Genomic DNA, 109,602 nt, shown 5'->3' with positions numbered 1-109,602 from the left:
GTATCTTAAATCCATATATTGTATTGATATGACCTGTAACTATATATGTGCTGATATCCAGATTGGATACTCTCCGAACAGCAAGTGAAATACATTTCATGTTCGGAGCATATCGAACTCCCAATATGGGACCACTTTATTCTTGCTAGAATATGGAGTTAATCTTTTCCCAGATACTGTATACGACCACATGCCATATTCGGAAAATAACTCCAGGCAGTGTCTAAAATATCTCATCAGAAATGGACAGTTGTCATTTCTGGAGATGAGTCATAACTCATATCCAATGTATTGATACAACCTCTAACCATATTTCAAGTCCAAACGCCAGGTGTATTTTAGCTCAGGATACTGTATTGATACGACCTGTGACCTTGTTTCAAGTCCAAACACTGGGTGTATTTTAGCTCAGGATACTGTATTGATATGACCTGTGACCATATTTCAAGTGCCAATACCGGGTGTACATTGGCTCAGGATACTGTATTGATATGACCTGTGACCATATTTCAAATCCAAACACTTGGTGTATTTTAGCTCAGGATTCTGTATTGATACAACCTGTAACCATATATGAAGTCCAAACACAGGGTGTATTTTAGCTCAGGATACTTTATTGATACGGCCTGTAACCATATATGAAGTCCAAACACGGGGTGTATTTTAGCTCAGGATTCTGTACTGATACGACCTATAACCATATATTAAGTCCAAACACGGGGTGTATTTTAGCTCAGGATTCTGTACTGATACGACCTGTGACCATATATGAAGTCCAAACACGGGGTGTATTTTAGCTCAGGATTCTGTATTGATACGACCTATAGCCATATATTAAGTCCAAACACTGGGTGTATTTTAGCTCAGGATTCTGTATTGATACGACCTGTAACCATATATTAGGTCCAAACAACAGGTCTATTTTAGCTCAGGATACTGTATTGATACGGCCTGTAACCATATTTTAGGCCCAAACACCAGGTGTATTTTAGCTCAGGATACTGTATTGATATGACCTGTAACCATATGTCAAGTCCAAACACCAGGTGTATTTTTATGTCAGGATACATTCATGATTGATATGACCTATAACCTGTATACCATCCATGGACCATATCAGGATGATTCACCATACCAGGACACAGTTCATTGTCCCCATGAGCCTATACTAGGTCCGCTCCTTTCTCTCTACACCAAATGATAGTCAAAAAATTAAATATGAAGGTACACATTTCAACACATGAAAATCACTTAATGCAATTAAGCAAATATTTATTTTTTAGAGCAAATGTTATTTTAAATGTTCTTTTAAAACGGGGGCTAAAACCTAAGAACAGTATTTTGAGAACAATATTTACACACACACACACACACACACACACACACACACACACACACACACACACACACACACACACACACACACACAGGGATTGTTGAATATAAAATTAATAGAACACATCCAAAACACACTCCAGGTAGGTAAGAACAATATTTGAAACAGGTCACTGTTGGACAGAATAAACAAATCAGAACCAAAAGCATGAACAGAACACCACCGTTAATTGGCGTTGTGCAAACTATAATCCCAGGTTTCTAGAAGATGGCATAAATGTTTCCCGTTCTTCCATAGCTTGTTCTGGTTATTCTGGTTCAAATCTGCTGCTGAGCCAATGAAACAAAGCTATGGGAATCTGAACAGGAAAAAGTGATGCCCCTTCTAAAAACCCAGGAGTACAGTTGTACTCAGAGCCTATAACAAGCCTTACTAAGTCCCAGTGGTGTCCTCCTCACTCTGCTGCAGGTAGATCTGCTTGCCCTCTGCAGGAGGGCATAAATTGTCCACAATAGGTGCGAACATGGGTGGACCTGGGCTGCACACCCTTCTTCCTATTGTCATCCAGGACCTTCCGACAGTCCGCCATTATTTTGGACAGCCGTGATGAGCGCCACTTTGGTGATTTGATTTTGAAAACAGTTTTGTCCTCGTCACTGACGAAATTGGCGTCTGCAGCTGCACCGCTGAGGTATAGCTGGTCCTCTTTGGACAGTATCTTCTGTCCAACACCGACCTGTTTCTTGAAGAGCTGTGTAACAGATGGGAAGAGGAGGTTAGACTCAACATGTTCTATTCACCCATTCTGGTCAAAAGGAAAACCTTTGATATGGGGCCCCCAGTTTTGCCTTGTCTGCTTATAATAAGCAATTTTAGGCTTGTTGTCTCCACCAGGCCGAAGGCATTGGGAGACAATGTTTTCACTCCTGGCTGTCCGTCTTCACTATAACAGGCTGATTTGGGGTTTTGCTTATAACTCCACTGAATAAATATTGTACAAACATACTCCCTAAACCGTTGCCCTGCATTGTAAAAAGTAAAAATAAATAAAAATAAAATGTGCTTATTTGCCTCATTTGTTATAATCAAGTTAATATCAAACAGCTAACCATATTTTGAGACCACTCTGAGCTCTGCTGTAGGCCAGCATAGATAGGAGGAGACATGACCAGGTTAACTGCACACATAGATGGTTAACAAACCTTATAGATCTGCCATTTTCAAATAGCCGGTGTACTGTAGAGTGGTCAAACTTAGCCTAGTTCTTTTGTGCTTGTTTGACTTATACCCAGTCCCTTGTTTCTCTTGTCAAACCTGGCAATAAAAAAGCGATTACCTGCATTACACTTGCTGCCCACTAAGGAGGAAGTTGAATGAAACTGATAAGGGCAATAATCAATGCTGGCGACTAGAGAAGGGCCAGGAACACGTTAATGTCTACCCTTTTCAAACTCCAAACCAACTAGGATCTTAAAGAATAGGGATTATTCTGGTCCAGCTGAAACACTTATTCAAGGTCACAAAATGAATCTGACCCTGTTCTTGGCAACACAATGTAACAATGCAATAGGCCTTAAAGCTCTGGAAAACTAGAGATCACTTTCATCCAATATGAACTGTATGACAATACTCTACATGTTACAGATGGGAAGAAAAACTAATGTTATTAGTTACTTCTTCAATTGGTTTACAGATGCATCCACTTCAGCTCAACAGCTTGTCGCAGGCATCATCCAACTCACTGCTACCAGCAGCCCTTGCTGCCAGCTTCCATCCAAAATGACTGTATGGGGGCTATATTATGTCTAGAAAAAATTATAATAATCATACTTGAACTGGGGGATGCCCACCCTGACAAGCACTTGGACTTGCAAGAGTTGATTCATTACATTTAGTTGACTGTTCCACTGATAAATATTGTTAAAATCTACAAGCTTACAATGAAAGCCGTAAAAAAAAAGTCTGTATACACTTATGCTGTATATTGGTATGTTTACTGTTGGGTGAGAAAACAATGTTGCATTAGTTACTCATCAGTGGACCCCCACTTGGGAATCATCACAACACTTGAGTAAACAGTTTGATATTTACTGACTCGAAGGCAATTTCATGATACCATCATGATAATAATGAATACCTACTCATCCCGCGAGGGAAATTCAGATATCGCAGCCCAACCCAGCTGCTTTTTTTCTCCAGCTTAACCCAGCCGAACCCGGTGCTGCCCACAAGGAGCGCGGGGGAGAGGGGAGCAGTGATAGCTGGAGCGGGGGATCGTACCTGCGACCTCTGGGGCCTCCGGAGTCCTAGGTGTGGATACTAAGTGTGCCACCTATCTGGACTGGACAACAATGCTATTGCCCAGACCTGTAGAATAAGCTTAAGATCATAAACCTGCCTTTGTGTTTTTGTGAGTAGTGAAACCATTTCTCAGCAATGACCACCTCACTGTTATATCCCTTACATAAGGTAATTGATAATTCACATGATCAAACAAATGCAACCGTAATACAACAGGGCAATAACTCACCCGATCTCTCCTGCTGGTAATCGTCTTTCTCCTCTTCACGTCCTCTATGGGCCCATCCAGCTCCATCTTCTTGCTGGCCTTTAGGTTTTCATAAGCTCTATTGCAAGCCTCTAGTGAATTAAACAACAAATACAACTAAATGAACTCTAAATATATAATAAAGGCATCTCAAAAGGATAGTGAGACCAAATGTACAAATCTGCAATCCAGAGTTGCACCACTAACTATTGACTGCCCGTACATCCAAACAAACAGTCCCATCTGACAGTACCAAATTATTTTAAACTCACCTTTTGTTTTCTGTTTTCTGTTTAGATGTATGGGCTGCCAAAGGTTGTTGCAGCTCTAGATTCAACATGTTTAAAAATAATCTAGAGTTGCAAGTTGCAGTGAAGGGAGACCCCTGTTATTTAATTTAGAAAACATTATAGAAATCACTAATGTTTGAATAGAAAACTAACCTTTTCAAACAAATCACTTGCACCAATATTACATTTTTCAATATTAGTCAGTGCGCAATCTGTTAACTTCAACTGTGTCAAATCAAATTTACAATTTAGGCATTTAGCAGAAGCTTTTAATTCAGAGCGACTTACAGTGAGCAAGGTTAACACATACATAGAATGCAGAGAGACAGTGTAGTACCTCAGTAATCTAGGATCACAGGTATGCCAGGAAATCCTATTGTTATTGTTAAAATTACAACCAATGTAAGGGCATATGTCCCCAAATTAATGCAATACCACACTTACTTCTGATAAGGCAGGTGGGATTTTGGATGAGGAAGTTCTTGTGTCCACTCCATCAATATTCTCCATGATGGCATCCTATTTTGAATGTAGGTTTTCTGCCAGGTCACCAACCCTGTGTGGGAGAAAATAATATATAGTTATGAATTTAGCATTACTGTCTTACTTGTTGGTGAAGTCACTCAAGTAGCCTAATACTAAAGTACATTTTCTGTTGAAATGATTTTGACTGGGCAGAAGCATAGCCTAATTGCCTTGATGCAGATTCAAACTAGTGTCAGCTGGTGGCTGGACAAACACACCTGCCCTCTGCAGTGGTCTAATTTGAATGTATCTTTCTCAACAACCCTTGAATATGATGGAATATTATTAAGGATTACTGGGATTATGGTAAGATCACATTTCATGACACACACACACACACACACACACACACACACACACACACACACACACACACACACACACACACACACACACACAATGCAGTGTGAACTCCTGTAACTCACTAGCTCCCACTCCCACTTTGAGAACTATGGCACTAAATCAGTGTTTTTCAAACCTTTTTGATATCAATTATTTATGTATTTGAGCCATATGGTTCACCATTTAGTGAGATTTAGCCTCTCAGTCTCATACCCAATACTTTAGTGCAGATCATGTGTAACAATAATTTAGCTTGTCCATTTGGTTTGATTTTACAATAATTAAAATATCTATAGGGGTCCATTTGGTTATCAACATTATTTAGCTGGGGACCACCTGGAACCACCTCATAGACCACTAGTGCAGTGGTTCTCAACCTAACATGTTACTAAACAAACACTCTATAGCAATGATTACTGTCACAATAAAGCAATTTAACTGCTGAATATATAATGGACCTTGTATAATGGAAACATTTTAACAGGAATGAGGGTTCCTGTCACATATTAAAAGGGGTCTGCAGCCAAATAGTCTACATTTTGGATTTTGGGGTCCTTGACATGAAAAGGGCTGAAAACACTGGAGTATGAATTGTAAATAGTGAAGTTGTAAAAAATACTGGAAGCAAAAGCAATCACTTGAAATAGCTTTACATACCTGTGTCATCTCCCTGCTCCAAAACTCCTTCTCTGTGTGCCAAAAGTCTCCATAATGTAGATTTAATCCCACAAATAGATTGGCAGCAACCTATCTTCCTGTTCAACAATCAACAGTGATTTTATTTCGTTTAGCTTTATCCTAAATCACTTTTAGACAAGCAGCTCTCAATGCTTGCTGTTGGTGACAAATGTACAGTAACTGCTGTGCTGTGTGCTGCTGGCTGTTTGGATTCAAAGTGGGGGTGTGCTCTCAGCAGAGCCAATGGTAGCTGGCCACGTCACAGTCACATGACACACAGCCAATCAGGCATTTGCAATTGCATTGTGGGAAGTGTAGTTGATTTTCAAACTGCTTTCCATAAAAACACATATATTGTGTTCCTCTCTGTAACTACAAAGATGGCTCCCTTCATCTTTCATATGTTTCCTCCAAACTATAATATATATCAGATTTAATTACAGATGATAATTTGCTTATATAACCGTGTATGTCATGTCTGTTGTATGATGATGTTTTTATTGTATTATAGGCTTACTCATTTCAAGCAGGATAGTTTTATATTAAGCTTCTGAAGCATTGAGGAATACAGTATGGTAGTGGATCTCAAACATTTCAAAGAAGAAACATTTCCATTAGAGAAGATTTTGATGAGTCTAGCAGTGATTCTCAACTATTTTAATTGCAAGAACCCCAGTTTGACATGCATTAGTCTAAGTACGGACCCCATTCTATGGCATTTCTATCTGAGACCCCAATTTATTGTAAAATCAATGTTAATGGGTCCATTTTGGTTCCATTTGTACACTCTATGAGTTACCCATAAGGGTCCATTTCATTCCTAACTATCATTTAGCGGGGGACCCCCTGGAACTCCCTCAAGGACCCCACTTCGAGAACTAATGCAGTTAATATCAGGTTGCCATTCCATATATCTTTACTGTTTGTTTTTTTAACCCATTAAGACCTAAGGTCGATACCTTCTAAAGCCTGACCTAAGTTTTCAGAAAAACAACACAAAAATGTGTTCCCCCGCCTGAGGGATAAAACAGGGGTTCCCGTCCATACTGGGTTGTGTATGTTGGGCTGATTTGTACACTTTGTAACAAGTTCTATGTCACATCTATAATGTTTCACATTGATAAACCTCATAGTTAATAGTATGTAGTATTAAACTGTGGATACCCCAGGCAGGGTTCATCGCCATGCTGGCTTGCGGTGGACATTTTTGTCTGAATGATATTTTTGCCATCTACCATGGACAAAGACAAGTCTCACCACATGTGTCAATGTACAGACATTGATGATCCCTGTGCCAGGAGATATTATGGGATATGTTGTTATTGTGTGAGTTTTTTATCTTTAAATGGGTATACCCCATTTGATGGTGTCCCATAGATGTTCAACAATGACCTATGACAGCTGAGGTCAAGACCTTTCCATTAACAGTTGTATGTAAGCCCTTCTGTGGCTGAATGATATGCCTTTAATCATGGACTCTAGGGTTCAAGATTCAGAGGTCATTATCAAAGCAGTGCTGCTGTGTACTGTTAGATAAGCATCATGTGCCTATATGTCTGTCTGTCTGTCTGTCTGTCTGTCTGTCTGTCTGTCTGTCTGTCTGTCTGTCTGTCTGTCTGTCTTTCTCTCTTTATCGCCCGAGTTTAGGCCACAATGCATTTTGTTATACCCCCACTGAAGAAATATAGGCCTACTTGTCCTCTAAGTTCCTGTCATTTCAGATTAGATACACTAGCTATTATTTAGGATTCAAAACATTGAAATTGAAATGGTCTTGGACTTTAAGGACAACCCACATTTGTTTATAATCGGCACTGTTGCGGTCTATCTTTAGTTTTTTGTTGAGCCAATGTAATGGTACACTGGATCAATGAAGTGGATAGTGTCCTCAGGGGTTGCTTATTAAGGAACTTTGACATTCTTGCTAGATACCTTGTTCACTATGTCCATGCCTATAAACTCCCCAGTTATACTGGTCTTGTTCACATCCAAGATTAACTGAATGCTCATGCTTACCTGTAACTACCATTACATTCAAGAGAGACGCTGATAGTCCAATGAATGCTATGATCCTAATTAATTTAATTTCATAAACATTCAGATGTCCCTAACTGTAATGACACCTTACTGTCCCTTCAACTGCATACTTTATGTGGTCTTTAACCAGAGAGGTTCTGTTTTTATCCCCAGCAAAGCATAATCCTTTGCAATGCATACAGAAATAAGGACATTTACAAGCTGACTCCATTTGTTTATTAAAGGTATAAAAACAGACTCATTATGCTTAGCTTCCCTGGTAAGGTCTTTGGAATCTATAGGCCCAATCCCATTTTGACCTGTGAGACAGTCTGTATCCACTTAAAGCTCTTGAGCTCGACCCATTTCTTTTGTAACTTGCATCAGTTAGATATTTTACATAATATGAACCCAAGATAGACTGTATGTAATTGTGACACACAAAGATATGCCATAGATGTAATCTGTATTATACAATACTGGTACATATGAGCACTCAAAGGATTTGCAGACTTTGGGTTATGCACTCACTGTGTGCACATAGCCTATATGCTTAGTTAAACTTCAGGAGTGGAGGCTGCTCATTTGATCATGGCTGTGTGTAATTCAGTCATTTACCTGATGTTGAGTAAGTCAGTCGTTACCACAACCATGAATAGTGCATGATTTTGTGGCCAGGGCAACCAGTTTCACCTGGGTTTCACCCCAATAAATATCACATAAATTCACAGTTCAGAATGAAAGAGAGGAGCAGAGATGAAGTCAGGTTGGGAAATATATAATAGTTTATCAATTGCTTGTACTAGACAAAGTTTAAAATCTATTTAGCATGAAAACCTGCAGATCATGTCTGTCTGTCCGTCTGTGCGTGTGCCATTCATGCCTAATATCAATCTCCATATATTGCCAAGATCCCTGTTGTCATAAATATTGTGTCAGTCTCACGATAACCAGTGTGGTCGATCCCTGAGTCATCAATATTAATTTAAACCCATATCTGGGAATGCCAATATGGACATGCACTTGTGACCGGGTAAATCACGCTCTTTAGAACGACCATCATTTCGACTGGAAGGTTAACGACTCACTCCACGGAGGTTAGGGTTAGGGTGAGGGTTTGAGTCGGGTGTCGAAAAGATGACATGTAGTAAAAGCGATACGCTCCCCCTGTGACCTAACATACCACCAGATAAACCCAAGCCAGCCATCTACTATGATGGCCTGGTGTGTTTCATTTTTATTAAATTAGCAGTCATCTGTGTCTCACCTGTCTTGATTAGGGTTGATTAGGGAGCATCACATAATTAAGGATTGCCTACAGGAAAGGTCAACCCACTACACTTACATTGTTTCGGGCTGCTAGGTTCTATGTGCAAACAACAATGTGCAAATAACAAGGTTTAACATTGCGCCTGTGAATAAACATTGTGCTATGGACATGATATCCAAAGCTATGCTCATAAATGCAGTCTTGTGTGGACACAGCTCCACAAGCCCTTTACAAGACCTTTAGTAGCTGTCGCTACTGCTTTCTTGTCTGTTTCTTGTCTGTGTGACAGGGTGCGAGTGTGTGTACTGCATCCTGTAGCTATAATTCCATCCACTGCCTGGGACTGTATCTGTGACAACAGAGCTGATCCCATAACCTGGGGGACATAACCTTGATAACAGAACCTGTGGCCGCGTTTGCTAATAACTTCCAAACTTCACAAGAACGCTAATGAACACTTTCAATTTGGATAAAGTGAAAAATGACATTTGTCACTGTCTTCCAAGGTTCCAAGGTAATAGAAAACTAAGAATAAGAAATGGTTCGTATTCCATAGAAAAGTTGGGGATTTCACCCAGTAAAAATGACCAGTTTCTGTCACTTTTCATGAAATATCAGTTTAGACAGTTCACCCTCAACAGGCCCAATATATGGCAAAAGGTGATCATATATTACATACAGTATAGGCCCTATTGTCATCTTCTCAAAATAGGTTATCAACATTCCAGACAGTACACTGCATTAAGCCATGTTCATACTTCATCCATATTTGATTAGATATGGGTTATGCCAAGAAGATCGAACCATCGAAAATGGGACACATTCAGATATGCCATAGATTTGATCTGTATTCTAGAAAAGGATAGTGCTCATCAGAATGTCCAGATAGGACATACAGTCATATTTTGAAACACACATGACAAAAATAAGATATAAAGTGATATTTAGAACACAAATGACAAAGATAAGATGTAACTGGTTTCCTTATATAATGTCCTCATGATATCGGGTTCATATTTGACCAAATATGACATATCAATGACACTGGTCTGGTCTGTTTTGCCCAGTATAAATCACCCAATTCTGTCAATTTCCATGACCTATTAATATCATTATATGCCACAGATATAGCCATTATTCTTATCAAAATAGGCTGCCAAAATATTTACATATACTGCATTATGACAAGGAGATGTATACTGCATCCATATTTGATAAGATATGGTTGATGTCAACAAAACCTTAAATATGCCTAAGAAATGGTCAGTATTCTCTTGCAGATCCACTGTAAAGATATGACTTGAGGTCATATATAAACTCAATATCTGACACATAAAGTATTCTAGAAAGAATATTGTGATCAGATATTTACAGATATGACCTAAGGTCATTTACAGAACATATACATGACAAAAATTAAATGTTGCTTGTATCCTAGTACAACATATTGTCTTCATGATGTATATTGGGTACATATTTGACCAGATCTAGCATTTCTATGGAACTCAGGATATGCATAAAATGTACTGTTTCATGACCTATCAATATCAGTTAAATATCTCGTTCAAAACAGGCAGAATGGTAAAATCTGTAGTACGTATATTTGATGTGAAAATCGTTGATGATATATGCTACAGATATTCCCATTATTTAGTATATTAGTATACTTCATCCATATTTGATAAGATATGGTTGATGTCAACAAAACCTTAAATATGCCTCAGAAATGATCAGTATTCTCTAGCAGATCCACTGTAAAGATATGACTTGAGGTCATATATGAACTCACTAGTTGACACATCAAGTATTCTAGAAAGAATATTATGATCAGATTTTTCCAGATGTGACCTGAGGTAATTTATGGAACATATACTTGACAAAATTAAAATTACGCCTGTATCCTAGTACAACATTTGTCTCCAAGCTATATATTTGGTTCACATTTGAACAGATCTAGCATTTCCATGAAAGTCAGGATATACATCAGAAATGTTCTGTTTCATGACCTATCTATACCAGTTAAATATCTCACCCAAAACATGCCAAATGGCAAAATCTGTAGTGCGTATATTTGATATGAAAATCGTTTGATGACATGTGCTACAGATATTGCCATCATTCTAATCAAAATAGGGTGTCAGTATATTCATATATACTTCATTACGTATATACATACTTTGTATATGGCAAGGAGATGTATACTTTGTCCATATTTGATAAGATATGGTTGATGTCAACAAAACCATAAACATGCCTCAGAAAAGGCCAGTATTCTCTAGCAGATCCACTGTAAAGATATGACTTGAGGTCATATATGAACTCACTATTTGACACATCAAGTATTCTTGAAAAAATATTATGATCAGATATTTCCAGATATGACCCGAGGTAATTTATGGAACATATACTTCACAAAATTAAAATTACGCCTGTATCCTAGTACAACATTTGTCTTTATCTAGCATTTCCATGAAACTCAGGATATTCATCAGAAATGCTCTGTTTCATGACCTATCAATATCAGTTAAATATCTCACCCAAAACAGGGCGAATAGCTAAATCAGTAAAAGTTATATTTCATATTAAAATCATTGATAATATATGCTCAAGATACTGCCATTCAACTCAAAATAGGGTGTCATTATATTCTTATATACTGCATTAGGTAATAGTCATAAATTGTATATGACAAGGAGATGTATACTTCATCCATATTTGATAAGATATGAGTGATGTCAACAAATCCCTAAAATATGCCTCAGAAATGGTCAGTATTCTCTCGCAGATCTAATGTTAAGATATGACTTGAGGTCATATATGAACTCACTATTTGACACATCAAGTATTCTAGAAAGAATATTATGATCAGATATTTCCAGATATGACCTGAGGTTATTTACAGAACATATACATGTCAAAAATAAAATGTTGTTTGTATCCTAGTACAACATATTGTCTTCATGATGTATATTGGGTTCATATTTGACCAGATCTAGCATTTCCATGGAACCTAGGATATGCATCAGAAATGTTCTGTTTCATGACCCATCAATATCAGTTAAATATCTCACCCAAAACATGCCAAATGGCAAAATCTGTAGTGAGTATATTTGATATGAAAATCGTTGATTATATATGCTACAGATATTGCCATCATTCTAATCTAAATAGGGTGTCAGTATATTCATATATACTGCATTACATATATTCATACTTTGTATATGGCAAGGAGATGTATACTTCATCCATATTTGATAAGATATGGTTGATGTCAACAAAACCTTAAACATGCATCAGAAATGGTCAGTATTCTCTAGCAGATCCTCTGTATAGATATGACTTTAGGTCATATATGAACTCACTATTTGACACATCAAGTATTCTAGAAAAAATATTATGATCAGATATTTCCAGATATGACCTGAGGTAATTTATGGAACATATACTTGACAAAATTAAAATTACGCCTGTATCCTAGTACAACATTTGTCTCCATGATATATATTGGGTTCATATTTGACCAGATATGGCATTTTTATGGAACTCATATATGCATCAGAAATGCTCTGTTTCATGACCTATCAATATCAGTTAAATATCTCACACAAAACATGCCAAATGGCAAAATCTGTAGTAAGTATATTTGATATGAACATCGTTGATGATATATGCTACAGATGTTGCCATTATTCTTGTCAAAATATGCTGTCAGTATATTCATATTTTACTTCATTACATATATGCATACTTTGTATATGACAAGGAGATGTATACTTTGTCCATATTTGATAAGATATGGTTGATGTCAACAAAACCTTAAATATGCCTCAGAAATGGTCAGTATTCTCTAGCAGATCCACTGTAAAGATATGACTTTAGGTCATATATGAACTCAATATTTGACACATCAAGTATTCTAGAAAGAATATTGTGATCAGATATTTACAGATATGACCTAAGGTCATTTACAGAACATATATATGACAAAAATAAAATATTTGCTTGTATCCTAGTACACCATATTGTCTTCATGATGTATATTTGGTTCATATTTGACCAGATATAGTGCATATCAAAAAAAGTCAGGATATGTGACGGAAATGCCCGTATTCCAGAAAGAATAAAAATTCGATATTTTGGGATTCTTGCTCTTTTCGCCCAGTGCTAAAACCCAACATTCTAAAGCTATTGTAGGATGGTCAGAGGTCATATGGTTAAAACACTGAACCACCAGTAGGGGTCACTAGTGATGCTCATTATCTAGTTCAATCATTACTTGCGCCAGCAGAGCGCGCGAGTAGCCTACTGCGTTCGGTTGCGTATGTAGGCAGGTATGTACGTATGTATGTACTGTATGTGTGGCGGGAGCAGGGAGGTAGGTATTAGCCTTCCCTAACACAGGCTGATTTCGGTCTAGAGGGGGCGGATTCACCGGCTGAAAACAGCCGGTGGATCCTATTGGTTCACGATCTGTGCCATGGCCCGCCTCCCACTTCCTATGCCAGAAATTGCAGCAGGTTACACCAGGCTTTTATTTTTCTTCCCATTGCCAAAATAAAAGCCTGGGTTTCCGAGGCTAGGTACGTACGTATGTATATGTATGTATGTTATGTATGTACCGGTATGTATGTATGTATGTATGTATGTATGTATGTATGTATGTATGTATGGAGGTAGGTAGGTAGGTAGGTCGGTAGGTCGGTAGGTAGGTCGGTAGGTCGGTAGGTAGGTCGGTAGGTCGGTAGGTCGGTAGGTAGGTAGGTAGGTAGGTAGGTAGGTAGGTAGGTATCACCACCGGCATCACGAGGAATCCATATCCAGCCCAAGAAAGTAGTAGAAACGGGGAAAAAATAAAATGTACTTCTTAATGTATCATGCCTGTTGCTAAGGTATGGCAACATGACTGGTGTCTTGCACACGCGCGAAGGCGCGCGTGCAAGATACCAAGTCATGTTGCCATACCTTAGCTTTTTCTGAACTGACGCCACTGCGTATGACATATGGAGTGGAGAGTCAAGTCTCGAAACGCGACAGAGAGCACGGCGGACACGCTGGACACAGGTCTGCGTTGTTTCCAGAGGAATTCCACAGGCCTTTTTGATCGTGAGTCAAACTTTCCACAGTTCAACCGATTCCAGTCGGCGACAAAACATCAGCATGTGTTTGTTTTAGGGACCGTTCCCTCTCAGCTGAGAAGACAATAATGCTTCACACCAGGCCTATTGTTGTCTTTGAAGTATTTCTACTCTCTCCTATTGTTGTCTTTGAAGTATTTCCACTCTCCTATTGTCCGTGTTGGGGAAGTTAAAGTTACATGTAACTGAGTCACGTAACTGAGTTACATTTTGCTGTAACTTGCTGGTAACTGAGTTACAATTCATATTTCTGTAACTCGTCAAGTAACTGAGATACTTTTTGGGTCATGTTTGGCTCAAGTTACAAGTTACAAGAAGTTACAAGCGAAGTTATCATTTTACATTTAAGTGTTGTTATGATTGACGATCGAATGTCCTCAACTGATCATAATTTTCTTATTTTTTGACTTTATTTTAGGAACACAGATGTTTACTAAAGAAAATGTCAAACTTTTTAAAATAACACAAAACTCAGTTGAGAGACATATTTCTACTGGCATTTGACTATTTTGTAGGATATTATATTTTGTTTCATGTACACCAAATGTACATTCTCAATTTAACGCTGAAAAAAAAAAGTAACTCAAGTTATTCAAGTTACTTTTTCTATGTAACTTGAAACTTCATAAGTTACATTTCTCCAGGGGTATAACTTTAACTTGATCGAGTTACTGCCATGGTGAGTTACTTGTAACTGTACAAGTTACGCTTTCAAAGTAACTTCCCCAACACTCCCTATTGTTGTCTTTGAAGTAGTTCTACTCTCCCATTGTTGTCTCTCCTCTCTTTTTCCCATGTTGAGTGCCTCTCCTCTCTCAGCTGTCTTCCATGTTCTCAGGGACCGGCGTACTGTAAACAAGGCAGCACAATATCCTGCATCGCTGGCTGCTGCGTTTGTTTTGCGTTAATGGGATTTGGATGGAGATTAGCTGCATGTACACAGTGTATGTGTGTGTGTGTGTGTGTGTGTGTGTGTGTGTGTGTGTGTGTGTGTGTGCGCGCGTGCGTGCGTGCGTGCGTGTGTGTGTGTGTGTGCGCATGTACACGTGTGTGTGTGTGTGTGTGTGTGTGTGTGGGGGGGGGGGGGGGGGGGCTGCATATAGATGAGTTTTAGATCCTAAGGCTGTTTTAAAGGAAGTGTTCTTGTTTAGCACTGTCTGGGACAGTGTGTGTTTGTTTGGTTCAGTGTGTCCTGTTGTGCGTTCCTACATCATGTGCGTGTTAGTGTGTGCAATGTTGTGTGTCCCTGCATAGTGTGTCAGTGGTGGAAAGAGTACTCCATTTCTTTACTTGAGTAAAAGTATCAATACTGCAATGTAGAAGTGCTCCGTCACAAGTAAAAGTCTATAATTCAAAATGTACTTGAGTAAAAGTACGAAAGTGTTGGCGTCAAAATGTACTTAAAGTACCAAAAGTAAAAGTACAATATGTTTGAAAATAGCCGATCTACAAGCTCACAACGCGTCGCGATGCGAGGTATAAAATAGGGCTACAGTGGTTTATGTATGTTCTATAACATCATAATTTATATCTACAAAGTAGCTAGTAACTAAAGTTTTCAAATAAATGTAGTGGAGTAAAAGTACAATATTTGGATCTGAGATGTAGTGGAAAGTATTGGAAATCGGAAATACTCAAGTAAAGTGCAAATACCTAAAATGTGTACTTAAAGGGGAAGACCACCCATTTTCAATATTGAACTATGTCATTAATATACCTTAGAGGAGTTGTGTGGAAATAAAAAAAAGGTTCCCTCTCTTCTGTGTTGCCTAGAACTGGAGGATTGATTTGGGGGTTTGTATTGCAAATTACAACTTGATGACATCACACATTGTACTTTACAATACAAACCCCAAAATCAATCCTTCAGTTCTTGGCAACACAGAAGAGGGGGAACTTTTTTATTATTTCCACACAACTCCTCTAAGGTATATTAATGACATAGTTCAATATTCAAAATGGGTGGTCTTCCCCTTTAAGTACAGTACTTAAGTAAATGTACTTAGTTACACCACTGCATGGTGTGTGTTAGGTGTGTAGTGTTGTGTGTCGCTACATGGTGTGTGTGTGTGTGTGTGTGTGTGTGTGTGTGTGTGTGTGTGTGTGTGTGTGTGTGTGTGTGTGTGTGTGTGTGTGTGTGTGTGTGTTAGTGTAATGTTGTGTGTCGCTACATGATGTCCTGATGGAACACATTATAGATGTCAATACAACCTTTCATCATCTTTACACCATCTGGTACACACACGCACACACGCGCGCCCACACACACACACACACACACACACACACACACACACACACACACACACACACACACACACACACACACACACGCGCGCGTACGCACGTGTGGTGGGTCGCACAGTGTGATGAGTCGCAGCCCCAGCCTGAAGCCTCAAAAGTCTAGTATCCGCTCTCGTTCCATAGGGATGTCCCTTTGGAGTGATGGTTAAGATATTGGACATTCACGCGGGAGACCCGGGTCCGAAACCGGGTGGGGAGGTTCGGTTCACCTCCGTTACACACGCATACACGCGCCCACACACACACGCCCGCCCACACACACACACTCACACACACTCCTCTACACAAACTATCTCTCTTACTGTACATACTACATGCAGCAGTTTTAAAGGACAACTTTAGTTTTTTTTACAGCAAGGGTTCATATTTTAGATTGTAATTAAATATTATAAAAGATGATTGTTAAAATGATTTAATTGACTTCTTTCTATTGTTTTAGAGATTCTTATGTCAGTGTTTGGGGGCATGCGTACAAGTGGCTAAATATGTCATTTTACCCAGAATAAGCCCATTCCCAAGATACAACGCAACCTTCCATGGTTGGATGTGACTTATGGGGGCTAGAAGTGTTACTGTAAATAGCAATAAAGAAACTGCTGGCTTATTGTGTCTAAAAAGACATATTTAGCCACTTGTACGCATGCCCCCATGCGTACGCATGCCACATATTTTAGCACGGTAAACGCGATAAAACAATAGAACGAAGCAAACGAAAACATTTTCTTTTCTCTACTTACAATCTAAAATATGAACCGTTGTTGTAAAAAAAACAAAGTTGTCCTTTAACACAACTGTTCTCAGAGTTACAGACCCGTAAGGGTCCATTTGGTTCCATTTGTACACTCTCAGAGTTACAGACCCGTAAGGGTCCATTCCATGTGTACACTCTCAAAGATACAGACCTGTAAGGGTCCATTTGGTTCCATGTGTACACTCTCAGAGTTACAGACCCGTAAGGGTTCATTTGGTTCCATTTGTACACTCTCAGAGTAACAGACCTGTAAGGGTCCATTTGGTTCCAAACTTTCAATCATTTGGCTGGGGACCCCCTGGAAGCCCCTCAAGGACCAATGGGGGTCCCGGACCACTCTAAGAACCAATGTTGTTTTTGACAGCACATTTTGATTTAGTTTTAGTCATAATTGAAAAGTTTTAGTTTTAGTCTAATTTTAGTTGACTATATCATACTGATTTTACAATTGGTTGCGTGCTGAAAAAAGCGCGACGCGTTGTGAGCGTGTAGATCGGCTATTTTGAGCACGCAACAACTGAGAGCATCCAAACATAAAATGACTCTCTTCTCCACTAGTCCCTCCCTAACGTTTTAGTTTTTATTTTGTTGACGAAATGGTCAATATATTTAGTCTTAATAGTTTTAGTCTTTACAGCTTAATTTTTATTTAGTTTTTGTCAGTGAAAAAAACGCAGTCGACAAACATTTTTCGTTATAGTTTTAGTCAACAACATCAACACTGCTAAGAACCACTGTCTGGTGGTTAAAACCCACAAGGATTCATTGTATCAGTTTATTGATACTCTCTCTCTCTCTCTCTCTCTCTCTCTCTCTCTCTCTCTCTCTCTCTCAGAGGTCAGGTCTAACATGTGTTCTCATTTAGACTCCTGTGGAAAAGAAAAGAAAAGAAAAGAAAAGAAAAGAAAAGAAAAGAAAAGAAAAGAAAAGGTTAAATAGGAAAGTTGGAGCTGAGTCTTTTATATTATCACAAACACACACACACACACACACACACACACACACACACACACACACACACACACACACACACACACACACACACACACACACACACACACACACACACAGATCAGGGTCATTGGTACCAGCCAGGCTGAGCTACAGAAATAAGACCTATTTTCAGCTCATGATGCAATGTGTGTGTGTGTGTGTGTGTGTGTCTGTGTGTGTGTGTGTGTGTGTGTGTGTGTGTGTTTGTGTTGTGTGTGTGTGTGTGTGTGTGTGTGTGTGTGTGTGTGTGTGTGTGCGTGCGTGCGTGCGTGCGTGCGTGCGTGCGTGCGTGCGTGCACGACAAATATTACAAATATTGACCCAATGAAAAGTATAAAGCAGTTCTGACTCCACCTGAGCTGTATTTGGATTCATATAAAGTACGAGGACACATTCAGTGTGTGACGGCCCTACGGCCTATGGCAGTATGTGTTTAAACGTATATTTGTCTCCACCAGCCGAAGGCATGGGGGAGAGTATGTTTTTCCCCTCCATCCGTCCGTGCGTGCGTGCGTCCGTGCGTCCTCGCAGTTTGTTACCACCTAATCTCAGTCGCCGTTGGGCCGGTCGCTGCCAAAATTAGCACACACACTTCCTGGATGCCAATTCAGAACCCCTGACCCACATTTTTCAAATGGGCCTGTTCTAGCGCCACCATGAGGGCCGATGTTCGCAAAACATATTTCTGTACACTACTCTTACAGATTTTGTCAAAAAATCCTAAATCGGTAGGCAGTATCTCGATCACAAACGCAAAGTGTAATTGTCATGAAATCGCGCACACACACATTCCCACTAGGCCGAGGAAGAAATGCCATTTTTTTTTAAATCAGCCTCATGGTGGCGCTATAACAGGTCGATTTGTGGTTTTACCTATAACTCCACCGATCAGTGTCAAACTTTGTACACACACTCCCTAAAGGCCAAGGAAAAACCTTTTCACTGCATTTTTCACATCAGCCTTTTATAGCGCCACCTTTGGGCCGACTTATGTAAAACACATTTTTGGATTTTATTCCTTCAGATTTTCTCCAAAAATAACACAAATCAGAACACAATATCTCTATAGTCATGTGATCAAGTCTGATCCGTCTGATATTTCATATTCCATCCTGATTGGCTAATATTAGCTTCCAAAGTTTGCAGGATTGCTCAGTTTTTGAACAAAATGCCTCAAATTATCAACGCAGCTTGCGATTACCGTGAAATTTGCCACACATATTCCCATTATGTCAAGTAACAAATGCTACCCTTTTCACATTGGCCTGTTATAGCGCCACCAGCAGGTAGACTTTAGCAAAACATTTTTTTTTAACACAATGCCTCAAATCATGCATGCAGTGTCCGATTGCCATGAAAGGCCTAAGGTGAAGAACATATGCCACCCTTTTTACACTGGCCTATTATACAGTAGCACCACCAGGACGCCTGGCCTGGTGGAGACCTGTGCTCGGAAGAGCACTGCTTCTAGTTCTACCACTTTTTGTGGTCACCTGTTCAATACTGGATTCTTATTGGCTTCAACATGGGGTCCGGGACCCTAGGGGGTCCTCAGAGTTACTACAGGGGGTCCTCCAAATCTTTGTGTGATAGAAACTTTTTTTTCTCCTCTTCTCATTTTATATTAACCACTTGAACCCCAACGTCCATATTCTGAGAACTTCAGCCGAAAATAGCAGATCTACAAGCTATTTCCGGACAGAGGTTTGGTGTAGAGGGGGAAAAAAGAGCAGACTAAGTAAAGAGTGAAAGGTGAAGTTTATTAGGTAATGACGGTTCAAGTGGTTAAATATCTGAAAACGCAAATTGACATGAATCCAAAATACACTGATGATTGTGCTGTCAAGCAATGAAACTATATGGAATCTGGGGGTCCCTGCTTCATCTCTCTCTCAGCTAAGGGGTCCTTGGCCTGAAAACGTTGAAGACCCCTGGTTTAAAACATAAAAGAATGCTGAAAAGTTTACATTTTGGACATACTGGTAGCTGGTTTCTGATGCTGATAGATCACCACCAAAATTACTTTTTTTTATGGATTGCTTGATTACTAAATTACTCACCCCATGGACACTGAGAGTCATGGATATTTTTTAGTTTCTGTTTTATCCCTCAGCCAATAATCCACTCTTTGTCAAATCCCGCCCCATGCATTTGCTCTGTTACTAGGTGGGACAAAAAAGCCAGGGCAGATTGTTTTTATAATGGAAGTGAATGGGGGGAATTATTTTTTTCAAAGCATCATTATTGCTATTTAAAGTACCAAAAGAAAAACATCTATGCAATATTAATAAAAAAAGGAACAAAAACTTACAGTAGTTGCATTGCAAAACAGGGTTTTTCCCCCGAAAATACATGTTTTAATTAGTTTAATCCCTGTGGGACAGAAAATCCAGGGCAGACTATTCTTATAATGGAAGTGAATGGGGAAAAAAGATTTTTCATAGCCTCATTATTGCTATTTAAAGTACCATGGTGAAAGAACGAAATGACTGTCCCACCGCATAACTCCACCCCCGGTAGCAAAAGTGAATGATTTTTTTTTTCTGGTTGGCCAGTCAGGGAGTCTCAGGAACCAATCAGAAGAATGACAAATGGTGAATTTGAGGAGACTCAATGCAGGCTCTTTGTCTCCATAGGGAACCGTTGCTGGTCATCACATTATTGGCTTAGGAATGCGACAAAAACAAATAAATATCCATGACTTGAAGTCTCCATGATGTGAGTAGTAATCTAGTAGTAATCTAGTAATCTGGTAATCCATAGAAAAGAAGTCCTTTTGTCAACTGTCCCTTTAAGAGCCAACAACAACAACAGACTCCAGTCAAAAAAGTTAAGAAAGAAAAAACAACTTTATTTATGTATTGGTTAAAAACAGCTTTTCACAGATGAGATTAATGAGTTTTACTTTCTCTTGTTTTGCTATCATGCACGTACAGGCATTGTACAACAGATCTGTAGAACCTCAATGGAATGAACAGTGGGTTTACAGATCTGTTTGTTCCATGAACCACTTTTTTACATTACAACCCCCCCAAACAATTCAAGAATTTTCATCAATTTTCAAAAGTAAAAAAACAAAACAAAAGAATAATGAAAAAAATAAAATGAAATAGCAAATCTATATAGCTCATTGTGAGCTTGTAGATCGGCTATTTTCTGGAGACTTTCGGAACAGGGCTTCAGTGATTGATAGCCTTTGAAGGAGCAGTAAAAACAGAATCAATAATTAGTAATCTATTAATTTATTATTATTATTATTATTATTATTCATATCCCTATATGGTCAAGGTATCAGTGCAAAGGCCTTTGTAGCTGAATAAACCCACAGAACATTTTGTTTAGTACCGAAATATAAAAGGACGAGAAATTGATCAAAATAAAAAAATACAAATTAAACAAACATGAGATTGATTGTATTGAGTGTATGACAGTTGTGGCGCTACGCTGGCATAAACCTTTTTAATAATAATTGACTAAATATTAGTCCAGATTCTATTCAAAGCAGTCTTCTAGAAACTCACACAGTACTACATACCTACAGTGGTCTCCGGTTGAGATTGTCCCCGATGCCAAACTGGTTTCCATAGAATCATATTTAGGTACCTAAATTAGTAACACCCCCAGATTCCTTAGCCGCACCCACAGAAATATTTTCTTTATTTCAAAGTGACACTACACCTTTCAGCCATTCAGCCACGGGCCAGAGGCGAAACTCCATCCTTTGAAAAAACTAGGACAAAGCCATCAGGAGACCACCGTACTCTACATATTAACATTAACATTAATACCTACTCTACACATTAACATTAATATCTACTCTACATAATAACTTTAACATTAATATCTACTTGTCAAGCAGCAAGGATTACACTGAGTCCATGAAACAATGATCAACACAACAAACAAAGAGATGAGAAATAACAGAAAATAGAAACCACTTATACTGCCTTATTCTACCAGCACAACGGAATGAAAGTACATGCACGCACACGCATGCACACACAAACACACACACACACACACGCGCACACACACACACACACACACACACACACACACACACACACACACACGCACATACACACACGTGTTGAAAAACAACCAACAAAGTGGAACCAAAAATAAAACATTAAACTGACGTCACATAAATTCAAAGTTTATCAGGAAACAACAACAGTAAAAAAAATAAAAGTTAAGAAAATAAAAGTCCATACTGTTGCTGTTTGTCATGACTGTCAATAAATATGCATTTTATTGTTGTAGTGACTTTGCATTGGTTCTATGGATGTGTAGCTCTGGTGTTAATAGTAGTCTATGAGGGTCTAGGATACAAGTATACATACTATACTGTAGTGTATATACATACATACTAATACTGTATATACATTAATATACTTACTATAAGGCCTACTGTATATACTTACTATATGAGCTCTGGTTTTAAAGGGGAATACCACTCACTTTCAACATTGAACTACTGTATGGCATTAATATAATTAATACTAAGAAAAAGGTCTGGTAAGGTGTTATGTTCTGATAGTACTAGTTACTATAGAGTGTTATGTTCTGATAGTACTAGTTACTATAGAGTGTTATGTTCTGATAGTACTAGTTACTATAGAGTGTTATGTTCTCATAGTACAACTATAGAGTATTTGGTCCATATTTGGACTTCAGCCTTATCCCGTGAGGAGAAAAAAACAGTTTCAAAAACTGTTGGGTGACAGGTTTTCCTCCAATTAGGATAGAGTGGTGGCCTTCCTCCAATCATGGTCGAGTGGGGGCAGCCTTACTCGCACCAAGGCCCGCCCCCACTTGATCATGATTGGAGGAAGGCCCCCGCCTGTCACCTAGCCTACATGAAAACTGAAACTGAAACGTACTATACCTTTAATGATAGTAACAGGAGTGGTATTCCCCTTTAATAGTAGTCTAAGGGTAGGCAGTCTAGTGTGTATGTATCAATAATATGAACATGTAATACATGAATATATACATGCAGTATAGTATGTATGCATTAATATACATACGGTATAGTTTATTAATAGTAGTCTAATTTAACTCTTAAAGCTGATATAAGCAGTTATCTGCTGACATAAACAGATGTATATTTTATTGTATTTTATTCAGATGGCTAACGACAAGTCTCTGAGACACTGCAGTCTGCCTCCAGAACTCTAACCAATCAGGGTGCCTCTCGTTCGGTTTGGTTAGACCTGTCTGTCAATCATTTTAGCGGGGAACTAAAACAGGGAAAAAGGTTTCTATCACACAAAGATTTGGAGGACCCCCTGTAGTAACTCTGAGGACCCCCTAGGTGTCCCAGACCCCCTGTTGAAGACCTTTGGGTTAGATAAGAGACTGCAGCCTCTAGAAGTGTCACAGAGACTTTGGGGAGCATTGTTAGTCCGGATATAATAATGAAATACAATTCAAACATGAAAACATCATGTCAGCAGTAAACTGTTGATATCAGCATTACGTTTTGGCTGTCCTGTCATGACAACTCATAAATAATAATCATTGACGTGAATAATATTCAGCATTCTCTTGAAAAAACCCTGTTTCACATGTTAATTAGTGGAGGACTTCAAATACATTAATTAAGTCATTTTCATTAACTAATTGCACTCTAACAGCGGTACAGCAACCAATCGCCATTTGTTCAACAAAATATGCAATAATACGTAATAATAATAAAATTATAATAACTAGAAAGATGCAATTGGAAATTGTAAGTGTGGTTGCTGTGACTATATTCTGCATCAAGTTAACTGTCATGTGAAGCTCAACCAATACTCCAGCTAACACCACTCCTCAAATGTTCTTCCTTCATTGCATCTGATTCACAAAAAAGTTTATCTAGTGGTGAAAATAAAGTTTCGCCAGAACTACAGTGTGTTGCCCTGTCGGGGAACCACACTAATAATAAAAATAATGATATTGATTATGATGATATTAATAATGATAATACATATACATATACACACATACTGTACATAGTGATGATAATTATTATATAGACTTTATTGTAGAGTTCTCAACAGGCCTGAAATGTAAAACCCGGCCCTAACTGGGACAGCCTCACTAATTAGCATATATTTAGGCCCTACCCAGCCCGAAAACGTCTGTTCGGGTATGATCGGGTTTGGGAAGAATTGAGTAAAAAACTAAAAGTAATAAAATAATAAAACACTATATTTTCTTTTTTTCATTGAGCCCGAGGCCCTCCTAATTAGCATACATTTTAGGCCCTACCCGGCCCTAATTATCGGGTAGGGTATGGTCGGGTTTGGGCAGAATTTGAGAACTCTACTTTCTAGGTACTTTGAGTACCTTTAGAAAAGTGCTATATGAAAATATAGCACTATATGTAATCTCATATACCGCGCGTTCTTTTCTATGAAAAATTAAAAATTAAAAATAAAATGAAAATGAAAACCTGTGAAAAGGTTTTGAGTGTGGTTTTAAACATGTTGAGAGGAGGGGGGGGGGGGGTGTGTGAGCTGGGAGTGAGTTCCACAGCAGGGACATGTAGAGAATGTTAGAGAGGCAGGGGCTGACATTTCTAAAAGCGCCTTTTGGTGAAAATATTGAAAATAGCAGCCCTCCAAGCTCTGAGCTTGGATGTCTGCTATTTTCCATGCTTGATTTCTACACATTTCTTGATTTCAACATAAGATGCTGCATTCAAGTTCAGGAAAGTTTGGACAAGGGAATACTGAATACTGCTTTCAGGTATGGCATGGAAAGAGAGGGCATTTGCATTTCTTTAACCATAGTAAAAACTGCATTCCTGGTCTGGAGAGGGCGCTTTTTACAGATGGACACAAGGGCAGGGGCTCAAGCCCCCTTTGATATCTATATGTGCACGTGCCTGTTCCATAGTGAGGGGGCGGGGCCACTGAGAAGGCCACAGCGTGGTGTTAAATGACCTGAGGATTTCACCAAGGTGAAAGAAGACCTGGTTGACATGCGACTGGAGAGGGTGGGGTCCAGGATGACACCAAGGTTGTGAACCTGGGTGGAGGAGGGGCTGACAGTGGTGGAGCTGTCAATATTAAGGGAGAAGTCATGGGTGGAGTTGGTGGAGTCTGGGTCAATGATGAAGAGTTCATGGGTTATTGGGTGAAGTTTTAGACAGGTTGTTTGACGTGGGTCAAGTGTGGGCCGTGGGGTGAGGGTGCAGTAGGTGGAGTGGGTGAAGGCAGTGATGGTGGAGGAGGGGAAGTAGAGTTGAGGAAGCAGTGGCTCAGGGGTAGAGTGGCCGGTAGAGCGGACGGATGGAGAACTGCAAGGTTCCCAGTTCGATCCCGGGCCTTCCCCAGAGTTAGTGTGGAAGAGTCCCAGTGTCCGAGTTTGAGATGGGCTGGTAGTTATTGGTGCAGTGAGGGTCAATAACAGGACTTTTCATTCTTCATATGAAAAATAATTATATTTTTATGCCCATATATGGGCATAGAAGGGACAAGTACTGACAGATTCAGATGTCTCCATATATGGGCATAAAAGGGACAAGGACTTATAGATACAGATATCTCCATATATGGGCATAAAAGGGACAAGGACTGATAGATACAGAAGGAACATTTATAGACTGACTTGTCAATTGGTGTCTGTTTGTACGCCCAGGTTCACATTGGCCAATTTCTCTGGACACTTAAATTAATTCATAAATTATGGGTGGGAACAAAAAGTTTGTAATATTGTAATTTTGTATTTTTTTAATCTCAGTTTTTTATTTTATTTCAGTTTTGAACATTTAAAAAACATGTTTTATTCTCTCTGAGCAGAGATTTACTCGGAGAACACAAATTGCCCATATAAGGGGATTTTCAGATGTATCTTTTTTTTTTTGGGGGGGGGGGGGGATCAGCTGATCTGATGCCTCTCCATCCACTCTGTGGAAGGCAGGTCAGGCAAGCTTTGTGGCCTATCTGCATGTTCTTGATTGGCAGAGACCAAGACTGGATGGAGGCTGGTGGTAGAATGTTCAGAGGAGCTGGACGGATGGCAGGAGATGAAGAGAAACACTGTCCACTGTGTTTATGGATTACAGGGCATTTTCATTCGGTGACGTTGACTATACGTAAGTGCGCCTTCCCTGACGATGAACCAGAGCTCTAGTTGTTGCTGCTCCTCCCTCGTCTCCATCGATGTTCAGGTTGACATCGTTGTTCTGGAGGTTCTCCAACATTTGAGAGTTGTAGCTGTCGCTGTCCGCGTATTCCACCACCACTCGGCCGCGGTTGCGTTTCTTGCAGCACTTCTGCTTGCACAGGAGGTACACCACCTCAAGCAAGTTGAGGAGCAAAGAGAGACAGATAACCGTCAGCATATAGTAGATGAAGATTCTTTTCTCTGTACGAAGGTTCGTGTAGCACAATGTTGCTCCATGGCAGGGATGGTTAGGGATGTTCTCTGCATTGCATATGTACTCGAGCGGCACTTTGAACTGATACAGGTAGTATTGTCCCCAGACGGATGCCGCTTCAATAAGGATTTTGCCTAACAGCTGTAGCAGGTATGTGCACAGCAGTTTTCCTTTGATCTTCACATGTCCGCTCTCATCGGTGAACCTGGGCCGTCTGGTGGGGTTGGCCAGCTGTGGGTTGGCCAGCTGCTCACGCAGTTTGTTCTCCTGGCTGGTGATGAACGTCACATGAGCCAAGTAGATCAGGGTGGGGGTTGACACAAATATGATCTCCATCGTCCAGTAGCGCATAGGTGAGATGGGGAAGAAGTAGTCGTAGCAAAAGTCTTTGCAACCCGCCAGTAACACGACACAGTGGAAACCCCCCGTTTTCCACACGTCTTTAACGGCAGTAAACAGCACCACCAGGCGTAAATGAAAGAGGACAGCCATCCATATCTTCCCGATGTGGTTGCTGTGAGCCAGGGCATTGTCCATCAAACTGGACAGGAATCCCCATTCTGGCATGATCCTTGAGATCTACTGGTTCTGCAAAACACACAAGAACAGGAATAGTGGGAGAAATATGTGAAAAGGTTGTTCACTTCTCAAACTTCTGGCAGAAAGTGTGACATTTTGCAATTCAAAAATTGTGGGACGATCAATTATACTTCTCATTAACTTGATTATGTAATCGTTCCTACTCTGTTCTTCTTGGAAGCATTATCCTGAACAGAAACATGTGTGTTCTGGATTCTGTCTTTTGTTCAAGTTACCACCTTGATGACAAAATGCCTATTCTATGCAAGTCTCTGCATAGGTGTCGGCAATGATTACAATTCCCTTTTTTCTATTTGGAAACAAGCTTGAGCCGTCTCAGCCCGTCCTTTTTCACATACAGTAGAGAGAGAGATAGATAGATAGATAGATAGATAGATACCTTTATTATCCCAAGGGGGAAATTCAGTAGTTACCTAGGATTCAAGGTTTGCCCTTTTTTTAATGTTAGATGCAAACACATGTTTTTAAGGGTTTAGATTTTATATAAGTGAGATTATTGCAATGGCCTATGCACCTGCCTAACACACAAAGCCATTTCTCCAACACCAATTTCTCACATGCAAATGGTACAAATTAACGCAGCTGCCAGACTCCTGATGAACACAAATAAAAGGGGCCCATATCACCCCTGTCTTAGCAACCCTTCACTGGCTTCCCGTAGTTTTTAGAATTGATTTTAAGATTCTTTTAATAGCTTTTAAGGCACAAAAGGGTCTTGCCCCACAATATGTTACTGACTTGGTGCCTCCCTATAATCCCTCACATAGCCTCCTATCCTCTGTGGAGGCCCTCCTGGAGGTCCTAAAAACACAACTGGTGACAAAAGGCACCCAACCCTGAATCTCAAACTAACTGTTACATAACTAACAGACATTACAGACTAACTGTTATATATATATATATATATATATATATATATATATATATATATATATATATATAAAATGTTCAAAACAACAACAAGCTGTGGGCTACTGGCAGGTGCAAATGTTTTCTTTCTTGTACAGCATTATGCAGCTGTGAATTTGACTAATACACTTTAGACAAGTGTTGTGCTATATACATACATACATACATACATACATACATACATACATACATACATAGTGGCCAAGCTTCTCCAGACACTTAATGAAATTAACTCATAAATGGCTCCGCTGGGTGTGATTATTCTTTTCTAAGTTTGCAATATTGTAATTTTGTATTTTTGTAATTATGTAATCTCACGATTATGCTCTCTGAGCACTGGTCTACTCGGAGACCACAAGTTCCCTTTTGTGGCCATATATGGGGATTTTCAGATTTATCTTTTTGGGGAAGGGGGGAGATCAGCTGATCTGATGACTTTCCATCCACTTTGTGGATTGGAGGTCAGTCAAGCTTTGTGGCCTCAGCTGGCCTGACAAGCTGCATGGCAGAGACCAAGGTTACAATTTACAATTTAGGCATTTAGCAGACACTTTTAATCCAAAGCGATTTACAATAGCAGGTAATACATCAATATAATAAGCAAGATAATAGGTCAGTACATCAACAACAATATAACAAATGCATAGGAATATCAATCTAGAAAAACAATAACATAGGTAGACCACGCACCTATAATCAGTAACAAACTTCTAAAACCTAAAATTGCTATGTATCTTCATGTGTGGTCACAGTGTGGGCAGTGTTACAGTAGTACTATGGGTTTAGGTGGATTCTGAAGAGGTGAGTCTTTATTACACTGCTCTGTCCATTGCAATCTTGCAGAGGTCTCCATTTATGGGCACATCAGTATGCACATATATGGGCATAAAAGGACACAGACTGACAGATATGACAGAACACAAGCCAAATGTCTAAAGAAAAAATGAAAGAGATGTCAGAACAAGTATAGAACTGAGTGGGTAAAAGAATAAGGGTGGCTAAAAAGTGTGACAGAAGATTATGTAAAAGCCAGGTGAACCTTTTCAGTCAGCCATGGTAGAATGATGGAGCCTAAACAACATAAACAGAAGGAGCCAGAAGGTGCCAAGTGACCCCAGACTGGCTAACATGGTTTGTGAAATCATGTCAATTAAAGCATTTTGTCCAAAATGTAGGGTTGAAGTGTTTAAATAATAATCAAAATCTGCAAAGTAACTAGTAGTTACTTCTTCACATAAATGTAGTGGAGTAAAAGTACAACATTTGGATACGAGATATGTAGTGGAGTAGAAGTCAAAGTTTTGGAAATTGGAAATACTCAAGTAAAGTACAAATACCTCAACATTGTACTTTCAGTGCTTATAAGTAAATGACTTGTTTCCACCACTGAATATAACTCAGTCTACATGTATTTCCTAGTGATATTACAGAGCATTCTCTAGAGTTTAGACTAGCAGCAGCAGCAACAGCAGCAGCAGCAGCAGCAGCAGCAGCACTAAGTGACAGTGTAAGTTATGTTCTGTGTGTGAGACTAGAGCAATCACTGATTGGTTGAACCGTGGCTGGGGGTGTGGTTATGTGCAGGGGTTTTTCAACACAGCTCATTCTCCTCAGTCTGTCCTCTGTGGTCTGAACACTTCTCTGTTCTCTGTCATCATCTGACTTCATGCTTTCGTACTTGGCTTACTGATAACAAACTGTCTCTACACCTTGGTAAAACAGAATCCATTCTGTTTGGGACCAGACATTCTCTGAGTGAGATAAATGTAAACGATTTCAAGGTCAAAGTTGATGACAGTAATCGCTAGCAAGGAAGAGATTACTTATTTGGGCTGTATTCTTGACAAATACCTGTATGGGGATAGCATGGCAACAATGGTGATCAAAAAAGTAAATCAAAGAACAAGATTCCAGGGCAGATTCTCCACTTTCGTCAACAAAAGTGCCCTCAGGACTCATGCTGGGGCCCTCATTCAGTCCGACTTTGACTACGCTTGCACCTCATGGTACTCCAACACCAAAAAGCCACTAAAAACTCCAAACCTCCCAAAACAAACTGATTCGGCTACTTCTCCACCCTGGCCCCATGACCCATGTTTCTCCCACACATTTTGCTAGCTTAAGATGGCTCAGCGTTGAAGACAGGGTAAAACAACTAAAAATGGGATTGACTTTCAAAATAGTCAATGCAGATCTGCCCTCAATCCCCTCATCACCCGCATATCTGACCAAACATCTCCAAAAAGTTAGCGACACCCACAGCCACAGCACCAGAGGGAGCGCACACAATGATCTGATATGACAAACCCATAAGACTAATATGGGTAAATTCTCCTTCTACAAAGCACTTGTACTGTACTACATTTCTAGTGTATTGACTATACTTTTACTGTTCTCCATTTTTGTTTAATAAAATAATCAATCAATCAATCAATTCACTGCTGCTTTAAACCAGGTGAAATAAAAAAAAATCCTCAGTTTAAACTAACTTTTAGAAGGCTATATAATGTACGTATCCATACAGTAGTTAGAGGGTTGGTTTATGCATTTCAGTGTGATATAGTACGGTATTTTTAGTAGTGAGATGCTTCATTGCTGAGTGTGTGTGCATTTTGCGAGCCGTGCCCAAACACTCCCTCTCTCCCCCTCACTACTTGGCAGATATGTCTTGGTAGATTCTCTCTAGATCAGGGGTCTTCAACGTTTTCAGGCCAAGGACCCCTTAGTTGAGAGAAAGAGATGAAGCAGGGACCCCCACTACCTTTTCAAAGATTCCATATAGTTTCATCGTTTGACAGCACAATTCGTGAGTGTATTTTGGATTCATGTCAATTTGTGTTTGAAGATATTTAACCACTTGAAACGTCATTACCTACTAAACTTTTGCTCTTTTCCCCCTCTACACCAAACCTCTTTGCCGAAAATAGCCAATCTACAAGCTCTCAACGCCTTGCAGCGCGAGGCGTTGTGAGCTTTTAGATCTGCTATTTTTTGCTACAGTTCTCAAAATATAGATACTAGGGTTCAAGTTGTTAATATAAAAAGGATTGGAAGATTTGGAGGACCCCCTGTAGTAACTCTGAGGGCCCCGGACCCCCTGTTGAAGACTTTATGAGATTTTTATGAGATACTTTAATGGTTTCCTGTGGAAATAAGCATAGTCTTTTCTAGGATCGCCTTTTAGCAGACCTTGTACCAGTGAACTGTACCATCACAAAACTGAACCTTTTCCTATGCAAACTTCTAATAAAGTCTTCAATCAATCAATCAAACCCCTGCTCTAGATGATCAGAAATGATGATCACCTTGTTCAATACAGGTTATAAGCTTTATTCTACTCTTATAAATCAGTGATTCTCAACCTTTTCAGGCCGTGACCCCCCAAAAGAATCATATTTGAACTGGTGACCCCCCAAACGAATCATATTTGAACTGGGGACCCCCCAAAATAATCATATTTGAACTGGGGACACCCCAGAATACACACAAATGTAGGAGTTGAGGCATTCAATTTAGTTCGACTCAGTTCCACAGATACATACTGTATTGTGAAAATAGCAGATCTGCAAGCTCACAACCTTGACAATTTGGCATTAAAAAGGTCTTAAAAGTCCTTAAATTGTCACGTCACTGTCGTCTGGGACCCCCCGCCTGTCCCCCCCCCCCCGTCCTCCCCTCAAATCATGTGGAGACCCTCCTGGGGGTCCCGACCCACAGGTTGAGAACCACTGTTCTAAATAAATAAGAAATAAGAGACTTACTGCTTTCAGATGTATGGAGAACCCAGATGACTGGAAGACGTAGTGATTTCAGATGTATGGAGAACTGGGATGTCTGGAAGCGCAGACAGAGGGCTCTTCTGATGACCACCTGGAGAGAATAAAGGTTCATTGTAAACTTGTATCGATCATATTTCTGTTATTTCATCTGTAGTAATAGCTAGATTAGAGCAGGGTAAAAAAAAAGGCCTTTGATTGGATCACTAGAAGAAGGGTCAATTACTACAGGGGGTCCTCCAAATCTTTGAGTGAGATCTACAAGCTCACAACGCCTCGCAGCGCTATTTTTGGCAAAGAGCTTTGGTGTATTGGGGAAAAAGAGCAAACTAAGTTAAAGAGTGAAAGGTCAAGTTTATTAAGTATTGACGGTTCAAGTGGTTAAATACCTGAAAACACAAATTGACATGAATCCAAAATACACTGATGATTGTGCTGTCAAACAAGGAAACTATATGGAATCTACGAACAGGTTGTGGGGGTCCCTGCTTCATCTCTCTCTCAACTAAGGGGTCCATGAAAAACGTTGAAGACCCCTCCCTGCACTAGAGTTAGAATGTAAGTTACTTCGCTCCGGTATTAATGGTACATTTTATAATGCCATCAGGGGTCTTCAACGTTTTCAGGCCAAGGACCCCTTAGTTGAGAGAGAGATGAATCAGGGACCCCCACAACCTTTTCAGAGATTCCATATAGTTGCATGGTTTGACAGCACAATCCTCAATGTATTTTGGAATCATGTCAATATATATAAGCCAGCATTAAAATATCTACAAGCTCACAACGCCTCACAGCGCGAGGCGTTGTAGATCTTCTATTTTTGGCAAAGAGCTTTGGTGTAGAGGGGAAAAAGAGACGACTAAAGTGAAAGGTCACGTGGTTATCTGAAAACACAAATTGACATGAATCCAACATAAACTATGTGCTGTCAAATGGTGAAACTATATGGAATCTATGAAAAGGTTGTGGGGGTTGCTGCTTCATCTCTCTCTCTCTACTAAGGGGTCCTTGGCCTGAAATCGTTGAAGACCCCTGCACTAGAATGTAAGTTACTTTGAATACTTTGAATATGGACATTAGTTCAGGACAGGTGGTTAATATAAAAAAAGGAGAAAAAGGTTTCTATCACACAAAGATTTGGAGGACCCCCTGTAGTAACTCTGAGGACCCCCTAGGGGTCCTGGACCCCCTTTTGAGTAGAGGGAGATGTACAGGCGGGCTGAAATATTCTCTCTCTCTCTCTCTCACTCACACGCACACACACACACACACACACACACACACACACACACACACACACACACACACACACACACACACACACACACACACACACACACACACACACGCATGCACACCCAGACTCACTCAGGCAAAATGGGAGAACAGTTTAAGATAAGCATACTGTACGAGTGGGCAGAGGAGAAAAATAGATAAGAACACACCCACACACACACACACACACACACACACACACACACACACACACACACACACACACACACACACACACACACACACACACACACACACACACACACACACACACACACACACACACACAGCCATCATTTCCACCTGGCTGTGGAGTTGAGAAATGGGCAAAGTGGGCAAACCGATAAGCATCACTGGTCAAAGTTATTCTTTTACCTTTTTTATTTTAAAGCAAATGTCCGCCTACCCAGGTCTAAAGCTTTGTATCATGCACTATGTATACAACCATAATGAATCATTGAGCTAAAGATCAGCCTGAAGCATTAAGCTAGCCAGATTTTGTCAAAATGCTGACCGTGGGGAAAGATGAACCAAATGTTGATAAAAGACAATACTACTAATATATAATAACATGAAATAATGGTAGGTGTTTAGATTTCACTGCCATCTCACTGTTTCTGGCTTCCAGGTCAACTTCTCACCCCGTTCTCCCCAAATAAGGCCTTTCCATACTTTCACACTCACACAAATATACAACTATGTTAAGAACTTTAAAAAAGGCAATACAAAACAATTTGAATCATTCTGGAATTCAGTAAATATATAGCAGAAGGAAAATACAATACAAATATACAATACAATGGATGGTTATATCCATAAGCTAGGCCTGCCACACCTGTTGGCCTATAGTAGTCAATGTACATTCATTAAACAACTTAAAATATCATCTGCCTTCCACAGAACAACACATCCCATGAAAACTCACATTATAACACTATTTCATAATCATATCTCTACTTACAGATTGACTGCTATAGGCTTGGCTGTATCAGGAGACGCTGATCTCGTTGTTGCTGTGTGATCTCTCCTCTCCCGAAGTTTTGCAAATGACACAACAGGTACCTCACGTCGCTATCATACCCTGCGTCTGCGTCATATTTGTCATTTCCGCAGTTTGGGATGAATGCATCCTCTGTTGAGCTTTGAGCTGGAGATAGCTGTTTTTTTGCCACAATGTATTATTGTGTGTGTGCGTGTGTGTGTGTGTGTGTGTGTGTGTGTGTGTGTGTGTGTGTGTGTGTGTGTGTGTGTGTGTGTGTGTGTGTGTGTGTGTGTGTGTGTGTGTGTGTGTGAGTGAGTGAGAGAGGCAGCCAGTATTAAGAGCCGACACATAAGTGCAAAAGTACCGGTACGTATTTTTGCAACGTTATGTCTCCAATGCTGTTGCTTACTGGCACTCCTGCAACTCCACATCTTGCTCATCAATGAGCATGTACAGTGCACCACCATAACCCAAACTGCACATGGTTGCACATACAGTCCTCAAACAGAAAACCGTGGCATGGATGGATAGGCGACATAGGATAGGCACCTGTTTGTTGGATTGGTCTAAATGTCAGTAATCCTTTTTTTTGGTCCTTTTTTTGGAAGGATCAAGACATGAATGGCTTGTTTGGCTCTCCACCCTGCCCCCAATACTATTTTTTTGCTTTTTCTGCCTTTATTGATAGGTGTACAGTAGGCTGACAGGAAACAGGGAGAGAGATGTGGGGATGACACGCAGCAAAGGTCGTCAGGATCGGGACTCGAACCTGCGACGCTGCAAGGCTGGTCTGTTACGCTGTAAAAAAATAACATTGGTATTAGGCCATGCAGGGAAGTGCATAGAATCTTAGAGAGGCTTTGTGAGCTGGGAGATCGGCTATTTTACGGTGCTTGACGACACCACACCGAACCAAGCATAAAGAAGTGAATCCTGGAGATGTGGCGTACAGAGAGGGCAACTCTTTCAACATAAGATGCTGCATCCATGTTCAGGAGAGTTTGGGCAAAGAAATGACCTTGAATGCTGCCTTCAGGTATGGCATGGAAAGAGGGAATTTGCATTTCTTTCACCATAATAGTAAAAACTGCATTCATGGTCTGGAGAGGACACTTTTTACAGACAGATAAAACCCCAAGTCCCCTTTGATGTCTTTGTGTGCCTCGGGTGGAAACCTTGTATGTCCAAAACCGTTTCTTTTTGTATTTGTCATTTAAAAAATTACTTATTAAACTAGTGAAAACAGCCGATCTACAAGCACACAACGCCTCGCGTGCTTGTAGATCTGCTGTTTTCACTACTTTTGTGCGACGGCCTTGTATGATGATGCATGCCTGAATTGCCTACTGGAGGCCTGTAGGCCTAGTGTTGCACATGTTTGTATGTTTGTGAGAAGAAACACCTCAGACAAAATGTAATGTTGCGGTCTGGACTGAAGCACATCGTGTGTGCACGTGCAAGGCATGTGTGTGTGTGAGTGCGAGCGAGCGGCAGGCGCGTTCCTGTGTGTTCATGCAGCCTATAGTATAGAGGGTATGCGCGTGACATCATCATCATACCCAGAAGTTACGCAGGAACGCCTACTGAGAGGCAAAAAAACTACTTTCTGGCCTTGACAGCCCATACATCCAAACAGAAAAGTCCTATCTGACTGCATTAAACAACATTTAACCATGTTAAACTCACTTTGCCTCTCGATCTGCCACACGATTTGACATTCACTTTAAAGTGATCCCTGACTAATACGACAAATATGTCTTAATACATTATAATTGTCCTCTATAACTACAATGTAAAATTAAAAACACCTTAAATATTTTATTTCTTCTAGAAATAGCTAATCTTTCACTCAGTAGGGGAAATGCCTGTCGCAAGTTGATGATGTCATAAATGTCATGTGTCATTTTTATGGCATGCATGTGCAAAAAAACAAAACACAAACACATTTGAAATATTGATTTGATGCTCATATTAACCATAGGAAGTATTAAGTTTGTTTTTATTTTCACATGCATGCCATAAATTCCATAGGGATAGATCACACTTGACATTTATGACATCATCAACTTGCGACGGGCATTTCCCCTATTGAGTGAAAGATTCGCTATTTCTAGAAGAAATACAATAATTGAGGTTTTTTTAATTTTACATTGTAGTTATAGAGGACAATTATAATGTATTAAGGCATATTTGTCGTATTAGTCAGGGATCACTTTAAGCATTCGCATACCCTCTATACAGCCAATTGGACTGGAATCTGATTTTTGGGTACAATGTGTAGGAGTAGGCTAGTAGCAAAACGTGTCCACGGGGGGCTGGGGAACATTCGCCTACGCCCAGGGGGGAGAGGGAAGAACATAGAAGGGGAGAGGGGGAAGGAGGAGAAAACAAGAATGGAAAAGAAGAAAATTGCAACAGACCAGTCTGCTTATGCATCTCTCCAGTTTAAACCACCTTGCATAGAGGCAACATTTACCATTATGAAGGCTAATGTAAACATATTATATATTGCCATTCCATTTAGATCAAGGGTTTTCAACAGGGGGTCCGGCACCCCTAGGGGGTCTTCCAAATCTTAGAAACCTTTTTCTCATTTTTTTATATGAACCACTTGAACCCTGGTGTCCATATTCTGAGAACTTTAGCCAAAAATAGCCGATGGTGTAGAGGGGAAAAAGAGCAGACTAAGTACAGAGTGAAAGGTCAAGTTTATTAAGTATTGACGGTCCAAGTGGTTAAATATCTGAAAACACAACTTGGCATGAATCCAACATACACTGATGATTGTGCTGTCAAACAATGGAACTATGAATCTATGAAAAGGTTGTGGGGGTCCCTGCTTCATCTCTCTCTCAACTAAGGGGTCCTTGGCCTGAAAACGTTGAAGACTCCTGCTTTAGATGTTCAAATGTCAGAGGTCAAACTGATGGTAAACGCAGGAAGAAGCAAGAGGAGATCGTACCAGAGTCAAATGGTCGTAAATAACCTCCACTCCACCCCCTCCTCCCCCACTCTGGCTGGTGGTGAGAGTTCCCGGCAGAGATAAGCGGTTGTGTTCAGCGCTACAGTGTCGTCTGCTCTCCAGCAATCCAAAGGCCACCGGTTCGATTCCCGACCAGAACGTCTCTCTAAAACTCACCTATGAATCTTTCAGATTTCATTTAATTAGAGAAATGCCATACAGCCATTCAACCAAGTAGTAATATTTACTATTGTTAAAAACTTGAACTGTTGTGATATTTTAACTGCATGGTGGACAGAGCTATTAGTTTGAAGAGTTATTATGGACTGTGACATATCGTCACTGTCGGGCAGAAACCTTGTATCTCCAAGTTTCAAATGTGTAAATCTTTTCCCACAGCAAAGCCCTGCATCATCATACAAGGCCGTCGCACAAAAGTAGTGAAAACGTTGTGTGCTTGTAGATCGGCTGTTTTCACTAGTTTAAGTAATTTTTTAAATGACAAATACAAACGGTTTTGGACATACAAGGTTTCCACCCGACAACAACGATATATTATACTGTCTCTCTCTCTCTGTGTGTGTGTGTGTGTGTGTGTGTGTGTGTGTGTGTGTGTGTGTGTGAGAGAGAGAGAGAGGTAGCAGTGGTGTGTGTGTGTGTGTGTGTGTGTGTGAGAGAGAGAGAGGTAGCAGTGGCTCAGGAGGTAGAGCGGCCGGTTGGAATTCCCCCAGGCCGTGTTCTCACAGTAGAAGCACCTCAGCTGTGCTTCCCCTTGGGGGAAGAGGGGGATGGGGGGGCGTCGTCCAATTAATTCCCTATGGAAGTTTTAGTGATGGGAAGAAGCGGGGATTGAACCCGGGGCTCCCGCTCGCCAGACCAATGCACAAACCGTCGTGCCAACAGGGCTGAGACCGATTGGCAGGGCTGTTGTGGCCTTGTGGGCTGGTTCATGATGGCTGTACTGACTATGGGGGTTAGTTGTGGTCTTGTGGGTCCCCACACCGGCGGCGTCAGACGCGCGTTCACACCTCGCCTGCCGCACCTGTTCTATTTCCCAGCATTGCCGTACGGTGTGTGTGTTCCCCTTTAGTGTGGGTGAGCATGGAGGCTATGGCTGCTAGGAAAGGAAACATGGATAGATGTAACAGGGTGGAAAGGTCACAGGACATGTTGGTAAGTGTCCCCAGTTCAAATATGATTATTATTATTTTAAAAGTACATTGTCTTGCTGTCAACATAATCAGCTGTTGTGTCAAAGCAAATTGATGCAGGGAGAACATTTTATATCATACATGTTGATGAGGGGACTGCCCCATAGGTCGAACTCCCGTTGGGTCGTACAGCGTTGGCAGGTTAGATAATCCCCCGCGTCACGGTTACTGAGGTTAGGTTTAGGGTTAGGGTTAGAGTTAGGCATAGTTTTACTGAGGTTAGGATTAGGGTTTGGTGGTCGATCCAAAGGGTGTTCGACCTAATGACATGTTACCGTTGATGAACTACCAACATATACATCCATGTGATAGATGCTAGCTGAAGATTACCCTGAATTGATAAGAGATGTCCTTTTTCCCAAAAATGTGGCTGTGGAGTAAAGTGAGACAATTGCTCCGGGGTAAAGCGAGACACTATCTTACATTACCCCAACATGATAGACAGGCAGAAAAACCTGAAAAATTGATTCTTATATATTTTCCACTGCAGAATCCATTTCTGCAATATACTTTTTTGTATTGTGCTTAATTAATGAGCTAATTAGCATATTTGACTAAATATGTATATTGTATATCGGGTTTTCTCAGTTCAAATATGATTATATTGGGGGGATCAGGGCCTGAACAGGTTGAGAAGCACGTGGTTGGTGAAATGTTGTAAATGCATCCACAGCTCATGTAAATGGACTTTGATCACCTTCATATCTGACCATATCTGAACGTTTATAATTCCAGCCGATCAATGATTTATCTTCATCAGGGTGTGAGCGATATGCTTCACATTCCTTACGAGGGTGGTACATACAGTAGATAGATAGATAAAAACAAGGGGTTAACAGGGTGATACATACAGTAGATAGATAGGGTGGTATGGCTATCTATGTACGAAAATAATACATGTTTGGTGTTTTAGTTAATTAGTACCCGGATAGCTCAGTCAGCGTATGAGTAGCACGGCTTGGCAAGTCGTGCGTCAAGTACTGGGAGCTGATGGTAGGTGTGGCGCTCCACCTCAGCAGTCCATCTCCCAGGGGTCTAGCGCTTTGTAACGGGGACAGACTCCCACGTGTTACCGGCTGATACCGACAATAAGCCACTCCCGACCTACTTGGTGTTTTGGAAATGTGTGTGACTTCATAAATAGTGTGTAATTCTGTGAAAAGCATGGTAAGTATATCAGATCTACAAGCCCCCGTTTGGAGCTTGTAGATCTGCTACTTTTGATAACCAGTAGGGTACCGTTCCCAAGCACTGGGTCGGGACCCTTTGTGGGTTGCCTTGACACGCTCCGAATACGTGAGCAGTCCGTGTTTTTTTCGAGAACTTTTCTCATTAAATTTTTATAGTCTTTTATTCTATTTAATAAATTTCATTTCCCCCAAAAATGTATAGAAATCAATGAAAAATGTTATCGAAAAAACACGGCCTGCTCACGTATTCGGAGCATGTCAGGAGTCACCGCGGAAAAAAGGACAGGTGTTTTAATTGAATCTATCATGGATAAAATGGAGTTTGAAGTTATAATGGGTTTGTATATAGGAAGGTCCTGGAAGGTGGAAAATGGGGGGAAATGAAAATCAAATATCTAAATACTGAATGAAGAAACTCAAAAACTGTCCTGGGTGTTCATAAAAGCCTGATTCGACGATAAAATGACAAAAAGTATTTTTGAAAGTGAAATATCCCTTTAAGGTTTTGTCCCAACTCTATTTCCACTAGTCTGTTCTCTTTCTGGCTGCTTCATTATAGCATCTAGTCCTGAACGCAAATCTGTGACACTTTAACCATTATTTAATGCTTTAGCTATTAAAAAAACAGCTGATATACAAGCTCGGTGTCGCGCCGTGAGCTTGTAGATCTGCTATTATTGAAAAATCGTGGACATTACTTTTGAGCGAGTCTTTGAATGATTTTGACACGATTCTATGAATGTCTTCTAAATCGTTCTTCTGAATCAGTGGTTCTCAAACGTTTTCAAGTCAGGACCCCCAAAACACACGTATTTAGCCACGGACTCCCATCTCCAAATATGATGTTCCAGGGACCCCCCAGAAGCAAATTTTGAGTTACAAAAGTTCGAAATCACGATTTAACTTGTTGTGAGCTTGTATATCTGCTATTTTTCAATAGTTAAAGCATTAAATAATTTTAGGCCTAAATGGGCTCATACCATTGATGTGAGTACGTAATGCTAGTATATAGCATGGCTTCTAAAAGTGGATCACTTCAGTTCAACCACTTATACTCAGTAAAACGAGTACCAGGGCAGGAGGGTCGTTGCCCCTCAGTTTGGCCTCGTGCCCCTCAAACCAACGGCATGACCTGAGGCCACAGTGACCTTAATGCTGACTGTACCACTTTCGGCTCTGTCTCTTCCTCAATATATGTCAATATGCAGGCAGTAGACACCGGTGTCTCATTCTTGTCAATATGTGTCTTTTGTTGTTTTTGTTTGTTAACTCCCCCAAGTCCCCATCTTTAAACCAATCCAGTGACTTTGATTGGTGCAGGGCTGAGCATGGATCAGATTCTAAATGCCTTCATTTATCTATTTCACTGCAGAATAGGTTATTATCCCTAACCCTTAAATTCAACTATTTCCGAGTTCCGACTTTTTGACGTGCAGCTTTACGAACTCTAATTTGGGGTAATGCTTTTCAGAAGATGCGAGTGACTTCATTCTGTAGTTGAACCGGACCTTTCCAACGAAAAGTTTGCTGGTCGGAGACAGTATGGACAGGCCTTTAAGTTAAAGGATAAGAGCTGGTACTTAAGACAATCAAAATACAGCCCACTGGTGTCTCTACATATTATATTGACAAAAAAGAGACAGAGGAGAAAGTGGTATAGTCAGCTTGGGCATTAAGGCCACTGTGGCCTCAGGTCATGACATTACTTTAGGGGCACGAGGACAAACCTGCCGTGGTGAACACTATAACAATGGTCTGAAATAAAAGCTTGAGTCCAATAGTGCAGTGGTTCTCAACCTTTTCAGGCCGCGACCCCCATAATAATCATATTTTAACTGGGGACCCCTTCACCCTGACAAGCACTAAGAGTTGAGGCATTACATTTTGTATAACACCGTTGGTTCTATTGTGAAAATAGCAGATCTACATGGTCACAACGCCTCGCAATGCAATTTTTGCCTCTAATATTTGACAATATGGCTAATGTTAAAGCCAAGGTATTAAAACGTCCTTAAATTGTTACTTGAAATGTGCAGATATCCTCTATACACTAACTTTATGTTGGTTTGTTTACTGTTGAATGAGAAAACAATGTTGCACATTAAGTTAATCATCTGGGGGTCCCGACCCGCAGTTGAGAACCACTGCACAAGGGCTGTGGCTTTGCTGGATCCTGAGGGGTTGATAGGACTATGATGATGAATCACATAAATCATCTTCACTTCACCCTGTCTGCAATGTTAATATGTTCCCATAATACAGGGACACACACTCTAGTCCGGGGGTCTTTAATGTTTTCAGGCAAGGACCCCTTAGTTGAGAGAGAGATGAAGCAGGGACCCCCACAACCTGTTCATAGATTCCATATAGTTTTGTCGTTTGACAGCACAATCATCAGTGTATTTTGGATTCATGCTTTCAGATATTTACTTGAACCGTCAATACTTGATACACTTGACCTTTCACTCTGTACTTAGTCCGCTCTTTTTTCCCCTCTCCACCAAACCTCCTTGCCGAAAATAGCCGACCTACAAGCTAACAACGCCTCGCTATTTTGGCTAAAGTTCTCGGAATATGGACACTAGGGTTCAAGTGGTTAATATAAAAAAGGAGAAAAAAAGTTTCTATCACACAAAGATTTGGAGGACCCCCTGTAGTAACTCTGAGGACCCCCCCCTTGGCGTCCCAGACCCCCTGTTGAAGACCCCTGCTCTAGTCTATAGCAATGTCTATGGCAATGATAACGTCACAATATCGAGCTGTACACAACTGTTTTAAATAAAATAATTATTGCCTATAATTGACACTGTAATGCTGACAATAGAGGGTATGTGCATGCATAAAGTGAATGGCAAATCGAGTTGCAAATTGAGTTTAACGTTGCTTAATGCATTTAACCCTTATGGACCTAAGTCCAATTAGAAAATTACTCACTGTTGTTACTGGAAAACGTATTACTCAGCCTCACAATCCCAAAACTATTTGATAGCTTACACCTTCATAGAAAATCTGGAAAACTTAAATATTTTTCCAAAGATTACTGTACCACATACTGTACATGTGTTCCCGGCCTGAGGGGGTAATACACATTAATTTGTCCATGCAACCAGACAGGACTTTTTGTTTGGATGTATGGGCTGTCAAGGCCAGAAAGTCGTTTTTTTGCAACTCAGTAGGTGTTCCCGCATAACTTCCAGAACGCATGACTTCTGGTATGATGATGATGTCACACGCATACCCTCTATATATAAATAGTTCAAAGATAAATATAAAATAAATATAGAAACACTCAAACTCGAGGCAGTGACAGTTTTATTTGGTCACAAAGTGTCCCTCAGAGCAGAGGACTGAATTTTAAATAATAAAACACTATCATCTCTCAGTGCAAACATTTATTCATTCATTTTACGTTAAATATGTTTCATATTGGAAATAAATAGAACATTCACATAATGACCGTACTAATGGTTTGATTGAAATAAATCCGTAATTGAAAAATGGTCACACAAAAAAAATATTACCATTTTATAAATGAAACAGTAAAAAAGCCAAATAAAATTAACACAAGATTACATTGTCTGTCTGTCTGTCTGTCTGTCTGTCTGTCTGTCTGTCTGTCTGTCTGTCTGTCTGTCTGTCTGTCTGTCTGACTGACTGACTAGACACACACATTATGTACATTGCTTCTATGTCCTTATTTTAAGCACGTCATTGTATGTAGGTGAACACATTCAAAAACCAAACCTTTAAAAAAAAATCCAATACTTTTCAAAGAAAAAAAATAATCTAAACTTTAAGGAAGAAAATAATAATAAAATGTAAAAACAGATTATTTAGAAGGGGTTCCTCTAGTATAAAATACAGTTAATTTTTAATCTGGCGTCCATTTTTTCTTCTTCTTTTTTCTGGGATTAAAAGAGCACTTTTTCACACAGTGTACTTCAGCGTACGCCTGTGTTTCTCAAACCGCTACGCCCAAATATGGAGTGTGTCTGGGCTGTCAGCCACTGACAGCCAGCTCCATATATGGGCACAAAAGGGACCATGCCCATATATGGGCATATAGAGGGTAAGCGCATGCTTAAAGTGAATGGCAAATGGAGTGGCAAAGTGAGTGGCAAAGTGAGTTTAATGATTAATGCAATCAGATAGGACTTTTCTGTTTGGATGTATGGGCTGTCAAGCACAGAAAGTACAGTAGTTATTTTGCCACTCAGTAGGCGTTCCCGCATAACTTCCAGCTATGATGATGATGTCACGCACATACCCTCTATACTGATGACGTTAGGGATCTCCATGTATGGGCACAAAATGGACAAGGACTGACAGATGCAGAAATCTCCATATATGGCCATAGCCTATAAGTTGGATCTGCGGCGCAGACCTCTGGTGAATCAAAGATCTGTGTGAATTTATGAGATCATTTTCATCAAGTGTCCCGCTAGCCAATCACAGTGTGTGTAGGCCATAACTAGGCCAGATGTAGGCCAGATGTAGGTCATATCTAGGCCAGATGTAGGCCAGATGTAGGCCATACCTAGGCCATATGTAGACCATACCTAGGGCAGATGTAGACCATACCTAGGGCAGATGTAGGCCATACCTAGAACAGATTTAGGCCATACCTAGGCCAGATGTAGGCCATATCTAGGCCAGATGTAGGCCATATCTAGAACAGATTTAGGCCATACCTAGGCCAGATGTAGGCCAATATCTAGGCCAGATGTAGGCCAATATCTAGGCCAGATGTAGGCCATATCTAGGCCAGATGAAGGCCATATCTAGAACAGATGTATTACAATATCTAGGCCAGATGTAGGCCATACAGTTTACTTTAGTGCCCGGACATTTTTTTCCCACCAGTTTGGGAACCATACAAAGCCAGGTGTTGGAGCTTAGCTCCTCTCAAAAATCTAATAATAATTTATAAATATGAAAATAGCAGAACTGCTATTTTCACTACGTTGGGTCCCGGGCAAACGTCTCATTTCTCCTTTGGCTCTTGAGTTAAAACGTTTGGGCAGTATTCAGCGTACCGTGGGCGGTAATACTGTGACTGTGGTTCTCAACCTGTGGGTTGGGACCCCCAGGGGGGTCCCCAAGATGTTTAGCTAAATGTGCAACTTTGTTTTCTCACCCAACAGTAAACAGACCAACATACAGCATCAAGTGTAGGATAGCTGCACATTTCTAAAGTGACAATTTAAGGACGTTGTGAGCCGTTGTGAGCATGTAGGTATGCTATTTTCACAATGTCTGCCTCTAATATTAGACAATTTGGCCAATGTTTAATTTGACATTTTAGAGGTACTAAAAAGAAGTCTTTAAATTGTCACTTTAGAAATGGGCAGATACAGTTGAGTGGGAAAAAAATGTTGCACATTAATTAAGTTAATCATCTGGGGACCCCCCAAAGACACAGGTTGAGAACCACTGCTCTAGCGGTGTGTGATTGCATGCGTTGGCCACTAGTGGCCGCTGAGCAGCCTCTTGTCCTCCTTTGCTCCGTCCAGACTGCCGGCGATGCTCTGACCGCTCTCGAACTCCAGGTTGACTTTGTTCTGCCTCAGGGTGTCCTCCACGCTGGGCCACACGGGGGCGCTGTTGGGCAGGCTGGCGGGGTGCTCTGCCGACGTCACCCTGTGGCTCCGCCCACGACGGCACCGCACCCTGCAGGCGGCAGGAAAACAAAACAAAACGGGTTATGGTAATTATGTTCCGTGTTAAACAAGGTTATTACTTGCGCCAGCAGAGTGCGCAAGTACTGTGTTCGGTTGTGTATGTATGTCGGTGTCCTTCTTTGTTTAAAGCTATACTATGGAAGTTGCTCAACTACTGGTCAGTAACGGTATTGCTTTTTTCGGCCGTTTTTCGCCCGGGGTCGCCGCGGACCACCGGAGCGTCCCTCTGCGACCAGGCATTGGGGAGTAACAGGCAAGACTCCAACACCAGCGTAAACACTGTTGCTGAGGCAAGCTATTTCCTGAAGAGACGGCAAGACGCGCTGTGATTGGCCGGTAGTGTATGATCCGCGCTGTGATTGGCCAACTTATATACAACGTATACGGATGCAGATGACGTAATTTTGCCGCGAAATCCGGTCCCCGGCCAGGATCATAGAAAACATATTTACAGAAGGCTTTAGGGGCTGAAATTAACGGAGTGGGTGTTCCAAAACTTTAGCTTTTTAATAGTTAGGACAATTTTAAGATTAGTTCTATTGGAAAAGTTACAGAGTATAAGCATAAACATGTTAACTAGTACAACTGTTATTACCAGTAAGACTCCCTAATCGGGAGATAATCTGTAGGAGCAGTGTCCAAAAATGTGTTTTGCAAGAATCAGCCTCGTGGTGGCGCAAGAAGAGGGCCATATGAGAAATGAGGGGTGGAGGTTGTGGTTTGGCAGCCTGGGAGTGTGTGTGCAAAGTTTGTGCAGTAGGGCAAATGTGTGACTTGGCGTGACGTGAATTGTATTGTATTCACATCAAAACGGGACTCACTGAAGTGTTAATGGTCACACTCAGGAACTCACAACATCCCTATTTCACTGTCTCCCCAAAAATAACTACTGAATCTGGACGCAGGGCATTCCACTACAAAGCTCCATCTGACTGGAACAATCTCCCTCTTTCAATCAGATCTGTTACATCTTTTGGCCGCTTCGGGACTTCCTTGTACTCACATCTTGAAACAACCTGTTCATGCTTCTAAATATTGATTGTATTTGTACTTTATTTCTTTTCTTTTTTTTTTGTGACTTAAGCCAAAGTATTGCATTCTCCATTTTTTTTTTTTTTTTGTTGCTTAAATGACTTGTGGTAGGGTGTGTGTGTGTGTGTGTGTGTGTGTGTGTGTGTGTGTGTGTGTGTGTGTGTGTGTGTGTGTGTGTGTGTGTGTGTGTGTGTGTTTGCCTGGCTCCAGCCCATAGACCCGCTCACTCTCTGCAGAGTCTGAAATCAGGCTGTGTGTGTGTGTGTGTGTGTGTGTGTGTGTGTGTGTGTGTGTGTGTGTGTGTGTGTGTGTGTGTGTGTGTGTGTGTGTGTGTGTGTGTGTGTGAAACAGCAGGTGAGTTCATGTATCCTAGACCAGGGGTTTTCAACGTGGGTGACGGGGCACCCTGGGGTGCCGTGATGCCAGTCCAGGGGTGCCGCGAGATAATTTGGTAGCACTTTACAATAATGACCAGTTATAAATCATTTATAAACATTTATAAGCAGTTTATAGATGAGTAATAAACATGAACAAACTGTTTATTGACATTTGTAAATGTTTAACTAAACATTTATAACTGTTTTAAACATCATTTACATGTTATTAGTAAGGTATTAGTAAGTAGTAAACTAATCATGAATAAACCATTTATATACATTTGTAAATGCTTACTAAATCATTTATAACCAATCACATAATGTGTAGGTAGGAATCCATTTACAAATGTCTGTTAAGGTGACCTCCATGTGTTGTTCATGTTTAATATACGCTTTGTAGATGTTATCAAGAGCCCTAATGTAAAGTGAAGACTATTCATTGCGACCGTGAGGTCGCAAGTTACTATACAAACCTCCACGGGATGTCCGCCCGTCCGTCACGTCACGTCACGCCACGCCACGCCACACTTTTGGCCCTACTCTTATCTCTGGCACCGTTGCCCTATCCATGCCAAACTTTGCACACACTCCTTGGCTGCCAAACCACAACCTCCGCCCCTGATTTCTCACATGCCCCTCTTCTAGCGCCACCATGAGGTTGCTTATCTCCCAATTAGGGAGTCTTACTGGTTATTTACATCTGTCGTCTGTTAATGTGGCCACCTTGTTTGTTCATGGTTATGCTTTGTAAAACATTCCTTAAATATCTATAAATCATTAGTAGATGTTATCAAGAGCCCTAATGTAAAGTGAAGACTATTCATTATTTACAACTGTCTGTTAATGTGGCCTCCATGTTTGTTCATGTTTAGCAGTTTGGCAAGTTTGGCATGGATAGGGGAAACGGTGCCGGAGATAAGAGTAGGGCCAAAAGTGTGACGTGACGTGATGTGATGTGACGTGACGGACAGACTGACAGAGGGACTGACAGACGGCCAGGGGAGGTTTTCATAGTAACTTGCAACCTGATGGTCGCAATGAATAGTCTTCACTTTACATTAGGGCTCTTGATAACATCTACAAAGCGTATATTAAACATGAACAACACATGGAGGTCACCTTAACAGACATTTGTAAATGCATTCCTACCTACACATTATGTGAATTTTAGCATTGGTTATAAATGATTTAGTAAGCATTTACAAATGTATATAAATGGTTTATTCATGATTAGTTTACTACGTACTAATACCTTACTAATATCATGTAAATGATGTTTAAAACAGTTATAAATGTTTAGTTAAACATTTACAAATGTCAATAAACAAGTTGTTCATGTTTATTACTCATCTATAAACTGCTTATAAATGTTTATAAATGATTTGTAACAGGTCATTATTGTAAAGTGCTACCGATAAGTTGATAAGATTTGGAATTCAGCAGTATCACTACATCAATATCACTTCACTATGCTTAGTAAAACTGACCTGATTTGCACTGTAGTGATGAGTTCTTTTTCCTTCTACGACAACTCTCTTCACCAAAAATAGGTTGTGAGCTTGTAGCTTCTGAGCTTGTAGATCGGCTATTTTTGGTGAGCCTTTCCCCTGAATATGCATGCTGGGGTTCAAGTGGTTAAAAGGTTCTGTGGCTTTGCACACATGACTGTTCTTTCCGTTAGCTGCATGATTAAAACGCATTGGATTTGGTGTGCAAGGCTGTGCGGAATCCACACTGCGGATCCGAAGAGGAGTCATAAAAGGAGTGAATGAGTTTTTACCGCATGCGACAAGACGCACAAATCGAACTTGGTTTGATCGGGGAAAAAACGCACAGCCGCAAACATGGTGAGCCCCCTGCCGCATGGCAACTTCGGAGCCGGTCTGCATGAGGTCATAGAGAATCATTGTTTTCTTTTAAAAATGGAATTGTCCTTTTTTTTCCTTGCGAGAAAAACGTGTCTGTGTGCAAAGGGCTTTACTCAGGGGTGCCGTGGATGGAAAAAGTTATTTACAGGGGTGCCCTGAGTCAAAACGTTTGAAAACCCCTGTCCTAGAGTGTGCTGTAAACACACAGTGTCCACAGAAGAGGCTCTAGGCTCCTGGTTCCTCTGAGACACTTCATTATGACTACTGGACCATGGATCATTAGAGATTAGCAGGCCCTGTTGTACATTACACAGACATGCATTTCTGTCCAATAAACCAAACTGAACTGAACCTTTTGCTTCTGCTATTTGACAATTTGGCCAATGTTTGAACAGTTTTTAATTTGTTGATTAGTTTTGATGCAATTTTAATTTTCTTTCTTTCTTTTTTGTTAGATATAAAAAAGAGGCCCTCCTGATTTTATTTTTTTTGTCATCTGGGATTGCCCTTTCATTTTGTATTTATCGTTTTAAAAATGAACTAAACTAGTGAAAATAGCAGATCTACAAGCACACAACGCCTTGTAGATTGTCTGTTTTCACTACTTTTGTGCGACAGCCTCGTATGATGAAGCAGGGCTTTTACTTGGTGATAAAAAAACGTACAAACGTGAAAAATGGAGATTTTCGAGGTTTCTGCCCTTGAGCAGAGCCGGTAGAAGATCTCCACCACGTTGAGCAGCAGGGAAACGCAGGCCACGACCAGCATGAAGATGATGAAAATGTGGTCTTCTATCCTACACATCATCATATCCTTCATTGCAACCGTTGGGTCGCAGTTACTTATACGTCACACTTTTCCCCTACTCATATCTCCGCCACCGTTGCCCCTATCCATGCCAAACTTTGCACACACACTCCTTGGCTGCCAAACCACAACCCCCACTAATTTCTCACATGGCCCTCCTCTAGCGCCACCATGAGGCCGATTCTTGCAAGACACATTTTCGGACACTGCTCCCACAGATTTTGCCCTAAAATCACGCAAACCGGTACATATATCTACTGTCATGTCATCAAAATGCATCTGTCCCATCTAGCGCCACCATCAGGGTGATTTTTTTCAAACACATTTTTGGACACTGCCACTACAGATTTTGCCCGAAAATCACGCAAAGCGGTACACAGTTTGTCTAGAGTCGTGTCATCAACAAGGATCTATACAATTTAGCGCCACCATCAGGCCTATTTTTACTTGCGACCTGACGGTCGCTTATCTCCCGATTAGCCCTATTCACGGCCCGCCCACTCAGCAAATTTCTCAGCAAATTCCTGGTGCTGACGTCAGTTTAGAAGGGGAAATTAATACAGAAATAGCTGGACTTAAAGCCAACAAATCATTATTTCGAGCGGGAAAGTAAATTATAATGCTTTGTGCCATTTACTATCTTGTGTTCTTGATCATGCTAGCCGTATTTTATACTTTACTATTCGGAAACTGCATTAAATTTGCGATTTCTGTGTTAACTCTATGGGCTTTTAGCAGGATTTTACCCTTCAAAACATGACTTCAGCACCAGGGGGATGCTGAGTGGGCGGGCCGTGAATAGGGCTAATTAGGGAGTCTTACTGGTATTATTATCATTACCTGGAGCAGAGCAGGTAGAAGATCTCCACCACGTTGAGCACCAGGGAGACGCAGGCCACGACCAGCATGAAGATGATGAAGATGGTCTTCTCGGTGGGCCGGGACATGTAGCACTCCACGGTGAAGGGGCAGGGCTTGCGGGAGCAGGGGAACATGGGCACCATGACGAAGCCGTACAGGTAGTACTGGCCCACGATGAAGGCCGCCTCGATGATGATCTTCACCAGCAGCTGCATCAGGTAGCTCCACAGCAGGCTGCCTTTGATCTTCACCTGCAGAGGTCAGCGACAAGAGAGCGGTTGCACTTTATGATTGTTGTGATGATCAGAGTCACAGTATGTCTGTTTGTAGTGCTGCAGCTGTGGGGCACCCAGGTCAGGAATTTCATGAAGGCCGTCGTTGCCCCTCAGTTTGGCCTTGTGCCCCTCAAACCAATTGGCATGACCTGAGGCTACAGTGGCCTTAATGCCCCAGATGATCTGATTAGCCTGATTTCAGACTCTGCGCTGGATCTTGAGTCTGACATTGTCCCATTGACAAGAGATTTCAAAGGGGAGGGGATTTAAAATTTGAAATTCCCAATCACAAGAGATCTGGTGGGAGGGGTTGTGTTTGACTTGTGTACACAAAACATTCCCCCCTCCCCCTCCCCTGTATGACTGGCATCAAACAAGTCATTGTCTTTGATGTTTCATTGATTAGAGAGAAGCACTAACGAGCTATTGACACTTGTGTGGCTCAATCAATTACTGCAGTTCAGAAACCCTTTGAAGTTCAAAGGGAGCAATTAAGAGCTCTGGTGAGCCACCCCTCCCTCCACTGTTTCTGTTGATTTTCAAAAGTTAGACCCACCCCCTCCTCCGTCTTGCATTGATTTCATTGGTTGGTTTGCCATAGAAAGAGGCGCATCATATGCCAATTCCAGACCAAGAGAAGCAGTCCACTCAGAGAGTGGGCGGGTCTATTGGCTGGAGCCAGGCAAGATGACCCTAACCCAATTTCTCCTCTGTCTCTTTCTGGTCAATATGAAGACACCAGTGTCTCTTTCTTGTCATGTAGATAACTTGTCTTTTGTTGAGATTCTGAATTCTTAACTCCCCCATCTTTGAAAGGACAACTTTTTTTTTTTTTTAAACAAGGGTTCATATTTTAGATTGTAACTAGAAAAATATTGTTCCTTCGAAACAATTGTGGGCTCGCTTCAAGCCAGAAAACAATGGCTATAAAAGTACAAAATGTCAAGATCGCAGGCAGTGCTCTCTTTGACGTTACTGACGTCAAAGATTGGTCCATTTTGTTCCAAAAATGTGTTGTGCAAAAGTTGACCCGCTGGTGGCGCTATAACAGGCCAATGTAAGAAGGGTGGTATCTGTTCCTTGACCTATTGGGAATGTGCTTGCAAGATTTCACCTAAATTGCAGGCTGTGTTCATGATTTGAGGTGTTTTTGGCTTTGGCAACTTTATCGCTGCTTGCAGCTATATTCATTATTATTATTATTTTTTGTGTGTGTGCACTTCATAAGCATATTAGATAAAGGTCCTTAGATTGTGTGTAGAATGTTTCATGCAAATTGCAAAAATAAATCCTAACGGGTTTAAGCGTTTCACAAACTGCTCAAAATGATATAGCGCCCCCCTTTGGCCAATTGGGGTAAGATTGGTTTTAGTGATATTTGGACTAACACTCTACATCTTTGCCAAATGCCATGAACATGTTACTTTGCATGTATGATTTAGAGGCAGAAGAATAATTTGCATAAAACTGCAATATTAATTGAATTTATTTAAAAAAGCATGTTTCAATTTGAAAGAAATCCGATCTGACAGATCTTTAGATATCGGTCCAAAGTTCACGTAAAAAAAGTTTTGTGCACGTGGAGCGAAAATTCCAGAATAAAAGCGGGTTTACGCGTTTTACAAACTGCTCAAAATGGCGGAAAATCAAAGGGCGGAGCTTACTTAACAACGACACAGATGTCTTCCGCTCGAGTCAAAGCACGCGTGTAACAAGTTGCATGTCTTCAAACGAAACGAGTCATGACTTATGCCCGTTTGAAGTTTGAATTTTCAAACGCTTCGTATAGCGCCCCCCTTTGGCCGATTGGAATAAAATTGGTTTCAGTGATACTTTGACTAACCCTCCACATCTTTGCCAAATGCCATGAACGTGTAACTTTGCATGTATGATTTAGAGGCCGAAGAATAATTTGCATAAAACCGCAATATTGATTAAATTATTAAAGAAATATATTTCACTTTAAAAGAAATCCGACCAGACAGTTTGACCGTATTGGTCCAAAGTTCATGTGAAAAAAGTTTCGTGCGCGTAACGAAAAAAACCCAGGAGGAGATAGATTTTTACTGTTTTTCATATAATTCCGAATTGTGGGAGACCTAAAGGTCAGAGGTCAAAAGTTAGAGGGTAAAAGTTGTTCGGCATGAGGAGACGCATAAGTGTATACAGGTTTCATGGCTGTATGTATAACACAGCATGAGCTATACCTGTTCAAAGATCGCACTTTCGAAGGCTTCCTACAGCGCCACCATTTGGCCGATTGCTATAAAAAATAATAGCACACTTCGCCACTGTAAACTGAACACATTGATGTTTTTATTTTCATTTTCTCACTAAGTATGTAGGAGTAGAAAGGAACCGAAGTTTTGAGGAGAACTTGATATGACTGCCTGCCTGATAGATAAACTAGAAAATATTGTTCCTTCGAAACAATTGTGGGCTCGCTTCAAGCCAGAAAACAATCGCTATAAAAGTACAAAATGTCAAGATCGCAGGCAGTGCTCTCTTTGACGTTACCGACGTCAAAGATCGGTCCATATTGTTCCAAAAATGTGTTGTGGAAAAGTTGACCCGCTGGTGGCGCTATAACAGGCCAATGTAAGAAGGGTGGTATCTGTTCCTTGACCTATTGGGAATGTACTTGCAAGATTTCACGCACATTGCAGGCTGTGTTCATGATTTGAGGTGTTTTTGGCTTTGGCCACTTTATCGCTGCTTGCAGCTATATTCATTATTATTTTTATTTTTTTTGTGTGTATGCACTTCATAGGCATATTAGATAAAGGTCCTTAGATTGTGTGTAGAATGTTTCATGCAAATTGCAAAAAAAATCCTAACGGGTTTAAGCGTTTCACAAACTGCTCAAAATGATATAGCGCCCCCCTTTGGCCAATTGGGGTAAGATTGGTTTTAGTGATATTTGGACTAACACTCTACATCTTTGCCAAATGCCATGAACATGTTACTTTGCATGTATGATTTAGAGGCAGAAGAATAATTTGCATAAAACTGCAATATTCATTGAATTTATTTAAAAAAGCATGTTTCAATTTTAAAGAAATCCGATCCGACAGATCTTTAGATATCGGTCCAAAGTTCACGTAAAAAAAGTTTTGTGCACGTGGAGCGAAAATTCCAGAATAAAAGCGGGTTTACGCGTTTTACAAACTGCTCAAAATGGCGGAAAATCGAAGGGCGGAGCTTACTTAACAACGACACAGATGTCTTCCGCTCGAGTCAAAGCACGCGTGTAACAAGTTGCATGTCTTCAAACGAAACGAGTCATGACTTATGCCCGTTTGAAGTTTGAATTTTCAAACGCTTCGTATAGCGCCCCCCTTTGGCCGATTGGAATAAAATTGGTTTCAGTGATACTTTGACTAACCCTCCACATCTTTGCCAAATGCCATGAACGTGTAACTTTGCATGTATGATTTAGAGGCCGAAGAATAATTTGCAGAAAACCGCAATATTGATTGAATTATTAAAAATTTATATTTCACTTTAAAATAAATCTGACCAGACAGTTTGACCGTATTGGTCCAAAGTTCATGTGAAAAAGGTTTCGTGCGCGTAACGAAAAAAACCCAGGAGGAGATAGATTTTTACTGTTTTTCATATTATTCAGAATTGTGGGAGACCTAAAGGTCAGAGGTCAAAAGTTAGAGGGTAAAAGTTGTTCGGCATGAGGAGACGCATAAGTGTATACAGGTCTCATGGCTGTATGTATAACACAGCATGAGCTATACCTGTTCAAAGATCGCACTTTCGAAGGCTTCCTACAGCGCCACCATTTGGCCGATTGCTGTAAAAAGTAATAGCACACTTCGCCACAGTAAACTGAACACATTGATGTTTTTATTTTCATTTTCTCACTACGTATGTAGGAGTTATAGGAAACCGAAGTTTGAAGGAGAACTTGCTCTAGTATAGTATAGTATAGTATAGTATAGAAATAATGACAACTAGAAAATATTGTTCCTTCGAAACAATTGTGGGCTCGCTTCAAGCCAGAAAACAATGGCTATAAAAGTACAAAATGTCAAGATCGCAGGCAGTGCTCTCTTTGACGTTACTGACGTCAAAGATTGGTCCATATTGTTCCAAAAATGTGTTGTACAAAAGTTGACCCGCTGGTGGCGCTATAACAGGCCAATGCGAGAAGGGTGGTATTTGTTCCTTGACCTATTGGGAATGTGCTTGCAAGATTTCATGCACATTGCAGGCTGTGTTCATGATTTGAGGTGTTTTTGGCTTTGGCCACTTTATCGCTGCTTCCAGCTATATTTATTATTATTTTTTTGTTGTGTGTGCGCACTTCATAGGCATATTAGATAAAGGTCCTTAGATTGTGTGTAGAATGTATCATGCAAATTGCAAAAAAAATCCTAACGGGTTTAAGCGTTTCACAAACTGCTCAAAATGATATAGCGCCCCCATTTGGCCAATTGGGGTAAGATTGGTTTTAGTGATATTTGGACTAACACTCTACATCTTTGCCAAATGCCATGAACATGTTACTTTGCATGTATGATTTAGAGGCAGAAGAATAATTTGCATAAAACTGCAATATTCATTGAATTATTTAAAAAAGCATGTTTAAATTTTAAAGAAATCCGATCTGACAGATTTTTAGATATTGGTCCAAAGTTCACGTAAAAAAAGTTTTGTGCATGTGACGCGAAAATTCCAGAATAAAAGCGGGTTTACGCGTTTTACAAACTGCTCAAAATGGTGGAAAATCGAAGGGCGGAGCTTACTTAACAACGACACAGATGTCTTCCGCTTGATTCAAAGCATGCGTGTAACAAGTTGCATGTCTTCAAACGAAACGAGTCATGACTTATGCCCGTTTGAAGTTTGAATTTTCAAACGCTTCGTATAGCGCCCCCCTTTGGCCGATTGGAATAAAATTGGTTTCAGTGATACTTTGACTAACCCTCCACATCTTTGCCAAATGCCATGAACGTGTAACTTTGCATGTATGATTTAGAGGCCGAAGAATAATTTACATAAAACCGCAATATTGATTGAATTATTAAAAAATTATATTTCACTTTAAAAGAAATCCGCGAAGACAGTTTGACCGTATAGGTCCAAAGTTCATGTGAAAAAAGTTTTGTGCGCGTAACGAAAGAAACCCAGGAGGAGATAGATTTTTACTGTTTTTCATATTATTCCGAATTGTGGGAGACCTAAAGGTCAGAGGTCAAAAGTTAGAGGGTAAAAGTTGTTCGGCATGAGGAGACGCATAAGTGTATACAGGTTTCATGGCTGGACCTCAAACACAGCATGAGCTATACCTGTTCAAAGATCGCACTTTCGAAGGCTTCCTACAGCGCCACCATTTGGCCGATTGCTATAGAAAATAATAGCACACTTCGCCACTGTAAACTGAACACATTGATGTTTTTATTTTCATTTTCTCACTAAGTATGTAGGAGTAGAACGGAACCGAAGTTTTTGGTCTACTTGATCTAGTATAGAAATAAATAAATAATGACAATAACTAAAGTGTGCTCGCCTTTAGGCGAGCCCACAATAACTAAAGTGTGCTCGCCTATAGGCGAGCCCACAATAACTAAAGTGTGCTCGCCTATAGGCGAGCCCACAATAATGACAATATCTAAAGTGTGCTCGCCTTATAGGCGAGCCCACAATTAAAGAATATAAAAGATAAGAGTTAAAATGTTTTTATTTACTCCTTCCTATCGTTTTAGAGATTTTAATTATTTTGATTTCAGTGGCTGGTGGCATGCGTACAAGTGGCTAAATATGTATTTTTACACATTTTTGCCCATTCCCAAGATGCACCGCAATCTTTCATGGGCAGATATGACTTCTGGGGTTACTGTAAATAGCAATAAAGAAATTGCAGGCTTATTGTGTCTAAAAAGACATATATTTAGACACTTGTACACATGCCCCCATGCGTACACATGCCCCCACGTTATAGCACGCTAAACATGCTAAAACGATAGAACGAAGTAAATGAAAACATTTTAACACTCACTTTTTCTTTTTTCTAATTACAATCTAAAATATGAACCCTTGTTGTAAAAAAAACAAAGTTGTCCTTTAAAGCAATCCAGTAACTTTGTTTACTGCATAACCAGTTATGGTTATGGTTAGGCTTAGGGTTATCCCTTAAATTCAATTCATTCTTTCAATGGACTGAAATCTTGTCTTATTTGATTTGTCTTCCTCCTGGACAGTGTCTGGGCCACTGTGGCATGAATGTCCAGGATTTGCCACTTTGTAGTTGGAACAGTGGTGCACAGTAACTTTTAACTTCCCATACTATGCATGTTTTCAGATAGTATTTTTATCTGTTCTTTTTTTTATTGAATAGTTGCTTGGTCTAGCTATGTTCTTCTTAGATTGATATTGCTGTGCATTTGATGTATTGATGACGTTGATGTATTGCTGTATTTTCTTACTTGTTGAAAGTCGCTCTGGATTAAGAGTGTCGGCGAAATGCTTAAATTGTAAAGGCTATATCACACCCTTTGCCACTGCCATGGGGGATAATGAAAGCATGCATGCATGCATGCATACCAGTGTTATTTTTTACAGCCATTAGTCTTAGACTTACTGTAGATTTAGTCTTAGTCTTTTGAATTGACAGACATTTCGGTCCCACTGGACTTCATCAAAAGCGTCTACAGTGTTGACACTTTTACTCGACTAAAACCAAAACGTGAGTACTTTTTTTCTCCATCACCGACTGACCTTGCCCTTCTCGTCGGTGTACTTGGGCCGCTTTATGGTACTCCCGCCTCCGGGGGGCGCCGGGCTGGCCAGCTGCTCCCTCAGCTTGTTCTCCTTGTGCGTGACGTGCATGACGTGTCCCAGGTACAGCAGGGTGGGCGTGGACACGAAGATGATCTGCAGCACCCAGAAGCGGATGTGGGAGATGGGGAAGGTGTGGTCGTAGCACACGTTCTCACAACCGGGCTGCTGCGTGTTGCAGATGAAATTGCCCTGCTCGTCACCTGAGGACCAATGACAACGCTTCACAATTAGACATCGTATTCATGGTTGCATTTGTAGTCCTAAACGGCCATGTTGAGGACCAACACGGGTGTTTCAATTGTCTGATTGGTATAGAACTAATGTTCTCACTAATGTTCTCACTTTGCCACTCGATTTGCCAGTCACCTTATGCATACGCATAACCTCGCCTACCAGGCTTTCTGGGGGAAAGCCTGGTGTTCGTTCACAACAGGCCGTTTGGTTTCCGCCTAAAGCGCGGAAACCACTAGAAGAAGCGGCGTCACTTTGATTTGGTTCCCCCCCGTTTGTTTCCCCAATCCCTATTAAAATGCTCGAGTAGACTAGTGTAGTCTTGCCAGTCGCTAACAGTTGGACTAAAAGATGCAAATCCCAAACGATTTTTTCAAAAGCAAAACTACTCCGCATCAAGGAGTTTATTAGCTAGACCCTAAAAGTATGTCCTTGAGTGCAGGGGAATATTTTGGGTTATAACTGAATCCGGTTTGATCTTTCCGGCAAATTGTAGTCCTTTGAGTACTACAACATGACGTGTTGTGGTTTCTGCTCCAGACCGGTTACAAGCCCGAAAAGTGAAGTGATCCCAGACCAGCATACGCATACCCTCTATTGCAGGGGTCAGCAACCTTTTTGAAATGAAGTGCCATGTTTTTGTTTTCTAGATAGTCGGTGTGCCATGTCAACATTCACTTTAACAACACCACATCAACATGCTGACATATTTTGCTTGTCAGGACATTGTTATAATGATCATTAGACTCGGGGCAATAACCCACCTATCTCCCCGACTCTCTCCCCAGTCAGAGTTCAGAATTTTAATGAATGTAGAATTATGTGCAGGATGTCATTTGCTGCAAACTGGGTGACTTAATGTAATTGACCACGTTTAAAACAACATTGGATTTTAAAATATAAATCCTCTCTCTCACACTTCTGCCAGTGTTCCAGTGATCACCCTCCCCTGTGCCAATGATGGCACCCGTGCCTAAGGTTGCCTACACTTGCATTTTGTTATCAGGCACGTGCACACATAGACATCAAAGGGGACTTGAGCCCAGGCCCTTTTATACAGTATGTGTGTAAAAAGTGCCCTCTCCCCTCTCCAAATTTGAATTTGAATTTTATTCTTTGAATATAATGTATTTTTTTAAAGCGAACATTTGTAACTCACATTTTGCTTCTGGGGGGTCCCTGGAACTAAATATTTTGAGATGGGGGTCTGAGGCCAAATACATATCATTTTGGGGGTCCTTGACATGAAAAAGGTTTGAGCACCACTGACAGTGCATTTTCTTTGTCAGTGGTGCTCAAACATGCATTTTTCAAAAAAACCTTAGAAGGATTTTGAAGACATTTATAGAATCGGATGTCAAGGATGTCCACGATCACAACACCAGAGGCAGCGCCACAAATCATGTTCAATCAACCTAGATTTGACTCAAACTCATTCTCCTGCTATACCACTAACATGTGGAACGCCCTACCGCAAGCCTTAAAGGAGTGTAAAACCCTAACCCCCTTCAAAATCGCTCTGAAAAGCTATACCTATTATAGGACATTCACGAATAGTGATTTTTAGTATTCTAATTATTCGACCTCAAAGTATTCAAATAGTCGAATATTCGACAGGACTGGCCAAACTGTTAAATATTAAGTAAGCAAGAGGCGAACATTGTGAACATAGCAGATCTACATCTACAACGCGAGGCGTTGTGAGGTGTTGTGAGCATGTAGATCTGCTATTTTAGAACCACTGCTCTAAACAACTTGTGTAAACGAAGACAGTGTGTGTCTTTCTCCTCCCCCTCCCACCCTTTCCCCATGAGAATAGATAAGCAGAATTGAAAATGTAATCGGAATCGTTAAAATCTTATCAATTCCCATCCCTGGTGTAGGCCTACGTACAGCATGGTTTAGTCTACACAGAGAGGGCAATTCTTTCAACATAAGATGCTGCATTCAAGTTCAGGAGAATTTGGACGAGTCAATTATCTTGAATGCTGCCTTCAGGTATGGCGTGGAAAGAGGGCATTTGCATTTCTTTCACCATAGGGAAAACTGCATTCATGATCGGGAGAGGACACTTTTTACAGACATACTAGTAAGACACCTCGGGGTGACTTGCGACCTCAGGGTGACAATGTTATCTGTGGAACAGAGTCAAACTAAATGTAATGCCTCAACTCCAAGTGCTTGACAGGGTGGGGGGCCCAGTTCAAACAATGATGATCTTGGGGGGGCCTGAATACACTGAAGGTTGGGTTGATCTGTATTCAATACAAAGCTTTGCGAGTGAAGACATATTGTGGGAACTCTAATCTTCCTACGCACCTGTCCTTGTATGCACTGATGTGTTGTGAGATGGAAGATCGGCTATTTTCACAATGGAATAGATCGAGTCAAACTAAATGTAATGCATCTCCAACAATTCGAAGTGCTTGTGCAGGGTGGGGTGTCGGGTGAGGGGTCCCCAGTACAAATGTGATTATTTTGGGGGTCGCGGCCTGAAAAGGTTGAGAACCACTGGTCTAATAGACACAGAATTCCGTGTAACGGACCTCACACGCAAAGAGGGCAGGAATTTCATGGAGGCCATGAAGGCCATGGCCGTCGTTGCCCCTCAGTTTGGCCCAATGGCATGACCTGAGGCCACAGTGGCCTTAATGTCCCAGCTGACTGTACCACTTTCTGCTCTGTCTCTTTCTGGTCAATATGTAGACAGTAGACACCGGACACCCGTGTCTCTTTCTTGTCATGTAGACACCAGTGTCTCTTTCTTGTCATGTAGACACCAGTGTCTTTTGTTGAGATTCTGAAATCTTAACTCCCCCGAGTCCCCATCTTTAGACCAATCCAGTGAGTTTGATCGTTGCAGGGCTGAGCATGGATCAGATTGTAAATACCATCATTTATCTATTTTACTGTATCTATTTATCTATATATCATCCCTAACCCTTAAATTCAACAAAGTATTTCAATCGACTGCCATGGCATTTGGCCTTTGTGCCCTCAAATAATGGACAACACCAAAGACCAAGTGGCCTTGCCCCTAAAATGATGAAATTCCAGGCCTGGACACAGAATTCAGTGTACAGTAACTCACCCCAGACGCTCTCGGCGCCGGCCCCCAGCACCATGATGCGGAACAGGAACAGAACGCTCATCCAGATCTTGCCGATGACGGTGGAGTGAGACTGGACCTTGTCCAGCAGAGACGACAGGAAGCCCCAGTCCCCCATCTTGGTTTATTGCTCTGCGAAGGAAAGAAAGAAAGAAAGAGACGAGGAGACACAGACCTCTGTTATCCTGTTATATTCCGTTACCTTATACCAGGAGTCCAGCAGGTTCCTCAGAATACTTTGATCATTTTTGGAATCCATCATTGGCCGAGTTTCCCAAAGCGATTTTTAGCCCATCGTAGCTCACGCATGGTTGTAGAGACCAAGACCTGACTGACATCTTCCCGTGTTTACAGGGGTTCGGGCAGAGCGACTTATTTAACCTCCTACAACTACACCATCATTCAGATTTCACAAACAAAGTGCTTAATAAAGTCTCACACCTGTCTAAATAAGATACGGCATTCTATAATTACCCGTATCCTCTGTGTTCTTTAATAACAGTGTTGAACCAAAGTGCTGTAAAAATACTAAGAGTAAAAACAATACTGTAGCGTTACAGTCCCTCACAGCTAACTCACTGATGTAGTAATAAAAGAGGGGTCGCTACAATACAAATACAATACGCTACAACTCAGGGGTCAGCAACCTTTTTGAAATGAAGTGTCACGTTTTTTTAAGTTTTTTTTTTTTTTTTAGTTTTTTTTTATAGATAGTCAGTGTGTTATATCAACATAAATGACAACATGATAATGACATGGATATGTCATAGCATGTTATGTCAGACATGCTATCAAACATTCTGACATATTTTGAGATTGTCAGGACATTGTTATAACGTCAGACTCATTAGACAGGATGTAATGCTGTAAATTAGGTGACTTCATTTAATTGACCACGTTTAAAACATATAGGCTATTTGATATTAAAATATAAATCCTCTCTCTCGCACTTCTGCCAGTGTGCCAGTGATCACCCTTCCCCCAATGTTGGCACCGTGCCTAAGGTTGTTCTACCCCTGCACTAACTAGAAAGTTGCATTTCTGGGAACTTTATATCTATTGTGATGTGAATGGCCAAAAGCTTCACTTTTCACTTCCAAAGGTTTAGAAAAAGCAGCTTCACTTTGCTGGCAAAACATTCTGTGACCTAATGCAGGGGTTTTCAAAGTGGGCACCCTAGGGCAGATCATTTGATAGTATTCGGAATTCATTTGGACACTTAAAAAATATTTAGTATCGTTTTAAACTTGAAGTACAAAGTTATTTTCAGTCAGTTCTAACCAAAATGGCTATTATCTCAACGTTTTCCTCACAACATAATCACTTAAATATCGTCACTGTCAGGCAGAAACCTCGTATCTCCAAGTTTCAAATGTTTACGTCTTTTGGTAAAGCAAAGCCCTGCTTCATCATACAAACTGTCGCACAAAACTAGTGAAAACAGCCGATCTACAAGCACACAACGTCCCGAGGTGTTGTGTGCTAGTTTAGTACATTTTATGGTATTCAAAACAAACAGTTTTGGACATATAAGGTATAAGGACATACAACAATGATATGCTATAAGGTGCTGGGAGTGAAAATTATAATGTAGGGGTGCCTCGGATTATCGCAGGGGGTTTCATTCACTAATATTATTTTTAGAATCTTACATCATGTTAAACATAACGTAAACATGCATGTCTTTCCACAAGGGAATGTCACAGAGAAATATCAGAAAATAACTTTATACTTGACCACTTGAACCTCAGCATCCCTACTCTGGGGGGGAAGGTTCACCAAAAATAGCAGATCTACAAGCTTACAACGCGTGACGTGTTGTGAGCTTGTAGATCTGCTACTTTTGGTGAAGTGAGTTGGCTGTAAATGGACAAAAAGAACTCAAGTACAGTGCAAATCAGGTCTGATTTACTAAGCATATTGAAGTGATATTGGTGAGGTGATATTGATGAATTCCAAATATGATCAGATTATTCTGAGCCACCCCTGGACTGGCATTACATTACGCGGCACCCACTTTGAGGAACCCTGGACTATAGCAAGTTAGCATCCACACTAATAAACAAGGATAACAACACGTAGACACATTGCCTAGTGGAAACATCAACTCTTAATCATTGACAGCAGAAGGAATGCCAACAACACACACGTTTCAACTAAAATAAGTAGCCGAAGAGCATTGCACGTCACAGTTTAAAGGGATATTCCACTTTCAAAAACCTATTCGTAATTTTATCGTCTAATCAGGCTTTTATGAACACCCTGAACAGTTTTTAATTTGCTTGATTCAATATTTAGATATTTGATGTAAATGTTACCAGGCCCTCCAGGCCCAGGGCCTCTCCCCACACACACCCATTGTAACTTCAAACTTCATTTTAACCATGATAGATTCATTAAAAACACCCATTATTTTTTCTGGTGACTCATGCAACCCTCCTAATACGTGAGCAGGCCGATAACTTTTTTCATTTATTTTTAATAATTATTTTTTGTATTTCATTTTTTCCATTTTCCCAAATAATTATTAAAAATAAATGAAGAAAGTTATCGAAAAAACACGGCCTGCTTACGTATTAGGAGGGTAGTATGAGTTACCAGAAGAAAAGCAATGGGTGTTTTTGATTAATCTATCATGGTTAAAATGGAGTTTGAAGTTACAATGGGTGTGTGTGGGTAGAGGAACTGGATCAAGCCTCCTGATAACGTTCACATCAAATATCAAAGTAAAAACTGTTCAGGGTGTTCACAAAAGCCTGATTAGACGATAAAATAAAATATGAATTGAAATTATACCATGTTGGTTAGTATAATATTTTATATAATATGAATAAATATGAATTTAAATTATACCACGTTGGTTAGTATAATATTTTATATAATATGAATAAACATGAATTTAAATGATTGGTTCTGTTGATCCAACATGAAACACAATAAAGGTGAACTTGACATTTGGACTTGACCTTTGGTGACCTGCACACAGACACACTGACGACTACTATAGAGACCCCAGAGGTCGCCTGAGGTCGTTACAATCGCGTGGCCAGACTGTTGACTCCGCAATTTGGAAAAACTCCCGTCATACAGTCTGGAATAACTTTAGAAGAACAATGAGTAACCGGTTAAAGCGGAAGTGAAGCCTCCTCCACACTTCCGTTTCCGTCTCACATTTATCATTATATAAATAAAAATCATCTAGACATGTTTAGCTTGCTGCTTAGCAGAAACGACATTTTAAAAATATATTTTCTTGAACGGTATAATGCCAGTTTCCATTACTCGCCGTTCGGGAGCTGTAATTCGAAGACTCTATATAGCATTCAGAGACTGTCGAATAGTTGTCTGGCTACGCGAGGCTACAATGTAACCATTCTCAATTCAACGACCACCAATGATATGCTAGTAATAATATGTCAATAATGAAGTCGTTTCGACTCTTTATGCAGAGTGGAGCGTATTTTTGCAGAAACCCCAAAAAACGTCAAAAAACCACTCCATTCCCATCGCAAAGCAGAATCCACCTTCATAGGTAGATTTTAAACTTCACAGTCAGAGAAGGTCATACAAATAGCTGATCTACAAGCTCAATGTTCTGCCAAACCCCTGAAAATCTCCTGTCTTGCCAATGGCAGGACGCGTGAAGATTTGAGATGGCGCGTCTGTATGTCAATATTATTTCAGTGAGGTTCACTTAAATATGAATACATTTAATATACATTTAACAGGTATAAAATACACGAAAGAGCATCAGATATTGCTTTTCAACTAAATTGACAAACGGAAATGTGCCCCGTTATTCACCTCCTAACATAATCCAAGAAATGATTTCTTAAAGAAAACATTTCAGATGCTGTGTGTGTGTGTGTGTGTGTGTGTGTGTGTGTGTGTGTGTGTGTGTGTGTGTGTGTGTGTGTGTGTGTGTGTAAAAAAAAAACTGAAAAAATGGTTATATCACATATAACGCACATTATCCCTGCTAATACTGATCCACTACACTTTGCATACTGTTCTAATAGATCAGTCGATGATGCTATTTCTCTCGCACTACACATTGCCTTGAAACATCTGGAGAAAAATAACTCTTATGTCAGACTACTCTTCATAGATTACAGCTCTGCCTTTAACACGATTGTACCATCTAAGCTTGTGTTGAAACTCAGGGGTCTTGGTCTTGGCAGTAGCTAGTATCTGCAACTGGCTGTTTGACTTTTTGACAGGCAGGCCACAATCTGTGCGAATAGGGAACAAGCATTCATCTAAGATATTGACCAGGACTGGAGCGCCCCAGGGCTGCTGCCTCAGTCCCTTGTTGTATAGTCTGTTCACCTATGATTGTGTTGCCAGGTGTGGTAATAATTCTATTCTCAAGTTTGCGGATGACACCACGGTTATAGGACTAATATCCAACGATGATGAGAGGGCCTATAGGAGGGAAATTGAAGAGCTAACCCTATGGTGCCAGAATAACAATCTCTCTCTAAATGTCAGTAAAACAAAAGAGATCATCGTTGACTTTAGGAAGTCTAAAGTCAATCACAGTCCCTTAACCATAAATGGTTCACCTGTAGACATAGTGGACAGTTTCAAATTCCTGGGTGTATACATAACAAACTCACTCACATGGTCTCTAAACAGCAAAGGTATCCTTAAGAAAGCGCAGCAGCGACTGTACTTTCTGAGGCGCCTCAGGAGATTTGGCCTGAGCACCAAGGCGCTTGTAAATTTCTATCGCTGTACCATAGAAAGTGTTTTGACAGGATGCATCACAGTGTGGTTTGGTAACCTGACTGTTCAAAACAGTAAACAGTTACAGAGGATTGTGATGAGAGCTGCTAAAATTATTGGCACAGAATTACCACAGCTACACACAATCTATAACACACGCTGTAAGAAAAAGACAGAGAACATCTTAAAGGACAGCAGTCATCCCGCCCATTCCCTGTTCTATCTCCTCCCATCCAAAAAACGTTATCAGAGCATCTCATCACACACCACTCGTCTCAGTAATAGTTTTTATGCTCAAGCAATCAGGTTGCTTAACGAAGAGATGAAAGCGAGACGTAGGTAGTCATGTGCACTGTACGCAGTTTTTAAACTGTACACTGTTACACTGTATGTTTTTTGTTGTTTTGGGTTGTCTTGTTGCTTTGGGTTGTCTTGTGTGTGTAATAAGGCTGAGAGTGCTCCTGGCACAAGCATTTCATTGTATATCTGTACCTGTATGGATATGCGTGTGACAAATAAACCTGAACCTGAACCTGACCGGCTCCCATGTCAAGTTTGGCTTTAGGGTAATTCTCTTTCTTTTTTAACCCATTCAGAACAGGTACACATTATTGCGTATCATTATTTTATGCTTTAACTATTGAAAAATAGCAGATATACAAGCTCACAGCGCGGCCGCGCTGCGAGCTTGTAGATCTGCTATTTTTGAAAAGTTGTGACATTTTGACCCGATGCTATAGGTGTCTTTTGAATCCTTCTAAGGTTTTTTGAAAAACCTATGTTTCTATGTAAGCAGTCTGGCCAGCCATCGTCAAAGAAAATATCCTTTTCACTTAACTGGAGCTCAGTTAGTCTGTTCTTGAAAGACTACTATGTCAGTGGTTCTCAAACCTTTTCATGTGAAGGACCCGCAAAATTATATTTATTTGGCCACGGACACCCATCTCAAATATATCTAGTTCCAGGGACCACCCAGAAGCAAAATTTGAGTTACAAACGTTCGCTTTGAAAAATACATTCATTCAACGATTTGCACACATTTTCAAAAATAGCAGATCTACAAGCTCGCAGCGCGGCACTCGGTGCCGCGCTGTGAGCTTGTATATCTGCTATTTTTCACCGGTTAAAGCATTCAATAATTCTAGCCTAGGAATACAAAATTATTCAAACGTGTGTGTGTGTGTGTGTGTGTGTGTGTGTGTGTGTGTGTGTGTGTGTGTGTGTGTGTGTGTGTGTGTGTGTGTGTGTGTGTGTGTGTGTGTGTGTGTGTGTGCCTACCTGTGTGTCAGTCAAATAGAGGCTCTCCTCTCTGCGTGTTGTTGAAGAGTTAACTGAACAGTGGTTGAACCTTGGAGTTTTAGACCTGCTGAGTTCTGCTGAGGGGACTGGATAAGAGGTGTGTGTGTGTGTGTGTGTGTGTGTGTGTGTGTGTGTGTGTGTGTGTGTGTGTGTGTGTGTGTGTGTGTGTGTGTGTGTGTGTGTGTCTATTGCATAACTACCCACTGTCACGTTCACACTATCAGTAACGGAACAAGTTTTAAAACTTTGACCAAAAAGGCGAGAGAGAGAAAAAAAAACAGGCGTGTAATGATTGACAGATGCTTGAGCCATCATGTTTTTTTGTTTTGTTTTGTGTCATCTTATTAAGCCAGGGGTGTCCAAAGTCCGGCCCGGGGTTCAAATACGGCCCGAGGACACATTTTATTCGGCCTGCGGCTTCATTCCTATAAATTGTATTATAAAGGGCCCACCAGCACCGTCAAGCAAGAATATTTTCCCAGAGTATAATTTGTCAGGATTCCTTGTTCCCTGTTGTCTCATTCTGAAGGGTCAAAGAAAGTTGTTTGAGAACCACATGTATTATTTCTAAAGGAAGATAATATTTAGATATAGTGGTCCTCAACCTTTTCAGGCCGTGACCCCCCAAAAATATTTGAAATGGGGACAGCCCCACGCGTGCGTGCGTGCGTGCGTGTGTGCGTGCGTGCGTGTGTGCGTGTGTGCGTGCGTGAGAGAGAGAGAGAGAGAGCATGCAGCACATGTCTTGTGTTCACTGCTATACTTTATCTGAGAACTTCTCTTCACCGAAGATATTACATCTGTTAGCATGTATAGATCTGTTATTTCCAATAGCTAATGTCTGGCTCCCATACCATGCCCATAGAGTCTACATATATAAATGTATATAGATCTGCTATTTTCAATAGCTAATGTCTGTCTATCTTGCCATGCCCATAAGAGGGGCGTTGGGTTCAAGTTTGACATTTGATGACGGACAGGAAGGACGAACATGGGAACATGTATTCAATCATAAGTAATAAATTGCTCATAGAATAGAATGAATGATGTCTGTGGATGGATGATTGACAGGCAGACACACCTGTCCTGACTCACCACTGATTGGACTCTGATCGGGGTGTCTAATCAATAGGTGTGACCACACCCCCGATGATGTCTGATCAATGTGACCACACCCCCTGGTGATGCGCATCTGTCTGATCCAGGGCTAGGCCAGTGGTTCTCAACCTGTGGGTTGGGACCAACAGGGGGTCCCCAACATATTTTGAGGGGTCCCCAGATGTTTAACTTAGTGTGCAAACATTCTTTTTCCCTCACTCAACAGTAAACAAACCAACATACAGTTTAAGTGTAAAGAGGGTATCTGCACATTTCTAAAGTGACAATTTAAGGACTTTTAAGACCCTTTTAATACCTTTAAAATGAAAAATTCAACATTGGCCAAATTGTCAAATATTAGAGGCAGCAATTGTGAAAATAGCAGATCTACATGCTCACAACACCTCGCAACGCGAGGTGTTGTGAGCATGTAGAACCTCAACTCTTAGTGCTCGTCAGGGCAGGGGGGGTCCCCAGTTAAAATATGATTATTCCGGGGGTCACGGCCTGAAAAGGTTGACAACCACTGGGCTAGGCAACCTTATAGGCACGGTGCCAACATGGGCACAGGGGAGGGTTTTCCCCCTGGACCCAGGGTATGGCAGCTGCATACCCCTGCCATATACCCAATTGACGCCCCTGGCCCCTTTTTCACTATGAGGCGGAACCAGAACTTTCCAGAACCTGAACCTATTTTCTTTGGTTCTGGTTTTGTTTCCATAGCGCACAGCCCGGTTTCAGACACGGTTCTGGGAACCTTTTTTTTCGGTCCTGCAACTGAGGTAGAACTAAACTTTAGTTCTGGTGTGGGGCCAGCAGCACTGCTGCTCTTTTTTTGGGACCTTCCCGGATAGGTCTGGTATTATGGAAACATAAGCAGAACTTGGTCCCGGAACTTCACAGGTTCTTGAAAGTTATTGGTTCTGGAAAGTTCTGTTTCTAGTTCTGGTTCGGCCCTGTAATGGAAAAGGGGCTAATGTCTGTCTCTGTGTCTGTCTGCTTCATCTCTCTCTCTCAGCAAAGGGGTCCCTGAACACCCCTGTCACTAAGGCAGGGGTGTTCAAACTTTTTTGACTCAGGGCACCCCTGTAAATAACATTGTCATGCATGGCACCCCTGAATTACACTGTTAATTTTTAGAATTTTACATCATTTTACGCAAATATTGTATTTACATCTTTGTCACCGAGAAATATCAGTTTCCATCAGAACTGACTGAAAATAACTTTATAGGCTACTTTAGACTCTTAACCACTTGAAACCCAGCATCCCTATTCTGGGGGGTAAGGTTCACCAACAATAGCTGAGCTTGTAGATTGGTGAAGAGAGTTGGGGTAGATGGAAAAAAGAACAAAGTATAGAGCAAATCAGGTCTGTTTAACCGAAGCGATATTGATGCATTCTAGGGCATTAACGACTTGTGATCGACATTAGTCGACTCGACTCTGTAAAAAGTTGAGTTGAAGTCGACTTTGATGACGTTCACGTTATCACATCACACACGACCCCCCAATTATTTTGGGGGATGATTAACTTAATGTGAAACATTGTTTTCTCACTCAACAGTAAACAAACCAACATATAGTTTAGGTGTAGGCTATAGAGGGTATCTGCACATTTCTAAAGTGACAATTTAAGGACTTTTTAATACCTCTAAAATGGCAAATTAAAAATTTTCCAAATTGACAAAAATATAGAGGCAGAAATTGTGAAAATACCCGATCTACATGCTCACATTGTGAGCATGTAGATCTGCTATTTTCACAATTGAACCATGTTATACCAAATGTAATGTAGCACTGTAATATTGGATCATTCCGTCCTTGACAATAAGCAATCCTACTGTTTGAATGCTGTACAGACGCACACTTGGAGCAAAAATAATGATAGAAAAAAATACAGAGGATTTTTTTTTTCAAGTCTGAGTCGATCACGTCACCCCCAGGAAAACCCTGCCTTAAGGTATGGCAGTTGCTTGCCACGCCCCACTGACACCCCTGAGACATCTGTCACGATGTGGAAGAACTAGAAGAAGTACTCACGTTTTTATACTTGAGTAAAAGCGTCAATAAAATACTCTATTACAAGTGAAAGTCTGGCTAATCTGACTCACACTTATTGGACTCTGAGCTGTAGGTGTATCTACACACACCTGATGTGTATGTATCTGATCAATACACGCACACACACACGCACGCACACACGCACGCACGCACACGCGCACACGCACGTGCACGCACACGCGCACGCGTACGCACGCACGCATGCACGCACGCACGCGTGCACGCACGCACGCGTGCACGCACGCACGCACGCACGCACGCACGCACGCACACACACACACACACACACACACACACACACACACACACAAAGACATTCAGCACAAGCTAAGGTACAGCGAGGTGACGTGTTTGATATCAGCATCCGGCAAACATTTCATTGTCATCGTCATAGTGTACAGAACATGTACAGTAGGTAAAGACTACATGTACGTGACAACTCCCTCTACTATGGATAGTTAATAAATGATCTGTTGGTCCATTATACACAGTGTGTTCATCAATAGTATCAATAGTTAATACATGATGTATGGGTCCATTCATCAATAGAATAATTTGATCTGATATGATTGATATGATTGGTATGGTTCAGTTTGCAGGACATGGACCAGACAGGGAGGGGCAGCTAGAGGTCACATGGACCAGACAGGGAGGGGCAGCTAGAGGTCACATGGACCAGACAGGGAGGGGCAGCTAGAGGTCACATGGACCAGACAGGGAGGGGAAGCTACGGGTCAACCGGTACAAGAGACACATACTGTATTAATCCAATGTCGGGCCAGTTGTGGTATTCATATATCTCCCGTTCTGCCCTTTTCAGTTGAAACAAATGAATCAATTTTAACGGAATTGTGCTTATTGGCAGCACAGTGGCAAAGGCAAGGCAACATTATTTATATAGAGCACCTTTCATACATGGAGGCAATTAGATAGATAGATAGATAGATAGATAGATAGATAGATAGATAGATAGATAGATAGATAGATACCTTTATTATCCCAAGGGATTCAAAGTGATTTACAAAATAACAACAAATAGCTACTCTAAAAACTATTACATACAACTAGAAATACTGTTCCTACGAAACAGTGTGGGCTTGCTCGTGTCTATATTCTGCAGCGTGCAAACTGTCATGTGAAGCTGTTGTACTGTCTGCGACGGAACTCACTATATATAAATAATGAAGATAACATAGTGTTCTCGTCTTTCAGGCGAGCCCAACAATAATGAGGATAACATCATGTTCTCGCCTTTCAGGCGAGCCCACAACAATAACTAAAATAAAAACTCGTAATCAAATAAATTGTTCTTCATTTCTTATGTTTGCCAACGTGACTATATTCTGCAGCGTGCTAACTGTCATGTGAAGCTCAACCAATACTCCATGTACTATATACCACTCCCAGATTTAGTTTCCACCAATTGCGCCTCATTGGCTAAGGGCTCTGCCTTTGTACTGTCTGCGGCACAAATATGCGGCGGAACTCACTATACAGTATTTATATAAATAATGAGGATAACATAGTGTTCTCGCCTTTCAGGCGAGCCCACAATTAAGCAATGCTAAATAAATAGGTTTTTAACTTGGATTTAAAAACGGATAGTGATGATGTCATGGGCGAGGCGGAGCCCAGTTCCACTGAGGTTGCAATAAGCATGGTGTTGAACATAGGGGTTAAAAGGTCAACCTTAGGCACAGGGTGCTACCGTCACCGGCACTCTGGCATTAAAGGAGTAGCTCACTCCTCCCCCCCCCCCTCCCAGTAGGGCTTTACAAGCCCTACAAGTCCTCACAGCAGCTGGTGTTGTAGATCTACAAGCCCCCACAGCAGCCTGCAGTGAAATCTACTGAGAGATAAACTGTCCTCTCATTATTCAAGGCCTGCATGTCTTTCTCACTGTGTGCGTGCGTTCGTGCGTGCGTGCAATGCATGCGTGCATTTGTGCGTTGGTGTGTGTGTGTATAAGCGTGCGTGTGTGCGTGCATGCGTGCGTGTGTTCTTGTGTCTGGATGTGTGTGTGTGTGTGTGTGTGTGGGGGGGGGGGGGGAGTTAACAGGCTTGGCTGACAGACGACCTTGGGCTGATTAGATGCCAGTCCACAGAAATATCTTTTTTTAAGACATTATAAAATAACTCTTAATAATAATAATTATACATCACACTTAGTAGAGCATTTATCGTACCCAGAGTCAATTTACAAAACCAAGCAAAACTAAATTAGCAACTTTATTTAGGAGAGAAAAAAGTTAAAAGGCTAAAAGCTGAGCAAAGGCTAAAGCAGTAAGCTGAGACTAGAAAGCAGAAAGGGAGGAGGTTTGATCAGGGGCGTCAATTGGGTATGGCAGGGGTATGCAGCTGCCATACCCTGGGTCCAGGGGGGAAAATAAAAGTTACTTTTAAATATAAATCCATGAATGTCTCTTTGTCTATCTGAGGTGGTTATTATGTTGTTAAATTACAGTAAAATAACTACAAATGCAAAGTTTAACAAAATGGTCACTTTAACAAGGTAGCCTATTGTAATTATATTCTCCACACTTGTATTCTCCCCATCTTGACTGAATGGAATATTCCCAGGTTCCGCAGGTCAGCTGCACAGGTGCAATGCATTATTGTTAATTGTGGCACGTTTACTAACATGCCAAGTTTAGCTGCACTTGAACAACTGTTCCAGGCTGCCATATCCAGCCCAAGAAACCGTAGAAACGGGGGGAACATTTTAATGTACTTCTTAAAATAAATGTATCATGCCTGTTGCTTTAGTATAAGGTATGGCAACATGGCTTTTTCTGAACTGACGCCACTGGGTTTGATTAAGAGTTAGGAGGGGGAGAGCTCAAACTATCACTAATCAAACTGTGCACGCACGCACGCACGCACGCACGCACGCACACGCACACGCACACGCACACACACACACACAGACATGCAGGCAAACAGACAGACAGACAGGCAGGCACTGAATCTACTGTGTACTCTTTCACACTGGTTCTCAAAGTGCGGTCTGGGATCCCCTTAGGGGTTCTCAAATGGGTTTCAAAGGGGTCCCCAGCTGAAGTAGTTCAAAATAAATATAGCATCAAAATCACTTTCACCACTTTAACCCAAAGCCAAAAGATACTGTTTGGTTCCCATTTTTAAAGTCCCCCCCCCCCCCCCCCCCCCCTTTTCCCTGATTTGTGAATCTACTACCTTTAACCAACTGGCTTTACCCAAATGGACCCTTACAGGTCTGTAACTCTGAGAGTGTACAAATGGATCCAAATGGACCCTTACAGCTCTGTAACTCTGAGAGTGTACAAATGGAACCAAATGGACCCTTACAGCTCTGTAACTCTGAGAGTGTACACATGGAACCAAATGGACCCTTACAGGTCTGTAACTCTGAGAGTGTACAAATGGAACCAAATGGACCCTTACAGCTCTGTAACTCTGAGAGTGTACAAATGGAACCAAATGGACCCTTACAGCTCTGTAACTCTGAGAGTGTACAAATGGAACCAAATGGACCCTTACAGCTCTGTAACTCTGAGAGTGTACACATGGAACCAAATGGACCCTTACAGCTCTGTAACTCTGAGAGTGTAAACACCACTGACTGTTTAAATGGATATTATTCTGTTCACAGGACACTCTTAAAACTGATGTGGATGTGAATATAGTTTATATATCAGTGTTGTGTGTACCATGGTTTTGAATATAGTTTATATATCGAGTGTGGTTCCTCACACGAGGCCTTCATGAGGCATTGAGGTGAGTCTCTGAAGCAGAGAGAGTCTCAAACTCCCCCTAGTGACCTTCTAGTGGAACTACACACTTCTTACAAACAAACAGAACACCCAAAAGGGCTCATTCATTGAGGAACTGTTGCTGTTTTCTTTTTATCAATGAAATGTGGCCTTTATAAATCTATAGAATACAGTCCTGTTATAGACCCTAATACTCCTCCCAGTGTAATGAGTTGTTATGAGTGGGTTTTCTAGATGCAATAAGGGTCTATGCCTCTGTCATGTCTGTCTGTCTGTCTGTCTGTCTGTCTGTCTGTCTGTCTGTCTGTCTGTCTGTCTGTCTGTCTGTCTGTCTGTCTACTGTCTCTCTCTCTCTCTCTCTCGCCATTGACAAGACTTTTTTCAGGGGATTTGCAGAACATTGAGCTCGTAGATCAGCTATTTTTTGCTATTTTTCATGAACTTCTCTGACTTTGAAGTTTAACTCTATACCTATGAAGGTGGATTATGCTTTTCAATGGGGATGGAGTGGTTTCTTGACATTTGCGAGTTTCTGTAAAAATACGCTCCATTCTCCATAAAGATTTGAAAGGCAAAACAGGCATTTGCAGGATATTTTCAGGAAAAGAGCAGTAAATACTGAAGAGTTGAAACGATGTTATTTAGGGCTGAGTTGTCCTTTAACCCTGCAAGACCCGAATTAATTTCATTTGAGACCCGAATTAATTTCATGTTACTTTGCTAAGAATTATTTATTTTTTTAAATCTGACGGTGTTGTAGGAGTCCTAATTAGCCCTATTTACGGCCCGCCCACTCAGCAAATTTCTCAGCAACTTCCTGGTGCTGATGTCAGTTTAGAAGGGGAAACTATAACTGAAATAGCTGGCCTTAAAGCCAACAAATCATTATTTCGAACGGTTAAGTAAATTATAATGCTTTGTGTTCTTGATCATGCTAGCCGTATTTTATACTTTACTATTCGGAAATTGCATTACATTTGCAAACTCTATGGGCTTTTAGTAGGGTTTTCCTCTTCAAAACGTGACTTCAGCACCAGGGGGATGCTGAGTGGGCGGGCCGTGAATAGGGCTAATCGGAGGAAAATGTAATGTTTTCTTTTTTTTCCCCTTTTTTTTTATATAATTTACATTTTGGGGATATTTTTCACAATAAGTACATATGTACATGTTTAGACATTCTAATGATCACCAAAAACATTATTACAGGCATTTTACTGATGTTTTTGTGAGGAATAGCTTCAGTGAAAAAGTGAGACTCCAGAGATCTTGAAGTTGTGTGAATGTCAGCCTCTGTGGGGGGTATTCATATGCAAATATCCTGGCCAATGGCATTGTAATACTAAACAATAGGATCATGTTAAGGTGAAAAAAGAACAGGAAAACTAATTATTTAAACTCTTTTTTTTTCTTTTTTTTTTAAAATAAAATATAAATGTTGCCAAAAAGCTACGCTGGGCCTTGCAGGGTTAAAGACTTTTTAATACCTCTAAAATGACAAATTAAACATTGTCCAAATTGTCAAATATATAGAGGCAGAAATTGTGAAAATAGAACCGTGTCACACAAAATGTAATGCCTCAACTCTTAGCGCTCGTCAGGGTGGGGGGGTCCCCAGTTAAAATATGATTATTTTGGGGGTCACGGCCTGAAAAGGTTGAGAACCACTGCTCTAATCAATGCACAAAAGGATTAAATCACTTTCCTCCAATTACAACTGAAATGGAACAGAATGGAAAACAAAATAGATCCACATTCGGCTCATTTCTCGTCCTGGTGAAGCATGCTGGCATTTCTTTACAGAAAAACATTGTGCTTTTTAACATGACTTCCTCTCCCCCACATAGTATTCTGGTAGCTGAGATATCTGCTCTTCCTTATGACTCACCTCTCTCTCTCTCTCTCTCTCTCTCTCTCTCTCTCTCTCTCTCTCTCTCTCTCTCTCTCTCTCTCTCTCTCTCTCTCTCTCATTGCTGGCGCTCCCTGCAAGCTGGAAGTATCCTTCATATCAGATCAAATGATGAACATTGTATGTAACGGAACCTCATCATTTATTAACTATTCACAGAAGGTTGTTTCAGGGCATTCACCGTACCGTACATGTGTCATCATCACACCTACTGTATTTAATCTATGAAATGAAATGTTTGAATGTGATGTCACCTCACCTCAGCGTCTGTCTGTCTGTCTGTCTGTCTGTCTGTCTGTCTGTCTGTCTGTCTGTCTGTCTGTCTGTCTGTCTGTCTTCTCTCTCAGCTAAGGGGTCCCTGCCCCCTTATATGGAGAATGGAACATATTTTTGCCGGAAGTCGCAAATGGCAAGAAACCACTCCATTCCCATTGAAAAGCAGAATCCACCTTCATAGGTAGATTACATTTTCAAATCTACAGTCTTACCAATTTGCAGGAAGTGTGAAGTTTTGAAAAGACACATCTTGTGTGTGACACATGTATGTGACAACTCCCTCTACTATGAATAGATAATATATGATATGTTGGTCCATTCATCAATCGAATCATTCGATCTGATATGATTGATATGATTGATGTGGTTCACTTTGCAGGACATGGACCAGACAGGGAGGGGCAGCTAGAGGGGTCAACAGGTACAAGAGACACATTTCAGTGAGTAATCGGTTTGGCACTGTGTGTGTGTGTGTGTGTGTGTGTGTGTGTGTGTGTGTGTGTGTGTGTGTGTGTGTGTGTGTGTGTGTGTGTGTGTGTGTGTGTGTGTGTGTGTGTGTGTGTGTGGAGAGCTTGGCTTGGCTTGGCTGACAGACGACCTTGTGCTGATAAGATGCATGCCAGTCCACAGAAATGTTTTTTTTAAGACAGTACAAAATTATTCTCAATGATAATTATAATACATCACACTTAATTATATAGAGCATTTTATAGTCCCCAGAGTCACTTTACAAAACAAAATAAGCAACTTTATTTAGGATAGAAAAAAGGCAAAAACTCAGACTAAAGCAATAAGCTAAGACTAGAAAGCAGGATTGATTAGAGTTAGGGGGGGAGAGCCGGTCTAAAAAGGTGGGTTTTGAGACTGGGAACATGGGAGGTGGTTCCCTACCTTTTCAGGCTGCAACCCCCAAAATAACCCTTTAACTGGAGACCCCCCCAAATAATCATATTTTAACTGGAGACCCCCCACCCTCCACTCAGAGGTGAAGCATTTCATTTTAGGCCTTGTGAGCATGTAGATATGCCATTTTCCCAATTTCTGCCTCTAATATTTGACAATTTGGCCAATGTTTAATTTGTCATTTTAGATGTATTCAAAAGTCCTCGAATATTCACTTTAGAAATGTGCAGATACCCTCTACACTTAAACTTTATGTTGGTTTGTTTACTGTTGAGTGAGGTTCTTTTTTGGTGGGCACAAATACGAAATGGGTGGGCCTGGGCCTATCCAGGCCCACCCTTGGCTACGCCCGACTCCTGGATGAAAGTATGGATGAGTGTCTGTTGCCCACTCCCCCATCAGTTTGTGTCTGATTATAAATAAAGTTTCTGGTTGACCTGAAACCAACAACAACCCAGGTACAGTTTGACCTGAATCTCTGTCTGGCTTGTAATCAGTCCAAGGCCGTCTGTCTGTGAGCCAAGCCTGTTAAAACTGCTATGCATGCATGCACGCAGGCACGCACACACGCAGGCACGCACGCACACACACACACACACACGCAGGCACGCACTCACTCTCTCACACACACGCGCGCAGGGAGACACGCAGGGAGACACAGACAGACAGGCACTGAATCTACTGTGTACTTTTTCACAATGGTTCTCAAAGTGCGGTCTGGGATCCTTAGGGGTTCTTGAAGGGGTTTCAAAGGGGTCCCCAGCTGAAGTAGTTCAAATATAACATCAAAATCACTTTAACCCAAAGCCAAAACAAACTGTTTGGTTCCCCACTTTTTAAGTTCCTCCTTTCCCTTCACTCACACAGAAGGCCTTACGGCCTTGAAGCGAGTTTCTGAAGCAGAGAGAGTCTCAATCTCCCCCTACTGACCTTCTAGTGGAACTATACACAGCACTTACAAACAAACAGAACACTTTGAAGGGAGGAACTGTTGCTGTTCTCTTTTTATGAATGAAATGTGTCCTTTTACACTGAATACAGTCATGTAATGGAATTATATAACGTAATACACCTCTCAGTGTAATGAGTTGTAAAAGAGTTATAGAACTATATTTATATATATTATTTATATACGATTTCACCACTTTTCAACCTATCTTCATATAATTCATCCTCACTAATGTTCATGATAAAATAGCACCATTTATTTCTACTTGGTGTGGGTCTCATAGGAGGGCTGTGGGCAGTTCAGAAACTCATCTACCAGCGACGCCATCGATGGAGAATCCAAGCTAATAGAAACTGCAGGCTTTCTATTCCTGAAAAGTTGTTATAAGGAATAGGGCATTAACGACTTTTTGCAAGTCGACTTGACTCAGTAAAAAGTTGAGTTGAAGTCGACTTTATCGTTTGATGATGTCATCACATCACACACACACACACACCAATTATTTTGGGGGGTCCGGGTCCCCAGATGATTAACTTAATGTGCAACATTGTTTTCTGCACTCAAAAGTAAGTTTAAGTGTATAGAGGGTATCTGCAGATTTCTGAAGTGACAATTTAAGGACTTTTTAATACCTCTGAAATGACAAATTAAACATTGTCCAAATTGTCAAATATATAGAGGCAGAAATTGTGAAAATAGCAGATCTACATGCTCACAACGCCTCGCAACGCGATTTTCTGCTATTTTCACAATAGAACGTTTTTTTTATTTTTCTTCTTCTTTTTTTCAACTTCGATTTTCGACTTTCTCTGGTGGGAGTCGACTTGTGTAATGAAGTCGAATGAGTCGACTTTTTCGTTAATGCCCTAATAAGGAAGCCATTGTTCTTGCGATAATACAAATCTAAATATTTTTTTCAAAAATATTGTTTATAAAAAGAATCTGTCAAGCGATGATGTCACAAGACGATGGGTTTCTGACCTGCCCACCGCCCTCCTATGAGACGCAGACCGAGTAGAAAAGAATAGTGCTATTTTATCGTGAACATTATTGAGGACCAATTATATGGAGAAGGACAATAGCAGTAAATACAAAAGAGTTGAAACGGCACGTCTGTAGATGTTATTTAGGGCTGAGTTGTCCTTTAAGTTGTCCGCTGTATTTTGAATGACCACTTACAGTAAGTCGTATTGCTTTCTATTCGGGAGTGGAAACAGCCTGCGTCATGTTGTAGTCCTCAAAGGACTACAATTTGTCCGGAAAGATCAAACCGGATTCAGTTTTAACCCCAAATAATTCCCCTGCGCGCAAGGACATACTTTTAGGGCCTAGCCAATAAACCCTTTGATGCAGAGTAGTTTTGCTTTTTCGAAAATTCTGCATCTTTAGTCCAACTCGTAGCGACTGCTAGGCTACTCGAGCATTTTAACCCTTACGTTCTTGTAGTGGGGTGAGGGACATTCCAGCTCGTTGGCACCAACCAATGCCGATCTAGCACACACCTGGCTCAGGGGAAAATCAAGGCCTCAGACTGTGGTGAGGCCAGAGTGTGTGAGGAGTGTGAGGAGAGCAGGCGTGCTCCCCAAACAAAGACAACTGTTTATTTCCCAGAGAGGGACAGAGACTTTGCAGTTGATTTTTGCTGAGTGACTTTTTGTGTTAATAAATGCCCTGGCCACTTGCCAGCGGGGACTTGAAATCCTGTGTTTGTGTCACTGCACCCACAAAGCTCTCTCAACTAATCCGAGCCTGTTACATTCTGTTCAGATTCACTTCACCTTCGTTCTGTTCGCAGGTCATTTTGGATATTTGGTTTAAAAAAACAACACTAATATAAATTTTAACTTAGGGTTAGGGTTAGGGTATTTTTAATAATCCATTTTTGTATTAAATATTTTTCATTTTCCCAAATAATTATTAAAAATTAATGAAAAAAGTTATCGAAAAAACACGGCCTGCTCACGTATTAGGAGGGTAGTATGAGTCAACAGAAAAAACAACGGGTGTTTTTAATGAATCTATCATGGTTAAAATGGAGTTTGAAGTTACAATGGGTGTGTATGTGGAGAGGGCCTGGGCGTGTCGGGCCTGGTAACATTTACATCAAATATCTAAATATTGAATCAAGCAAATTAAAAACTGTTCAGGGTTTTCATAAAAGCCTGATTAGACGATAAAATGACTTTGAAAGTGTAATATCCCTTTAAGGGTAAATAAAGATTGGGGAAACAAACGGGAAGAACCAAAACAAAGCAACGCCGCTTCTTCTGCTTGTGTGGTTTCCGCCTAGACCGGATCAAACGGCCCGTTGTAAACAGGCTTTCCTCGGAGGTTAATTCATTCACAGTAACAGTTGCTTTCATTTTATCGTGTTTATTTTGATATGGTCCAACTTACAGATCAGCATCTTCACACATACAGTCTGTCAATGTGTTATCGTTAAACACACAATGTTTGATCCAAAAACATTTCACCTTTGACCATTATTTTATGATTTATCTATTGAAAAAATAGCAGATATACAAGCTATGAGCTTGTAATTATGCATTTTCTTTTTTTGAAAAATCAGAACAAGAACATTTCTGCAAGTCTTTGAATATTTTTGACCAGATTCTAAATCAGGGGTTCTCAAACTTTTTCATGTCAAGGACCCCCAAAATTACATGTATTTGGCCACGGAGCCCCCAGTTCCAGGGACCACCCAGAAGCAAATATTTGAGTTAGAAATGTTCTCTTTAAAAATAGATATATTCAAATTTTGCACTAAGTTTTTTAATTTTTATTTTTATATTAAAGCATAACATAATATGCAATGTTTGATCAATAAACAACATTTGATGGTTAAACGTTTGGCCTTTGACCTCAGATATGCACCTCCCCCCCGGTGCTCTCCCAGTGGACGCTCTTCTCCTCCGGCTGACCCCTGACCTCCGGCTGACCTTTGACCCCGGCGTGGTAGCGCTGCAGGTCCATCTCCAGGTTGATCCAGTTCTGGAACTTATGGTCCCTGTCCTGGAAGGGGCGGAGCCTGTCCTGGAGGGGCGGGGTCACCGGGGTCACCGTGTAGTCCTGTTGGGGGAGGGGAAAAACATTGTTTTTACAACAAGGGTTCATATTTTAGATTGTAATTAGAGAAAAGAAAAGATGAGAGTTAAAATGTTTTAATTTATTGCTTTCTATAATTGTAGTGATTCTAAAGCTAGCCTTACACCTCACAACTCTGAAAAGATTTCTCAGTCGTAATAAAATCAAGACGAGTCGCGGCGTTACTCAATCGTTAAGTGTGAGGTATAGTGGTCCGACAGCCTGTTGGTACGGCTACGACAGCCCTTTATTTCACCTATTCAGAGGAATAGAACACATGGCTATAATAGGCCTATTTCAGAAAATAAAAGGACATCTTGAACCAGTCATTATAGAATCTTTAGAGGCATCTCACATCTAACAACTGAAATCTTTTAAAGTCTTTGGAAAGTCTTTTTCAAATCTTATGGGGCTGTTAAATCTGACATCATTTTGTAGGCAGAGGAGAACTTTTGGGGCCAAAAGTACCCAGTGCCCGTAAATCTTTTTACTATTTTGACTATTTACAAATGTTTCTTCTCTTTGTTGTTGAAAGGAAAGTGGTAGAATTATACTTTAGTCTTTATTTTTGTCTCGGATCTGTTGAAATAGCGAGGGACAGATATTGATAATAAATCTGCTTGGAGGTCTGACTACAAAATGATGTCACGGCTTAAAAGCCCCATAGTGTGAGAGGGTAGTCTTTTAGAAATTGTTCCAAATATTTCCAAAATCTTTTCAAAGTTGTTAGATGTAAGAGGGCCTTCCTTAACCCCCAGGTTGGGGGCATGCATGCATGCAAGTGCATTGCTAAATAATTGACTAAATATGTCTTTTTAGACACAATAAGCCCATTCCCAAGATGCACCACGATCTCTCATGGGCAGATGTGACTTATGGGGACGCACCTTACCTGTCTCTGGGCGGAGCAGAGCCTGACGGCGCGCACACTGAGGTAGCAGAGCTCCGCCCCGCTGAGGAGGAGAGACACACCCGCTGCCACCAGCATGAACCAGATGAACACTGACTTCTCTGTAGGCCTGAGAACACATTAGAACCAGATGAACACCTGAGAATAACATTACAACCAGATGAACACCGTTCTCTGTAGAGCATCGCAGTGCGGTGTCGGAAGTAAACAACCCATTCATTTTCACCATAGCGTTTTTCATTATCAGCCACAAAGTCGTAGCAATTCAATGTACACTTACCACTAGGCTGGTGGTTGTAAAATGGTTCTATATGCTCCTGTAGAACCCCCGAGTATGTATGCAATCACTCTAGTTTTAGTAAAAACACGTTTTAATCAAGATCGCACGGAGAAGAACTGCATTTCCCATACTGCTAAACATGTACATCCGGTGAAATCGACGTCTGTGATTGGTCTAGCTTCTTCTTCTTTCATGTATCTTGCGGTTACCGCGGAAGTAGCTACTGCCCCCTGTCTTCCCGGCGGATTATTGCACGTTTTAGTAAAAACACGTTTTAATCAAGATCGCACGGAGAAGAACTGCATTTCCCATACTGCTAAACATGTACATCCGGTGAAATCGACGTCTGTGATTGGTCTAGCTTCTTCTTCTTTCATGTATCTTGCGGTTACCGCGGAAGTAGCTACTGCCCCCTGTCTTCCCGGCGGATTATTGCACGTCAGCAGAACTCCTTGAGCGATCGTCTTTCTTTTACAAATATGATGCACTATGTTAAGGATGACGATAAGAGATGACAATCACTACATTTCAGGCCATATGCTGGCCTGGATAACTAAACTGAGCGTGATTTAAGGGCTTTATTTCAGGAAACAACAACAACATTCGCAAGGCATTCTGGGAGTGTAGTTTCCGCAATTTTAAAAATAATGATGTACACAGTCTTGTACCCTGCCCTTTTTTTCAGCTTTCTAATTAATCTTTGCATTCAAAAAAATGTGAATATTAACATGATCCCTCTCCAGCCGAGGTGGCTTTGTCCAAGGCTTAAAAACGTTTAAATAAATACTTTATGAAATGTCTATGGAAGAAATGAATGCGGAAAACGCTTCCGACACCAGAGTGAGGACGGGGTGGAGCTTCAACTGCGATGCTCTGTAGGCCTGGGAACACAATGTCATTACAACCAGATGAACACTGACTTCTCTGTAGGTTTTAAGACACAATGTCATTAGAACCTGACTTCTCTGTAGTTCTGAAAGCACAATTAGTGTTATTAGAGTTAAAAAATATAAATAAATAAAATGGCTTAACAAAAAACTATGACCAAATGAAACTGTACTGTATCTATAAACTGTACTAAAACTAACTAGAATCATAGAGTAAATGTCCTTGATTTGAAATATGTGTAATTAATGTAATCGTGTGATCAATCATTTAAATATGTGTAATTCATGTAATTTGATCAGTCATTTAGTGTACCCACCCAGACAGGAAGTGTACCCACCCAGACAGGAAGTGTACCCACCCAGACAGGAAGTGTACCCACCCAGACAGGAAGTGTACCCACCTGGACAGGAAGTGTACCCACCTGGACAGGAAACAGTCCACCTGGTGAGGACAGGGGGAGTGGTCACAGATGTAGCGATGTTGGAGGGTGAATCCAAACAGCAAGTACTGTCCTACGATGAATCCTACCTGTTATAAATATATTATATATTATAATATTATAGTACTGTCCTACGATGAATCCTACCTGTTATAAACATATTATAATATTATAATATTATAGTACTGTCCTACGATGAATCCTACCTGTTATAAATATATTATAATATTATAATATTATAGTACTGTCCTACGATGAATCCTACCTGTTATAAATATATTATAATATTATAATATTATAGTACTGTCCTACGATGAATCCTACCTGTTATAAATATATTATAATATTATAATAGTACTGTCCTACGATGAATCCTACCTGTTATAAATATATTATAATATTATAATAGTACTGTCCTACGATGAATCCTACCTGTTATAAACATATTATAATATTATAATAGTACTGTCCTACGATGAATCCTACCTGTTATAAACATATTATAATATTATAATAGTACTGTCCTACGATGAATCCTACCTGTTATAAATATATTATAATATTATAGTACTGTCCTACGATGAATCCTACCTGTTATAAATATATTATAATATTATAATAGTACTGTCCTACGATGAATCCTACCTGTTATAAATATATTATAATATTATAGTACTGTCCTACGATGAATCCTACCTGTTATAAATATATTATAATATTATAGTACTGTCCTACGATGAATCCTACCTGTTATAAATATATTATAATATTATAATAGTACTGTCCTACGATGAATCCTACCTGTTATAAATATATTATAATATTATAGTACTGTCCTACGATGAATCCTACCTGTTATAAATATATTATAATATTATAATATTATAGTACTGTCCTACGATGAATCCTACCTGTAATAAATATATTATAATATTATAGTACTGTCCTACGATGAATCCTACCTGTTATAAATATATTATAATATTATAATAGTACTGTCCTACGATGAATCCTACCTGTTATAAATATATTATAATATTATAGTACTGTCCTACGATGAATCCTACCTGTTATAAATATATTATAATATTATAGTACTGTCCTACGATGAATCCTACCTGTTATAAATATATTATAATATTATAATAGTACTGTCCTACGATGAATCCTACCTGTTATAAATATATTATAATATTATAATAGTACTGTCCTACGATGAATCCTACCTGTTATAAATATATTATAATATTATAATAGTACTGTCCTACGATGAATCCTACCTGTTATAAATATATTATAATATTATAATATTATAGTACTGTCCTACGATGAATCCTACCTGTTATAAATATATTATAATATTATAATATTATAGTACTGTCCTACGATGAATCCTACCTGTTATAAATATATTATAATATTATAATAGTACTGTCCTACAATGAATCCTACCTGTTATAAATATATTATAATATTATAATATTATAGTACTGTCCTACGATGAATCCTACCTGTTATAAATATATTATAATATTATAATATTATAGTACTGTCCTACGATGAATCCTACCTGTTATAAATATATTATAATATTATAATATTATAGTACTGACCTACGATGAATCCTACCTGTTATAAATATATTATAATATTATAATAGTACTGTCCTACAATGAATCCTACCTGTTATAAATATATTATAATATTATAATATTATAGTACTGTCCTACGATGAATCCTACCTGTTATAAATATATTATAATATTATAATATTATAGTACTGTCCTACGATGAATCCTACCTGTTATAAATATATTATAATATTATAATATTATAGTACTGACCTACGATGAATCCTACCTGTTATAAATATATTATAATATTATAATAGTACTGTCCTACAATGAATCCTACCTGTTATAAATATATTATAATATTATAATATTATAGTACTGTCCTACGATGAATCCTACCTGTTATAAATATATTATAATATTATAATATTATAGTACTGTCCTACGATGAATCCTACCTGTTATAAATATATTATAATATTATAATATTATAGTACTGTCCTACGATGAATCCTACCTGTTATAAATATATTATAATATTATAATATTATAGTACTGTCCTACGATGAATCCTACCTGTTATAAATATATTATAATATTATAGTACTGTCCTACGATGAATCCTACCTGTAAACATATTATAATATTATAATATTATAGTACTGTCCTACGATGGATCCTACCTGTTATAAACATATTATAATAGTATAATAGCACTGTCCTACGATGAATCCTACCTGTAATAAACATATTATAATAGTACTGTCCTACGATGAATCCTACCTGTTATAAACATATTATAATATAATATTATTGTCCTACGATGAATCCTACCTGTTATAAACATATTATAATATTATAATAGTACTGTCCTACGATGAATCCTACCTGTTATAAATATATTATAATATTATAATATTATAGTACTGTCCTACGATGGATCCTACCTGTTATAAACATATTATAATAGTATAATAGCACTGTCCTACGATGAATCCTACCTGTAATAAACATATTATAATAGTACTGTCCTACGATGAATCCTACCTGTTATAAACATATTATAATATAATATTATTGTCCTACGATGAATCCTACCTGTTATAAACATATTATAATATTATAATAGTACTGTCCTACGATGAATCCTACCTGTTATAAATATATTATAATATTATAGTACTGTCCTACGATGGATCCTACCTGTTATAAACATATTATAATATTATAATAGTACTGTCCTACGATGAATCCTACCTGTAATAAACATATTATAATAGTACTGTCCTACGATGAATCCTACCTGTAATAAACATATTATAATATTATAATAGTACTGTCCTACGATGAATCCTACCTGTAATAAACATATTATAATAGTACTGTCCTACGATGAATCCTACCTGTAATAAACATATTATAATATTATAATAGTACTGTCCTACGATGAATCCTACCTGTAATAAACATATTATAATATTATAATAGTACTGTCCTACGATGAATTCTACCTGTAATAAACATATTATAATATTATAATAGTACTGTCCTACGATGAATCCTACCTGTAATAAACATATTATAATATTATAATAGTACTGTCCTACGATGAATCCTACCTGTAATAAACATATTATAATATTATAATAGTACTGTCCTACCATGAATCCTACCTGTTATAAACATATTATAATATTATAATAGTACTGTCCTACGATGAATCCTACCTGTTATAAACATATTATAATATAATATTATTGTCCTACGATGAATCCTACCTGTTATAAACATATTATAATATTATAATAGTACTGTCCTACGATGAATCCTATCTGTAAACATATTATAATATTATAATAGTACTGTCCTACGATGAATCCTACCTGTAATAAACATATTATAATATTATAATAGTAATGTCCTACGATGAATCCTACCTGTAATAAACATATTATAATATTATAATAGTACTGTCCTATGATGAATCCTACCTGTTATAAACATATTATAATATAATATTATTGTCCTACGATGAATCCTACCTGTTATAAACATATTATAATATTATAATAGTACTGTCCTACGATGAATCCTATCTGTAAACATATTATAATATTATAATAGTACTGTCCTACGATGAAGCCTAACTGTTATAAACATATTATAATATTATAATAGTACTGTCCTACCATGAATCCTACCTGTAATAAGCATATCCTATTATAATATTATAATACACTGTCCTGTGATGAATCCTACCTTAAACATTATATCAAATATTATTATAATCATATGTAAGGGATAACATCCGGCTGCGCGGTCGTTATCGAGAAATAAAGTCCCTTCAGGCTTTATTTCTCCATAAAGAGCGCGCAGCCAGATGTTATCCCGCTTATTACACGGCTACTCAATAACATGTATACTTTGACTCAAAGCTAAAAAGTATTTCTTTGCTGTGCTGATCAAACAGAATCCATTTTCTGATATACTGCGTCGTCTATTTCTCGCCTCAAACATTTTTTAAGCATTCTTGAGAGCAACGTTTAGTTGTAAATGATGTGTTTGTTTACATGGCTGACACATGTTGGATACGGCACTAAATCCACGCAGTGCAGCGGCCTGAGTGCAGCAGGTGCTCTGAGCCCGTTGATTAGACAGCGGTCTGTTATAGAGCGGAGCGGTCACATGGAGATGTTTATAATTCACCACTGATTTCAGTGGTCCAGTGGGCCTACCTCCAGTAGGATCTTAGCCAGGACGTGCAGAGCGTATATAGTCTATATCAGATAGTAGACCTATAGATACCTCCATAGGATCTATAGATCAGTGGTAAAGTAGGTTCAAGGGGAAGACCACCTTTTTTCAAAATTGAACTATGTCATTAATATCCCTTAGAGGAGTTGTGTGGAAATAAAAAAAAAAGTTCCCCCACTTCTGTGTTGCCTAGAACTGGAGGATTGATTTTGGGGTTTGCATTGTAAAGTACAACGGTGTGATGTCATCACATTGTGATTTGCAACGCAAACCCCAAAATCAATCCTCCAGTTCTAGGCAACACAGAAGAGGGGGAACCTTTTTTTTTTTTTCCCCACACAACTCCTCTAAGGGATATTAATGATATAGTTCAATATTGAAAATGGGTGGTCTTCCCCTTTTATTTCAGTAGGTATATAGATCAGATAGTAGATCTATAAATACCTCCAGTAGGATCTTAGCCAGGACGTGCAGAGCGTAGGAACGCAGCAGACGTCCCTTCAGGCTGATCTTCCCCTCGTCAGAGCTGTACTTAGGAACCTACAAAAGATAACCTACATTATTACATTATAACATGCAGTGGTGTAAAGTAACTAAGTACTTTTACTTAAGTACTGTACTTAAGTACAATTTTGAGGTATCTGTACTTTACTTGAGTATTACCAATTTCTAATACTTTTACTTCTACTCCACTACATCTCGGATCCAAATATTGTACTTTTACTTCGCTAATGTTTTTGAAAACCTTAGCTACTATAGTTACTTTGCATACATTGCATACATAAAAAAACATATATTAACCACTTTAGCCTTATTTTATCCCTTGGCTGTTTGAAAATAGCCGATCTACAAGCTCACAACGCGTCGCGATGCGACGCGTTGTGAGCTTGTAGAACGGCTATTTTCAAACATTTTGTACTTTTACTTTTGGCACTTTAAGTACATTTTGATGCCAATACTTTCATACTTTTACTCAAGTACATTTTGAATTCTGGACTTTTACTTGTAACGGAGTATTTCTATATTGCTGTATTGATACTTTTACTTAAGTATAAAATGTGAGTACTTTTTACAACACTGATAACATGTCAGAGCTGTACTTAGGAACCTATACAATTATAACCTACATTATTTTCCCAGTTTTGTCTTTATTGAACCAATAGAAACAGGTGGAGAGACATACAGTCTACACGTTTTTATTTGCGAGGACAGACAACTGTGATTTCCATCATTTTAATTTGGAGCAGTTCCTCCTGTGCTTTGCCAGGCTTTATGGACACACCAGATACACTGTAAAACCCTGTGCTGATTTAACTAACCTACATTATTAAACTAAGATTATTATAACACATTAAAACTGTACTTAGGAACATACATCATAACAACTTAATAAAGGCCTGCGCATGCATAAAGTGAATGACAAATCGAGTGGCAAAGTGAGTTTAACGTTGTTTAATGCAATCAGACAGGACTTTTCTGTTTGGATGTATGGGCTGTCAAGGCAAGAAAGTAGTTTTTTGACACTCAATACGCGTTCCCACAACTTCCGGGTATGATGATGATGTCACGCGCATACCCTCTATAGAGAGGGGAGAGACACCAGATAGTAGACATAAGTGGAACACTGTCCTCAACCCTAACCCTCTACCGCGGAGTCCCACAAGGGAGCATACTAGGCCCACTTTTATTTCCTCTTCTTCCCTGCTAAGTCTTGCCCCATGCAAGATCTCACTATTTCCATAGATAATGCATTGGTGACTTTGGTTCCAACTGCCAGAATCCTTGGTGTGGTCCTGGATAGCCAGCTATCATTCAAGGCACACAATGCATCAGTCACCCGGTCCTGTAGGTTCACACTCTATAACATCCGTAGAATCAGACCCTTCCTCACCCCGGAGTCAGCCCAGCTCCTCATCCAGACATCTGTCATATCAAAACTTGACTATTGTAACTCTCTCCTCACTGGCCTCCCGGCATGTGCACTTAAGCCTCTCCAAATGATCCAGAATGCCGCAGCACGGCATGGTCTTCAACCAGCCAAAATGCTCACATGTCTCCCCCCTTCTCCGCTCCCTCCACTGGCTCCTGGTTGCGGCCAGCACAGAATACAAAACACTGATGCTGGCCATCAAAGCAGCCTGATAGAACCCTATAACCCCACCTGTTCACAAAACTGTGTTATAAACTCCCTGTCGCACTTAGAACTACAGCCTCACTCCCTAGCTTCCGCTGTGGTCTGAAGACTCACCTCTTTAGACTCCAATATAAGCCCATAGCACTTACCATAGCACTTGCCTACCCTCAATGACAATACTTGAAAGCTGGATAGCATTCTTAGGTTTTTTATTTTAAGTTGTCACTTAACCTTAAAAAATATATATACTCTTTGGGTCTAATCACAACCGAAGGAACTCTCCCATGTTCAGAGGCAACAATGACGTCTCAAACAGGGAGGCCGTCACTTATTTGGGATGCATATTAGACAACACATTATTAGGAGAGAATATGGCACTGAAAGTCATAGCGGAAGTAAATAACAAAAAATGTAATTCCTTGCTAGAGTCGCGACTCAGTTGAAGAGCCCTAAAAAAATTAGCGTCAGCACTAGTTCAATGTCATTTCAACTATTAAAATACTAGCATCATTACTAGTTAAATGTCATTCTAACTATGAAAATGCTATCGTCAGCACTAGTTCAATGTCATTCCCACTATGCCTGCACTTCCCGGTACTCCATGCACCCCTAATGTCCTCAAAACAAAGTGACAGACCAAACAAAATGATTAGATGAATCCTTAGACTCCATCCCAGAACCCATCTGCTCCCTGCACATTCTCATATAGCCTAAAGTGGCTTTGAGTCAAGGAGAGAGTATCGCACGAGAAAATGTGTATGGTTCACAGAACAGTGAGGTACCCAAGTATAACCCTGCAAGGCTCACTGTTCTGTGACTTCAGTTCCGACTGCTAGAAACCTTGGTGTGGTCCTGGACACCCAGCTATCATTTAAGGCACATATTGCATCAGTCACCCGGTCCTGTAGGTTCACACTCTATAACATCCGTAAAATCAGACCGTTCCTCACCCAGGAGGCAGCGCAGCTCCTCATTCAGACATCTGTCATATCAAAACTTGACTACTGTAACTCTCTCCTCACTGGCCTCCCGGCATGTGCACTTAAACCTCTCCAACTGATCCAAAATGCTGCGGCACGACTGGTCTTCAACCAGCCTAAGTTCTCACATGTCTCTCCCCTTCTCCGCAGCCTCCACTGGCTCCCGGTTGCGGCCCGCATGGAATACAAAACACTGATGCTGACCTTCAAAGCAGCCAAAGGTATGGCTCCTCCATACCTCCAAAATCTGATCAACCCCTACTCCCCCACTCGTTCACTTAGATCAGCCAACACAGGGATGCTGACCGAACCCTCGCTAAAAACTCCAGGGCAAAAATCCACTCGTCCGAGACAGTTTGCCCTCTTGGCTCCCAAGTTGTGGAATAAACTCCCTGTCGCACTTAGAACAACGGACTCACTCGCTGCCTTTCGCCGTGGACTGAAGACTCACCTTTTCAGACTCCACCTAAACCCTTAGCACTACAGTAAAATCAATGACCATACATGAAGCTAGTCAACATTTGTTTTTTAGGTTTCTTTAGAACTTGATTATATTGTGTTTTTCTCTAGATAGATATCCATTTACATTGTTATATTGCTGTTAATGTACTGACCTATTATCTTGTTTATTATTGTGATGTTGTATCTGCTTATTGTAAGTCGCTTTGGATTAAAAGCGTCTGCTAAATGCCTAAACTGTAAACTGTAAACTGTAAGGCCCAGCGTTGCTTTTTGGCAAAAAAAATTTAATCATTTTTAAAAAAAACGTTATAGTTAGTTTTCCTGTTCTTTTTTCACATTGACATCACCATTAAATCCTATTGTTTAGTATTACAATGCCATTGGCCAGGATATTTGCATATAAATACCCCCCACAGGGGCTGACATTCACACCTCCCAGAGAAGTTGAAATTCCAGCGTCTGGACGAACAACATCTCACTTTTTAACTGAAGCTATTCCTCACAAAAACATAAGTGAAATGCCTGTAATATATTTTTCCGTGATCATTAGAATGTCTAGAACATGTACATATGTTATTATTGTGAAAAATATCCCCAAAATGCTAATTAGAGCATGATTTATGATTTATGGCTATAAAACCTTACAAAAACATTATTAATTTTTTAACATTACATTTTCCTGTGATTAGGACTCCTACAACACCATCTGATTTTTTTTTAAAATTTGTTTTGGCTAGTAGAAATTAATTTGGGTCTTGCAGAGATAATCAAGTACTTGGTAAATGTCAGAGACACCCATCGGTATAACACCAGAGGTAGCTCTACCATACTAACATGTAACAGCTGTAAGGGCAAGAATACGTCCCTATAGTCAGCAGCTGTGATGTGGAATGGTCTTCCTAAAAGTCGTAAATCCAGAGTCTGAAGGGACACGTTTTAATCTGCATACAAAAGATGGCTGTATGAAAAGAGTACTTTTTTTCATACTGTAAGTTTGCCCTACTTGTAATATCACAGCGATACTGTATATCACTTTTATGTAGTAATGTTGTGTATTTTAAAGGACCATAATAGAAATAAGCTGGCAGGCTTTCTTGCGTTCATCCTTTTGGCTATTTGTCTGCACGTGTTTTCACATGCTAAAAGAAGTCAATCAATCAAAAAACTATATTTACAACAGCCTATCACAGGGGTTTTCAAAGTGGGTGACGGGGCACCCTGGGGTGCCGCGACGGCAGTCCAGGGGTGCCGCGAGATAATTTGATAATATTTGGAATTTATTTGGACACTTGAAAAAATATTTAGTATCGTTTTAAACTTGAAATACAATGTTATTTTCCGTCAGTTCTAAGCAAAATGGCTATTATCTCAACGTTTTCCTCGCAACATAATCACTAAAATATCGTCACTGTCAGGCAGAAACCTCTGTCGCACAAAATTAGTGAAAACAGACAATCTACAAGCACACAGCACCTCACGTATGCGAGGCGTTGTGTGCTTGTAGATCTGCTGTTTTCACTAGTTACGTATATTTTATAAATGATAAATACAAAAAGAACGATTATGGACATACAAGGTTTCCACCCGACAACAACGTTATGCTATAAATATAAGGTGCTGGGAGTGAAAATTATAATGTAGGGGTGCCTCGGATTAAAACAAATATTTATAGGGTGCCCTGAGACAAAAAGGTTTGGGAACCACTGGCCTATCATAACAACATTAGAGCAGTACTCATAGGAACCTTGTATCCACAACGCAGGAGCATGTTGGTGTGGTCGCCCATGGCCTGCTGCTGCTTCATCTTCATCTGGTGCTCCACCGCGTCCTGCTGCTAGGGGTGTAACCATACATTTAAAGAGGCGGTGCCATAGTTTGGTACTTTCTTCTGGTTTTCATGTGTCTAGGAGGTTGACAGTACTTCATTAGACCCCCGGGTGTGGTTGTTATGAGCAATTATGCTTTCTCTTTTTATTTGGGTTTTTAGCTGGAGGATGCCACCTGCTGGGTCAGATGTGCCGTTCCAAAAACACCCATACTTATTACATCACACAATCAACTCCACCCCTAATTACCATTCACCCAACACTGTGGGGTGTGGCTAACTTCAGCTGGGTCACCACCCACCATGACAACCAGGCATACTTAATGAACCGGGGGTGTGGCAACATAAAAACATCATTTTAACTCGATCTTTCTGTACACTTTTTTGGAAAAAATCTTCCTCCTAGTATAATCATAATAGTTGATAATCATGTTTTAGAGGGGAATAAATCATGGCACGCGCACTTTAAAGAACAACTTTAGTTTTTTTACAACAATGGTTCATATTAGATTGTAATTAAAGAATATAAAAGATGAGTGTTAAAATTATTTCATTTACTTCTTTCTATCGTTTTAGAGATTCTTATTTCAGTGGTTGGGGGCATGCGTACAAGTGGCTAAATATGTCATTTTACACAGAATAAGCCCATTCCCAAGATACAACGCAACCTTTCATGGTTGGATGTGACTCTGGGGGCTAGAAGTGTTACTGTAAATAGCAATAAAGAAACTGCTGGCTTATTGTGTCTAAAAAGTGTCCACTTGCACGCATGCCCCCATGCGTACGCATGCCCCACATTTTAGTAAACACGATAAAACAATGTGGCGACCCCGAAGGTCGCCGACTCGGGCGCCCTAGCTAAATCATTAGAGCCTGTCCTGGGCTACATCTGTGCAAAATTTGGCGCTTTTAGACTGAAATTGCCATTCTATCTCCCAAAGGCCTCCGACTATATGAGAAACGGCACATCATGTCTCTACACTAACATAATCCACATTATGCCCATAATATGGAGATCCCTGATCTAACAGGACTTGGAGGCCACATCGGCCACATACCACACTAACAGAATCCATATGGCCAAGACAGATGGCCAAGACAGCCCATATCTGTGTAGCTGGTTCTACAGACAGGGATCTCCATGTATGGGCATAGAAGGGATTATATGTGCAGGGCAGGAATTTCATGGAGGCCATGGCCGTCGATGACCCTCAGTTTGCCCTTGTGCCCCTCAAACCAATGGCATGACCTGAGGCCACAGTGGCCTTAATGCCCCAGCTGACTGTACCACTTTCGCCTCTGTCTCTTTCTGGTCAATATGTAGACAGTAGACACCAGTGTCTCTTTCTTGTCATGTAGACACCAGTGTCTTTTGTTTAGATTCTGAAGTCTTAACTCCCCTGAGTCCCCATCTTCAAACCAATCCAGTGACTTTGATTGGTGAAGGGCTGAGCATGGATCAGATCGTAAATACCATCATTTATCTATTTCACTGCAGAGGTTAGGTTATCATCCCTAACTTTTAAATTCAACTAATTCTTGCAATGGACTAAAATCTTGTTTTATTTGATGGCCTTCCTGCCCTGGCATTTTGTGCCCTCTAAAATGATGAAATTTCATTGCAAATTAAAATCGATTTTTCGTTACAATATTGTTACACCACTACCTACCTGCTGCTGCTTCATCTTCCTCCTCATCCTCTTCTCTTGGTGGATGACGTGCATGACGTGTCCCAGGTACACCAGGGTGGGCGTGGCCACCGACAGGATCTGCAGCGTCCAGAAGCGCACGTGGGAGATGGGGAAGGCTCGGTCGTAGCACACGTTCTCACAGCCAGGCTGCTGCGTGTTGCACACAAAGTCTGACTGCTCGTCTCCCCACACCTAGACAGACAGAGAGAGATTCGGCCCTTTACAGAAAGTATACTGTAGCATAATTATTACCTAAGCACAATAACTGTATAAGAATCCCTAATAGATAAGCGACGTGACGTGTGACGGACAGACTGACAGACAGACAGCCGGTGGAGCTTTTCATAGTAACTTGTGGCCTGGCGGTCGCAATAAAAACCTGAGAAAGACATTGACAATGTAAAGAATGAGGTTGGCGATAGAGAAGGTCAGACACAGACAGAGAGGAGAGGCTGTGCTGTCATTCTGATGAGGGAGCTGTAGAGACACAATTACAATTCCTAACACAATGTAAAAAATACACAAACATTAGGGAGGAGTTCTTCCCAAAAATGGAAATAATTTGCCCAGAATTCAGAAGTATGAGAAATTGCCACTCCTTTTGGGAGAACAGAAAGAATGTGCAGTTTTAGCTGCGAAATATGTCAATTCCTGTCACAAGAAAAGAGAGAACCAGTAGGACACATGTACTGTATATATAATGTTTTACCTCCTTTGTTTATGTACTGTTACTGTAATTGTATTGATTTATATTGTTATGTTGTTTGTTGTTTGTCATAATTGTGCTTGTGCTTTGGCTACATTTGTAAAATGTCATGCTAATAAAGCCTGTTGAATTGAATTGAGAGACAAAGTCTGACTGCTATAACCTTTTAATTTAGGACTAGAATTATTTAATGCTGAAAAATAGCAGATATACAAGCTCACAGCGCGGCACCAAGTGCCACGCTGCGAGCTTGTAGATCTGCTATTTTTGAAGAATCGTGATTTTCTTTTTTCGTGCAAGTCTTTGAATATATCTTTTTCAAAAGCGAACATTTGTAACTCAAATATTGGTCCCTGGAACAACACATTTTGAGATGGGGGTCTAAGGCCAAATACATGTAATTTTGGGGGTCCTTGACTTGAAAAGGTTTGAGAACCACTGATTTAGAAGAAGGGTTTAGAAAACGTTTATAGAATCTAACCCCCACAACTAAACTGATAAACTTTTAATCAGTTAATCAGTTTAATCAGTCATCAGGTTGATGGCCGAACGTTGTGTGTTTTAAACCTAATAAACACTGTGGAGCATCAGCTGTTGTGTGGACGTCTATTATTTTAAATCCTATGTCGACCTGCATGAGCCCAGCACCAGCTCTTGGAAAGGATGTGTGCATCACCTTTGTTCCTTTAACTATGTTTTAGAATCAACCTCACATCTAAATGCAGTGGTAATATAATATTAAACATAGACTTGAAGTAATTTAACATAAAAAGAAAAGTCAAACCCTACCTTCTCAGCCCCGGCCCCTAGAACCAGGATACGGAACACAAACAGAACGGTGAGCCAGACCTTCCCGATGACCGTAGAATGAGTCTGGACCTTGTCCAGCAGACGACCCAGCAGATCCCATTCACCCATGTCTATACCTAGAACACAATGATGGTAGAACGAGAGCAGCGGTTCTCAACCTTTTTCAGGCCGTGACCCCCAAAAGTTTGTGAAAATAGCCGATCTACATGCTCACAACGCTTGTGAGCATGCAGATCTGCTATTTTCACAATGTCTGCCTCTAATATTTGACAATTTGGCCAATGTTTAATTTGTCATTTTAGAGGTATTAAAAAGTCCTTAAATTGTCACTAGAGATGTGCAGATTTCCATTTGGTTCCATTTGTACACTCTCAGAGTTACAGACCTGTAAGGTTCCATTTGGTTCCATTTGTACACTCAGAGTTACAGACCTGTAAGGGTCCATTTGGTTCCATTTGTACACTCTCAGAGTTACAGACCTGTAAGGGTCCATTTGGTTAACTATCAATGATATATCTGGCCTTGGGGACCCCCTGGATTTCCACTCAAGGACCCCTTTGAGTACCACTCCCCTACAACAAGGGTTTTCAAGCTTTTTCAGGCCACGAACCCCTCATAATAATCCTATTTGAATGGGGATCCCCCAAATGATCCTATTTGAACCTCAGGCAAAAATAACAAGTGGAATAGTGGAAATAGCAAATCTACAAGCAGATCACGCAACTCACGTTGTGTGATCTGCTTTTGCCCCTTTCTTACAAAATGTGACAGTCTGGCCAATGTGTGACCAGTTTCTATTGTGTATTTATGTAGCACTGGCCCTTTAAGGGCAGAGTGCATATAAGGAGTGGCCAGGGTTCGAGGCCTTCTCTTTGGCCAGAAGCCTGAGCCAGAGTGTTTGGTGAGGATCTGCCTGGAGGCCATAATGGAATCCATAGGAGACGGAGGTGAATAAATTAGAAGACGCGGCTTGTGATTGGCTGAACCGGAGAGGTTGGGAGCACTCCGCTGTGTTCACTTGAATCACGCGGGTGAATGCTAACCTGGTGACTAGCTAACCTTCCGACGGTGGTGAATGTTAACCTGCTGAGTAGCTCACCTGCTGACGCTGGTGAGTACCTGCCGACGCTGGTGAATGTTAACCTCTATGCCTAAACCTAACCAAAACCCTAACCCTAACCTCAGTAACCCTGACGCTGGTGAGTAGCTAACCTGCCAACGGCGGTCATCACCGAAAACAAGCGCTCCTTCCGCTTGCATCTCCTACGGCAAGGGTCTTCAACAGGGGGTCTGCAGAGTTACTACAGGGGGTCCTCCAAATCTTTGTATGATAGAAACCTCTTTTCTCCTTTTTTATATTAACCACTTGAACCCCATCGTCCATATTCAGAGAACTTTAGCCAAAAATAGCAGATCTACAAGCTCACAACTTATAGATCAGCTATTTTCGGCGAAGAGGTTTATTGTAGAGGGGGAAAAAGATTAGGCCAAGTACAGAGTGAGTATTGATGGTTCAAATGGTTAAATATCTGAAAACACAAATTGACATGAATCCAAAATACACTGATGATTGTGCTGTCAAACGATGAAACACTATGGAATCTATGAACAGTTTGTGGGGGTCCCTGCTTCATCTCTCTCTCTCAACTAAGGGGTCCTTGGCCGGAAAACTTTGAAGACCCCTGCTTTATCCCACGATCCTATTTGTGAGGGTGGCGTAGTCAGTTCATCATTTTGTTCTTGCTACATTTAGTTGATTACTTTCGATGCAGCCTAATGGTATTTTTCTTTCCTGTCTTTACTTACAGTTTATCCTATATTAAAAAGGTCTTAAAGTCATTAAAATGTCTCTCCACTGTCGTCTGGACCCTGGAGAGCCTGCAGTGAATTCTACTGACAGATAGACTGTCCTCTCACTCAAGGCCGGTCGCCATTATCCGTGTGTGTGTGTGTGTGTGTGTGTGTGTGTGTGTGTGTGTGTGTGTGTGTGTGCGTGTGTGTGTGTGTGTGTGTGTGTGTGTGTGTGTGTGTGTGAGAGAGTTTGTCTAGCTATACTTATGGGGACTAAACACATGTTCACACAGTCACCTGCAGGGGACCTCTGACAGTGTGGGGACAAAATAGTAGGTCCCCACAACGGTTAGGGTTAGGGTTAGGGTTAGGGTTAAGGTTAGGGTTAGGGGTTAGGGGTTAGGTTTAGGGATAGAGGTTAGGGTAAGGCCACAGGACTTGCATAAACATGAATGGAAGTCTATGTGATGTCCCCACAAGTGATGTAAATATATATAGTGTGTGTGTGTGTGTGTGTGTGTGTGTGTGTGTGTGTGTGTGTGTGTGCGTGTGCGTGCGCGTGCGCGTGTGTGTGTGTGAGGCAGAGATCCATGTGTTCTGGGAACCAAGGTCTTGACCTCTGACACACCAACGCTCTGCATTTAAAGGGAGGTGTTTGGGTTGTTGTTCTGATCTGAGTGAACAATGAAGATCTCACTGACTTTTATCAGGTCTTTGTTTTGCACCCAGACTGCTAAATGATAATAATAATACACTTTATTTGTCTAGCGCCTTTCATGACATGACATGCAGCTCAAAGCGCTTATACAGAGCTAAAACATTAAAAAAACATTTAAAACGTCAGTTTTAAAGTTACTTGGTACATGTAAACAGTAGATTTTCAGGCCTCGACTTGGGCCCTCAAACCCAGGCTTATTCTGAGCTGCTCAGAGCCACGGTGACTTATGCCTCATTCACACTGCAGATATATAGTTGAACGTTTTGCTTGCTTGGTCAATGTTATCTCAATGGAAACCAGCTTTAAAGATACAGGACACACACAGAACGAAGCTTTGAAAGCTTTAAAGCTGGTTTCCATTGAGATAACATTGACCAAGCAAGCTAAACGTTCAACTATATATCTGCAGTGTGAATGCAGCATTACACCAGTGTTTCTCAACCACTGTGCCTGGGGACCTTTGGTGTGCCTCTGAGAAGGGTCAAGTGTGCCCCTTGAAACTGCTTGAAAGCCAGTATTGTATTTATCATTTTAAAAATGATTTAAACTAGTGAAAATAGCCGATCTACAAGCACACAACGCCTCGCGGTGCGAGGCGTTGTGTGCTTATAGATCTGCTGTTTTCACTACTGTTGTGCGACAGTCTTGCATGATGAAGCAGGGCTTTACTTTGCGAAGAAACGTACACATTTGAAACTTGGAGATACAAGGTTACTTCCCGACAGTGGCGATATTTACACCTCCGTATTATGTTGGTGTGCCCATGGATTCTTGGGACATGAAAAGTGTACCCATGCAGAAAAAAGGTTGAGAAACACTGACTTAGCCTATGTCCATGTTCTTTTTTTTTTTTTCTCATAATTGTTATCCCACGATTTTTGTAACCCATTTTTTCACCCGGTGCCAATTGCCTAAGCTGTGATCCTGGGCTCTACTCTCCCTCTGCCAACCTGGGGAGGGCCCCGAACTGAGCTCATGCTTCCTTCAATGCATTAGGAGTGAGCAGGCCGCTTCTTATCACCTGACAGGGGGAGCTTCGCCGGTTGGACGTAGCGCGTGGAAGGAACACGTTATTCCAACCAGTTCCATTCCCCTCCATCAGGCGCCCCGGCTGGCCAGGGGGAGGCTTTATAGAGACCAGGATTACTGCATGTTTTTGTGAGGGTATCTACCCTAGGAGACACGGGGAGAACATGCAAACTCCACACAGAAAGGCCCTTTTGCCAACCCCACCTAGGGTGTGGGCACTGATGACGCGGAGGAGGGAACACGCCCCCAGCACCCACAGTGTCCCCCGGCGGGAATCAAACCCAGGACCTTCTAGCTGTGAGGCGACAGCACTACTGACTGCGCCACCGTGCCCCCTATGTCCATGTTCTAATGGCCAGAACTCACTGACCGCTGCATGCTCTGGCGTTAAACACTGCTGTGTGTGTGCGTGCCCCCGCATGTGTGTGTGCATCCCCAACCATAGCTGTTTTTAAGTCCACGTTAAACCCCGCTTTATTTAACATTGCTTACTCCATTACACCACTCTTTTTATGCATTATATTTTAGTTAAGATATTTTTAAAGTGCCTTGTTGCTCTGTGCAATGTATTTGTTCTTAACGAGGCACATAGACCTTTCTCATGACGTTGCCAGGTTGTGTCATGTGTAAACTCGAATCAGATCCGTGGTTCTCAATGTGGGGTCCGGGAACCTCCCAGGGGTCCTCGAGGTGGGTTCCAGGAGGTCCCTCTCAGCTAGTTATCAGTTTAAAGCCTCATTCCCACTGGGCACGATGAAGACAACAATAACGATATGTCGTTCACATTATCTTTATCGTTATTGCACCCAGTGGGAAAGGGCCTTAACCCCTTTCACCACATTTCTTTATGAATTGAGTACAAAGGACCCCAATGTAAACAGCCATTCTGTGGTTTAAATCCTATCAGTAGACATTATCTGAACTGTACTGTCCTGGGCTTTTCCTATGAGAACTGATGCTAAAGAAAGTAATCAATCAATCAATCAATCAATCAATCAATCAATCAATCAATCAATCAATCAATATTATATGTTGGATATTCAAATTAATTGCAGATCTACACGCTTACAAAGCGTCGCGATGTAACACATTGTGAGCTTGTACAGAATAGTCAGGCCTCAATGCATTGTGAGCTTGTAGATTTAGGCTATTTTCAAATGGCCGAATACAATGTACAGTATACAGGGCTGTAGTGTTTAATGTATGTTTTGTAATAATAATCCAACGCTACAAAATACCTAGTAACTAATTGGTTTTCATATAATTGTAGTGTAGTAAAAAGTACAATATTTGCCTCTAAGATGTAGTGAAGTAGAACTTACACACAGACTGCATCTCTTTAGACTGAATTAAAACGTATAGACTGTATAGAACACATTTAGACCTAGAATGCATCTTAGATTTGAATCACTTTCACCATTATTTTATACTTATAGCTATTGAAAAACAGCAGATCTACAAGCTCATGGCCGTGCCATGAGTCAGTAGATCAAATCTTTGAATACATCTATCTTTCTGGGGGTCCTTGGAACAACATATGTTGTGTTGTGTTCTTGTAGATCGGCTATTTTCCCTCGATTAAATCATTTTTAAAATGATAAATAGGCCTACAAAACGAACAGTTTTGGACACGCAAGGTTTCCACCCGACAACAACGATGTGTTTTTCAAAAACATTAGAAGGATTTAGAAGACATTTTGTAGAATAGTTCTTAATAGCTTTAATTCCAACTCACCAACAGACTGTCGTGTCTTCAGAAGCTGCCGAGTTGAAGGCCGTACAGTAAGTGTTGGATGTGAACAGACACACACAGAGATAGACAGAGAGAGAGAAGTGTGTTTCCTTATCAATGAATCCTCCTCCAGCTCCTAAACACTGTCTGTGACACTCTCTGTTGTTGCTGCTGAAGACTAACTCTAGGCCAGAGGTTCTAAAACATGTTTTATCTCCTGTAAATAAACCTTTCCATCCACGGCACGTCACACTGTTACTTTACACTACCTTACATTTATGTCAATCTTGCCCGGTAAGATACAGTAAAGGAGTAGTTCACTCCCCAAATTGACCTTTTTCCTATTGATTACTCACGCCATGGAGACTTAAATATTTGTTGTTGCATTCCTAAGACAATAATTTGATTACAATAAATGTACCCCCATTGATCCCCCAAATCCATTTGGGTCCCCATCAGGAATCAATGGGGGTAAATGTACGATGAACTTTTTTCTTTTGTCCTTTGAATGCGACAAAACCCCAAAAATATTATTGAACACAAGTCTCCACGACGTGAGTAATCAATAGAAACAAAGTCATTTTGGGGTTGAACTACTCCTTTAATGTGATGAGGATAATTTGAGAGAATATAATATAATAGTTTCCTTTATTAGGACTACAGATTGGGAATAACTTTTATACTTGATGTTTAACCACTTAAACCCCAGCATCTCTATTCTGATGAGAACATTCACCAAATATAGCTGATAAGCTCGAGCTTGAAGATCTGATATTTTGGCGAGGTGTTATGAGGTTGTAAATCATTGTGAGCTTGAAAGCTAAGATCAACACATGCACTGCGAGGCGTTGTGAGCCTGTAAATTGGCTATATTCACAATATTTGCCTTTGTTTCGTAATATTTGACAATTAGGCCAACTTGGTATTATAGAAAGGTCTTAAAACAAAAGGCATTCAATTGTATACACTTATGCTGTATTTTGGTTTGTTCACTGTTGAGTGAGAAAACCATGTTGTACATTAAAGATAATCATCTGGGGACCCCCCATAATCATTTCCATGTTGAAAGATTTTCATATATTTTCAAACCCTTTACAACAATAGTGGAAATAGTAAGCAGATCTACAAGCAGATCTACAAGCTCACATCGTGACGCGTTGAGCTTGTAGATCTGCTATTTTCAAACATTTTGTAATTTTACTTTTGGTACTTTAAAGTACATTTTGATGACAATACTTTCGTACTTTCACTCAAGTACATTTTGAATCCAGTACTAGTTACTTGTAACAGAGTATTTCTACATTGCAGTATTGAAACTTGTAAATCATTTGAGTACGTTTTCCACCACTGCTGGCACCCTATAGGGTACCCTGACCCCTGGTCAGGGTGCCTCAGGATACTTTGATAATAGTTGGAATTCATCAATATCATTTGAACCACGTAGACCATCTATACTTATGACTTTCTCTGTGCCGTGGATGAAAACATTATTTACAGAGATGAACTGAGACAACAGCCCATTCTCACCCCCTCTGCTTCACCCTCCCGACGCATTCCCAACTCGCTTTCTGCTTCACCCGTGTGACGCTTTGGAACGCTTACAGCATCTATTGTCAGACGAGAACGGAGAGTCTAAGTACGCATGCGCCGACATGTGTTTACTGGAATATTTTCCAGTCACGGCATTCGGACGCGGAAGCAGTCCCCTGGTCAAAATGTACTATTCTGTCCATAACGGGACATAATTCGGTAACGCCGCTGAGTCGGCTCATGCGCCGTTCGCACCGATCGCCACGGCGACTCGGTCGCTACCGCTCCTTCAGTGGCGGCTCCCGGGGCTCATCGGCGCCTGAGACGGCGCAGCTCCGTCGTTTATAGTGCCGTGAACGGTAGCGTCGGGTGGCTGGTAAACCCTTCATAGCGGTATCGAATCTCGCTTTGGGAACAACTTTTTTTTTCTTTCTTCTTAGACCACTGGCCATACTCAATGTGTCCAACACTTGACACAGTAGGCATACCCAAAGCGCCCCCTTGTCCGACGCAGTACGGTACTTGACAGGGCGTCAGTTGTCTGACGCTTTGAAGGTGAGAATATGTCGCTTTGAAGGTGAGAATATGTCGCTTTGAAGGTGAGAATATGTTGCAGCCAACAATGTCTGAGAACACTGTTTTAGTTGGCCGTGTTGCAATTTGTGGCTATGTCGTAGTGTCCTGCCATCATGTACCATCAACAACACACCGTTACACACAGTCCCGGGCTCTATATGCCCTCTGGTGCTTGCCTATACTTTGACAGTTTTTGCCTCTGTATTTTGGGGGTGTTTTTGTGCATGGATCAGCTTGAATTCAGAGTCAGGCTCTGGAAAATTGCATTGAAGTGGATGGGTGTGAGGGAGACCCCACCCTTCAAACAATCTGCGAGGAAAGTGTAATTAGGAAAGCTAAGAACATAATTTCCAACCCCTCTCATGTCCTGTATTCATCCTCTCATGTCCTGTATTCAGAAAACGAACTGCTACCCTCTGGTAGACGTTACAGAGTCCCAGTGAAAAGTAAGAAAAGACATCCGAATAGATACAAATACTCATTTATTCCCATATATGTTACTCTGTTAAACTCAGGCCGTTGGTGGGGTGTGGTGACTCTATAATGTAGTATATGTCATGTATGCACTTGAACTGTATGTCAGCACTGTGTGTTCTGCACTATTTTCTTTCTTTCTTTCTTTCTTTCTTTCTTTCTTTCTTTCTTTCTTTCTTTCTTTGTTGTATGTATGCCTGCATGTCCAAGACACATTTCCCTCTTATAATATCTAGGCTAGGCTAACAATAGCCATGTTAGGTATAGGTATACAGCTGCAGATATTCCATTAACCGGGTGTCATTTCAAAAGCATCACACATAACCCAACAATAACAGACATAGTAAATGACACAAACACATACATGTATGCATTCCCTTATTTATGGCACTATGTTGTGCTACATTGTGAATAAAGACAGTAAGAAAAAATGATCAGATACATTGGCATTACATTTGCATAGGCTATGCATTAGGGGGCGCTAGTGTGACAGGACCCATCACTTTTTTATTAACTCTTACTTTTGTTACTTACTTACTTATATTACTTATATTCTCCCTTCTTTTTTTGTAATATTTTATAACTCCCCATCAATATTTCTTAGATTAATCATTTCGCCCCTTAACCTTATCAAGTTTCATTGGTTTCCCTTTTACATTATACATGCTTTCTTTCCTGAGGTGGAGTATGACAGTAGTTCTCTCCACCATTGTTTGAGTGTATTCTCTCCTTCTTTCAACCTGTGGGTCACTTGAGTTGGGTGGGTTATTTTGGGGCTAAACAAACCAACATGCAGTATAAGTGTATACATGGTATCTGCAAATTTCTAAACAAAACATAAATAAATAAGGACTTTTAAGATCATTTTAACACTTGTAAAATGAATCAAAAATAAACATTGGCCATATTGGCCGATCTACATGCTCACAACGCCCCACAACAGAACTGTGTTAAACAAAATGTAATGCCTCAATTCTTACAACTCTTCAGGGCGGGGGGTCCCCAGATAAAATATGATTATATGACACCAACCCTTTCACCCAACATGGCCTTTGTCCATCTCATTGTTTACTAGTAGCTGCGTCCAGTAGCAGGCATCAGCCCAACCCATTGGTTTGTGCGTCACCACAGAGATTAATATCCTTCCAAGATATTAGATACTACCTTGGAAGTAGATAAAAAAAAAAACAAGACAAGGAAATATCACACATATTAGGTTAAACAATAACTCACATGAAGGAACAAACAAATGAAGCCGCCTTCGCACGCTGTGGCCTAAAAAAAAGTAATCATTAATTACTGATAGGCAACACTTGAAGAAATCGTCATTATGTGGCGAACACTGTCAATATAATAATCATTAAATCATTAAACTGCTGGTTAACAAGATGTATCACGATTCCCATGTAATCTGATGCATGAGTCAGATTTCCATGGAATCAAAGTGTACAGTTTAGTCTCAGCAGGTGTTCGGTGACCGGCTGGGTCCTCAACAGTCAGGGGGCTTCGAGAGATTTATCCAAATTATACATTTACAAAATTAGTTTTTATCGTCTCCGCCAGGGCGAAAGGCAAGGCAGAGACTGTTTTGCACCCTGTCTGTCGGTCTCTGGCACCATTGGGACTAGGGATGTGCCGAAAGGAAAATTCTTGGCCGAAACCGAATACGGAATAATGGAAACACTTGGCCGAAAACCGAATACCGAATAGCCGAATATTATTAATATATATTATGCGCATAATGTATTTTTATTACCATTTTTGTACCATTGCTGTCATTACAGTACATTTGTTGTAAAGCTACCTTATTATGGCAAACGTGATTATGTCAAAACCAGGTCGCAATGACATACACTCGTTAGCCGGCAGCTGTGCAGAGTAGTGAAGTGAAGTGAATGCGAGACTGAGTGAGTGAGTGAGTGAGGGAGGGGGGAGAGAGAGAGAGAGAGAGAGAGAGAGAGAGAGAGAGAGAGAGAGAGAGAGAGAGAGAGAGAGAGAGAGAGAATGTTTACTGATGCTGCTGTGCTGCGGCTGCTTTTTGAGAGATTATACTAATTGGGACGATGGCAGCTAAACTGTGCAAGCACACTCCCTGGGTGCTGTCTGCTGTGCTGCAGAGCAGAACCTCTGCCCCCAATTTTCCAGGAGGCCGATTTGTGCAAAACACATTTTTGGACAATGGGCTACTCCTACAGATTTACACAGTATCTCTATAGTCATTAAATGAAATGGGTCTTTCAGATTTGTGATATTCCATCCTGATTGGCTAAGATTGGCTTCCAATGTTTGCAGGAGTGCTCCGTTTTGAACAAAATTACTCAAAAACAGAAGAATAGAATCTATAGCAGAGAGGATATTGCAGGTGGGCCCCCACATAATTAATGAACACTATATATTTGAATATGATGTGTATTATAACATAACACAACATTAATATATTTATAAAAACATTATTTTTTTATTAAATTAAATTAAAAAGCCATGGTGTCAAAATGCAAAATGTTTCATACTTTCATCTCTCTATCAGCTAAGGGGTCCTTGGGCTTACAAACAACAACTAAATGGTGAACTTGATTGAAGGGAGGTCACACAACTTACACAACTTAAATGCTCAGTGGATGATTTATTTAGAAGGAAAACACAGCAACATAATGTACTTTAATGTAAGAGCCAAACAACCAGTAGTACATGAACTAAAGGATACAATCAAGACCTGAATACTATAATAGGTAAGGTCAGTTAAAGGGACATTCCACGTCAAAACACTCCAGCTGGGGTCATTTTAATGTCTACGCAGACTTTTGTGTTACACCCCACACCGTTTTAAAGTTCTAAGTTCAATTTTCAAACATAGAATATTTATTTAATAAAACAAAAATCAAATATATAGAAAAAGTTAATAAAAAAACATGGCATTAGTGCAATATCAACACACTGGGTGCCCAACATTAAACAATGATTTAATCGCCGGCTGCCATGGAAACCGGCAATGTTTCCGTATTTCCTAGGTTCAGAGTAAAAGTAATCTGAGTAAATGTAATCTGAGTTTTTGCGATTGTATTTTCTTTCACTCAGAACTGTGGTGAAACACAAACGCTTGAGTAGACGTTTTAAAGTGAAATACTCCTTTAAGAGTAATTATAAAAGAAATGTGAGAAAGGCTTCACTACTAGGTGTTTTATCTGCACCTAAAAAATCATTCTTTTCTACACTTCCTCCTGTGTTCATCTGCACCCACTCATCTGCATCTCACTCTTCTTCAACGACCCCCACATTGATATGATTTATCATCTGATAATACACATGAGCTGTGTTGTTAAAATCATTCAGAAATACATGAATATCTACAAGCGCATTGTGAGCTTGTAGATCAGCTATTTTGTAAATACCCCAGTATAGGTCTGAAGTGGTTAACCCTCTAAGGCCCAAATATAGAAATACTGCAACATTGTTGCAGTATTTCTATATTTTTATTATTAGAAATAATAAAAAATTGAAAAAAAATCAGATGGTGTTGTAGGAGTCCTAATAAGAGGAAAATGTAATGTTTAAAAAAAAATGTTTTTGTAAGGTTTTATAGCCATAAATCATAAATCATGCTCTAATTTACGGGGGATATTTTTCACTATAATAACATATGTACATGTTCTGGAGATGTTGTTTGTCAAAACTCTGGAATGTCAGCTGATCTTGATGCTGTGGTAATTAATTTTGTTTGGGGACCACATCTGCACATTTGCAAAGTTACAATTGTATTACTTTTAAGGCCTTATTAGTGCCACATTGGCCCAGTGGCGTCAGTTCAGCAAAAGGGGTATGGCAAAGATGGGAGTCCTCATGGAAAAGAGGCATTACATTTTGTATAACGCGGTTCTATTGTGAAAATAGCAGATAGCGCGAGGCATTGTGAGCATGTAGATCTGCTAGTTTCACAATGTCTCTGTCAGGTTTCTAAGGTTTCTTGGGCTGGATATGGCAGACTGGAACGGTTGTTTAAGTGCAGCTAAACTTGGCATGTTAGTAAACGTGCCACAATTAACAATAATGCATTGCACCTGTGCAGCTGACCTGCGGAACCTGGGAATATACCATTTTGTCAAGATGGGGAGAATACAAGTGTGGAGAATAATATAATACCTTGTTAAAGTGACCATTTTGTTCAATTCAGCATTTGTAGTTATTTTACTGTAATTTAACAACATACTAACCAGCACAGATAGAAAAAGAGACATTCATGGATTTATATTTAAAAGTAACTTTTATTTTTTCCCCTTTTTTTCCCCCCCTTTTTAGGCCCAATTGACGCCTTGGTCAGTAAGAAAGAGGCAAACATTGGGGGGGGGGGGGGGGGTCATGGCCTGAAAAGGTTGAGAACCACTTGGCTACAGTACAGAAGGTCTACAGTGGGAAGAGCAGGAAGCCACTGAAAGTAGTTAAGTTGTAGTCACGACCGTCATACACTTGGAAACTGCGATCGCCTCCGGCGTCGTTCCCCCAAGTGACCACGTTCACTCTTTCTCCAGCCTCCAGTGACAGGATCACAGCTCCACTGGTGCCCCCGTCCCGTTCCTTGAATCGCCAGGTGCTGACTTGAAGCTGATCGTTCTTCACCAGCCGGGCCCCGGACCAGTAAGTATGGTAGCCCCACGTGGTGAAGGTGAACTGGTACGCCCCCTTCTGGGGAGCAATGAAAACACCTGAGACACAACATGGAATCATTAGAGCCGTGTCCGTTCTATGTCTTACTGATGAACTTGATGAGTGCAACAAGAACTGACGGTCCTTTTATAGCAGCTTGCACCTTGTGGACTATAGCCGTGTGGAGCAGTTTAGTGGCCTTGTGGAATCCAATGGGAACTGAATCCTCTCTTACATTTATATATTATAATAATATAAACGGTATGATAGAATATATTATTATAATATCTCCTAATTCTGACGTCATAAAATCTCCTGAAAATTGCTGGAGATTTATATATATAGCACGCCGCCACTCGTCTTGATTTTATTACGACTGAGAAATCTTTTCAAAGTTGTTAGATGTAAGGCTAGTTCAAGGGGGTCCTTGGTGTGAAAAAGGTTAAAGAGCAGTTCTCTGAGGCTTTCAGTACCTGTGACAGGGTCATAGGCGTCGCCGTTGTTGATGAAGACATTCTTGAACACGAGGGTTTGGGTTTCACCAGGTCCAATGAGCATTTCATCCTGATACGCCGCTGCCAACGATGCTGAAAAGCCCACTTTCGGACCAACTGAGAACAAGAGAGAAAGAAAGCAGGGAGAACACATTACAATGTTGTATCATTATTTCACTGCATTTCCTTTAAAATTGTTGGTCAATCCATGAATCAGTTCAATCAATCAATACCAATACCATTTGTACACATTATATCTATATTCATGTCACCAAGACAGACCTGTCCAATTTATCATATTTCATCCTGATCGACTTCCACTACCTGGCCTGGCGGAGTCCTGTGCTCCAAGGAGCATTTCCTTCTAGTTTATTTCATTATTTTTAACAAGACATCACTCTTATTAACTTACCATCTCTCTTCAAGGTGGTCAGTTGTGCTTCGATTTCTCGCTGCTTTGACTTGAGATCTGTGGACACATTAAGACATGTCCAGTGAAAAGGCTTTGCTGATGTGTTGTGTTTAAGCCCTGCTGTGCAGTAAGCACAAAAGTATCTACATTAAAACTAAGACAAAATGATAATACCCTGACACATGGTATCACTG

General features: G+C 40.4%; 4 protein-coding genes across 4 annotated transcripts; all 4 read right to left on the bottom strand.

Annotated features, from left to right (window-relative positions):
* Positions 1 to 1,746: 1,746 nt before the first annotated feature.
* LOC308300176 (uncharacterized protein) lies at positions 1,747 to 4,670 on the bottom strand. The gene is made up of 3 exons (XM_080743977.1): positions 4,619 to 4,670; positions 3,867 to 3,976; positions 1,747 to 2,087 (listed from the first exon to the last, which is right to left on the bottom strand). Exons 2-3 carry the CDS (start codon positions 3,930 to 3,932, stop codon positions 1,791 to 1,793), a joined length of 363 nt encoding a protein of 120 aa, XP_080600103.1. The 5' UTR covers positions 3,933 to 3,976; positions 4,619 to 4,670; the 3' UTR covers positions 1,747 to 1,790.
* Positions 4,671 to 25,049: 20,379 nt separating this feature from the next.
* Positions 25,050 to 27,129, bottom strand: LOC308300769 (gap junction Cx32.2 protein-like; the record flags this gene model as incomplete). Its single annotated transcript, XM_080744670.1, has 2 exons — positions 25,050 to 25,282; positions 26,298 to 27,129. 2 exons carry the CDS (start codon positions 27,127 to 27,129, stop codon positions 25,050 to 25,052), a joined length of 1,065 nt encoding a protein of 354 aa, XP_080600796.1.
* A 15,633-nt stretch (positions 27,130 to 42,762) lies between these two features.
* On the bottom strand, positions 42,763 to 66,593 carry LOC308300415 (gap junction Cx32.2 protein-like). Its single transcript, XM_080744244.1, has 5 exons — positions 66,510 to 66,593; positions 60,486 to 60,635; positions 57,101 to 57,363; positions 50,073 to 50,344; positions 42,763 to 45,137 (listed from the first exon to the last, which is right to left on the bottom strand). The coding sequence occupies exons 2-5, from the start codon at positions 60,619 to 60,621 to the stop codon at positions 44,936 to 44,938; spliced, it is 873 nt and encodes a 290-aa protein (XP_080600370.1). The 5' UTR covers positions 60,622 to 60,635; positions 66,510 to 66,593; the 3' UTR covers positions 42,763 to 44,935.
* A 13,746-nt stretch (positions 66,594 to 80,339) lies between these two features.
* Positions 80,340 to 96,122, bottom strand: LOC308300768 (gap junction Cx32.7 protein-like; the record flags this gene model as incomplete). Its single annotated transcript, XM_080744669.1, has 7 exons — positions 80,340 to 80,546; positions 81,454 to 81,580; positions 83,061 to 83,167; positions 87,851 to 87,946; positions 92,727 to 92,816; positions 94,478 to 94,690; positions 95,994 to 96,122. The coding sequence occupies 7 exons, from the start codon at positions 96,120 to 96,122 to the stop codon at positions 80,340 to 80,342; spliced, it is 969 nt and encodes a 322-aa protein (XP_080600795.1).
* Between the last annotated feature and the right edge of the window lie 13,480 nt (positions 96,123 to 109,602).

Source organism: Nannobrachium achirus, assembly GCF_963921795.1.
Source record: "Nannobrachium achirus genome assembly, chromosome: 16".
In the NCBI taxonomy this organism is placed as follows: Eukaryota; Metazoa; Chordata; class Actinopteri; order Myctophiformes; family Myctophidae; genus Nannobrachium; species Nannobrachium achirus.
This window is presented reverse-complemented; position numbering and strand designations above follow the sequence as displayed.

What these genes read in the sequence shown, in the direction of transcription:
- LOC308300176 (XM_080743977.1), bottom strand. Translation starts at nt 3,932, where the DNA reads ATGGAGCTGGATGGGCCCATAGAGGACGTGAAGAGGAGAAAGACGATT. An exon ending in TTACCAGCAGGAGAGATCGG is followed by an intron (nt 2,088 to 3,866) that starts GTGAGTTATTGC and finishes TCTGTTACACAG; the next exon opens with CTCTTCAAGAAACAGGTCGG.
- LOC308300415 (XM_080744244.1), bottom strand. Translation starts at nt 60,621, where the DNA reads ATGGGGGACTGGGGCTTCCTGTCGTCTCTGCTGGACAAGGTCCAGTCT. An exon ending in CGGCGCCGAGAGCGTCTGGG is followed by an intron (nt 57,364 to 60,485) that starts GTGAGTTACTGT and finishes ATTGGTCCTCAG; the next exon opens with GTGACGAGCAGGGCAATTTC. An exon ending in ACACCGACGAGAAGGGCAAG is followed by an intron (nt 50,345 to 57,100) that starts GTCAGTCGGTGA and finishes TGACCTCTGCAG; the next exon opens with GTGAAGATCAAAGGCAGCCT.